The sequence below is a fragment of the Antechinus flavipes genome, chromosome 2 (assembly GCF_016432865.1).
Source record: "Antechinus flavipes isolate AdamAnt ecotype Samford, QLD, Australia chromosome 2, AdamAnt_v2, whole genome shotgun sequence".
Classification (NCBI taxonomy): Eukaryota; Metazoa; Chordata; class Mammalia; order Dasyuromorphia; family Dasyuridae; genus Antechinus; species Antechinus flavipes.
Genome location: NC_067399.1, coordinates 414,272,402 through 414,416,580, shown reverse-complemented (window position 1 = coordinate 414,416,580; position 144,179 = coordinate 414,272,402). Strand labels below are relative to the sequence as shown.

Genomic DNA, 144,179 nt, shown 5'->3' with positions numbered 1-144,179 from the left:
GAGACTGAAGGATATCACCATTTACAAAGAATCTCTCTTCTATTTGTATTCAGAACTGCTCACAATAGTGAACATCATTGCTGAATATCATCTCTCCCTGCTTTATGCTTCACTTGATATTAATCAGAGGATCAAAATTATCCCTATTGTTGTATACATCAAAGAATTGGGTATGATCTACAAATTAGCATAGATGAGAGAGACATTGTTGAAGAATACCTTTGAAAGTTTCATTTTGCTGTAAAATCAAATGCCCTTTTTTAAATGATAAACAAAAATAAGTATGATTGCTTCTTATATTTCTTGTAACTTTTAGTAAAAATGTCATCTGCAGTAGAATATCATTTGCCAACAACTTGCAACTCTCTTCTCTCAATTTTATCAAAGAATTTCTTGATATATGTATCAAATATTTATTCTCATAAATTTTGTAAAGGTGAAAAAGGAGATATCTGGGTCAGTATTTATTGATATCCTTACAATTACCTTTTAGAGAGTAATAACATCTTAATTTTCAAGCCTATAGCTTCCCCAGAATTGGGAGCTTCTCTGTGTTTATTTGGTATAATCTAGCTGCTCTTATAATCTTTGTTTTCCTTAGTACCATTTCTATTTTTTCATTACCTCATCGGGGACAGTGCTATTTAAGTATAAGTATGTTAGCATCATATTTCATCTGTTTGTTATCCTTTTAATTCTTTCCTAAATACTCTTAGAATAATATTATTTAACTTGCTGATTTTGTTTTTGTTTTTGTTTTTGAAGCAATTGGGATTAAATGACAGGCTCACACTGCTAAAAAGCATCTGAGGACAGCCTTAAACTGATTGCAGAACCAATGTTCTATCCACCGAACAACTTAGTTACTCTTTTTACAGCTTATTTTTGAGGTAGCTAGGTGGCTCAGTGGATAGAGTATCAGAGGTCTAAAATCAGGAAGACCACTATAGAAGGAAATGGCAACCAGTCCAGTTCTTTGCCAAGAAAATCCCATAGAGAAGATGGTCCATGTGGTCATGAAGAGTCAGACACAAACAAATATCGTGTTTTTCTATATAGTTAAAATTTATATCAGAGATTTTCTTTCTAAATGCAAATCATCCTTTAAAACTGTAACTGGATCTTTATCATCTTTTTTTTTTTTTTAACTCCTAGGAAACCAAAAATTCTCGTAGGTCAGAAGAAAAATTGGAATATAATGTGCCTTTTATGATATCATTGTCAAAAACAAGCCCATTCAAAACAGAGACACTAATACATTGTTGATGGAATTGTGAATACATCCAACCATTCTGGAGAGCAATTTGGAACTATGCTCAAAAAGTTATCAAACTGTGCATACCCTTTGATCCAGCAGTGTTACTACTGGGCTTATATCCCAAAGAGATTTTAAAGACGGGAAAGGGACCTGTATGTGCAACAATGTTTGTGGCAGCCCTCTTAATACTGGCCAGAAACTGGAAACTGAGTGGATGCCCATCAATTGGAGAATGGCTGAATAAATTGTGGTATATGAATGTTATGGAATATTATTGTTCAGTAAGAAATGACCAAGAGGATGTTTTCAGAAAGGTCTGGAGAGACTTACACGAACTGATGCTGAGTGAAACGAGCAGGGCCAGGAGATCATTATACACTTCAACAACAATACTATATGATGATCAATTCTGATGAACCTGGCCATCTTCAGCAATGAGATGAACCAAATCAGTTCCAATAGAGCAGTAATGAACTGAACCAGCTACACCTAGCGAAAGAACTCTGGGAGATGACTAAGAACCATTACATAGAATTTCCAATCCCTATATTTTTGTCTGCCTGCATTTTTTATTTCCTTCACAGCGTACACTATTTCAGAGTCTGATTCTTTTTGTACAGCAAAATAATGGTTTGAACATATATACTTATTTTGTATTTAATTTACACTTTAAAATATTTAACATGTACTGGTCATCCTGCCATCTAGGAGAGGGGATGGGGGGAAGAAAGGGAAAAATTGGAACAAAAGGTTTGGCATTTGTCAATGCTGTAAAATTACTCATGCATATAACTTGTAAATAAAAAGCTATTAATAAAAAAAAAGAAAGAAAGAAAAAAAAAACAAACAAAACAAGCCCATTACTCTCCTTAATGACTATGTAGAGAGACATAGTTAAAAAAAAAAAAAGTTCACATTAAGGATCCTGATTACTCATAGAAAGAGGATTTTTAAGTTAGAAATACCCCTGAGATCATTTTTTTGTTTGTTTGTTTGTGTTTGTTTGTTTTTTCATGTTACAATCAAGAAGGCAACATTTGGCTCCTCTATCAGAGAATCTGGGTTCAAATTCTGCTTCACTACCTCGGTGATCCTCCTTGGCTATAGGAGGATCTTCAATTATACAATAAGAAAGATTAATCTAGATGGCCTCTGAGATCCCTATCAGTTCTACTGAAACTATATTCCCTGCCAGTGAAGCCAGAAAAATTAAAGTGACCTGTCCATGAATAGATAGCTCAAGGCCTGAGGTAATATCTTATCTTGGTATTCTCCCCACATATCACAGTCTATGCACATGGTAAGTATTTAATATCTGTTTGTTGAATTGAACTACACTCCTCTTCATAGATTAGATATATCCAGAATCTGAAGTTTTATCATCCCTTTATCTTAGAAAAAAGTCATGTCCTTCAAATGAAATAAACAATCGCAACAATAACAACTCTGCCTCATGCTGCCATGAGATCTTTCTCCAGAATTCTCTGATACTGTTTGGAGGTTAGACTTGGAAATCTCTTTTCTCTGTAGTTAACTAAATATGTTGAAATTGGGAACTTAATATTCCCACGGTCAAGGACTCCAAGTATCAGGTTTCCATTTAACCACTAAACTGTCAGATTTTATAGAGGAATATCTACTTTAGAGCGGGCTCACAAACATTTTCCTCAACATCTAGGGGAATAATATTTCTCATACCCTCTCAATTTAAGTCAAGTTGGTTAAAACTGCTAACCTGGAATTTTCAGTTCCAAATTCTCCAGGGGTTCAAGGTTCTTGTCTAGAGCTCTACTTCTTGCACCTGATAATGAAAAAGACAACCTAAAGACCAAAATCTCAAGCTCATTCCTCATAATCACAGGACAAAAGGAAAAGGTAGCCCTTCCCCTCTCAGCTTGCTTCATAATGCCTCTGCTATGTATGCTTGAGACCTTCAACCCTAAATAGGAGTAGAAAAAGAATGATTATACCTTGGCAGGGTAGACTCAAAGATGCAAACAATTCTAGCTAAGCAGCCAATGTGGATAAAGTTACTTCTTCTCATATGGTAGCCTAAGAAAAACTTTCTTCTCCCAGAAGTAGGTCCCTAATTTTTCCCACAGAAGTTGCTATCTCTATCTTATCTGGTCATGTGCCAAATTACATTATGTAAAAAACAAGTAAGGCTCCATTCTATTTACTTTCTTATTGAGTTGCAGATAGCATGACTTTAGATTTATGATTAGAAGCAAAAAACAAAATCAAACAAATATAAATTTGGGGGACTGAAGTGAAAATATTTTGTTTTGCTTTTATGAATAACTTTTAATTTTGCTCTTTTGGCTGGGTTGGTTTCAACATATAAGAAATATCTTACCTTTTCACCTGTAAAATAACGTGGAGTGTCGCACACAAACATCTGCCCAAGGAGGAGCTTACTTTATAAATTAGGTCATTTGAAAAGGAACCATACCTTGCAGGGCCTTTATGCAGTTTCTACACTAGCTACCCATGTCTCTACCAGCAGAATCAGGCAATTATTTTAGCTCCAGGTGTTTGAATTAAAGATACCTGATGGGAGAACACCCTACTACCCTCAGAGGTTTGCTGCCTCTGAAGCTCAGCAATGCATAAAGGACCATGGAGATTGTATCATTGGCACATTACAGAATAAAATTTCTACTGGAAAGCAAAATGCCTTTATGCTTCAGTAACTTCTAAAATGGCCCAGAAATTTATTCTAAATGACTCACTTCTGAAAATGTCAGATTTTTATTGAACTCTGGGGAGCCAAACTTTCTGGGTAATAGGAGCTAGCTATTACTCTGTGGATTGGTGACTAAAAGTCCAATAAGGAGGTTGAACAACATTTTGACAGGTTTCAGTTCATCAGTTGTCAGACAAGACGGGACCAATCTCTACTTCTTAGAATGTATGGAGTCAACTTTCTCCTCATGCATCTAAAAAAAAAGTAAAAATAAAAAGTGTACACAATTTTCTGAGGGATTAACTTTTATCAACTATTCTTTTTTCTTTTCTTGATCCTAGAAACCAGACAAAGCATTCTGCACAGTTTAGAGAAAAAATAAGTCCCAATAGCCTATTGAACACACTCATATATTCACAGGCAAAAAGAAGAAAATGGGAAAACTATAGGGGAGAGAACAGGAAAAGAGAAAAGGAAAGGGAAAAGATGCTAAGTGGAATTAAGTATAAAGTGCTTGACTTGAAACCAAGAAGAGTTGAGTTCAAGTTGTGCCTCAGAAACTTAATAGCTCTGTGACTTTGAGCAAGTCACTTAACTTTCCAATACCTCTGTTACCATCTGTAAAATGGGGATAAAGATAGTTTACCTATCTCACCTTACTCCTGTGAGGATCAAATAGATAACACATGTAAAGTGTTTTGCAAATCTTAAAGTGCTCCAAAAGTGCTAGCTAATTTTATTATCAGAGGCAGAAAAAAAAGAGAGAAGGGTGCATCGTAGGGGGGAAAAGGTTAAAAAAAGGTCAGAGAAAGAGAGGGAAGCATTTTAGAGAAAAACCATGACTTTTGAGGAACTGTTGAAAGACATAGAAATGATTACAGAAAAGAAAAGAAGATTTAGGAAAGGTGAAAAAGACCTTCCCTTTCATTAAATATCTGTCACATAAAAGAGGGATTAGACTTACTCTTGAGCAAAACTAGGATCAACATGTTTGTGGAAGCTTAAATATAACCTCCACAGAGTCCTACATCATTATTCTATTGACATGAGTGATTCCATCTTTAAGCAAGCTTCCATTTCTGCGTAAAATGAGCAATCATGTCCACTTTTCTGTTTTTGGATTTATCTCTACCCTAGTCATTTTGGAAAGTCTTTCAAAATATTATCATCAGTGTCCCTGTTATCACTGTGACACACAATATTGTAAGATGTTACAAAACCATATTTGAGAATTGTGTGTTCTGTCCTTATTTTTCCTTAGATAGAACATTATAACCTTGTACTTATAAATGAAGTGTTTCAGTGAAGTTGTCCTTCATTGTTTCTCCTTCATTTCTTGCCATGCATTCATAAGCCTCTTGCCTCATGGAGATTTCTATGTGTGCTAACTGTTCTCTGCCTGCTATAACTAATAATAACACTAAAGATTTTATCTGATCTGGATCCTAAAATTGGGAATTGCAAGGTTTTTCCATGATGAGCTGAAGTTCATATAAAAAGGAACTTCCTAACAATTATAACCATCCAGAGTTGGCATAAGATGCCACCAAAGATAACAGATTTCCACATTACCAAGGATTTTTCTTTAAACTTCCTCTGTATTTTCCTAATATGATTAACCTTCTCTGAATTTATTTGCTTTTCTAAAATCCCTCACTCCATATTTTTCCCCTTTAGACTTTTACTAAGGTAAGGTTTCACTTCTTAGAATCCCTTGCCCCCCTCATCTTTTTCTGTTCCCTATCTTCCTAAACTCGCTTCAACCAAGCTTTCCAAGGTTATTATATATTACTCCCCTTCTTGTACTCTAGACACCTGACATTGTTCCAGATTCTTATATATCACATTCTATCCCATCTCTGTGCTTTTCTTTATACAAGCTCTTGCTCATGATTGAAATATTCTTTCTTCTCACTTTTACATCTTTCCTAACTTCCTTCAAACCTCAGTTCAAACACCACCTCCTATATGAAACCTTTCCTAATTTCCTTAGCTATTAGGACTACCCCTGCCAAATTATTTTCTATAGATTTTGTATATATTTGTATGTGTGCATGTTGACATCAACTCATTAACTCTTTAATAGAAAGGATGGTTTTATATTTGTTGTTGTATCACCTGAGCCTAGCATAGTGCCTGAAACAATAAACAATAATACTTGTACTTAGACACAATCAGTTCTTTATTTGGGTATGGATAGGATTTTTCATCATAATTCTTTCAGACTAGTCATGGATCATTATGGATTAATTATTCAACAATAAATGCTTGTTGAATTGAACTTCACCCACTTTAAATGTCTGGCACATAAGTTCAACTGACCCCAGAGTCAACAATTATTCTATTTTTTTTTTTTTATCTGTTCTCTTTGTCACATCGCACATCACTGGTTTCAAACTGTTTTCTCTCTCTTTAAATCCCCTTCCATGACTCCATCTCTCAATACTTATGACAAACAATTTAACCTCTGATTTCTCTAAAAAGATAGCAGTCATTTTTAAGGAAAGAAATCACAGGATCATGCTTAGAATGGAAGGGATCTTTCAGTATTAATTTCAATCCACTTAAAAAAAAATACAACCCAGTCACAACCACTAATTGTGAGTATTGTCTATGACTATCCTGAGGTCTATTCTTTTTTCACTTTTTACTTTCTCCAACGAATTAAACTTTAATTTCTATGCAGATGATTTCTAAATCTACATACTTAGCTCATCTTTTGAGCTCTAATTCTGTTAATAATGATCTTTTGAATATTTCAAATTGGATATCTCATAGCTATTTTCAAACTCAACATGTCCCATCAAAGTTCTCATTTTCTTTTCTCTAAAACAAATTCCTCTTCTCAAGTTTCTTGTTATAGAAAATACTATTATCCAGTCACTTAGTCTCTCAACCTTACTATCTCTCCCTATATTTTTTACTCAATTGACAAAAGTAATTTATCTCAAAGTATAGGTCTCACTGTGTCAACATCCCCATTCCCCAATAAACATATTCAATAAACTGCAGGGACTATTATTTTCTGGACCAATTTTTAAAAATTCTCTGTTTGGCATTGAAAGCTGTTCATAACCATACTCTTACATCTTACAGTTTTCTAACACTTTATTCCCCTCCACGTACAGTAGGCTCTAGCTACTTTGGGCTACTTACTGCTCCCTGAAAAAAGCACCACATAAGCCAAATCCATATATTTGCAGTGTCTTGCTCCTTGACTGGTATTCTGTCTTTTCTCAATTTCTATTTTCCTTCAAAACTCATCCCAAATTCTACCTTCTGTAAGAGACCTTTCCTGCTCATCTCCCCAGTTCACCCCCAGTTCTTTATTTATATATATGTATATATATATATATTAGATGTACATAGTTATTTAAATGCTGGCTTCCCCATTAGAATGTAGGCTTGTGAATAGGAATTGTTTGTATCTTTCTTATTATTCCCAATATTTAAGATATTACCTAGCAAATAGAAGACATTGAACAAATATCTGCTAACAAATTGACACTTCCATGGCCTTGCTCTCTCTCCATTTTGTATGCTCAGTCTCTCCAATTTTCTGGATCCTTGCCAACTATGTACAACGATGGCCATGTCTCTTCAAGATATTAAAAAAAAAAGTTAATCTTTCATGCTCTTTCTATCTCAAGGCATCATCCCAATTATCTCTTCCTCCTCAATGCTAAAGTTCTTAAAAAAAAAAAAAAAGTAGTCTATACACCATTCATCTAGTTCTTTACCACTTGCTCTCTCTTCTATCAATCTAACTTCTACTCTTACCATCCTACTAAAAACACTGAAAAGACACTGATAACTTCTCGATTGACACAACCAATCCATTTCAAAATGATATTTTGTTCTTATAACCCCTTAATCTTTAAGTATATTCCTCTTTCCAATCAGCGGTCCATCTCTTATAATAAAGAATTTAAAAAAGAAAAGAAAGAAAAAAATAAGTTTAAATAAACTAACCCACACATCAAACAAGTTTGACTGTATATTTAATGTTAAACTCTCATTGTCCCTCATATTTACAAAAGAAAAAGAAATATGTATTTTCTTCTTTCTTCTTTAAAAAAAGGTTTGATTTTTATAATTACATAACATTTAGTTTTATTTTTCAAAATTTTTATAGATATACTCATTCTCTTTGATCTCACTATATGCATCGTTCTATACCGTTGAACACATCCCAGTTCTCTCCTAATTTCAGACTCATAATATCCTTGTAGTTTCATCTATCTTTTAGCCTTCTGTATATTTTTCACTGGCTCTTTATTCTCTTTCTGATTCCATAAAGGTGATTATTGCCCAAGTTCCTATCCTTAGCTCTTTTCTTTTTTTTTAATTTAATATTTTATTTTCTCCCAGTTACCTTTAAGATAATTTTTTACATTTGTTTTTAAAACTCTGAGTTCTAGATTCTCTTTTATCCCCACACTCAGGCTTCATTTAAGAAACACATGTGAATTATGTAAAACATTTGCCATATAAGTCGTGTTGTAAAAGAAAACATAGATTCCCCCTAAAAAAAAAAAAAAAAAAAAAAAAAACACCTCAAGAAAAATAAAGTTGAAGGGGGGAGAGAGAGAAACGGAGAAAGAGACAGAGACAAAGGGGAAAGGGCAGGGATAAAGAGAGGGACAGGGGGAGAAAGAGGGAAAGAAACATGCTTCAATCTGTACTTAGACACAATCAGTTCTTTATTTGGGTATGGATAGGATTTTTCATCATAAGTCTTTCAGACTAGTCATGGATCATTATACTGCTGAGAATAAAACAATCATTTACAACTGATCATACCAGAACATTGCTATACTTTGTACACAGTACATTTCACTTTACTTGAGTTCATGGACACCTTTCCAGGTTTTTCTGAGAGTATCCTCCTCATCATTTCCCATAGAACAATAATATTCCAACATAATCACATACCAAATTTATTCAGCCATTCCCCAATTGATGGGCATCCCCTCAATTTCCATTTTATTTTCTTTTGCCCTAACAAGAGAGCTGCTATAAATATTTTTGGACTTTTAGGTTTGTTTCCTTTTTTAAAAAATTCTTTTGGGATTCTTGTTTGACTTTTTCTATACACTTCCTCTTTTAGTACTCTCAATGATGTTCATGACTTTAGCTATTATCCCTATCATTTTTCAAATCCTAATCTCTCCTTTGAGCTCTGGACTTGTACCTCCAATGCCCATAAAATATTTTTACTGGAATATCAATTGCCTCAACAACAACAACAAAAATGTACAAAACCAAACTCATCATGATTCTTCTTGATTGTGCTGCTACTCCTAAAAACTATTTCTAATTTTTATCCTGTCATTTACCCAATCTCATCAACTTTATCCCTGCCGTATTTGACAGGAATATTTGGAATCCATTCCTTATCTTCTATTCTATGGCCATCAACCTAGTAAAAACCATTAGTTTCATACATTTGGATTATTTCAATACTTGCTTAATTGGTCTTCCATTTCCCCTCTAAATTAATCCTTTATACCACTTTTGGACCATACTTTTTAATACAATGATCTTTTTTTTTTTTAATAGTTTTTTTTTTTTTTTTAAAGTCCTGGGGCCCAGTTATCTTGATTGGTGACTCCAAATAAATATAAATTATTATATTTAACCAGCCCCAGATCAGACTACCTTCCCTCTTTACATTACTTGCACTAAGACCATCTTGCTATCTCCAAAAGTATTTCAAGTAGTCACAGACTCTCACATGAGAAGCAACCCAAAACTGTTTTAAAAGCATACCAGAAAAGTGGCTCCCCCAACTTTTGTTCAAAGATCTCCATTGAAAGCAAGCCAGCTCCCTCCTGCCATTCTACTTTTTGATAGATCAAACTGTTAGGAAGCTGGGGATTTTTTCCTGTGTTTTTTTTTTTTTTAATTATATCTTGAATATATATTATTTCTTAAAAGTTCTATCCATACTTCTTGTTCTAACCTTTTTTCCCCTGAGGCAATTGGGATTAAGTGAATTACCCAGGGTCACACAACTAGGAAGTGTTAAGTGTCTGAGATCAGATTTAAACCCAGGTCCTCCTGACTTCAGGGCTAATGCTTTATCCACTACACCACCTAGCTGCCCCTTCTTGTTCTAATCTTAAGGGGCAAGTAGAATAAGTCTAAACTCTCTTCCACTAGATAATATTTCAACAAACATTTTTTATTCTTCAAGGACTAATGTGAAAAGCTAGAGTCCAACACCATCCCCAGGTCTTCTCTTTATTAAACAGCTTCAGTTCCTTCAAAAGGATCCTCATGTAGCATAATTTCAAGATCCTTTACTATCCTGATTGACCACTCTTCTAGATCTCCAACTATGCAACTATCTTCAACTAACATATAAGTAGAAGGGATGTATTGTAGGCAACTCTAAACTTATAAGCAACCATCTATACAGGTAAGGAGAGAAATCAAGGAAAGTTTCTTTTCTCAAAATATCTTCTGTACTAACCTGCAACAGCATCTGAAATTCTTCTATGAAAAAATCACTTACTGGACCTGGTTTAAGATATCATGTGGGGGAAATTCCTGCTAAAATTCATATCTCTGGAAAGGATCACTTGTTGAGCTATTAAATAGAGATTCTTACCATGTCTGTCTTAACAATTATAAGAGAAGCCTAGCAGAATTGCTAGAAGGGATAATATATTTGTTTTGATAGAGGAAAAGATAAAGGGGGAAAAAGGTGCAGGGCATAGGGCCTCTATCCTGTGTCTTAGGTAAGTCATTTAACTTAACCTCTGGATGCCTGATTTTCTTCCTCTGATAAAGAGCATGTTGATGTCAATTCTCTTGACAATCCTTTCCAATTCTAAATCTATGATTCTATAAAAGATAGCAAAACCTAGAAAGAGATGATGTCAAAAGAAAAGGTACAAAAGAAGCATAACAGCAAATTCTTGCTAGAACAATTTCAATCTAAATATGTGTTTCTATATATGATTACATACATATATATGTGACTATATAATTATTGCATAGATATAGACTATTATACAAAGTAGCATGGCCAATCTTAGATTGATTAATTTACAAAGGGAATGAACTGTACAATCAACTTCTGTTTTTTTCTGAAACAGACCAAAATTTTTTACTAAAAATTGTTTGGTGGTAATTTAATTTATTTTCATAATGATTGTTTACTCTCTCTACTTCTCATCTTATGAGGGATAAATAGACATGTAAAATGTTGTAACAATACCAGCAAAATATTTCTGTTCACTTTCCAATATACTTTTGCACTCTGGTATATTTCTTGAGCTATGTTTTCATAGTATTTCTTTCCTTTCTATGAAATGTTGGTTTTGATTTTTTTTTTTTTTAGTCTCAGGACCACTGGTTATAAAGAAGGCACATGGTTTTTACCTGACTGGTACCATACTGCCCCATATTGGTACTGTTACCACACTCCATAATCTGAAAATAGAGCAATTGATAGCTGCCATGTGCTTTAAAATTAATTCTGGATTTTTTTTTCTTAAAAAAAGAAAAGTATTTTTTTTCAACCTCACAAAACAGAAGTAGTCTTTGGCCACTCATTTTATGTGATATTCTTTGGAGTAATTCATTTAACCAACATTTTGTTACACTTCATGAAAAACTATATGCAATTATTTATGATAGAACAAATTGCTTTTCCACATTAATTTTTTTCCTTGTTCAAAAGTTTTTTCAACCATTGCCCAATAAAATGACCAAATAACATAAGCAAACAATTTTCCTTTTTTAAAATAGCTTTTTATTGACAAAACATATGCATGGGTAATTTTTCAACGTTGACCCTTGCAAAAACTTCTATTCCAACTTTTCCCCTCCTTCCCTCTACCCCTCTCCCCTAGATGGCAGGTAGTCCTATACATGTTAAATATGTTAAAGTATATGTTAAATACAATATATGTATATATATTTATACAGTTGCTACACAAGAAAAATTGGATTTAGAAAGAAGGTAAAAATAACCTGGGGGGAAAAAAAAACAAAAATGCAAGCAAACAATAACAGAAAGAGTGTAAATGTTATGTTGTGATCATTTTCACTCATTTCAGTATTTCTTCCATGAGCAAACAATTCTCAAAACAAATGCAAACTTTAAACAACCACAGGAAAGATTGTTTCAAATCACTAATAATAAAAGTACAAACACAACAACTGTGAGTTGTTCACCTTAAAACTAGAAAGTTAGCAAAGGTGACTAAAGAAGTGAACAATCATTTTGGGGGGATTATGGAAAGATATACATACATGGTGGCCCAACCATTCTAAAAACTTTTTTGGAATTATCTAGAATATTTGAGCTTTTACTCTTTGAGACAAACATTCCATTTAGGAATATACTCCAAGAAAATAAAAGATAGTAAGAAAGAAAGGTTTAATATAATCAAAATATTAAAAGAAGCATTTTTTGTTGTTGTTAAAGTAGCAAAGGACTGGGAAGAAGTAGATGTCCATAAATTAGAGAGTAGCTAAACAAATTATAACACAGGCATATAATGTCATTATTTACTCTAGAGAAAATGACTACTATAAAGACTAGAAAGAAGCATGGAAAGACTTATATGAAGTAATAATAGAATCAGGAAAATAATATATACAGTGACTCTAAAAAAATGGAAAAAAAATAACAACAATGGAAATTATGCTGAAAGAAAACAGTAACAAAATCAGAAATTATTCTGTGTAATTATAATGACCAAAATTGGTCCCCATGAAGTCATGTGATAATTCTTCTTCCTTTCTGTTTTATAAAAGCAGGGGTTCAGTGTATGGAACACTACATATACTTTTGAACTTGCTTGAAAGCTTGGTTTTACTGAATTTCATTTTTTGTTGTTTCTTTTTTTTTTTTTTTTTTTTCCCTATAAGAGATGACTTTCCAGTTAGAGGAGGAATGTTGAAAAATAATTTAAGAAGAAAGAATATCCACAAATATTATTTTAAGAAAGAAATTCAAAATGGACTAAGAGAGATATATTTCCCCCCATTAGAAGGTATGCTTTGGGGCAACTAGATGTGCATTGGATAAAGTAGCAGCTCTGGAGTCAAGAGGACCTAACTTTAAATCTAGCCTCAGACACTTAACACTTCTAGCTGTCTGACCCTGTTATGTCATTTAACTCTAATTGCTTAGCAAAGAAAAAAAGAAAAAAGGAAGGTAAGCTCCTTGAGGTGTATACTTTCCTTTTAGAGGCCATAGGCTAAAAACAATAAAATGATCTAAAACGATATGAATTCTTCCCTGAGGGCCTACCCAAATTTTCCTGTGAGCTGTCTCTAGATCTGCCTCTTAACTAGGCCGATCTCTGGAGCAAAACTGTCAAACATATAACCCATGCACTCCTGAGAGCAGTGGGTATCAGATTTAAACTGAGAAATGCTTAATGAAATAAATAAATACAGAACAAAACATAGATAACATTTCAATTTAAAACTAAGTCAATAGTTGGAGCTTGCCACAGATTCTTTTGAATGATTTAAAGGCCACCGTTTCTATTTGAGTTTGACACTACTGTCCCAGAGAATAACCCTATTACCCATCCAACAGCCTAGTATCTTCAATGCTTAATAGCATACTGCTGAGTTGCTGTCCTTATCCTCCACCTCACAGATGGTTACTTTACCCTCCTTTCTGATCCCTGTAGTCTCGGGTAAACTCTATATTCTTTCTTCCTCTGCCTCCCAAATTTCTGGTGCAGACTTCAATACTTTGGCTTTAACCGCAGAGGGCAAGATAATGTCACTTCCAGAACCATCCAACCACTCAAAAATTATGGCTCGGCGCTTGGAGCTGAGTTCCACCTCTTGCCAGCTGCTAGCTAATTAATACCTTGCTGGTGCAGCTGCCTCACTGAGGTGGTAATTGAACAGGCAGATGCACCTGGTCAGGGAGCTCAGAGGGGAGTCCTTTCACTTTGCCTGATAATGGAAGGCAAGAAGTGAGACTAAAAGAAATATTTCAAATGCCCTCTTTGCTCCCTGAACTTAGAGGTGTTGCCTCTAATTAGTTGTGAAGGAGAGGGGCACCAAGAAAGCAAGAAAATAAGAAAGCAGATACTTTAACTGCCCCAAGGCTCAGTTTACTAATCTGCAAAATGGTGATAATAATACCTGTATCACAAGATTGTAATGAGAATCAAAAGAGATGTCTGTGAAGTTATTTGAAAAACCCTTAAAGCATCGTATGAATGTCAGTTACATTTATTAATAATCACAATTTATGATAAGATTTTAAAATGAAATAATTATAATATATGCTATTATCATTAACAATAGTTCTAGAATTATACCATTTCCTTACCTGGAAAAGCTGCACAATACTATTTTGTGTTTTTTACTCTGTTTTGTAATTTTCTTTCTTTTTGCTATATTTATTCTTCTTAGCTAGACTATAAATTCCTATATATATCCTCTCTTATCCCATACCTAAAGTGGTATTCAATGAGAAGATATTCAATGAACATTTTTTGACTGATTTGCTGATGAATAGTAGTGGGGCTATGTTTTGTTTGGAGATAGGAACAGAAGGAGAGTATTTCTTGTTTTTTTACCACCTCCTAATGATAAAGCAACATCAAAAGGCGTTTTCAAGGGCATATATTCAGATCTAATTTCCTCCCTTAGGAACAGAAGCTTCAATTGATATCATGAATTCCTGGTAAATGGGTCAGAAACATCCAAATTACCCTTTAGATGGCTATTGTCATTTGTGGTTTGGCTGTTTTAATTTTAGAAAACAAATACAATTCAATTGAAAAATGTAAAATATCTAAGACTTGATATCATTAGTATCAGTAGCCTGTATCTTCTTACTAGAAAGTGAAAACTATAAAATGGGCCTGTGGAAAATATTTTATGTTTTGCATAACTTCACACGTGGTTTCTTTTTTGTTTGTTTCTTTCAAGTTTATTTTTATAATAGTTTTTTTTATTTTTCTAAATATATGCAAAGACAGTTTTCAACATTCATCTTTGCAAAAGTATATTTTCTCCTTCCCTCCCCTAGACAGCAAATAATCCAATATACATTAAATATGTGCAATTCTTCTGAACATATTTCCACATTTATCATGCTGAACAAGAAAAATCAGATCAAAAAGGGGAAAAAAAGAAAAAACAGACAAGCAAACAACAACAACAGAAAGGTGAAAATACTATGTTGTGATCCACATTCAGTCCCCATTGTCCTTTCTCTAGATGCAAATGGCTCTCTCCATCACAAGTCTATTGGAATTGACCTGAATCACCTCACTGTTGAAAAGAGCCAAGCAATTATAGTTGATTGTCACATAATCTTGTTGTTGTGTACAATGTTCTTTGGGTTCTATTCACTTCACTTAGTATCAGTTAATGCAAATCTCTCCAAGCCTCTTTGAAATCATCCTGCTAATCATTTTTTTTATAGAGCAATAATATTCTATTACATTCATATACCATAACTTATTCAGCCATTCACCAACTAATGGACATCCACACAATTTCCAGTCCCTTGCCACTACAAAAAGGGGTGTTGCAAACATTTTTGCACTATATATGGTTGCTTAATTGGGGATGGTAATAAGGGAGAGAACCTGGAACTTGAAGGTTTTAAAAACAAATGTTAAAAAAAATGTTTTAAATTTAGTTGGGGGAAAATATTAAATAAATTAATTAATAAGAATATAAAAAATAAAGAAACTATTTTAGAAATACTCAATAAATGTACAACATAAGTAGATCATAAGTATAGAATTGGAAGAGACCTAGATATGATTATTCCAACCATACTTACCCCATTTTATAGGTATCATCTTGGACTCTTCACATTATCCCTCAACTTCCATAACCAATCAGTTGCCAAATCTTGTCACTTCTATCTTTGTAACCTTTGTAACATTTCTCCTCTATGCCCCCTTTCCTCCTCATCACCTTTCACCTTGGTTATTTCAATAAGTTTAGTCTACATGCCCACTCTCATCATAGGGAGAATAAGTTCTATCTCAATTACACAGTAAAAAGATTTGTCAACCTAACAAACTGACTCCATTTTGTTTTAAGTCTTCATTTTGTGATTGAATTAAGTAAGTTGTTTTTCTAGAGGCTGTTTTTCAGTAAGACAAGCACTTGTGTGATGATATCATAAACAACACGTGTGTTCTTAAATAACTGATAAACATATGTGGACTCTCTGATAGTACTGACAACCAATAGAAAAAATATGAACAATTTTATCAGTAATCTATGTAATAAACTACCAATCAAATTATGTGGTGAACAAACCAGGAATGCCAATAGTGTTCTTAAAATTAAAAATTAAAAAAACCCAACTTAGAAGAGGCCTCAAGCTTCAGTCTGCTCATGAATTGCTACGGGATAGGTTCTCCCATTGCCTATACTTGAAACATGAACATCCCCACGTTCTCTTGACAGCAGTACTGATAGATGGAGACTTAAAAGAGAGTCACAAGTCTTCTGGCTGGGCACACAGTCATGATGATAATGTGGTCATGAATATCAGTCTGAAAGACGGTTCTAGTCTAAGACTCAGGTTGGTGAATTGTTTTAATAGGGGAATACTGTTTGTATCATTTGTATATTTTAACTAATAAAGTTAAATTGAATTCATTGAGAAGTATAAGTCTAATTAGTGTTTTCATAATATTAGTTAGCATATATAATACCTAAAAACACATTCATTCATCTTCCACTCAACTATCAAAATAAACCTCCTAAAGAATAGGTCTGACCATGTGTTACACACACACACACACACACACACACACCATCACCACCACCACCACCACCACCACCGGCCAATATAAACTCTAATGATTTTCTGTTACTGTCAGAATCAAATATAGTCTTTTTTGTGACTTTTATATCCTTTCATAACCATCCCAATCTTCTTATATTTCTTCATGCAGTACAGTGGATAGAGTACTAAACCTGGGATAAAAAAATATCCAAGTTCAAAGCTGGGCTTAGACATTTAATAGCTGTGTAATCTTAGGCAAGTCATATAACTAACTTCTCTTTGCCTCACTTCCTTCATACGTAAAATGAGATTAATAGTACTTATGGGCCCAAATTTATTGTGAGACTCAAATAGGATAAATAATTGTAAAGTGTTTAGTGTAGTACCTGACACATAGTAAGTGCTATATAATTGTTGGTATTAATATAATTTGCTTATAATATTTATATATTATATAATAATAAACAATATTTTATGGTACTCATAATTTTGTTATAGTTTTTTTTTTTTTCAAATGACATTTCAGGCACTTTCAATGGCTGTCCCCCTTGCCTGCAATTCTCTCCATCTTCATTTCAATCTCACAGTGTCCCTAGATTCCTTTAAGTCTTAACTAAAATCCCACCTTTGGCAAAAAGCCTTTTCAGATTCCTCTTAATGTTAATGTCTTGCTTCTAAGATTATCTCTAATTTATCCATTGTATATATTATCTGTATAGAAGAGGGTGAGTTCTTTGAGGGCAAGAAACTTAGCACAGTATTATATCTTAGTAGCCACTTAATGAACAAATTTGACTTAATTGAAACCTAGAAAATTTAAATGACTTGAACTTGCCCAGGGACAAATAGGTAGGAAACAAAACAAGATCTGAATGCAGGTCTTATCCCAAATGCAACATTCTTTTCACTATAACACTGAATCAATAACCCAGAAATTACTTTGTGAAAGTATTATTTATCAAGAATTGTTCATGATCAGCTTTGACTCTTACTCTGTAAAGATTAGGACAACTTTACTTGTAAGCAATTAGTCTAAAATTTTTAATTCTCCATGTCTAAGTAGAGTCTATTTTTTTTTTTAACGAGGTAGTTGCACCTAGCTAATTGTAGTTGTTAGATGGAGAAATAGATTAGAAAGTAGCAGTGTTAGTGCATTCTATACTAGTCAGATGTAATTAACAGAATGAGAGAGCAACTTTTTCCTGGCTTCTGCTGAAGAAAATACTCAGTGGACTGATTTCTTGGAACGTCTTCAATTGCTAAATTATGAGTAGCACTTACTGCCACATGGGAAGGCATCTGAAGAGGCTAGTAGTTATTAAAAGGCATAGATTCTACTATTTTGTTAAGATGTTTATAATCTTCAGGTAATCCCAAAATAAGCAAGAAATTCTGGAAGTACCTAAAAGAAAAATTACCAAGGGAAGCTAAATAGAAGGGGGAGAGGGGAAGAGCAATACTAACTTTTAATGAAGCTTGTTGGTAAGAGAAATCCTGAGACCTTGCCTTCCCAACCTGATGCCAATCTGAAACCCACAGACCTAAAGAATCTACCTTAGCTCAGTGAATCCTGAGGAAGTCACTTAACCGCAATTGCCTCAGCAAAAAAAAAAAAAATTAAAAAAAAAATGCATACATACACACACACACACACACACACACACACACACACACACACACTTAGGTCAAGGGCAGCTAGTAAGGCCTAGTAGATAGGGTACAAGGCCTGGAATCCAGCCTCAGACAATTATTAGCTGTGTGACCCTGGGCAAGTCCTTTATCCCTATTTGTCTATTTTTCATCATTTATAAAATAAGCTGGAAAAGGAAATGGCAAACCATTCAGCATCTTTGAGAAGAAAATCACAGGGAGGGTCAGGAAGAATGAGCCATGATTTAAATAACTCAACGACAAAAACTAAGGGTCAGAAGACCTGAAACACTTTTCCAGTTTGCTAGCAAACTTCTACACTCTCTCTAAGAAAAAAAGTGTTTTCTCATTCTTTGTTATTATTGTTGTTATTATTAATTCAAACCCATGGAGATAGAAAAATTTTCAGAGTTAGCTAGTTAGACATGAGTAACTAGTGTTATCAGTAATTCAGATCCAAGAAACCTGGATTCAAATACCAGTTCTGGTACATACCACCTGTTCAACCTTCATGGGTCCATTTACCTGTATGTGACTCAGTTTTCTCATCTGAAAAATAAGGAAGAGAGACCTGATCAATCCTAATTCTTTTACTCATTCATTTATTCAAAAAGCACTTATTAAGCATTGAAACATTCCAGGTATTGTGCTAGGAGCCAATGATACAGAGCTAAAGAAAAATTAAAAATAAGAGAGTCCTTTCCCTCAGGGAAGAAGTTCTAAATCTTCTCTGGCCTATGTTTAAGAGCAAAGGTTACAGTAATTTAGAGTTCAATCAATCAATAATAAACATTGATTTAACACCTTCTACATGCCAGGTGCAGTGCTTGGTGCTAGGGATTCCAAAAGAAGCAAGATAATTCCTACCCTCAAGCAGTTTACAACTAATTGGGAAACAACATGCAAACAAATTTCCGCAAAACAAGCTGTCTATATACAGAATAAATAGTAAAAAAAAAAAAAAATACAAGGAAGGTACTGAAATTAGAAAAGTTGAGGAAGACTTCCTGTAGAAGGTAAGATTTTAATTGGGACTTAAAGGAAGCCAGGGATGTCAGTCATCCGAGAAGGAAAGGGGATAAAATTGGCCCAGATCAATTTACTGATCTCTAAGAGGTGATGTATGTATGCATGGGTAATGTGGAGGAAAGAGCATCAGATCAGAAGACTAGCAAACAGAGTTCTAATTCCAATTTTAATACAAGCTAGTTGTCATATTAGGACAACTTACTTCCATGGTCCTTATATTCCTCATCTGTAGAATGCTAGATTTGAACTAAGGTTCCAATTCTAACTTTACCATATTTAGGCTTCCTGTAGAAGCAGTAACTAAGGACCTACATACCTGCTTCCTGTTGCACATATTTCCATTAAAATTGCAAGAAATTTATGCCTACAAGTGATACTGAATCTTTGCTTCAGGGATCAGAAACCTTGGCAACATGTGTATATATTCAAATGTTACATGGTATCTCTGCTTGTACTTTTCACCCCTGCATTTGTAGGATCTAAATTATTCAGCCTTGATTTTTCCTTTCACTAAAATTACTAATTTGGATTATGGTCACATTCAGGATTAGTTTGCCTAGCTGTTGAGGGTTTACTAAGCAACCTGCATGTGCTGAGATGAGGCATGTATAAATTAGACAATGAAGCTTTGCTTATAGTAGAAAGCTAACAGAATAATTTGTGCAATAAAGACTCTGAATAGCTAGTAGGTTTATAGTGTTTCTCTGGTGTAATTAGGAGGGGTATTGTTGTGTAATGAAGAAAATTAATTAGAACTAAATGCTGAGGGAGTGTGGCTGTGTAACTGAAGGCAAATTTGCAGCCTAATTGTTTTTGGCACCTGTAGTCATTTTATACCTTTTTTAGAGAGGTTAGCTAATGGATATTTAACCTGCCTCACTATTTCTTTTTTCTTATATTTAAACTACATGAATATAGGGTCCTCCCTTCATAACTAAATACATTAAAACCTGTTAGATGAAGGGCAGTATATAGGTGATACAGTAGATAGAGTACCAGAGTCAGGAAAACCTGAGTTCAAATTCAGCCTTAGACACTTAATAGCTAAGTGACCCTGGGCAAGTCACTTAATTTCTGTTTCTCTCAGTTTCCTTCTCTGAAAAATGGAGAAAATGACATCTGACTCCCAGGGTTGTTGTGAGGAGCAAATGAAATGATAATTATAAAGTGCTGCATAATTAATACTACATCAATGTTAGCTTTTATTATTATTCACTATTTTGCATATTTGACAATGCTACTGATGAAATTGTTTTTTGTGGAGGAAATTGGTGTTATGTGACTTGCCTAAGGTCACACAGCTAGGAAGTGTTAAGTGTCTGAGGTCAGAATTGGAACTCAGGTCCTCCTGACTTCAGGGCTGGTGCTCTATCCACTACTCCACCTAGCTGCTGATTAAATTGTAAAAGAGAATCATGTATATGGCAAGGAGATTGGGTTAGATGTTATGAGTTTCAAGCTCTACAAGTTCTTTTGAAATTTGGAGTCTCTGATTCCTTGAAATTATGTTCCATATGTACATTTTTTCACTTATTCAGACAATATCTGTAATGGGAATGTTAACCTTAAACTTCAACCTATAAACATTGGATTATCTGGAGGCTACAAAATACTGTCTCCAAAAAACATATGAGGAAATGCACAATCAACTCTGGGGATTGTTTATTTATTTGCAAATTGTTTTATTTATATATCTTTAAATTTTTACTACAATTATATAATTATGATTCCTCCACTTTATTAGTTCTCTAAACTCTGCTTTATTAACAATTCTGGGGTATTGAGTAAAGGAGAAGAAGTAAAATTTTGTTGTTTGGTTATTTATAAGACAGTGATGGTCAAAGATTTTATAAGAGAGAAAATGAAATCTTAAGAAGTCAATTAAACTGAATTACCACAGGTTATTTTAAGGCATTAGATATTCTACTTAAGCCCATGAGGAAGATAATTGTAGTTAAGGTTTAGTTTAGATTATAGAAGGTAGAGAAATTATACCCTACATTGGATAATACTTCATCTTAGATCAAAATATGTATTTAATGCTTGATGACTTGAATATAAAGGTGAACACAGGGGAGGGTGGTAAAAACTCATTTGAAAACATGCTTCACAATGAAAAAGGAAAAAAGTCAAAGTGACTTTTTTGTCAGAGTGCAAAGTCCAAAAAGAAAGAGTAAGGCAGAGCATTACAGATGGTAGAGACTTCAAGATGATTTTATTTGTAAATAACATTATGCTTTGTAGAGCCTCCTAAATAATTAACAAAAAATAAATAAATAAATAATCAAATAGTTTGATCTAATTCATTCCAGAAAACAAAGTAGATGAAAAGTAAATGTTCAAACTATGAGATGCAGTAGATATGTGTCTACACTATATATAGTAGTGTATACACTATGTATAGTGAAAGTTTATATTTACATACAGACAAGGCTTTGTTGAGTTGTTGGGTTTTGTCAGATTCTTCATGACCCTGTAGAACATATCAGTCCAATATTGTTCATGGAGTTTTCTTTACCAAGATGCTAAGACAGTTTACCATTTCTGTGTGTGTGTGTGTGTGTGTGTGTATGCTTATATACACACACATGCGTGCACACACACACACACACACACACACACACAGATAGATTGTTGGTTGTTTGTCTTTTGTTCTCCCCCAAGAGGACCATGATATCAGGAAGGTGATTCCATGACACAAAAGTGAATTGGATTTAAGTGAAGGAGGACTGTTCAAGGACATGCACCTCATTTTCTCCTCCAGTGCAATCTGGTTCCAGTGGCCAGGAAAATTGGAGATTGTCCTAGATGTAGTGAGAGACCTTGCCCTTTTTAAGCTAGTCTTTCTTTCATAAACTGATACTAAATGTAAACATCTTAACTAACCCTTGCCTAATCTTGGAAATTTAGATTACAACAAATCCCTTGGGGCCTGAAAGGAAAACGGCTATAGCCAGCATAACTCAACCCACCTGCCCTCAAAGGCAACATAAGACATCTTCTTGACCTCACACAAAAACTCTGATTGGTCTCCACCCAGTTTGCAATTGGTGTTAGATCCTTTTTCCCAAATTAACTAATCAGAGACATCTTCAGGTTCAAAGAGAAAGCACTTATTTAATCCCTGCAGGGAAAGGCCCAGGCTAGGAGTTATCCCAACTCCCACCATATGCTGCTGGAACTTGGCCAGCTTCCATCTTGTTCAGGACTTAAAAGCAAAATACCCAAGCCTTTTCAATGGATAGACTAAAAGAAGATAACCATTCTTGCCCAAAGGTCACCAATGTTGTTTGCTTCCTGTGGGTCAGGTCATTTCTTGTAACTTCACTAACTTCCTGCATCCCAGGGTTCAAGGCTAGGAATAGGGATCTTATGACGTCCTGAAACCTGAGGCCCAAAGTCTCATCTTCCCACTTTCTGCATAGGGATCATGTGACAATCTCAATACTGAGAAATACTTCATCCCATCAGTTCCATTCAACCCCTTGTGCACAAGCTTTGGCATTCAGTACTCAACCCCCCAGTAGATACACCTTGTTATTCCTTGACAGGGAAATTACAATAAACTCCCACTTCTCTTAAGCCCCTAAGGGTTGTTTTTCAATCAGCCCCCTCCTTTGGCTAACTCGCTGAAACATCTCAGGCAGCATGAGGTCCAAGGGCATCCCCAGATAAGGAACTAAAAAGGCTGTTTGGTTTTTATTGTTGTTGTTGTTGGGTTTTTGTTATTGTTATTGTTATTGTTGTTGTTGTTGTTGTTGTTGTTGTTTTGCTTCTGTACAACTATAGCTTATGGAGATAAGGACCCTCCCCCTCTCAGTTCTTTCTCCTTATAAGCTAGAAGCTTCATCCATTAAGACCTATTTGGATCCTTGTAGCCATGCTTGTATGTCAATATTCCATTATTAATAAATCTCTACATCAAATGCCTGTTGGGTCTTATCTCGCATCTGTTATGGCATAAGTGCAGTGAATAGGACCAAGAGAACATTGTACATAATAACAAAATTATATGATGATCAACTGTGATGGACTTGGTTATTTTCAACAATGAGGTAATCCAAGACAATTCCAATAGACTTGTGACAGAAAGTGCCATCTGAATTCAGAGAGAGAACTATGGAGATGGAATATGGATCAAAGGATAGCATTTTCGTTTTTTATTGTTGTTGCTTGTTTGCTTGTTTTCTTTCTCATGTTTTTTTTTTTTTCCCTTTTTGATTAGATTTTTCTTGTGAAGCATGATGAATATGTAGTTTTAGAATAATTGCATATATTATCAGAGTGTCTTGGGGAGGGTGAAAGGAGAGAAAGAAGGAAAAAAAATTGGAACACAAGATTTTGCAAAGAATGTTGAAAACTATGTATTTGGAAAATACTAAATTAAAAATTTTAAAAATAAGCTAAAGTCTTTAACAGATCTCAGTTTGACTGAGGCTACCCCCATTCAGTGATTAAGGCAAGGTAGCAAAGAAAGAATAGATCTTTTCACCTAGTCAAAACAAATAAATAAATCTGGAAGGGGAAGGTTCTCAGGTTTTCTAGCCAAAACAGAAGTGATTACTATTTACATTCACTCTGAATCAATCAGGATCCAAATAATGACCAATTGGGGACCTATTGTTGGTCAATTAATGAGAGTTAGAGTAATATGAGTTAAAGACCTGGCCCTTAAAAAAGATAGGTGGCCAGTAAATTTTATCCTTTCCTGCAGATGCTCTTGAATGGAACTGATTGGATGAAGCTTCTTCAATATTGAGTCTAAGTCACATGATCCCTATATTCAGATCAGGAAGATGAGGTCTTGGGCCTCAGGGTTCAGGAAATCACATGATCCCTATTCCCAGACTTAAACTCTGGGTTGCAAGGAGTCACATGGTCCTTAAAGGCCAGACCCTCAAGTGATATGACCCACAGAAAGCAGACAACATTGGTCAAATATGGTTATGTCCTTTTAGTCTATCCAATGAAAAGGTTCTGGTCTTTTGTTCCCCTCCCCACCTTGCTGATTGAAACATTGTTTAAAGGAATAGTCTACATTTACATAGTGTTAATAACTGAATGTTTTATTTTTATTTTTCAAGTCTATAGGTTCTCTAAGAGATTTTTTGAAACTTAAGTTTTCTGAAATCAATTTCTACTAAGGTGTCCCATCTGTTTTCAGCAAATTATTTAATATTTATTTAAGTGCATCCTTGTTTAAGGAATATGATAACAAAAACCTAGAGCAGAATTTTAACCTGATTTGATAAGTTGATAGGGCTATTTCCAAAAAATATATAGGAACTCCTCAATTGGAGAAAGTTGACAGCATTTTTTTTTACAAATGAAAAAATTGTTAATTCCATTAAATTTCTTTTATGTGAAATTAAGATTCTATACTCTCTATGAGTTTTAATTGATTGTATTTAGTCATCTTAAAGTTGTACCCATTATTTAAAGAGATTCTAAGAATAATAGTTTTTAACCTTTGTCCCTTTGAAAATCAGGCTAAGTTTTTTTTTTTTTTTTTTTAGCCTGAAAGCTACTAAAGCCTTTTATGTATATGTATATATGTACTATATGTATATGGAAGGCAGGGCTAAGTCCTAGGGGTCTCTGGACCTCTTATTCTAGATCCTTTACTCACTTCTCAAAGATTTATACAGACTTCAAATGCATTTTTTATGTTTTGTATGATTTATGGATCTATGGCTATATGGAAAGAAAGGGGACTTTTGATATCCAAACATTTCCCCATTAAGTATGCAGGGAAAACAATTATTGCCAGCTGTCAATGGACCTAGAAAGGTTTCTTTTGTTTCCTAGAGGAAGGGGGATTCACTTCAGGTGAAGGGAAGCATGCTTATAAATCAGCTGCCCATGTTGCTGATTGTTTGCCCCTGACCATGGCAACTAAATTCCCCAACTCCTGACTCCTACATTCCCATACAACTCCCAGGCAAGTAAATTCTGCAAGGACTGTTAAAAAAGGACCTGTACATGTGCCCCTTGTAGGGGCTTCAAACTACTTTAGGTTTTGTTAACACCTGTACTAGTTGGGTAAAAATCTTTCCTTGTAAGGCTCAAGGGTTTTTATTGGCAGAGATCATACTCACTGAAGGGCACAATGTTCTACCCATTGTACCTACTCCTTTGAGAAATTTCATGACTCAGGATTCTGGAAAAAGCAACTCTCACAAGTATGTTGAAAATACAAGAACTAAATATGAGCAAAAGAGAAAGAATAAACAAAAGTGGAGTTAATATGGAGGCTACTAGGGATAGTTAACAGTAACTAGAAACCCACCCAGAGGGAGGCCGAGGGGAAGATGAGGCTACTTCTTTTTTTTTTTTTTTTTTTTAATTTATTTTTTTTTAATTTTTTATTTAATAATTACATTATATTGACACTCGTTTCTGTTCCGATTTTTTTTTCCCCTTCCTCCCTCCACCCCCTCCCCTAGATGGCAAGCAGTCCTTTATATGTTGGATATGTTGCAGTATATCCTAGATACAATATATGTTTGCAGAACCGAACAGTTCTCTTGTTGCGTAGGGAGAATTGGATTCAGAAGGTATAAATAATCCGGGAAGAAAAACAAAAATGCAGATAGTTTACATTCGTTTCCCAGTGTTCTTTCTTTGGGTGTAGCTGCTTTTGTCCGTCATTTATCAATTGAAACTCAGGTCTCTTTGTCAAAGAAATCCACTTCCATCAAAATATGTCCTCATACAATATCGTTGTCGAAGTGTATAATGATCTCCTGGTTCTGCTCATTTCACTTAGCATCAGTTCATGTAAGTCTCGCCAGTCCTCTCTGTATTCATCCTGCTGGTCATTTCTTACAGAACAATAATATTCTATAACATTCATATACCACAATTTACCCAGCCATTCTCCAATTGATGGGCATCCATTCATTTTCCAGTTTCTAGCCACTACAAACAGGGCTGCTACAAACATTTTGGCACATACAGGTCCCTTTCCCTTCTTTAGTATTTCTTTGGGATATAAGCCCAATAGAAACACTGCTGGATCAAAGGGTATGCACAATTTGATAATTTTTTGGGCATAATTCCAGATTGCTCTCCAGAATGGTTGGATTCGTTCACAACTCCACCAACAATGCATTAGTGTCCCAGTTTTCCCACATCCCCTCCAACATTCATCATTATTTTTTCCTGTCATCTTAGCCAATCTGACAGGTGTGTAGTGGTATCTCAGAGTTGTCTTAATTTGCATTTCTCTGATCAATAATGATTTGGAACACTCTTTCATATGAGTGGTAATAGTTTCAATCTCATCCTCTGAAAATTGTCTGTTCATATCCTTTGACCATTTATCAATTGGAGAATGGCTTGATTTCTTATAAATTTGAGTCAGTTCTCTATATATTTTGGAAATGAGGCCTTTATCAGAACCTTTAACTGTGAAAATGTTTTCCCAGTTTGTTGCTTCCCTTCTAATCTTGTTTGCATTAGTTTTATTTGTACAAAGGCTTTTTAATTTGATGTAATCGAAATTTTCTATTCTGTGATCAGTAATGGTCTCTAGTTCATCTTTGGTCACAAATTTCTTTCTCCTCCACAAGTCTGAGAGATAAACTATTCTATGTTCCTCTAATTTATTTATAGTCTCGTTCTTTATGCCTAGGTCATAGACCCATTTTGATCTTATCTTGGTATATGGTGTTAAGTGTGGGTCCATGCCTAATTTCTGCCATACTAATTTCCAATTATCCCAGCAGTTTTTATCAAATAATGAATTCTTTTCCCAGAAGTTAGGGGCTTTGGGTTTGTCAAACACTAGATTGCTATAATTGACTATTCTGTCTTGTGAGCCTAGCCTTTTCCACTGATCCACTAATCTATTTCTTAGCCAATACCAAATGGTTTTGGTGACTGCTGCTTTATAATATAATTTTAGATCAGGTACAGCTAGGCCGCCTTCATTTGATTTTTTTTTCATTAATTCCCTTGAGATTCTCGACTTTTTATTGTTCCATATGAATTTTGTTGTTATTTTTTCTAGATCAATAAAATATTTTCTTGGAAGTCTGATTGGTATAGCACTAAATAAATAGATTAGTTTAGGGAGTATTGTCATCTTTATTATGTTCGCTCGGCCGATCCAAGAGCACTTAATATTTTTCCAATTATTTAAGTCTGACTTTATTTGTGTGGAGACTTTTTTATAATTTTGCTCATATAATTCCTGACTTTCCTTTGGTAGATAGATTCCCAAATATTTTATGCTATCAACAGTTATTCTGAATGGAATTTCTCTTTGTATCTCTTGCTGTTGGGTTTTGTTGGTGATGTATAAAAATGCTGAGGATTTATGGGGATTTATTTTGTAGCCAGCTACTTTGCTAAAATTATGAATTATTTCCAATAGCTTTTTGGTAGAATCTCTGGGGTTCTCTAGGTATACCATCATATCATCTGCAAAGAGTGATAGTTTGGTTTCCTCATTGCCTACTCTAATTCCTTTTATATCTTTCTCGACTCTTATTGCCGAGGCTAGTGTTTCTAATACGATATTAAATAATAATGGTGATAGTGGGCAACCTTGCTTCACTCCAGATCTTACTGGGAAAGGTTCCAGTTTTTCCCCATTGCATATGATGCTTACTGATGGTTTTAAATATATGCTCCTGACTATTTTAAGGAAAAGTCCATTTATTCCTATGCTCTCAAGTGTTTTTATTAGGAATGGATGTTGGATTTTATCAAATGCTTTTTCTGCATCTATTGAGATGATCATGTGGTTTTTGTTTGTTTGGTTATTGATATAGTCAATTATGCTAATAGTTTTCCTAATATTGAACCAGCCCTGCATTCCTGGTATAAATCCTACTTGGTCATAGTGTATTATCCTGGTGACAATTTTCTGTAATCTTTTTGCTAATATTTTATTTAAGATTTTAGCATCAATATTCATTAGGGAGATTGGTCTATAATTTTCTTTCTCTGTTTTCAGCCTACCTGGTTTAGGTATCAGTACCATATCTGTGTCATAAAAGGAGTTTGGTAGGACTCCTTCAATCCCTATTTTTTCAAATAGTTTATATAACATTGGAGTTAATTGTTCTTTAAATGTTTGGTAGAATTCACATGTAAATCCATCTGGTCCTGGGGATTTTTTCTTAGGGAGTTGATTGATAGTTTGTTCTATTTCTTTTTCTGAGATGGGACTGTTTAGGATATTTACTTCTTCCTCTGTTAGTTTGGGCAAGCTGTATTTTTGGAGGTATTTTTCTATTTCATTTAAGTTGTCGAATTTATTGGCATAAAGTTGGGCAAAGTAACTCCTAATTATTGCTCTAATTTCTTCTTCGTTAGTGGTGAGTTCTCCCTTTTCATTTTTAAGACTAACAATTTGATTTTCCTCTTTCCTTTTTTTAATCAGATTTACTAAGGGTTTGTCTATTTTGTTGGTTTTTTCATAGAACCAACTCTTAGTTTTATTAATCAATTCAATAGTTTTTTTACTTTCAATTTTATTGATCTCACCTTTTACTTTTAGAATTTCAAGTTTAGTGTTTGACTGGGGGTTTTTAATTTGTTCCTTTTCTAGCATTTTTAATTGCAAACCCAATTCATTGACCTTCTCTTTCTCTATTTTATACAAATAGGCCTCTAGAGATATGAAATTTCCCCTTATTACCGCTTTGGCTGCATCCCATACATTTTGGTATGATGTCTCATTATTATCGTTTTCTTGGGTGAAGTTATTAATTATGTCTATGATTTGCTGTTTCACCCAATCATTCTTTAGTATGAGATTATTTAGTTTCCAATTATTTTTTGGTCTACTTCCCCCTGCTTTTTTGTTGAATGTAATTTTCATTGCATCGTGGTCTGAAAAGGATGCATTTACTATTTCTGCCTTACTACATTTGAGTTTGAGGTTTTTATGTCCTAATATATGATCAATTTTTGTATAGGTTCCATGAACTGCTGAAAAGAAAGTGTATTCCTTTCTGTCTCCATTACATTTTCTCCAGAGATCTATCATATCTAACTTTTCTAGTATTCTATTTACCTCTTTGACTTCTTTCTTATTTATTTTGTGGTTTGATTTATCTAATTCTGAGAGTGCAAGGTTAAGATCTCCCACTATTATAGTTTTACTGTCTATTTCTTCTTGCAGCTCTCTTAGTTTCTCTTTTAAGAATTTAGATGCTACCCCACTTGGTGCATATATGTTTAATATAGATAGTGCTTCATTATCCATGCTACCCTTTAGCAAGATATAGTGTCCTTCCTTATCTCTTTTAATTAGGTCAATTTTTGCTTTAGCTTGATCTGAGATCAGGATGGCTACCCCTGCTTTTTTGACTTCATCTGAAGCATAGTAGATTTTGCTCCAACCTTTTACCTTTAACCTGCATGTATCTCCCCGCTTCAGGTGTGTTTCCTGTAAACAACATATTGTAGGATTCTGGCTTTTAATCCATTCTGCTAACCGCTTCCTCTTTATGGGGGAGTTTACCCCGTTCACGTTTATGGTTAGAATGACCAATTCTGTATTACTTGCCATCTTGTTAACCCTGGTTTATGCTTTCCTCCCTTCTTTCCCCTTTCCCCCCTTCCAAGTATTAAGCTTGTGAGCACCCCTTGCTTCTCACAGCCCTCCCTTTTTAGTATCCCTCCCCCCGCCTTAGAGTTCCTCCCCCTATCTTACCCCTTTCCCTCCCAGTTCCCGTATTCCCTTCCGCTTAGCTTATTCCTTCCCTTTCCACTTTTCCCTTCTCACTTTTCAATGAGATCGGAGAAGTTTCACCATAGATTGAATATGTCTTAAGATTTTTCACTTAAAGCCAATTCTGAAGGCAGTAAGATACCCACTATATTCATCCCCCTCCACTCTTTCTCTCAGATATAATAGGTTTCCTATGCCTCTTCATGAGATGTACTACCCCCACTTTACCCTTTTTCTGGTACAATGTCCTTTCCACATCAATTTCTAGAACAAGGTATACATGTATTCTTTATACATCTATATAGTCAAAATATAGTTCCCAAGATTAATCTTTACCTTTTTAGATTTCTCTTGAGTTCTATATTTGTAGATCAAACTTTTTGTTAAGTTCTGGTTTTTTCATCAGAAATAGATGAAATTCGCTTACTTCGTTGAATGTCCATCTTCTTCCCTGGAAAAAGATGCTCATTCTCGCTGGGTAAGTTATTTTTGGTTGCATACCAAGTTCCTTAGCCTTTCGGAATATCATATTCCAGGCCCTTCGATCTTTTAATGTGGATGCTGCCAGATCCTGGGTGATCCTTATTGTGGCTCCTTGATACTTGAATTGGGTTTTTCTAGCCGCTTGCAATATTTTTTCTTTCATCTGAGGGTTCTGGCATTTGGCCACTATATTCCTTGGTGTTTTGATTTTAGGATCCCTTTCAGTGGGTGATCGATGAATCCTTTCAATGTTTATTTTTTCCTCTGTTCCTATGACTTCTGGGCAGTTCTCTTTGATAATTTCCTGGAAGACAGTGTCCAGGCTCTTTTTTTCATCATGTTTTTCTGGGAGTCCAATGATTCTCAGATTGTCTCTCCTGGATCTGTTTTCCAGGTCTGTTGTCTTCCCCAGAAGGTATTTCACATTTTTCTCCATTGTTTGATTTTTTTGGATTTGCTTGACTGATTCTTCTTGTCTCCTCGAGTCATTCAATTCCACTTGTTCAATTCTGATTTTCAGTGAAGTATTCTCTTCACTCACTTTTTTAAAATCTTTTTCTAATTGTCCAATTGAGTTCTTTTGTTCTGTGGAATTTTTTTCCATTTCGCCAATTTTGTTTTTTAGAGAGCTGTTTTCTGTTTCCAGTTCACTAATCCTATTTTTCAAGGATTTTACTTCTTTATCCACTCTCTCTTTAACTGACTTCTCCAGGCTCTTTTCCCATTTTTCTTCTAGCTCCCTTGTGAGAGCCTTTTTAATCGCTTCTATGAGGTTCATCTGTGCTGAGGAACAGACGATCTCCTCCTTTGGGGATTCACCTGGGGACTGCCTGTTTTTAGTCTCCTCAGGATTTAGAGTCTGCTCTCTATCTGTATAGAAGCTGTCAAGGGTTAAAGTCCTCTTCAGCTTCTTGCTCATTCTGTCTATTAATCAGAGACAAACTACCAAAGAAAAACAGAAAAAACTGGAGTCTTTCTTTGGGGGGGGGGCTGGGTGTGTTATCGAGCTTCCTCTACAGACTGCAGGGGGCAGCAGTGAGGCACTAGCAGGACTGTGCTGCGCCTGCGCTCTGAGATCCCAAAGAGTGCTGAGTCACTGGGGGGGGGGAAGGGGGGGGCGGCCAGGTCCTGAGAGACTCCAGCTGTTTGGGGTTGTATTCTTCAGCCCCGGTGTTTTTAGCTTCTCTGCTGGGCTGTTGACTTGCTGCCGGAGCAAAGTATCCAAACCTGTAGCGAAGCTCTCCCCGCAGAGACGGCTACGATCACTCTCCACCCCCTCTCCAGTCTGCTCCTGTGCCCTCACTGCCGCTGCCCGCCACCTGCGCCCGATCTAAAACCGCCCCAGCCCTCCAGTAAAGACAGACCTTTCTTGGCGGATCTCAAGGATGGCTTCTCTTGGTAACTATTTGTGGGTTTTTTTCAGTCAAGCATTGATTCAGAGGCTTGTAATGAAATGGATAGTGAGAGAAAGCGTGGAGCTTATGCAGCTGTGAGCCTCCTCTCCGCCATCTTAACCGGAAGTCCTGAGGCTACTTCTTAATGGAAGTCCATTAATGGAACAAAAAGATCTTGTGGTTTTCCAGACACAAAGGTCTATTTTCTTAATTTCAGTATTAATTTGGAATGATTGTGCAAATTTCAGTATATCTCTGAAGTATTAAATTTGCAAGTCACCACAGAGCAATGGAAAGGTTTGTAGTAAATATAACAGTCTTCAACATATTATTCACAAGAATTGGGCCAAAGAAGTGGTATGAAGGATATTGTCCACTGGCTATGGGCACTTACAAGAAAATAATATATTTTCTAGGAATGTATAAGTGGATAAGTAGGTTGACATACACATTGCCACAGGTCAGAGGGGATAACTGAAGGAGGATCTGAGGCCAGAGGGATCATTCTTCCCTGACTCAGATCTAGAGATGATTATATTGAGGTTGGGAAAGAGACACCCAAAGTTAGGAGTCACAGACCAGTATGTCTCAAAAGAATTTGTAGGCTTGAATCCATTTCCTTGTCAAGGGGCAAAGTTTATTGTAATTGTAACACTATTACAAAGCAGGCTGAATTCCAAAAGAAATTAATAGAAAAACAGAAGTAAAGAGACATATTTATCCTGCTTTCTATCATTGACATGCTAATTCTATGGCTCATAGGTAGGATGGAGAAGTGGTCTCCGGAATTTGGTTCTCCTTGATCAGATTATTACTGACCAGATTATCAGTCAGCAATGAACTAAGGAATGGTCTATTCACTATGGTCTCAGGAGTTTGATCTGTGGGATTATTCTGAGGCCAAAAACTATCTAACTGAATCAGATTGTCAGAATAATATCATTCCTAGCTTAGGGGAGAAGGTGCAAAGTCAGAGGACTTTGAAATCATATTTCCAGAAGACCCTCCAAATCAGGGAACTACAAAATCATATTACATCAATTACACTAACAAATTCTTATAAAAAAATAAAATAACAGGTAAAGGAGAAAGAACCCTACCATATAAAGTTATTATAAGAATAGGAAAGACCAAAGTTCATTTAGAAGAGGACACTGAAATTTATTTATTTATTTATTTATTTTTTTTATAAATTTTATTTTATTTAATAATAACTTCGCATTGACAGAATCCATGCCAGGATAATTTCTACACGACATTATCCCTTTCAATCACTTATGTTTCGTTTTTTCCCCTCCCTCCTCCCCCCCCCCCCCCCCCCCCCAGGATGGCAAGCAGTCCTATATATGCTAAACATGTTGCAGTATATCCTAGATACAATACATATTTGCAGAACCGAACAGCTCTCTTGTTGCACAGGGAGAATTGGATTCAGAAGGTAAAAATAACTTGGGAAGAAAATAAAAAATGCAAATAGTTCACATTCATTTCCCAGTATTCCTTCTTTGGGTGTAGCTGTTTCTGTCCATCATTTCTCCAATGAAACTCAGTTAAGTCTCTTTGTCAGAGAAATCCACTTCCATCAGAATACATCCTCATACAATATCGTTGTCAAAGTGTATAATGATCTCCTGGTTCTACCCATCTCACTTAGCATCAGGAGGACACTGAAATTTAAAAAAAAAAAAAAAACACCTCTTCTATTCCCAAGAATAATGTTAAATGGCCACCTGCCTTAAAAGAATTCACAGAACTAAACAAAACAAAACAAAAAACAACCCTTAAAAACCAAGTGAGGGAGACAGAGGAATTTTTTGAAAATAAGAACAATACAAGAAAAACAAGATAATGAAATGACAATTAACCAACTAGAAAAAAAGATCTAAAGTTTTAAGGAAGGAAATTACTATTTGAAAACTAGAATTGGCCAAGGTCAGAGAAGTTATAAGAGACAGAAATAATAAAACAAAACATAAAGAATGAAAAAAAATAAAAAAGAATGTGAAACATCTCATAAGAAAAAATAGAGAACACATCAAGAAGAATAATTAGAATACTTGAAATCTATGATTAAAAAAAGAATCATGATACAGTGATAAGGAAAATTGTCCTTTAAGTTTCAGAACAAGTGGTTTATTCTTGAACAAGGATATTTGCTACAACATATCTGATAGATGATTTAGTCTTTGCTTTAAGATCTCCAGTAATAGACAACCTCTATTCCTCTCCCATTCCACCTTGGGATCAACCTAATTATTAGGAAATCTTTCCTTATATCAACTTCAAATTTGCTTATTTGCAGCTTTCAGCCATTGTTCCTAGTTCTACTCTCAAAAGTCAAATAGAATAGGTCTAATCTCTCTTCCAAATGACAACTTCTATAAATATCTGAAGCAACTATCACATTCTTCTCCCACTCCCATCTAGGTTTTCTCTTCTCCAGGTTAAATGTCTTCAGTTCCTTCAGTTGATGCTCATATGGATTGATCTTTTTATTTTACATTATTCCAAACTTAAATATCAAATAAAATGAGCTATTCTATGTAGAAAATAGAACTGACAATATCCGTTCCCATTAAAAAAAACACTGGAGAGTATAAGAATAAATGGACTTTTCCTTAAAATAGTCAGCAGCAGCTATTTAAAACTATCAGCAAGCATCATATGTAATGTTAATAAATTGGAACCATTCCCAATAAAATCAGGGGTGAAACAAGGTTGCTCACTATCACCATTACTATTCAATATTGTATTAGAAATACTAGCTTTGGTAATAAGAGAAGAAAAGAGATTAAAAGAATTAGAGTAGATCATGAGGAAACCAAATTATTACTCTTTGCAGATGATATAATGATATGCTTAGAAAACTCTAGAGAATCAACTAAAAAACTATTAGAAGTAATCCACAATTTTAGCAGTTGTAGGATACAAAATAAATCCATATAAATCATCAGCATTTTTATACATCACAAACAAAATCTAACAGCAAGAGATATAAAGAGAAATTCCATTTAAAATAACTGTTGATAGTATAAAATATTTGGAAATGTATCTTCCAAGGGAAAGTCAGGAATTATATAAGCAAAACTATAAAACACTTTCTACACAAATAAAATCTGATTTAAACAATTGGAAAAATATCAAGTGCTCTTGGATAAGTCAAGCAAATATAATAAAGATGACAATACTACCTAAACTAATCTATTTATCTAGTGCTATGCCAATAAAACTCTCCAAAAAACTATTTTACTGACCTAGGAAAAATAACAACAAAATTCATCTGGAAGAACAAAAGGTCAAGAATTTAAAGGGAATTAAAAAAAAAAAAAAAGCAAATGAGGGTGGCCTAGTTATACCAGATCTAAAACTATATTATAAAGTAGCAGTCACCAAAATCATTTGGTACTGGTTAAGAAACAGAGTACTTGATTAGTGGAACAGGTTAGGTTCACAAGAAAAAATAGTCAATGATAATAGTAATCCAGTGTTTGATAAACTCAAAGACCCCAGTTTTTGGGATAAGAACTCACTATTTGACAAAAACTGCTGGGAAAATTGGAAAATAGTATGGCAGAAACTAGGCATTGAGCCACACCTAACATCATATACCAAAATAAGATGGAAATGGGTTCATGATCTATACATAATGATATTATAAACAAAGTAGAAGAACATAGGATAGTTTATCTCTCAGATCTGTGGAAGACTAAAGAATTTGTGACCAAAGAAGAAGTAGAGATCATATATTAAATAAAAAAGGTTTTGTACAAACAAAACTAATGCAGATAAGATTAATAGGGAAGCAATAAACTGGGAAAACATTTTTACGTTTAAAGGTTCTGATAAAGGTCTCATTTCTAAAATATATAGACAATTAACTCAAATTTATAAGAATTCAAGTTATTCTCCAATTGATAAATGGTCAAAGGATATAAACAGACAATTTTCAGATTTAAAAATTAAAACTATTTCTAGTCATATGAAAAGGTGCTCCAAATCACTATTGATCAGAGAAATGCAAATTAAGACAACTCTGAGATATCACTACAAAACTGTCAGATTGGCTAAGATGACAGGAAAAAATAATGACAAATGTTAGAGGGAATGTAGGAAAACTGGGACACTGATACATTATTGGTGGAACTGTGAATGTGTAGTGTCCTTGTTTGATTTTCTGGAGGTCTTGGAACCAGCCTTCCTTTCAGTTCAGAATCACCACGAGAATAGCCAGACATTAAAGTCCAAATCCTTTATTATCTCCTTCACAGTATTGCTTCCTTGCCTGGGGCCTAGGCTAGCTTTCTTTCTTTCTTTCTTTTTTTTTTTTTAATTTTATTTTATAATAACTTTTTATTGACAGAATCCATTTCAGGGTAATTTTTTTTTACAACATTATCCCTTGCACTCGCTTCTGTTCTGATTTTTCCCCTCCCTCCCTCCACCTCCTCCCCTAGATGGCAAGCAGTCCTATATATGTTAAATATGTTGCAGTATATCCTAGATACAATATATGTTTGCAGAACCGAACAGTTTCTTGTTGCACAGGGAGAATTGGATTCAGAAGGTATAAATAACCCGGGAAGAAAAACAAAAATGCAAATAGTTCACATTCATTTCCCAGTGTTCTTTCTTTGGATGTAGCTACTTCTGTCCATCATTTATCAATTGAAACTGAGTTAGGTCTCTTTGTCAAAGAAATCCACTTCCATCAGAATACATCCTCATACAGTATCGTTGCTGAAGTGTATAATGATCTCCTGGTTCTGCTCATTTCACTTTAGGCTAGCTTTCTTAAAGGTCTTCTGGAGTCTTGGTTTCAGTGGAGAAGCTAAGATGTGAGATAGAGTGAATGAATATGGCTCTAAGTCTGAGGGCTTGTGCTTCAGCCTCCAGCTACTACAAAGGTAGACGATGGAATAAATCTGTCTCTGTGCCTGCTGGCTTTTATATAGTCTTTTATAATTACATTATCATAAGTATGAATCTTGTGGAACTATATTAAGTACATGTACTGAACTAGAGAACTATTAGTCACCATGCTAAACTAGATAACCATTGTCTTTATCAATTCCACTGAGTTAGCACCTTGTAAGAATCCTTTGTTTCAAGTACACAGTTCTGGCCCATAACATCTCCCGCTTTCCTTTGTTTTAGAACATAGGTGGTCATGTCCTCCCTGACTTCTCAAGGAGGTGAGAATCCCAAAAAGAAGGGGCTGCCACAAACATTTTTGCACATGTGAGTCCCTTTTCTTCCTTTACGATCTCTTTGTGATATAAGCCAGTAAAAACACTGCTGGGTCAAAGGATATGCACAATTTGCTAACTTTTTGAGCATAGTTCCAAATTTAACATTCATTCTTGCAAAACCTTGTGTCTCAAATTTTTTTCTTACTTCCTTCCTCTTATCCTTTCCCCTAGATGGCAAGTAATCCAATATATGTTAAACATGTGCAACTATTCTAAACATATTTCCACATTTATCATGCTGCACAAGACAAATCAGATCAAAAAGTGTTATGGACCAGAACTCAAACTCTGAACTTGAAACAAAGGATTCTTACAAGGTACTAAGTGGAATAGATGAGACAATGGTTATCTAGTTTAGCATGGTTCAGTATGATTGATTTAATCTTACAATAAATAATGGTTTCCTAATGAAATAATGATTGGTTTATACTCAGTGTACAGCATATATACTAGAAGCCTCAGCTAGATTCCTTCTGATTCAGAGGCAGAGAAGACAATAGAACTGGAGGCAGGAGCTTAAGTTCTCAGAGCCAAGGAGACAGAAAATCATTTCACCTTCAGTCAGACTCTTGGTGACTGGCCTGGCCTCCTGCACTTCTTCACTGAGACCAAGGCCAGTCTGAAAGGCTCTCCAGAAAGCTGCCCAGCCCCAGGAAGGAGATAATAAAGAATATGGACTTTAATACCTGGCTGGCTTTGTGGTGATTACTGAACTGAAATGAAGGCTGCTCCCAGAGACCCCAAGAAAAGCAAACCAGAGAACATTGCAAAAAAGGAAAAAAAATGAGAAAGAAAACAAAAAGAAAATAAAAAGGAAAAAAAATACTATATTGTGACCCATAGTCAGTCCCCACAGTCCTCTCTCTGGATGCAGATGGCTCTCTCCATCACAACTCCATTGGAATTGGTCTGATAATCACTTCATTCTTGAAAAGAGCCATCAGAGTTGATCATCACAAAATCTTGTAATTGCTGTGTACAATGTTCTTTTGGTTCTACTCATTTCATTTAGCATCAGTTAATGTAAGTCTCTGAAATCATCCTGCTGATCATTCATTCACTTATTTATTTATTTATTTATTTATTTATTTATTTATTTATTTATTAATTTATTTATTTCAGTTGATTGTTTCTTACAGAATAATAATATTCCACAATATTCATATGCCATAAAGTATTCAGCCGTTCCCCAAGTGATGAACATCCACTAAATTTCCAGTTCTTTGCCACTATAAAAAAGGCTGCTACAAAAATTTTTTGCACATGTAGGTCCTTTTCCCTATTTAATGATCTCTTTGGGATACAGGAAACACTGCTGGATCAATGGGTATGCAGAGTTTGATAGCCCTTTGGACATAGTTGCAAATTGTTCTTTAGAATAGTTCGATTAGTTAACAACTCCACCAACAATGTCCCAGTTTTCCCATACCCTCCCCAACATTTATTGTTATCTTTTCCTGTCATCTTAGCCATTCTGTGAGGTATCACTCTTATTTGTTTTCCCAATATTTTTAAAGTCCTTTTTTGAGTTCTTCCATGGCCTAAGACTAATTCATATTTTAATTTAAGGTTTAGCTGTGACAATTTTGTCTTTATTATCTTTTTCTGAGTTTGTGTTTTGATTTTCCCTGTCACCATCATAACTTTCTATAGTCAGGATCTTTTTCTGCTTTTTTTCATCTTCACAGTATTGTTCCTGATTTAGTTGTTTAATCATTTTTGGTTGTATTTTATTTTTTGTGACCCATTTGGGGTCAGTATCTTGACATAGATATTGGAGTGATTTGCCATATTCTTCTCCAGCTCATTTTACAGATGAAGAACTGAGTCAAACAGGGCTAAATGACTAGCTCCAGCATTCATCAAAGTTTTCTGAATTTTTTTCTATTTTTTTCTGTGTATTCATATTTCCATTCAGTTTCAAGCTTAAGAGTTTATGATTTGATCAGACCTTGTTTCTTGTTTAGCTCTAGATACAGTGACTAAGACCAGGTCTTATGCTCTATTAAAAAAAAAAAATCTTGGTTTTGGCTCAGTCTCCTAAAAGTTTGAATTGTGTTGACTTTATCCTTCTGTACTATCTCTTATTTATATAGGTTCTAAACCTATAGTTGCTGTATTTCTGGTTCCAACCATATATTATTGAGTTTACTGTAGCAGGCTTCCTACTAGATTTGTAAATACTTTGCTCCCCAAGTGATAGTAGCTCTTTCTCCTGCTATATGTTGCTTGGTGACTGGCCTGCCCAGGTGGTAGTCTGATCCTGTCTCATCCTGTAGCTTGGGAAAGGATTGTAGGGGTCTTTGTTGCTTGACTGCTGGTCTGATCCTTTCTCCTACTGTGGCTATAAGTTGCTTACAATCTATTCCTTCTGCCTACTTTAATTTTTCTATATTCAGGATCTTTACAGATTTCTGGCAGCCTTCACACTAGACTAGAGGAGCTTATAGTCATTTCTTTTTAGTTTTATCATTATTCTTTTAGTTCATCTTTAAAGCTTTTATAGAATATTTGAGAGGGGAATCTGGATTCCTTTAGGTCTTTTTATACCATCTTCGTCAAAAGTTACATAAGGCCTGATATAAAGGATTTTCATCATCTACTTACCTTCTTCTGAATACTATTCAAACTTATTAAAGTGCTTACTAAATTTGGAATCAAGAATTGAATATAATATTCCAGGCAGAATAGAACAGAATTATCATCTCCCTAAATATAGGTACTATAACTATGTCCCTTTTAATATCACCTAAAACACATTAGCATTTTTGAATGTTCTATTACATTGTTCATTCCTATTAACTGTGTTTTCTCAGATTGATTTTTTATTGTTCAATCACTTTTCAGTCATTTACAACTCTTTATGATACCCATTTGGGGTGTTCTTGGCAAAAATAATGGAGTAGTTTGCCATTCCCTTTTCTAACTCATCTTACAGATGAGGAAATTGAGGTAAACAGGGTTAAGTGTCACAATTGCCTCAGATTCTACAGCAAATCAAAAGCTCCTGAATAAACATAGCACAGGATAGGTAAGTTTTGATGAGAGAGGGAGAGAGAAAGGAATCTTATCTTAGAAAAATAAGGATAACTAGAAAATAGATGATATTGCATGCTTTCCCACTCTTGGCAGACAGGGAATGAATCAACATTGCAAAATTATGGAGATGGCATAGAGATTATACTTATTTGCTATAATGGAGGGGCTTTTATTGTTGTTAATGCTGTTATTTTATTTTGTTCTTTGTGGAGGAAATAGTAAAGAACAGGGGTTGGATAGTAAAGGTATTGCAAAAAAAAAAAAAAGCCAATGAAACATCTTAAAAATAGAATAGAGAAGAAAGTTGAGGTGATACAGAGAAGCAATGGAAGTGTTGATACTATTCTACATTTATTTAAAAAAATCACATACTAGAAATTAATTCATATACAGCCTCTCTTCCATTATTTGAATATGCAAATATCTTTTTGCCAATGTGTGTGTAGTCCATAATTTTTTTTTAATGAAAAGAAATTAAAGTGAATTAAAAAAAAATTAGGAGCAACAGCATAGCATATTGAGTAACCTTTTTTTTTCATTTAGCATGTGGATTATAAGTACTTCTACAGGAAGAGGAGACAAAATAAAATCATAGTGTTATAAAAGTTAACAAAAACCATTTAGTCTTATACCCACATATGAGGAAACAAAGAACTAAAAAGGATAAGGAATTTCTGGCTTAAATGACCCAATGTATTTAAAATATTTTGCAAACTTTAAACAATATTGTTGTGATTATTAGATCCCAAAATCATCCAGGTTAACAATCAACAAGCTATAAAACACCAAACATATTTAAAAATGCTTTTACCTTTGCTTTGAATGGACATTTATTCTATAGACAGCTAAGTAGAAAAGTGAATAGGATGCTATAACTGGAATTAGGAGAAATCTGAGTTCAAATACAACTTGAGACACTATTACCTGTGTGATCCTCAGCACGTCACTCAACTTCTTTTCTGCCTGATTTTCTCATCTGTAAAACTGGTATAATAATAATAATAATAGAAGTTTTTATACAGATAAAATGAGATAATTTTGTGAAGTGCTTTGCAATAAACCATTTCACAAAATGCTAACTGCTGGGTTGTGTTTGTGTGTGTATGTAGACATGGTGGGGTATGTATCCAGGTAGATACATATAAAATGTATGCAAAATAATACCAAAATATTCTTTTTTAGAGGGGAGCACTAAGAATTGGGAAAATCAGAAATGGCCTCTCTTATATAAAGAGGTATATAAAGTGAGTTTTTAAGGGGATTCCAACAAGTGGAAGCGGTGAAGAATTCCATTTCAGACAGGGATGTCGACAATCTGCATACAAAAACATGGAAGTTGAAGATGGAATGTTGCATGAGAACACCAAGACAGGTACTTTTTCTGATCCCCAGAGAATATAGAATGCTGTATACTAAAATTATGAAGGAATATAACACATACTAAAATGGAAGAGTTCACTTGGAATCAGATTGTGAAAGGTTTTAAGTGCCAAACAAAGGAGTTTCTATTTGATTTTAAAGATACTAGGGGACAGGGGCAGCTAGGTGGTGCAGTATATAGAACACCAGCCCAAAGTCAAGAGGACCTGTGTTCAAATATGACCACAGACACTTAATACTTCCTAATTGTATGACCCTGGACAAGTCATTTAACCCCAATTGCCTCAGCAAAATAATAATAATAATAATAGGGAACAGAAAGGATAATGGGAAGATGGCTCAGTAGGTTGGAAAATTTAACATATAAACGCCCACATCAAAGACTAATTTCAAGAGACTCAATAAGTCAAACTGTTTTATAAGTAGAAATGTACACTATATATCTAAAATTGACATCATTTAACTGGAGAATCCAAAAGAAATGGGGCAGAATTGAGTATGATCTAAGTCTAAAGTAAAGCTGTCTAGGAAAATGCAAAAATGGTAATTATGCTATATAAATGAAGTACAGAGGAAGAACTGACACATAGGCATTAGATGGGGGAAGAAGGTTGATAATTCTGAAAACAATTCACATTGGATTAAATTAAGGGAACAATGCATATAAATATGTGTGGTGTTTTTCTCTTCTTTAAAATATAATGGTTCTCTCTGGGAGCAGGTTTCTTGGGGAGGTTTTCTGGAGGCAGCCTTAGTTTCAGTTAAAAGTAATAATCACCCAAATGCAGCCAGGTGCTAAAAGTTCTGATCTTTTATTGTCTCCAATATAGCCCAGTTAGTTTTCTAAGAGGCCTCTCTCTCTCTTTGGTTTTAAGAGCTCCCTCCTGAATGTCTCCAAATCCAAAGATTTGTCCTTTAGCCTCCAGCCAGCACCAAGGTGGAAGATGCAATGAATCTCTCTTGCCTGGGAGAGAGGGCTTGTGGGCTTCCTCCCAGAGTGCTCCTCTCCGACCCCTGGGAATGTTCTGAAGTAACTCTCTAATCTGAAGTAACTCACTAACCCCAAGCTAAGAGCCTCTTTTTATATATGATCTCCCAAAGGTTGACTCCTCCTTCTGGAGGCAGGGATTAAGAGAGGTATGATTTTGGATATCTCATACTAAACCCTGAAATCTCCAGAATGTGTGAACTCCAATGAGTAAAGGTGTGAACACAAGCATTGTTTCTCAGTTCCACTTAGTACCTTGTTTCTTAGTACCCATAACACCTCCTTGTAGGATCAGATCAATCATACTGAACCATGCTAAATTAGATAATTATTGTCTCTATCAATTCTAATGACTTAACAGTTTGTAAAGATTCCAATATACATGTATGTATATATTTCATAAAGGGGATAGCAACCTTCAGAATCTTTAAAGAAATAATGGAGTAATAGGATATTTATAGAAGGCTATTTATATTAAGTGAGCAGGATAAGATATGTAAATAGCATATAGTAGGATAAAAGGAATGAGATAAGACTGTGTTGATTACTGGGAATGGGATAAAGAGGGAAGGAAAATATGGAGGAAGAAAATAAAGGAAAGATCTATGGGTGGGGGAGGTTGATAAACAAGGCAAGCTCAGGAGCAGAATAACAGTAAAAGAATTAGCAGAGATAGAAAATTAAAGAAGTGAACTCACACAAAACTGAATAATTGACTCCCATGAGTAAACTCCAGCTCTGACTCCAGAACACCCTTGGGCACACCATACCAATTTTCAGAAAGAGAGACACACTAAAAGCAGGACAAGATAGCAGTGAAATCAAATTTCTTGTACTTCACAATTTTTCTCTGTTCAAATGGATCCTCTGTGTATGAATGTTTTAATGTGGTCTGTTTTATGTAGAATAAAATGGAGAAACCTTTATCTTGGGACCCATTTCCAATCTGGGTGAGCATGAAGTTAAGAGCCTTCTGAACTTTCTTCTCTGGGATGCTTAGGATGTTTCTCCTCAGAGTAGGTAAAATTTTGGGGAGTACAGCATCTTAAACATAGGTTTTTAAATGAGTTTCAGGCTCATTTTTAGACTAAACACCTTGAATGATGGTAGGTCTGTTGCTCCATGCCACAGTTAGGTCCAAAGCCCTAGGCTCCTGTTGATTTTTCAAAGAGTTCACGATTGTTTTAATTCCATGGGATTCAGATAAAGATGAAAAATGAGCCCAAGGTTATTTGGGAACATTTCATATTTGAGAGAACTTCAAGCATTTCACAAATAGCAAGTGTTATATAAGTACTGAATAATATTGTGATAAGTTTCTGCCCCCACCCTGATTTTTATCATGAAAAATTTTATTAGAAAGAGATGCATACATATCTCAAAAGTTAGAAAATGAAGATAAAGATCCCAGTAGTTTGTAATTGTTGTAATAATTTTACTTTAAAAGAATGGTTTTAAATTTTGTGATGCCAGAACTCAACCTAATGCATATTAATTTTCTATTATAATGTATCCCCAACATTACTAGCCTCTCCCTTTAAAAAAAAAATATTCCTGATAAGGGATACCTAACTTAAAATATTTGCTCCTAAGATAGTGTTAGTGATTTTTTTTCTATCTTTGATAAAAGAGAATATGTGAATGCCCACTCAGCATTCGCAACTGCCAGTCTCTCCTAATTCCCACGTGTTTGCATCCTGCCTAGCTGACTTCTTGCTGACTCCCAGTGAACTCCAGGTCAAAGAGGACCTGTTTCCTCATCCCACAGCTTAAATAGGATCTATAAAGTCATATGCACAGTCAATCAGAGGAGATGCCTCCCATTGATGGTTCAATACGTCAGAGTTCCAGCCCACAAGGTGGTTCCTACTAGTACACAAAGATGTGTGGGAGTCTCAAACTTTATTGCCCGTTTACTTCTTGTTGCACTGTATGTGACTCCTCCTCCTTCGACCCTTACATGAATGGAAACCAGACACAAAAACCTCAGACATTTAGGAACTAAAAACTCTTTTCAATTAGCATCCATCATCATCCTTTAATGACATCTGTGCTAATTTTGTCCCTTCATCTTCATTCTGAACTGCCCTTTAAAACTTAGTCTATATTAGTGAGACAAATAGTCTACTTTTCATTGCAGACCTGCTAGTTGGGGGGAAAAAAATCAGCTTTTACAAAGCAGTTTGGAATGTAGACAGAGGGGCAAATGTAATAAAGTTTGGGATTACATTTTGGACACTTAAAAATGCTTTGAGCTCAATTTCATACAACATCTGCATTTGTGAAAAAGGTTCCCTGAACTGTCTGTCTCTAGGTTAACAGATGCCTTTCATGTTGTAAATTTTTTATAGGAGCAATTACAAATGATAGATTCATTATTTCTCCACTACTTTATCATGACATTTCTCCATACATCTAATTTTTTCTTGTCTGAAATAAAACATTTCAGGGGATTTTAAAAATTGCTTTTGAAGCTGTTCCAAGATGATCAGCTAGCTACTTTCTGGAGCATGATAAGACATTCAACAATATTACCAGATTGACTTTGGATCAAACCGTAATATTGTTCCTGATAATGGATACCTATCACAATCAACAAAAGAATTACTAAACAGATTACTTTTTGATTTTTATCAATTTCCCACCAGCTTTGTGACTCTTTGGAAGAGTAATATGCACAAAGGTAAATTCTTTCACATTGAAGGAAATCCTTAGTACCCAATAAATCAAATCTATGGGAAAAAAGCAAAATGTTGAGAACTTTTTTATTACATTTAAAATCTGTTTTCATTTTAAAACTTACATAAACCAGTGATAGGAATTAGCTTTTAGCTCAAAAATAAACTATCCTTAAACTTGCTTTAATATCAGTTTTGAGGGCCTGATTATTCTTATAATTTCCATACGCATGAGATATTTACCATGGACTTATCAAATATAAATTTATGATTATATTGAAATTAAGTTAGATTTCATCTCACACAATGGAAAACATAACGAACCTAGCTTTTGTCTTACTGAGCTTGCACATTAACAAGAGAACACTGATAGCTATTATCAAAAGGACAAATGAATACTTAATTGGTAATGTCAATGTGTCATGCTGACCTCAGTCTACATTTGTTCTTAGATCCATATTATTTTTTGAGTATGTAACTTGAAGAGCCATAGATAAGATCAGAGACGACTGATCCTTTAATATAGTGCTTAAAAATTATAGGCACTTATAACATGTAAAAAATGTTTCCTCAATTATTAGGTGAATGGAGTTTAAAATATTAGATTTCCTCAATCTAAACAAAATTCAGGAAAGATATGTTCAATATCTCTTAAATAATGAAAGATACATATAGACTTATTTGTCAAATTATATAATCTTAGGATTAATTATATAATGGGGAAAACTCAAGGTCTTAAAAGATATGGCTTTTATAACAAATAAAAGGAGATTCTATTTTTATAAACTTATTTAACATAGTACAAACAATGTAATACATGAATTTGAAGACCTTTAGCAAAATGTTGGATAACAGATCTGTAATAGGATCCCTGATTTAGAGCTGGAATGGAACTTGGAGACCACGTAGTTCAATGTTTTCATTTTATAAATTAGAAAACTGAATGCCAGATAAGTTGTTATCTGGTATCACTGTACTAGTAAATCTTCCTCTTGCAAACATTTTATGCACTATGGTATACTGTTTCCAATTTATTAAAGAATGCAAATTTAAAAAAAAGAAAAACTTTTGAGATTTTACTTCATACCCAGAAAGAGACAATTTTTTTTTTTCCAGCAGCCAGATGGCACAGTGGATAAAGCACTGGCCCTGGAGGCCGGTGGACTTGCTTTCAAATTTGAAATTAGACACTAAACATTCACAGGCTGTATGACCCCAGGCAAGTCACTTAACCCCAATTGCCTTGCCAAAGAAAAGGACAATTTTTTTCTTTAAAGATGGAAAATAGTTTTTTAAGGGCTGCAGGTAGACAGACACACTAATAAACTCTTAGAGAAACTTGGAATTTGTCCAACCACTCTGAAAAATAACTTGTAAATTATGCTTTAAAAAAGTCACTTCTAGGCATATATTCCAAGGAAGTCCAAGGCAGAAAGATTTCATATATATATATATATATATGTTATATATATATATATTTCATATATACTAAATTATCCATAGCAGGCACTTTCCCCCCCATCCTTGCTTTTGTGTGTATGTGTGTTAGCAAAGAATTGTAAACACAAGATGCTTATAGAATAAGCAATTGCTAAACAAATCATAGTACATGAATAAAATGTACTATTAGTATACCAAAAAAAAAAAAAATTGATGAATATGAAGAATTCCCCCTAAATCTAAAAAGACTTATATTAACTAATGAAGAGTGGAGCAATTTTAATAAGAAAAATATGGTGTACAGTGACAAAATGAACAGAAACAACAAAAACTGAATGCTATATAATTAAAGTGACTGAATCAGTTCCCAGAGAAAACACATATCTTCCTTTCTTTGCACAGAAAGCAAGTCTATATGGATGCAACATATTATGTCAGAATCAGTCAATGTGTTGGTTAGTTTTGCTGAATATCTTCTCCCCTTCTCCTATTCTTTTCTTTTGTTTTTTTTTTAATCACTTTTCTTTATTAAAAATGAGGTGATATAGAAGAATATATTTAGAAAGAAAAGCAAAAGTTAATATTTTCAAAGGAAATTATGAAAATTTAGAGCAGCATTCTTTTTGAAATTTTTTTTGGGGGCAACCTCCCCCATAAAACATTTTTTGAGATGTCAATCACAGAATCCTGGGTTAAATGTACCATGTTCAGGCGTATATCCCAAGAAAATCATAGAAGGAAAAGGACCCAAATGTGCAAAAATGTTTTTAGCAGCTTTTTATGATAACAAAGAATTGGAAAATGAATAGATATCCATCAATTGGGCAATGGCTGCACAAGTTGTGGTATATGAAGGTAATGGAATATTATTGTTCTATAAAAAATTATGAATATGATTTCAGAAAGGTCTGGAAAGATTTACATAAACTGATGCTGAGTGAAACAAGCAGAACCAGGAATATATTGCATACAATAACAAGAAAGTGCTATGATCAACTATGAAAAGACTCAGTTTTTCGTGGTTCAATGATCCAAGGCACTCCCCATAGACTTCGGATAGAAAAGGTCATTTGTATTCAGTGAAAGAACTATGGAGATTGAATGCCAATCAACATAGGCTATGGTCGCTTCTTTTTTGTTTTTTCCTTTTCGTTCTAATTTTTCTTTCCCAACATGATTCATAAAGCAATGCGTATTAAAAATAAATTAATTTTTAAAAATGTACCATGTTCTTATTTCTTGTGACGGGAGGCTTTTATAAAACTTTCCACCTTGTCTACTCTTGCTTTCTGTATTAAAAAATGACATTTATAACGGGAAGAGTGTAACTAACAGTAAAACTAAGTGTTTTCCATAGAAAACACTCTAAAAATATGTAAAACTATAGTTACACTAACAAAATGATCCCAGAAGTTTCAGTAGTCATATTCAAGTATTATGCATTACAATAAATTAACACCCCATCTGTAGGGAATTATTAGTTTGATGCCCTCTTATTTAAATAGCAGAATGGCTAAGGGAAAGAAATGCACTACTGAATAATATATATTAAGGATTCAACTGTAAGAAACAAAACAAGTGACTGATTTTCTAGCTAGGCTCTTCTGAAGATACTAATTGTCTATGAGACAGTGCAATCACCCCCCCCCCCCCCCCCGATATTTTTGAATATAAAACTGAATTTGTCTAATCTCTCTAACTGCATGCTTTTCACATGCTGCTGAGTTTGTCCCCCAGGCAAGGCTGCTGGAGGATTGGGGTGTGATTTCTATCTTTACCAGCAAGTCAGCTTCCACCTCCTGCTGCCAACCTGACTTCTGGAGATGATATGAAGAACTTCCAGTTCAAACAAGCAGCTTCCTTTTGATCTCAACCCTTCCATCTTCTGCTTAATGTCCAGCCTTCAAAAAGAATAGCAGTAGTGAAATGGGGCCTCCCACTTCACCATGTCCCTTCGTCTTGTGATACACTTGTTTCTTGTCTCATCTCCAGCCTTCTGTGGGTAGAGTGGCACCTTCCATTTGACAAATACTTCCATACCTGGTCATACCCTAATTATCCCAATGATTCATCATTCCCTGCTTTATTATTCTTTATTCCCATCATCAAACCTGCTCTCCCTAACATCTTCAACAGCCAGCTATCACCCCTTCCATTGTGCCCTCTAGGATGCTCCACGGGGACAAACTTGCCTTTCCCACTCTCTATGCTCTAGCAATCACCAAAAACTGGATCCCCTAACACAGATTCCCTCTCCACCCTTTCTAAGACTGCACCATCACTCATTCTCCTAGGTTCACTGCTTGAGGAAGAGGTGGAATATTGTATGTTCCACATACACTTCTAAGTTTTTTTTTTTTTTTTAAACCTTCTTAATTCAATAATCTCTCTTCTTTGGAAGTTCAAGCAATTCTTATCTGCCAACCAATCAAAATCCTGATAGCTATTGCCTTAGGACCTTTAGGTTAATCCTTTCTCAACAAGTTTAGTGCTGGGTTTACTATCTCTCTAATCACTTCACTATTCCACTCACCACAGCAGCTATTTATCTTCTGCCTATTTTGGCTAATCTATTTGAAAAAGACATTTACAAGAAGAGACCTCTTTCTTATTTTCTTATCTTCTTACAATTTAACTTACAACCTCATTCTTCCACTAAATGCTTTCTCTTCTTAGACACTTTCTGCCACCATCATCTTCACCCTTTTCAATCCCAATAACCTTATGAGATTTTGGACTTTTGAGTGAACTGGATTTGAGCTGCTCATCCGTCTTACTTTCTACTCCAGAATCACTGAGTCAAATGGCAAGAAAAGTCAAGATGCAGTAGACAGTGGACTTTCTAAATTAAGGTCTTTCCCAGATCTGTTTTTCTGAGAAACAATGATTAAGTATTGAGATAAAAGATAGCCATTAATGTTTGTTGCATTGAATTGATAATTTTAAAAAGTTTAAATGTAAAAAAGTCATATACTTGTATATTTAATATAGTCATTTTAAAAAATTGTGTAGAGGATAGCTTAGTCTTGGAATCAGGAAAACCTGGATTCAAATCCTGTCTATGATACATTGACTTCGTGACCACTTGGAAGTCTCTTCCTCAGACAATTCATTAAAATTTACCAACTCATTTAATCCATTGCCAAATCCTGTCAATTTTACCCTTTATGCTTCCTTCTCTCCTCTGCTACTGTCATCATCTGGGTTAGGCTCTCATTACCTCATACTTGGACCAATGACATAGCTTTCTGGTTGTTTTTCCAGACTCTCTAGTCCATCCTCCACTAATGAGTCAAATTGATCTTCCTAAAGAAATCTGATCCCATCAACCACTTACTGTTATCCTCCAGGGCAAAAATCTTGTTTGGTTTTTAAAGCAAGTCCTTTATTACCTTGCCTTTTCACGTTTCCAGTCTTAGCAATTCAATGATACTATCCTCCATTACTGTCGTTCCCACAAGACATCCTGTCTCATGACTATAGTGAATTTTTGATGTTTGTGTCCCATTCCTGGGACTCTCTAACATTTTCATTCTAGACAGTCTACTCTGGCTTCCTTTCAAGACTCATCTTCTGTAGAAAACTTTTCCTTCCTTGACTTTCTTAATTTTAATACCTTCTTTCTGAAATTATTTCCAATTTATCTTTTACCTACCACATTTGTATAGAGGTGGGGAGGTTCCAACCCAGTCTGTGCATTTACAAAATCATGCATAATCAGCAACAGGCAATTATGAACTAAAAGCTAGATAGAACAACCTCCCATTGCTTGAGTTCTGTAAGTTGATAATTTTGTATGGCTTGCAAACATTATTATAAATATTCAAATGATCCTAATGGAGAGTGTAGTGGAGGGATACTTTAGAATGAGATAGCAGCTGAGCCACCAAGGTATCAAACTTGTATCTTGGTATTTGCAGTAAAAGGGACATTAGGAAAAAAAAAACACTATTTCATAATTCGTAAATGTTTAACATGACTGTATATGTATCATCTTTATCAGATTGCTTACTGACTTTAGGAGTGGAAAGGGAAGGAGAAAAATTTAGAATTCAAGATTCATAGAATTAAAGAGCCCAATCCAAGATCAAACAGGTAATAAGAGAATCAATATTCAAATCCAGTTCTTCTGACTCCAGATCCAAGGTTAATGTCATTATAACTCAGTTCTATTCAAGAAAAAATGGAACTAGAAAAGAATGAAAAATCACTGAGAACAAAGAAATTAAGAACTCTCATGCCAGCAATATAGATTTATTATTGTTCATGACTAGTCAAAAAAGCTTACAAGGTTCATTATCAGACTAAAACAAGTTTAAAGTACAGCCACAGATTCAAAACATCATTTAGAGACATGGAGTGAAAAAAGACAGTTACAAAAACACATAAAGGAATCCATTCATATGGGTGCTCACTGTATTTTGCTAAAAATGCAGTTAAGCATTGAGCTACAGAGGTTTCAAGATACAGAACATTCTGAAAATATATCTTAAGCATAAAAACTGCACTTAAGTTGCAAAAATAAGGTTTTGCTTTTTTTTTTTTAAACATCTGATCTGAGCTCAAAGCAATGAAATAATGAACGCCAATGATTTTTCCCATCAGTTTTAACTCACATTTGAACAACAACCGTAAAAATGATTTTTTTTCTCCTTTTTTTTGTGATGAGGAACTGAAGTCAACAGCATGGACAATGCATTGCATCCAAAAGAAAGTCTGTGGTGGATCTGCTTTATCCTGGTCATAAAATATTTTAAGAATCATAATTTACCATTTTCCAACAAGAAATTAAGCCAGTAGAAACAAAATGATAAAAGGAAAGATTATTACTTCAATCAGGGCTCTTTTGCCACTTAGCTCCTTTAGGTAACAGTTTCACTAGTGCAAGAGCAATATCATTTACCTGAAAGGTCATAAGTGTCACAATTGAAGAACACTCATACAAAACTATTTCCTTTTTCTTTAAAAAGTGCCATATACTGTACTTTTTGTACTTAAAATTAATGAAAGACTGTTTGTCTCCATCTCTTGTCAATGAGAAAAGGCCAAAGTGATTCTTTAATTCCAACCCGAAATGGTGTTCGTTGGCCAATGCCCAGGGTCTCTAATTTGGAGCAGTCAAGTTGAGCATTTCTTGGACGTGGAGCTCCCAAGACTGGGCTGTCGGTGATCTTTTTGAAAAAAAGAAAAAAATTTAATGGACAAAATCCAACTTTCTTCTCTTTTTCTATCATTTTCTTTTACACGTGCTTGTCTAGAAAGAATGCTCTCCAATTTATAGCATTTAAAATAATTTCTGGAGGTTCTAACAAGGACAAATTAGGCATTTATAAAGAATAAAATGATAAACCTCATCCCTAGGAGGATAAACTGTTAGCATAGAATTATAGATTCAGAACTGCAAGGGGGTCATATAACAGGAGTTCAAATCTCACCTCTGGTAGTTATTAAAGTTTATCACCTTGGGCCTCAGTTCCCTCAATTGCAAAATAAAAACTTTAGACTAGGTACCTCTGATATCCCTTCCACCTCTAAATGAATGAGATCCTATAATCCCATTTAACCAATCTAAAGTTTATAATCTAGTCATTACTAAGTGAGTGGAAAGCTTTTTTGAGGAATTCTAGGAACAAAGGAACACAAAATTAGAATCAAGTTCTTCTGAGTTATTGTTTCATTGTATAGAATTCACCTTCTCCTTCCTATAGATAATCCAAGTGCTTTCCCTCACCAAAATTACCTCCTTTATTTTGTAAAAACATATATGAATATAATGTTGTCTCTCCTGGATGAAATATAAGCTCCTCAATGCAGGGACTGCTTCATTTTTGCCTTGGTATCCCTAGTAACTAACACAGATTCCCTGTAGGTGGGAGGTATTTAAACATTTGTTAATTGATTATAAGGTTTTTTTTGTTTTTTTTTTAAATTATACTTGAAGAAACTGAGGCCCAGAAACTATCACTGAGATAGTAAATATAAGATCTGGGAACTGATCCCAGGTCCACTGCCTCCAAATCCACTATCCACTACCAGCACTAAGAAATAAAGTTTTGTATCCACATAGGGCATTTGGCTTATTCAGCCAAGTCTACTTTGCAATCACAGTATGCCATATACTTACAGGTCTTAAGTGACTATTAGGAAGATTAAAAGCATCTGCAATAGCACATGCCATTTCATATTTGGTCATTTGTTCATTGCCAGACCAATGGAAGGTGCCTTTGATTGTAGGATCCTAAGGAAAAAAAGCAACACAAAATAAGAACCAAGATCTTCTGAGATAATGTTTATACTTGGGCTACCTAAAATAGTCCAGGCATTGAAAATCACCCTTCTTTTTCTTCAATATTATTTCTAGAAACAACTTTTCTATAAACAAGACTCATGAAGAAGTAAAAACATCTTAATATATATACTGTTGTTTCCCTAATATTTTTAGAAAAAAAAAGACGACTCTCCCCATAAACTGTTCAAATTCATTCATTGAATTAGGAATCCTACAGTATTTAACGTCAGAGATTATTTATAGGAATGCAACTCAATTACAGTAACACCCTCAAGGAAATTTCAGCCCACTAAAATGAACTTGATATAAACACAGTGAAGGGCTACAGCTGTAACCCTAAAGATAGTCTAGTCTAAATTCAGAAAGGATCACCATGAGACCAATAACAGGTAATGAACTGCTCTGACATGGTGACTTTCATATATGCATGTCCTTATCTCTTTTCTGAGCTCCAGTACTGTGTTCTCATATGTCTATGTGATAGATTTACCTAATAGCCCATCAATATCTCAAACTTAATATACACCAGATTCTACCTCTTCCTTCTCTCTTCTCCCCTTATTTTTATGGATCTCATCCCACCATAAACTCACATTTATATTTTTATGCTTCTCTTAAATCTGGAATTTGAAAATCAGATTTTCTATTCAGCTCTAAGTCTTTTTGTCAGGAATGCTTTTGTCTACCATTTTTCTACTACTCATATGGCTCATATTCTCGTTCCTCATTTTCATTTCCTGGAACACCTAGCTTCCTTCAAAGCTCAATTTAAATATCTCCCTAAAGATTCTTTGGGATTTCCCCAGTTTTTGGCATACTTTCCTGCCCTACTCAGTTTGCATTCATTTGTAGTCTCTATTTACTTGACTATGAACCCATTATGATATAAATCTACTACATTCCCAGAACCATATAAACTCTAAAAAGCAGATATCTAGATTTTGTCATTATATTACCAATACCTAGCACAGTGCCTGATATACAGTAAGCAATTAACAAATATGAATTTGTAAGCTCTAGAGCAATTATGATTTGTGTTAGTGGAGGGAGAACTCACATCAACAAAACTACAGATCCTCAAAAAAATTTTACACAAATGTCTTATATTATTATTATATAAATAAATATATGTATATATATAAATAAAATTATATAAAATGGATTTAAAGCAACTCAGATAATAAAGTAGCTGGTGCTTCTTTGCCCTTTAGAATACATCTAAATCTTTTCCTTGATATATAGGAGGAACCAACTTCTCTAAAATCTAAGACATTTAGCAAAACACAGATTTAAGTTTTAGAATTAACAACTTAACCGTTGCTATGCATAAAAATCATAAATTGTCTTTACATATTACCTGTTTAATAAATGTGCAACTTGTAAAGAGATCTCCATTTGATCCACAATTTTCCTAGTTTGAAAATTAGCTAATCTATTCAATATATGAATCACACATATATATAACCCTACACTACAGCACATAGAATTAAGACTTGAATAGTCCAAAACAGTCCCCTTTCCCAAGTCTCACCAGCATTCTCTTTTCTGCCAGCTGCCGGCAAACACTGGCGACATCCTTAACATTTGTGGGAAACCTCTGTTGCCAGTGGTCCATGTTAGCAGATTTGTTACTGAACTGGACTTTGTCAAACATAATTGTTACAGCACTTTCTTCTAGTTTTTCAACTTCTCCATACAGAACAGGAATTCGCAGGACTGCTGCACCTTTGAGGAAACAATGTTTCAAACTAGGCTTGTTTTTCAAGTTTTGTGTAACATGGCACTCACAAAATCTTAACATCTTCCCATCTACAATAACTTCTTACACAAGTATTATTCTGAAGGTTTTTTAATAAAATGCCTTCCCAAACTGCTAATCAGTGAGTGAGTCATTCTAATTTTAAAAAAGTATTTATTCAATATATTTTTCAACCAACAAAAGTTATGTTCTTCTAATGTATTTAGTACCCTACAATATGACGTGAAGAGATAAAAAGATATATGAAACAAAATTCAAACTCCAAGAAGGCTTACAGTCAAATGGTTAAGATATTAATATCTCTAATGCAAGATAGAATGGAAAATTACCAAAAAGTAACATGAAGTACTATGTGAGTTTAGAAGAGAGAAATCAATAAGAGAAAATAAGGATTTCATGGGGGAAATGACATTTGAACTGGATATTGAAAGATTATTAAGAATGAGACAGATGAGTGGCATGAAAACTTAGGCTAATGTTCAAATAGTACAAGGTATTCTTAAGAGAATTATAGGTAATAAGACAAGAAGAGGTAGATAAAATCATGAAAGCTAAGATGTCTGACCTTATGAAGTTTTATTTTTCAACACTTTTTTATAGCTGTGTTCTTTTTACATATAAACTATTCATAAAACTGATCACTCACTAAAAACAATGAATCACATAAAGACTGTACATAACTATCAAACTGCTTGCCTCCTCAATGAGAGGAAAAAGAAGAGTAGGAGAAACTTTGGAATTAAAAATTATACACAAATTAAAAACTGTTTTTACTGTAATTGGAAATTTTTAAAATAGCTGAGAATATTTCCCACTAGCATTCAAATAACTAATAATGTTTTTTCTTACCAACATTGTTTTCCAAGACAGCCCTTTCTCCTTCTAGTTTTGTTTTACCATACAAATTTAGGGGATTTGGAGTGTCCTCTTCAGTATAAGGTGGATTTGTTCCATCAAACACATAATCTGAGCTAATGTAGATCAGAAATGCTCCAATTCCCGCTAGGGGGAAAAAAGAAAACAGTATTAAATGACTAAAGAAAAAAAAAAAATCCTTTACCAATTTATAAAAGAAAGTGTTTTGTTTTGTGTTTTTTTTTTTTTTTTTTTCCAGGCAAAGTAAGAAAAACCATGTCCCTTAAATATATATTTAAAATATCAAATCTCAGCAATTAATGTTTTATAAAGGTTCTATAATGTCAAATTACCTGCTTCCTTTGCTAAATTCCCTGAAGCATCCACATTAAGCTGAGAAGCAGCATCTGGTTGATTCTCTACAACATCTGGCCTTCTTTCTGCTGCACAATGTACTATGACATGGGGCTGGAATTAAGCATTCATGCATTTTTAACAACAACAAAAATGCAGAATTAACTACATCTTCCCTATAGTAAATATAGAGAAAATGTTCATTAAAGCAAAACCTTCTTCACCACTACTGAATTAATAAATAAGTTATACTATTATTCCTTCTACAAGTGAATGTAGTTAAATGTACATAGGAAGAGATATTAAAATTGTGAATTCATTAATATATGGAACTCCTAATTGAGAATACTTCCTCTACTAATGCAAGTCAGCCCCTGCTCTGCAAACTATAAACTTAGTGAGTTATCTAGAGAACTCATCCTAAGTGACTTGGCAATCAATTTTTTGAGGAGGGACTTGATGTCAGGTTATTCTACATATCTTTATTATGTCATAATGCTTTATAATTCAGAGGGAAAAAACGGGGGGGGGGGGGAGGGGGGAGGAAGAGTAGGGGATGGGGAGAAAAACACTAAAGTTCTAGCACATAAACTTACAAATTCAAATATTTCCAAATGTTCTCTTTATGAAATCTTTAAGCAATTAATTATTAATATGCAGATGCTTTGAACAAAATGGCAAGTAGTTACAGTGAAACCTAGCATAGCTGTTTTGGAATCCAGGGAGAAGATAGTGGTGGCTCCAGAAATTGGAGGAGAACAGAGGGAAGGAAAATAACTAAAAAGTAGGACTTTTTATTATCAATGCTGATGGATTTACCTAGCTTAACAGATTTCTATGCCTTTATATGATCAGAATTGCTCAAAGAGCTGATGAGACTGATGAGTCTCTCATAGAAAATGTACCACTTCAATCTTTTAAAAAAGAAAAAAAAGAAAACTTCTTTGGCTATGTTTATCATTACCTTTTCAGGTTACATTATGCTGAATGTGGTTTACATTTCCCTCTATTCTTACTCAAATGAAACTAAGCTTTCTGATTTAGCATTACTGACATAACATATACATAGCATTTTTACCTTTTTTCAGTTACCCTAAAGCAACAGAAAGTTATTAGGGGTGGAAAAGGGTGTGTGCATGTGTATGTGAGTCTAAGGGTATCTGTGCACACAACTTGTGTGTTATGGAACTATTTATATGTCTCTTATGATAAAGGATTTGTCCACAAAATAAATAAATAAAATCTTTCAGAAATTCAATTGCGTTTCAGCAACAGCACATTATCAGTGAGGATTTGAATAAAAACTAGTAACAAAATAACACAAAGCACAAAAATAGAAAAGGAGGTGATCTGGTCATGTTACCAATGGTCTGATAACATACGGAGTGCTATCAGAATATCCATATAACTTGAAAGAACAAGAGGAAGTCTCCCAGCATATTGAGCATATCCTTTATAACATAATTATGGAAAAGACATGAATTGAACAGAATCAGATTTGTATGATTTTATTACCTACACTGATGTACCAAATAGTTTGATGGGCCCTGTGCTAAAACAATAGTGATTGATCTCTCTACTTCTTTATTCCTTAGGTAGACACATTCATTTCTCATACTCTTCTTAAATGGTAACTTCACTACCCTAAGATTTAGTTTTTGTCATGACTTCTTAATGCTCTGTCAACTTCTTAGACAAGTAGTTTCCAAATAATCTGGGAAATTTATAACACTGAAGTTGCTTAAATGTCTCTCCCCTTCTCTCATTTCTACACCATACCTGAAAATCCTGAATGATATCATGTACTGCATGAGTATCCAAAAGATTGACTTGTTCAAATCTAGGTCGAGCTCTACTGTATCCACAGCCAACTGCATGCCAGTTGTTCTGCTCAAACTCTTTGTATACAGCTCTGCCAAGTAGGCCAGTGGCACCAGTAATCAAAGCACGCCTACTAGGGACATTAACATCCTCCTAAAATGTAAAGGCAAAAACTGATTTATTTAAACATCACAATGTCATAAGAAATTGACCTAATATCAAATAAAATTTACCAAACAACTTAAGGAACTACAAATAATATTTCAAACCACTAGGAATTTACAAAGACCAATGGAAGTTACAGTTAATGTCATAGATTTAAAAAACTTCAAAAAATCAAATGTACCCCTCCCAAAGAAAATGCAAAAACAATTTAAATTGCATACTGCTTAGTTCTATTTCAAAGATTTGACAAATAAAGTTAATAATAATCTTATTTCTATTCACTTGATAACACCTGAATATAGCTCACACACTATTATTTAATATACTTTTCAGTGATTTATCAAAAACCTATACTTATATTTAGACATGATGGGTCTGATCACATAGTTGTATTTTATTTGGTTAAAATGTTTATGGGTTCTGATATTTTTCATTCTAGATTGTTTCTAATGACTTATTTTTATTCTTAAAAGTCCCTCAACCAGTGTCTCTTTTGCCACCAGAATACCCTCAGGAAAAGACAGGAACATTCTTTACATATATTCAACAAAGCCATTTTCTATAGCTACTCAGCTGAAGAGTAATAAGTACATTCTAACCCTTACGGAAATGATATAAATGCCAATATTCAGTTTTCCTTTGATAATAAACTATTCAGAATCTTAAATTTAAAAGTATCACACCCATGATTAAAAAAAGAGCTGCCCTAAAATTCAACAACACATTTAAGAGTGTTAAAATTTTCATTTTGGGGGGCCATTATAAATACACAGTGAGTGGAAGTATAACTATAGACAGAGCAAAGAAATGGGAATCAAAATTTATCTCCTTTTTTCTTTCCAAAAATGACTAGCCTTTAAAAGATCTTACAACTAATTTCTGTGATCCTATGAACATTATGAAATACCCAGGGCTCTCCCCAAAATTGTGTTAAAACAAAAAACAAAAACAAAAACTTGAGAGCAGAGATTGCACCTTATTTATTTTCAAATCTCTCTCCCAATACCATGTAACAAATAGTTACTGAATAAATGAGGAGTGAAAAAGAAACAGTACAAGCCTTATTTTAATTCCAAATCTTTCCAGGCTTCCACCAGGTCAAGTGATTTGTTAAGACCTTTTTTGTTATTTAATGAAAAAAAATTATAGTTCAGATACACACCCCCCCCCCCCCAACCTAATAAACCATATTTGGATAAAAATTTGATTAAATTAATATATAAACATGCACACTCACAAGCAGAAAACAATAAACTATTTTTTCTCATACTTTGATATTTAAAATGAAATAAAACTAAAAGAAAACACTTTAAAATGCACTAAAATTTGCTGTTCAAGAATTTTACTTATTACACTCTATTGAGTATGAATTTGTTTTAGGAGAATGGAACTGTATCTCTCAAGTCTTACTTTTCAATAAAAATCTAGTATATTGCTAATCTTAAAAATATTTCATTGAAAAAGATTTTGGGCAATTAATTGTATAATTTGTTCTGAACATGACATACAAATGCAAACCATTATACACCACTACCAAAATTATTGCAGGATGTTACAAATTTAGGTACTTAGCAAAAGAGAAGTAATTTCTTTTGGCTTATATGCAAAGTACTGAAAAGGTCTCCAGTATTTTAATGAAGGAATTTTATACACATGTACACACAATTATGTTTTTATACTTGAAAAATAAAACCCTTGTAAATTTTATTTTGCCAAGTAAATAACTCTTTCAGAAGTTATAATAAACATCGTGACTATTTAGCAAGACAGCAGTTATATTAGTTCCTATTTTCCATTTTGAATTAAAAATTTATAAACATTTTAAATGTAATTACAAATCTTTGTTTTAACAGAAAATTGTTTAATGTTTTTATATGACATGTTTTAGATTACCTTATTTAAGCTCTAGAAAGGCAAATTTCATTATATTTTACCTATCGAGTGAGATTACAATGACTTGCCCAGTAGAAAAGCTAGATAATGTGAGTGTACTGCATATCCTAATATTTTTTTCCTGCTTCATTATTATTTATCACTTATTTGTCTCTATCTGTAATTTCACTAGTAAAACATAACTCAGATAACCAGCTGATCCGCAATTTCTAATCTTTTAAGAGTAAGAAGCTAAATAATTTGCCCAGGGTCGTAAATTCACTTATGTAGGCACCAGGACTGGAAGCAGATCTTAAAGCTCTCTACCCACAATACCCTACAGTCTCTTAAAGAATTTATCAGTAATAAATACGCACAATCTGTGATACTAAGAAAATATTAACTCTTAAAAGTTTATTCTAATTCAGTAACTGCTCCCTTATTATATATAAGGCTACCACTAAGATTACCATAAAAACCATCATGTACTTATATATAGCCTAATTCAATCCAGAAGTATTTATGAAGGACTATGAGGATAGAGAGGATACTAAAAAAAATTCATTCTAAAAACTTTATTCTAATTCAGTAACTATATGCTTTTTATTATAAATCAGTAACTATGTGCTTACTATTCTCTTATCATATATAAGCATACCACTAAGATTACCATAAACCATTATCCACTTAAATACTATTTCAGTTCCAGAATTATTTATGAAGGGTTTATCTAAAAAGATAAGGAGAGGGGAGAAGGAAGATGGGTCCCTGAACAGACAATGTAGACACTAAAATCTCCTCAGCCTCAACCCAGAAATGGAGGTTCTCAACCCCCACAAACCTTAAGAATAGCACCCCTGCAAGGTGATCTAAAAGAGACCGCCCACCTGTCCCCGAACTTAGGAATACAAGATCCTTACCCGGAAAGAACCCAAACCCTACAAGACCCGGCCCCCACCGCGTTCTGTTTGTGCCAGAAAGCTGCTTTTTCTGAACTACAGATTATGAAATTTCAGGAAAATCAGCAAAGACAAGAGAAATAAATTAAAAATCGCAACCAAGGCAAGACTGGAGCCCTTCGAGATGGAGAGCGCCTTCTGGGAAAAAAAGAGTCAGGCGCTTCTCAGGCTTTGCCCGCCCCGCAACTCCTCGGCCTCGGCCCCCCGAGGCTCGGAAGCACCCAAGCGGAGAAAGACGCAAGCAGCCCCGCTCCCCGAGGAAAGAAGGGGGGTAGGCGATAGAAGAAAGCCTACTCCGCTCACCTCCACCAGCTGGCAGCTCCCAGGGACAAAGTGGATGGTCAGCTCCTTCTCCCGCCCAACCATTCCCGCAGCCGTGGCGGCACCGCCTGCCTCCAACCTGAGCCCCAGCCCGGGTTTCGGCCCGCAGCCACCAGCGTCAAGACCACCTCCCACTAGGCTCAGGCCCAGCCTCTCGCCAAGGTCCCTTCCGGCTTCCGCCGCCACAGACACGCACACCGATTGGCTACACCTCTTTTCCCGGTCGGAGTCGCTAACTGGTTAACTTCCTCTGTAATCAGAAGTGCTGATTGGCCATGCTCATCCTCTCTCTTGGAGTTTCTTAAAGGGACAAACGTATGACAGGGGGCGAGTTCTAAACCAGTCTAGACTGTTGGAGGAACGAGATGAGGATGCATCTCCCTTTTCAAAAGATTTAGAGACAATCAGACTTAGAAGGTTTTGGTCCATGTTATTATAGATAACTACAGCCAAAGGACTTCAGGAACGATAGATTCAAAAGACAGGTCTCTGCACTGCCATTTATTGGCAGCGTGATACTCAACACATCACTTACAAATGAGAACGGAGATTCAGAGCTGGAAGATAGAGGCCATCTAATCCCATAGCCTCAGTTTACAAATGAGACATAAGCTTAGAGAGGTTGTTCGATTCAGCTGAAGTCACCTAAGTGGTAATGTGATTCCCAAGCACTCTTAAAAATATGACATTCTCTTTCTAAAATCTTTTCCAGCTCTAAATCTTATGATCTATGACTTCACACAGTCACTGCCCCCTTTTTGCACCTAGTAAATTCTGCTTTTTTCCAACAGTTTTCAAATTATTAGATCTCTATTAGTTATCTCAAGTCAAGTCAGGAAATGACCTTGTTTCCTGTCTTGCCATACTATATTAAGTCAGTGTTCTAAAAAACTTAGCATTACAAGTAAACGAGAAAAACAAAGAGTTTGGCCTATTGGAAATAGGCCACAGCTATCTCTACTTCTGGTAGACAAAGGTATTTCTATTTTTTGTGTGATAGGGAAAACGCATCACAAGTTTGACTTGTCAGATCCTGTCCTAGACATGTTAACAGCATTTAATGTTCTAGATACAGTAGATACATTTACCTAAAGATCAAGAGGAAAATTATATTTCTGAAAACAGCAGAAAACCTGAGGGAGAAAGACTGATTTCCAAATCATCATTGGCTAAAATCAACTTAAGATTAAAAACATTTTTTTTTTCTGAGTCCAGGTACTTGTCTACTATTTTCCCCAACCCTTCTTTCTCCACTTCTCAAAACTTTTTAACCAGGGACAGTCTAATAGAAAGGACCAAACAAAACTATTGTGGATTTCCTGGTGTAAATTTTGATTTGGTTGTTATTGAGGCCATACTGAGTGCCCTTAAATTACACAACCTACAGGTTATTAATTGGAAAAGCAAATAAACCTGAGTAAGATTTTTTAAACAAAGTAGTACCTGGGTGGTTTCTTTTAAAGTTAAAATAGAGATTCTGATGGAGCAGTTTAAGAAGTAGTTAACAAAAAAAAAAAAAAAAAAAATTTTTTTTCTGTTCATTGGAGGGACTCCAGGTAAGAAATAGTATGGCTCTTTTCCCAGTCTTGTATAATGGAAGAAAAAGCAGCCCACTATAATAGTTACTCAAATGATTTATATTTGAGCATTAGTATTTGGCTACCTGTCAAAATGGTTTGGCTTTTATTCCCAGACTATTATATAAGTAGAAAACAAATCTTTGGTGATACTAAGAAGATAAGTGTAAATACAATCAAATGTAAGATGTCACAACTGAGTCTGTGAATTTAAATTGAGTAGGATGAGGATATACATACACACCCATACAATACTGACAATCTATTTCATGTAGCAAAACAAAGAAAAATAATAGAGGACCATCTATAAAACTCCTAAGTAATTTGGAACAAGGGGATAAGGAAAAGCATTTTAAGAGCTAGAAAAGGAAAATCATACATCATTTTGCATTGTGTTCATGTCAGCTACTTAAGCTGTCTAATTGAATGCTGTGATCTCCTTGATCAAAACCTTCCCTATATCCCCATTTTCAATGTTGAAAAAACTTTTTTCATCTAAATGGTACACTCAGGCTAACTTTGTAGGTTTGTTAGATACTAGTACTATTTTCCCCAAGCATTCATTCAGGTTTTGTTTTAAAAGCAATAAGACCACGAATTCCAAAACCTAAGTATTTTAATTCTTACATGTCCAACCCTTACCTGTTCCATTTCCATCAGCATTTCAGGCATGATTCTTATTTCAGGAATTAGATTTAGAAATTGCCCTAACCCCCCAAGAAAGATCCAGGGCTAGCCGTTTCTTTGTCTACTTCAGGCAGCAAACAACACTAGCACTGGAAAAGCGAGGCTTTTTCACTTGACCTTTTTTCAATTAGCATTTAGATTCCAGTCTCTGGATCACGTGCCGTTTCCCACATTCTAGTAAGCTGGCAGCTGATTCCTTCTGGCAGTCTTGAAAACACCCAATGAGAAGTTACAGGCTTAATTTCGACTTAAATCAGAGTGAGATAGCAAAGCGATTGTATATGTCCAAATGATTTAAGGTAAAAGCTTTCTAGGAATTTGTGGCAATTGTTCTTTTGTAAGAAATACTGAGTAGGTAGTTGGGGAACAGCCAAACATGCAATTGATTATCTTCCCTTAGTCTTAGTCTGTAGGATAATAGGAACAATGGATGAAAGTTGCAAATCACCAAACTTTGGTGTTAGAAAACTCTCAAGAGTTTCAAAAAAAGAGACTTTCAAATAAAAGCCAGTACACTTTTCAGTCATGTTGTAGAGGAAATTAATGTTTTTAATTGGGCTATTAAGTTCCAACTCAAGATTATCAGTGGCAAGGCCACAGTGAAATAGAAATATTACTGGTATTTCCTGACCTCTTTAAATGTTTGAGAAAACAAGTTGTTTTGAAGTGTAAAAGTTGTGTAGTAAACCTTGAATTTGTACTAATGAGTAATAATAGTAAAGACATATATATATGTATACACTCATTGTATACACACACATTAAATGCCCAGTTTTATAATGTGTGTGTGTGTGTGTGTTCTGGCCAATAATAGGTCCCCAGCCAATCAGTTAAATTCAAGGGTGGTATTAGCATGACTCGTAAAGAAAAAATTTAGGCAGCAGACTACAAAATATCTTGGGAGGGTTAGGGATCCAAAAGAAAAAAAAAGTTTTTAAGAGCATTTGTAGATAAGGGTAAAATTCCCTAGGTAAGTATTCATTTGCAAGTGAATTGGGTCTGGATTGATTCCGAGTGAATATAAATAGCAATCATTTGGCCAAAACAACAAGGGATCTCCTCTCCTGACTTCTTTTAATTTGACTAAGTGAAAGAGGATATTCCTTGCCTCAATTGTTACTTAACCTTAATCACTGAATGGATGTGGCTCCAGTCTAATACACACCAAGGTCTCCCAAGTCATTTAGGGTCACAATGGTCTTGATCTCTATCTGGTTACTAGACCCTGAAGACACTGGAGGGGAAAGTGAGACAGGTGACCTCACTTAAATCCAATTCACTTGCATGTCTGCATGTCATGGCATCACTTCTCTGAAGTCTTGAAGTCCTCTTCAAGAATGAAGGACACCAAAAATTGAAGGCCGCAAAACTTGTAGCCGAGGCAGTAGCAGTTAAAAGTAACATTTAAGTTACTGTGTAAATCTGGGCATTCTGAATACTTGAATTTGTGCAGAGGGAGAGAAATAAACAACATTGCACTTTATCAGTACTCTAATAAACAAGTAGAAATTCAATTCTTGTCTTGGAGAATAAAATCTACTTAAAATTGCCTCTTCCTGCAAAACAAACAAACAAACAAAAACAACAACAACAAAAAAACAGACAATCTTGAGGAGTTGCCTCACTTGGATCCCCACGGGAACTGGTCAATTGGAAAACTTTCCATTTTCCTTTCTGCTCCTTTCCCTTCCTTTGTCCATGTTGGGTATCATAACCTTACCTACAGATGCTCTTTAAAAACCTTTTTTTTTTTTTCCTTTTGGATCCCTAAACCCTCCCTAGATATCTTGGTTTGCTGATTAGATTTCTTAAGGACAATGCCTTAAACCAAAATCATTTTGACACTGATAATAGGTTCCTGACCAAGCCCCAAGTAGTCTTTGTTTGGGTCCAGATTGACTCAGAATGAAGATACTTATTTCTGCTTTTTGCCAAAAACCTTAAAGGTCTTCTCCCTCCCATATTTATTCATTTAGTTGTTTGTTTGTTTTTTGGACTAGGAGAGAGGAGATTTTTTTGCCTCTATTACTACCTAACCTAACCTTAATCACTGAATGGGTGTGGCTTCAGTGAAAGTAAGACTTGTTGAAGGCCATAGTTTAAAAAGACCTATGTCTCCCAGACTATCAAAGGCTATTTCCAGTGGTCCAAATCTTTATCTGGCCAGTGGACCCAGATGGCTCTGGAGGGGAAACTGAAACATGTCATGGGTTCCCCTGTCTGAACTCATGGTCTTCTTCAAGAAGGAAAGACAAACAATCTGAGAAGGGATTAACAGACTTCACCAGACTGCAAAAATGAAACATAAAAAAGCACAAATGACTCCTGTGTCTAAATTTTAGAGCTATTATTCTAACCAATACCTTGGAATGTTTTATTTCTAACACACATAAAGGAAAAAAGATGCTATTTCACAAGTAGAATCATTTTATTTCAAGATTTTAAGAAATAACATCCTAACATTAAATTAGGTTTTTATTGTACTTCATGACCAGGGCAAAGCAACATACCTTGTGAATTTTCCTCATATCTCAATTGGCTCTCAAATACTGTTACACATTTCAGCTTTTTAGAAATACTTCTGTGTATTTAAAAAGCAAGTTGAACTAGCTAGAAATGACAATATTATCTTAAAAACAAAACACAAGACACATCAACCCCAGAGAAATGAATAAGAGAGCAGGTTGGATTGCACTTGGAAGTCACAGAATTTTCAATGATTTTTGAACACTCCCAGAAACAAAAACCCATTGTTATGTTTTTTCTTTTAAACACTAATAAAAGTGTTTTTTGGGTGCTGCTATGTGACTGTGAATCATGGATTAACCACAGTTCCTATGGAATCAAAATTGCCCATCTCTCAAGTGATTGGCATCAGTTACTGCATGTAACAAATAATTTCATGCATAGAGTAGCATAAGTGATTCAGATACATAACCAAAAGAAGCAATGAACTGGTCACATAGTAAGTTTAAAAGATTAAAAAAAAAATCTGGATGCTGTATTGACACCAATGTATTATTACAATAAAGTCCTCAGGAAATTGGCTCAGGCCCCTGTGGAGAAATGAAAGAAAAGTATGGGTGAACAATTATACAGGAGGAGAAGACGCAGATGGACCATGGTATCACTGGAAGGGAAGCCACATTTTTGAGACAACATATATAACAATATAGCCCATCTATCTCAGGGCACTTCTAAAGTGGTCAAAATTTAAAGCAGTACCTAAATTTGTTCTGAAGTAACAGCTTTAAAATATAATTATACTTAGCTGTGTGACCCTGGGCAAGTCACTTAATCCCAATTGCCTTAGCAAAAAATATATATGTATAATTATATAAAACATTTCCAGTGGGATCATCACTAGTGGAACTAGTGGCATAAATGGTTTTTTTAAGTATGCTTTTTGGGGATAAGGACATATTGATTTACTACCTCCCCAGTTAGGAAGCAATGCAAATATTTTTCTAGTTTACAAATAGAAAAACAGGCAGAGAGGTTAAGGAAATTATACACACAGGCTCACCCTTGTGAATGAAATTTGAACTTGTTTCCTGTCCACTGATTTTTTTTTATTATACCAGGGTGAATGTCAATGCATATGTCTACTCCCAGTTAGCAGAAATGGTAAAAAAAATATTGAAGATGATGTGTCATGTTTCTTGAAGTGCTGAAATTAAAGTGTTTTAAGATTAAAGATTAAGATTTTTAAGATTTGGAACTATGTTCAAAGAGCTATAAAACTGTGCATAAGTTTGTAGTAGCCCTTTTTGTAGTGGCAAAGAACGAGAAATTGAGTGGATGCCCATTGGTTGGGGAATGCCTAAGTTATTGTATATGAATATAATGCAATATTTATTGTTTTATAAGAAATGATGAGCAGGCTGCTTTCAGAAAAGGCTGGGAAGACTTATATGAACTAATGCTAAAAGAAGTGAGAATGAAGAAAATAGTGTATATAGTTACAAGATTATATGATGATCAATTGTGATGGACTTGGCTCTTTTCAACAATGAGGTGATTCAAGGCAATTCCAATAAGAGTTGTGATTGAAGATGCCACCCACATCCAGAGAACTATGAATTGATCAAAGTATAGTATTTTCACTTTTGTGTTTGTTTGCTTGTTTTTTTGTTTGCTCAGGAGGATAAAAATAGAAATATATTTAGAAAAACTGAACACATTAAACATTATTAGTTTGCTTGCTGTCTTTGGGAGGGATGAGGAGAGAGTAAAAAAGTTTTACAAAGAATGTTTTTGCATGTGTTTGGAAAAATAAAATACCATTAAAAAAAAAAAGAGTAAATGCTCATCAATATAAGTCTATTCAATCAGAAAGGATTCCCTAATTTTATTTTAATACTCTGAATTCCCCAATTTCAAGATGGTAAATTTTTCTTTGCAAACTATTTTCCAATTAACTGTAGATCAACTTCATATTTGTGAAGAGTTTTGAATGTCTATCATTTATACTAACACTATCCCTGAGCCTACCTATGCTTAGAATTTTATTTCTTTTTTTAAATCAAAATGCCAAATATTTATTTATAATAAATTTTGCCATTTTCCCAAAATGTTTAATCCAAAGACATATTTATTTGGCTCATAATTTTAAAAAATCAATCATAATTTAAATGCCATTTAAGTCACATACCCACATATTATCAATTCAAAATACAAAGTGTCATATAGTCTCAAAACAGAGGGTAGTAGGTTCCTAAAAGGGCAGAGGGAGGAGGGTGAAGAATCATAAAATTCCTGTGAATTTTTATTTTGTCCATAAAGCTAAGTTAAATACATGTGGATCCACCATAACTAAGCATTATATGATGACAATTTTGCATGATAGAGAAACACAAGGCATAAAAAACAGATGAATTTTGCCAATCATATTTGTTATCCCTCCTTTTCCAATGACTTTCTTAAAAAGATACTTATTTGACAGATTTAGATTAAAATACATGAAGAGGAAAAAGGAAAACAAAGTTAGAATAAAAAATAATTTTAACCCTTAATTGTAGTCATCAACATTTGTAACAATCCAATTAAATGGTTATGTAAATGTGGACCAACCACTATATAAAATGAATTAGTTCCCTATTCTAAAATTTAAATATCTGTTGTGCCACAGTTCCCTTTTATTGTTCTGCCTCAGTTTCCCTGAACTGTTCTGCCTAAATCCCCTTGGTTGCAACACCTCCTCTTGCTCATTAGGGTTGTGGCCACTCTGGCATTCCAAAAGATAAAACTCCAGATGTCCTAACCCAGATACCTAGTTGACATTGTCTACCTCTCTTCAGACTTCCTGGCTGTAGTTTGACTATTGCCTTTACTCCCAATTTGTAAGAATTTATGGTTCTGCCCCCAACCTGTCAGAACCAGGTTGATGATCCCTTCTTGGAGATTCCTGCTCACCAGAGTTTGGACCCCTTGCCTTGGATTCTACCCTAATAGCTTAAGAGCTGTGTATATGTATAAATTTCATGGGATACTCACATTCCCTGCTGGATGGTTTGAGATATTAGCCCTGGGGACAACATGCCCCTAGCACAATATCCCTCTCAAAATATTAAAAATCAATCTCTATCTTGCCTCAGTTTCTTTGGCATTACATTTCTAAGGATCTTTATGTGAGAATTGGATGGTGATTTACTTTTCAGAGTTATGAAAAATTGAATTGGATAAATAAAACTTCAAAAATTGAAATCTAAGGAATGGGAGGCTGGGACTCAAGAGAAAATCAAAGCACGTAATGGGGGTATAGGTTTTAGATTTGAAAAGGAATCTTCTGGACTTTGTTCCTTTTCCCTTCTCTGGTTTTTAGAAGAGTCATCTTCCACCAAAAAGAAAGAAAGCTATTTTAGGGCAGGGACTGGCTTTAATAATCAGGGGTGTAAGTTTTAGATTTGAAAAGGACCACTATATGCCTCTCAGATTGGCTAAGATGACAGGAAAAGATAAGGAAAAATATTGGAGGGGATGTGGGAAAATTGGGACACTAATGCTTTGTTGGTGGAGTTATGAACTGATCCAATCATTCTGGACAGCAATTTGGAACTGTGGCTAGCCACAGAGCTATCAAACTGTGCTTTGATACTAGCAGTATCTCTACGGTCTGTATTCCAAAGAGATCATTAAAAAAGGAAAAAGGACCCACATGTGAAAAATTTTTGAGTAGCCCTTTTTTGTAGTGGCAAGGAAACTTAGTGGATGCCCACCAGTTGGGAAATGGCTGAATAAGTTATGGTATATGAATGTTATGGAATATTATTGTTCTATAAGAAACCATGAGAAAGATGATTTCAGAGAGGCCTGCAGAGACTTACATGAACTGATGCTAACAAGATTATGTGATGATCAACTCTAATGGATGTGGTTCTTTTCAACAATGAGGTGATTCAGGCCACTTCCAATAGACTTGTGATGGAGAGAGCCATTTGCACTCAGAGAGAGGACTGTGGGGACTGAATGAGGATCACAACAACAACAACAAAAAAAAAAAATCAATTTTTTTTCCTTTCTCTCTCTTTTTTTTGATCTGCTATTTATTGTGCATGACAAATGTGGAAATATGTAAAAGAATTTTACATGTTTAACATATATTGGATTACTTGCTGTCTGCGGAGGGAATGAGGAGAAGGGAGCGAGAAAAATGTGAAACACAAGGTTTTCCAAGGGTTAATGTTGAAAACAACCTCCATATATTTTGAAAATAAAAAAGCTATTTTTTTTTTAAAGGAACTTACAAGACTCTACTCTGGTTATCTTTTCCCCAAAATAATATAAGCCCCTTGAGGGCAGGAAGTATCTTATATAATGAGAAGTTTTAACTTCTGTTTATACCCAATTAATAGGAACTCAGAGAAGAGACTAGTACTTTAGGATAGGAAATCAAAGATTTTCTTTGTATTTTAAAAAATGTGCCTACTTAGACTAGGCACCAGTTCTTGCAAAAATGTAAAATAAAAAATCTTTCCAGCATTCATCAGTGAGTCAGTGAAGTTCTTAGTTTTTCTTACATTCATTATAATAGTAGAATAGCAAAATATCAAAAATGAAAAAGTTTACTAAAACTAAAAAATGTTCTTTATGACATCCAAAGGAAATCTGACATTATTCAACAGCTACAATAAAGTGAAGGATCAAAACAAACCTATTTGTGAATAGCTAACACAGATATCTGGTGATAGAGGAATTAAAAGATCAAAGTGTAAAAAAAAAAAAAAAATCAGATTTTTTTCCTATAACTTTTTTATTTCTCTGTATTATACAAGAAGACGTCTTTTATTATATTGTGTTCTTATAAATAGGGCTATAAAATAAAATAGCAGGTCCTTAAAGTCATTTAGATTTCATGATTAAAAGCAAATAAAATTCTTCTACACAATGGAATATAAAACACTTCTTTGAAACTCAAAAAATAAATTACCTTATTTAATGCATTTTGCCAGTTTGAAAAATCTATTCGTATACACTTTACTTTAAAAAGAGAAAAAAAATGATATAGGGATGAACTAAGCAGGCAGTGCAGATACCTGAAATGTACAACTTCTGTTTACTAACACCAGATCTGGAAGCGTTTACCATTTGTTTCAACTTGGATATGAATGTAAATTGTGAACCTTGATAGCATACTTGTCAAATGCATGAGAATTGTATTGATTGATCTTTCCATAAAGTAATATAATACAATGCACTTAATAGTTGCTTCTTTAATGCATAAAATAGCCATTGTTTCATATTCAAACGAAGATGGATTAACCAAACTGACAATTAAACACATACTTTAAAAGTACATGTACAAAAGAAAATCAAAGTAGAAGTTGATTTACAAAATAACAAATTGATGGGGAAGTAATTTCTATTTATTGATTAATTTTAAAATCTTTTGAAAAGCCTGCTTCAAGACAAAAAAGGAAGCCTCAAAAATCTTTTAATAATTACAAGGTTAAGGTAATTTTTATTTTGTAATTAAAGTACTTTAAGGCTAGATACTTTGTACACAATCACATTTTAAGATTTTAGTCTTTTTAATGAAAATAAATCCACATTAGCAAATTTATCCCTAATGATAATCTCTATCACAATGATAATCTGTTATCACTGCCCACTTCATAGCATAGAATTTGTGGTTTACTTGACATTCGTTATACAGAAGTACTTAATAAAGTTATATTTTTTAGAAGTACTGCAAGTGCCATCCTTCTTAAGGGAAATGCAAATGAATTGATATTTCTTGCTAGAAAAAAAATATACATATACACGACTTTAAGCATAGCTACTTAAATAACAGCTTCTTCCCTTCCTACTATCTCTCTCTCTCCCCTTCCCCCCCACCAGAATCCTAGAATATTATTTTTTCTTCTATTTCTTTTAGAACTAGAATTAAAATTCATATGTAGATTACTAAGAGATAAAAGTATCTTAATCAGATGTCTCAGATTCTAAATGGAAGAATAGCCCAAGACCATTCTTCTGACACAGATAAAAAGGGGCAGACTCCTAGAAAAGATATGCATATATTGATAGAACATCTAAATAGTTTTAATTCTTTCTTTCCTACTTAGGCATTCAAACTGGCACTTGCCCTAGGTTTCCTTAATGACAACTTCATAGAAGAACAGCCTCCTGGGCCAAAATGGCCCTATAGCCAGGGACATTACATAAAATTGTCCATGTTTTGTTAGCCAACCTTAAGGAAAAAAGGAAGCATGCAAATCTTTTACCTCCATGCTTCTCAATTGTTGTACTCAAAGATCCCAAAGCATAGATCTGGAAGATAACAGATAATATCTTGCTCCTAATCAATTCTGGACTACCCTCCCTATCTTTCCTCAAGGGGAAAGCATCTTTTACACACATCAGAGAGAGGGGATTTTTTTTTTTTAATATATATATATATAAAAGGGAAAACTAAAATACCTTACATAAGAGCTGCCATGTTATCATGTGTGAACACAGAATTAGATGACCATAACACCCACCACCAATCTCTATCTAGATATCTAGAAAGAATATCCTCTAATAAATCACTTTTGGATGGGTCTTTCAAATGGACTTTCACCTTTTTCTTCCTCTTGGGAAAAGATACTATTTATCAAATAGTCACACATTGGGAGATCCACTTGCTACAAATGTAGGGGTAAGTAAAATGATTTATGTGTCCTTATTTTAAAAATTCTTAAACATATACATAGCCTTCATTCAAAATGCTGCAACTAATTTAGTATTTCACCTAAATATAATCAAACAAGATATTAAGTTGACTATTGTAATATTGTGTCTCTTTGGCTGCTGATAATCGTGCAATAACAATGCAATAAATTTTGTGGGGAAAATACATACCACCATTATTTTTCTTTAAAGGAAGACTAATCCAATAGAAATATACAGAAAAAAATTGAAATAGAGAAAAGAGACTGAAGCATGGAGACTAGTTATACAGGTACACATTACAGTGGCGATAATATGAATGGAAAGAAAAATGGAAAGGTTTAAGAAAACTAAAATGGGACATTGCCCTTGAATATGAAGAATCAATGTTGATGGAATACTGTATACTTTTCATATAGCTAAAAGAGTGAATTATTAAAATTTTTAGCATTATTAAAATCTCAAAAATTTGAGTGTTCCCAAACCCAGCATATTATAAATAGTCCTTATAGATTATCTGTGATGTCTTCTCACATGATTCTAGAAACTCCATAGGCTCTCAATAGCATTTTCTGTTACCTAAAAGAAGCAAATATATTAGCATACGAAAAGTATGGGTTTATACAATAATGATTATAATTAGTTTCTCAGGTTTTTAGCTAATTTGCAATGTGTTTTCTACAGAATACTTTCCTTGATAAGTATGCCAAAAATAAAAGATTAACATTACTAAAAAACCTCATCTTTACTGAGAATAAAATGGAATTAAAAAAAAAATCTCTCTCCATATATGGGAAGTGTGACAAAATAAAGAAGTCAACCACCTTTTTCCCCTCTCTTTTTTAAGTCTCATCTTAGACTTAAAGTTTGAGGAAAATGAATAGAAGTTCATGGAAGGACTCTGTTCTCTTTGATGACAAAATTAGGGAGATGACCAAACAAGAGCCAACAGACTTTTGATCCACTTGAAAGTAGTTCCTTTTTTCTCAATACCTGATTGGGAAAATGTTCAAATTAAATCTTTAACTACTTCATTTACCAAAAATATTCTAGGGGCAGTTTAGATAGTACAGTACCTGACCTGAAGTCAGGAGGAACTGAGTAAAAATCTGGTCTCAGACATTTAACACTTCCTTGCTGTGACCCTAGGTAAGTCACTTAATCCCAACTGCCTCACAAAACAAAGTATTCTTGAGTTCTTTTTTGATGAGGAGGAAAAGAAAATCCTTGGAGGGATTGATTGAAGAAAGATTAAAATGATTTTATCATAATGACTCTACAAGATGCAAAGACATTTTAAAGTTCTTATTGTTCTGAGACTATTACCTAAACTCTGAATCTTTTTAAATCTTGACTATGGCATTTTATTTATTGTTTGAGAATCTTTCAAAGGCAAGGGAAAACTGCTCACTTTTGAACCTTATTTCCTAAACAGCAATAATTAGAATGATTTAATTCACATAATTCTTTCTGGCAGATTTAAGTCCACAACAAAGAGATTCTTCTTCTTTTAATTTAGCAGACACTACTGAGTTAACCCAAACAACACTTATCTTTTCTTACCTTCTTTCAAAGGCATTTTGGGAGTACAATTTTCTTTACTCTCATGCTGAAAAGCTTTAGCAGGATCAAAACGTTTGAAACCTTTTATTTCATTCACTTGTTCCTGAAGCTTTTTCCCAATTTGTTTTTCCTTAGTCAGCTGAGAACGGAGTTTAGAAATCTCCTAAATAAAGCATAAGTAAACACCTGATAATTTTTATTTTGCAATAGAGATGTGCTACATATATCAGTTGCCAATAATATACCAAGTTTCCAAAGCATAGGTTCTTAACCTGAAAAAGAGAGATTTCAAGTTATCTCTGATCTTGGATAGGGGAAAAAAAAAATTACTTCTTTATTTTCACTAAAATAAATTTTAATGAAAATATAAATTTTCATTTTAGTTGAAATTAACATTCCTTCCTTTAATTATTTTAAAATATTCTGAGGAGTCCAAAAGTTTAACTAGACTGCCAAGGGGATCCTTAATATACATAAAAACATTAAGAACTCCAGTTCTAAAAGATGTATTGAAAACAAATTTCAAAGTATTGATGCATTCAAAATATTTAAGACAGATAATAAATTATAAATGAATCTGGTTTTTGTCTTTTTTTCTTCTTTTGGCATAGCTTAAACTAAATCAAGACAAATGATTTTCAAGATGTTTACTTAAATATTTTCTTAATGAACACCTAAAAAAAAAGTTGTGGAATCAGTATTTCTGGGTTTGAGCCTTGGTCTGCTCAGTTATTAGTAAGACCTTTACGTAAGTCACTTACCCTCACTTTAGTTTCTTCAAACATAAAATGAAAATAAGAGTTGGTGTGGGCAAGATGATTTCTAAGATTTGTTGAAAGTCTAAATCCTAAAAGGAATTAATATGAAAATAGAAATATTTTCCTTGATCTACTTGACTATTTATCATGTAACTCACATTAAAGGCTTTTGAATGCAAATAAAAATGTTTAAGGCATTTTGCCTAGTGTATCATGGTAACTGTAAACACTGAACATTTTAGGATATTAGCCCTGAATTGGTTTATCCTGCTAATGAGAATGTTTTCCAGTAAACAAAATAGTTGAAAAGGAAATTGAAATCCAAGTAAAGTAAAAAGAAGGGCTAGAAGAATTTCCTCATTGTTTTTTCAATGAGGTCAAAGACTTGTCTAGATAAACTATCTCCCAGGGTAGTCAAAAACTCTATAGGCGTAATAGCTGCAGCACTACAATGATTTCTGGACTGAGAAGAGAGAATGGAATGGGAAAACATCCAACTCATAAATGGAGAAAGCAGATACTTTCATCTATACAGTAGCAGGTTTGAATTCTGAAATGAAATAATATGTGGTTGTTTTGGACATTGTTCTAAATTTTTGCTAGTGACTAGATAAAAGCAGGGATGATAGTCTTAGCAAATTTGAAAATGACACAACACTATAAGAGGGATAGCTAATAAGCCAGATAAAAGAATTGGAATACAAAAAGATTAATAACAAGGAATGGTAAGCTGAAATCAACAAGATGAAAGATTAGAAAAATGGATATAAATTTTCTGCATTTGAGCTTAAAAAAAAAAAAACAAACAAACCCTGCACAAGTAATATCAAGAAATAAGTCTCCATGAAAAAGACCTAAAGGTTTTGATGTTTTGATGGATATCACATTCAAGATGTCAATCACTTGATGCGGTTAACCTGCAAATCTAATGAAATCCTAGGTTATGTTAAGAGAACCAATGTCTGGTATGAGAAGATTATATACTTTCTATAGTGTGATCTGAAAAGACAGACTACACCTGAAGCATTTTTTCCATTATATTTTGTAAAGGACAATAAGAAACTAGAAAACAATGAAAGAAGGGCAACCAGTATGGGGAAGGAAAAGAAAATCATGTTTTAAAAGTTTGTGGAATGAGCTAGGGATATTTAACCTGGAGAAAAAAATACCTGAGAGATGTGAGGGGTGGAAGTGATAGAAAGGGAATGTTAGCACCCTTCATACATTTAAAAAAAATATTATGTGGAAGTGATATTAGACTTGGTTTATCCAGATAGGAAAATTAAAAGCAGTGAGTGACTTTGAAAAAGATTTGAACTCAATTTAAAACTTCCTAAACAGATGGAACTGTCAAAAAATGGAATGATCTGCAGAGGTATTTACAGAGTGGCTGCATGGCAATTATGTAATACTGTGAAAGTAGGGATTTAAGATAAGGGCAAGGGACTTGGCCTATGAAGTTACTTTTCAATTCTAATATTCTATGATTTTGAAAATCATTTTCAAAAAATAGGGAAAGAGTTTACTAGTCCAATTATGTGGAAGAGTCTTATTGATGAAAGCAAGAATGTAATGTTAAATTTACAAACCAGTTTGAGTTGGTTATTTTCTTCCTTTAATTTCATGACATGTCTGATTTTTTGCTTTTGATTCTGATGTCCCAATAATTTAGCATATGATTCACTTAGTTTATTCAGTTCTTCCTGGGTAGCACCATGTTCAGTCAATAAAGCTCTCTTCTCTGCTTCAAATGCATCCAATTGTTGCTAAAAAAAATTCATAGAGAAAAATTTAAAAATCAGAATTTACAAGTTTACACACATTCAACTAAACCTTAGAAATTAAATTCTAACATAGTATTCTAACACTTCTTATATTTTAACAATGCTAAAAATAAAAGTACACAGTTATATAAATCTTATATATTGAGTTTTCTCCATCTTCAGGCCAAAATAAATACCATTGAATGACAAACAAAAACTAAACAAAGAAAAAAAAATTAGAAAGGCTAACTTAAAAATTTTAAGGCTAACTTAAAAGATTTAAGCCTGACAGAATCATGTACTGCTCTTTTAATAAGAAGTTACACTAGAAAAGAGATTTCACACTGATAGGTAAAGATTTTTCCTTGGAGTAGCTCAAATCATAGTTATAAATAACAGGCATTAAACATTTCTAAGGCAATGAAAATTAACTATTTAAATTTATAGTGAACAAACCTGAAAAGGTTTTGTCTTGTTATAAAGTTCTTCGTAAAGAAGATGCCATTTTTTCACTTCTTCCATTAATTCCATAGTTTTTTCTCCAGTTTTGCTTAAATGAGAAGGAAAATAGACTAAATAACAGAAATCAACATATTTCTAATATAAGAAATAGATGTGTTGTAAGATATTACCTTGTTTCTTCCATCTCAAGATGTTTCTTAAAATCTTCACTTTGTTGCTTGAGTTTATTCTGTAAATTGGATATCTGTTCTAGAAAAGAAGCTGTTGTTGTTTTTATTTCTTCTTCTTTAAGTGCCAGTTTACTCTGCATATCTAGAAGCATCCTTAGATTTGAAGCAGATATAAAAGTAAATATTCTATTCCTTCATATGAAGCTGAAAGGTGCATAACCTCCTGTGATTTTTAAGTTTCATTTCAATTATTCTAAAAGTTGAATGTAAATTCACAAAAGCAAAATAAAATCTTATAAACATACCATCTATCACGTAGAACAGTTCACTGACTGAACTACCTGGTTTATAACAAAAGTCCCTAAATAAATCTTTCCTAATGCCTCTCTATATATGAGAGAGAAATGTGCATTCTACTATTCTAGTAAGAGTTCTGGGTTCACATTGCAAATTACTGAAGCCATCTAATAAGACATGAAGGATTTATAATCCAAATAGATGAAGGAAGTACCACATAGATGATATTATAGCTATTTTGAAATGCAACAAGACTTATGTAATAAGCATGGTATTTAGCATTTTCTCTCTATGATAATTAAATGTGTAGGTGGCCCTACCTTGCATGTTCTTCATCCTTTTTATTTTTAGAATGCTGAACCTCCAACATTTGCTGCTGCATAAGTTCAACTGATTTTTCTGCCTCAGAAGTCTTTTTCTGTAGTGATGAATTCTTATACCTAAGATTTTCCATCTCTTCAGCCACTGATCCTTTATGGCTTAATCCCCCCACAAAACAAACAAAAATATTAGACAATTCTTTTGAACCACTGTTTTATGACAAGCAATTATCCTGCCAACTTGCATAATTCAAAACCTATTTGATGTATATAGGATAGAGGAGAAGGGTTGTAATACAATTGAGTTGTGTAGAGACAACTAAAAGTTCAAATATTTTAAAAATAATAATGTTGGGATGTCATTCTTTCAGTGTTCATCTTTTACCACTATGTTTCTAGTGCAGGTTTTACATAAGTTGTATCAAAATTTGAGAAACTGGGTGGTGGACAAAATACCTTTCAAATTCAGCAATGACTTCTTTAAGATTTTGTAATGTATCGTTGTACTTTTTCTGCCAGTGCAGAGAGGCTTCATTGCTTTTCTCGATTTCATCCTGTTTTCTTGGGAGGAAAAAAAAGATTAAAAACTGTTTTTGTTTACTTGTTTTTTTGCCAAAGAGAGACTCAGGAATAATTGCTGGGGTTAAATTATGTAAATTATGCAAAAGACTGAGAGTGACAAAAAAAAAAATACTTGGTTTAAAGATGTTTCACTGAAAAAGTTTCTCAAACTATTAGAACACTATTAGGCATCCTTATAATGATAATTTCTCCTAGGGATTGTTATTACTCAAGGACTTGAGAAAAGAGCTATAAAACAAAAATGGAAACAAAAATTTTCCTTTAAAAATCAGCATTTTGAAGTTCACATGCTTCTCAAAATATTAAAAATGGTTAAAAATACCCCAAAAGATAAGTTTTTAGGTTTGAAAATATACTTGCTATTAAATCTAAAATCATTTGGGAATGAGGCAGAGCTAAAATAAAAAACTACAATAGAAAAAACTTCAATTACAAAATGTGTTAAAAAATATAAGAAAACAAAGACATTAACAATAGAATTAATTAATCATCCAATCTTCTCATCAATTTGATACTATTAGAGCCAAAAGGGACCTTAGAAATCACTTAGTTTGTGTCTCTCATTTTACAATAAACTTTAGCCCAGTTAGATTAAGTGATTTGAGATGACTGTGCTAATTTATCATTAGAAATAGGATTAGAACTTGGATGTTCCAACTTGCAGGTCTGTATTCTTTCTATACAAATTATTCAAAAAACCAAATAAACTCAGAACTTGCCTTTTTCTCAAGAGATCACTGTTAAAATATGTAGAGCAAAAGAACAAAGGCATAAAATAGTTTTTCAAATTATTAATTTCAACTTTAAAATTTAACTAAAGAGTCTACAAACCCTTTAATCTTTTCTTCTAAGAGTTGGAGCTCTGTAGTTCTGGATGCGTTCTCTTGTTCCAACTGCTTCACGAGCATTTTAGCCTGCTCATCCTTTTGTTCCAATTTATCTAGCTCACTGAATGCTTCTTTTAATTCTTCTTGAAAAAGATTTTTCTCATTAATTAACTCTTCTTGGAATAAACAAAGCCTTTGTTTAAGACTAGAAGACAATTCCTACGACAAATAACATTATCTCAAATTATTCTTATATATTAGTAAACAACATTTGAGAGGTATATATCAAGATAGAATCAAGCAACATAAAACATTAGAGTTTAAGAAAGAATAATAATTCTACATCTTAGAGAACAAGGAAGTACTTACCTGCTCTTGTTGCAGACGTAAATCAATTTCTGTCTGTCTTTGTCCTAGCTTTTCATTTTCTTGTTTTTCTAGAGTTAATCTTTCTTTCAAGCTTAGTATCTCAGCATTGAGATTTTCTTCCTGTTCTTTGTCTTGCCTGATAAGTTGCTCTATAAAAAGACATTTCTAAAATATTATAACTAGATAAAAATTATATTTGAATGAATACAGCCTCACATTAATAGTCCATTGAGCTCTCTTTACCATTTAAATATATCTGTTAATTTTAAAAAAATCTAAACTGCTTTATATACATTGAACTATCTGATCTGTTTCTTCAAGAACCATGATACATTCATTTAGTTCTCCAGAAATAATTATCACAGTAAATTTTTACAGACCAAATGAGGAGAAGTAAAAAAAAAAAATCTGAATAATTCAGTAATTGAAAAGAAATGCAACTCTAGTATTAATTAAATTGAAAAAATGTTTTGGGAGAAAAAAATTCCCTGGAAAAAAAATTTACTTAATATTGTTAATTGTTATACTGTATATTGAAATTCTTAACAGGAGGGTGTTTTTTTTTTTTTAAACCTCTTTAAAAATACTAAAAGGAAACCTTCTACAGATATTAATGCCAAGAATAAATTACCAAAGTTAGAAAAAATTAAAACTAATTAATGATAAAATTACTATGGTATAGTACTATAGCTATATGTACAAAAGTTTGTTAAAACATTTTGTGGATTTGAAAAATCTTTAATAAATTTACTAAAAATCTATTTTACTTATCATGCCACCAGAAAAATCAAGAATTATGTTTTTAAGGAGTATTAACAAATTGTATTCAAGTCACAGATGTCCTCACTACCACCAGAGAATTAACATTATTAGAAGCTTAAGAGTTTTGAAAAATAGTCTTTAAGTTATTTTTTATTTTATTTCACTGATCATTCAAGCTTTATGTAACACTATTTCTTTTTCTTCTTTTTTTTTTTTTTTTGGTTGACAATTTTAAGTTAACATTTCTGTGAATAAATGACTGTACCTTTTTGTTTTTCAAGCATCTGACATCTAGTGTTCAGGTCTTTAATTTTTTTAGATAACACATCCACATTTTCATCCAAAGACTGCTTAAGGATCAAAATCTCTTGATTCTTCTGATTCAAGGTCTCTTCTAATTGGACAATATCCAACTTATATTTCTCCAATTGATCTGATGTAGAGCTTCATTAAAACAAATTTAGAAGAATCACAAATTTGAATACAAGTTTCATTAGATATTGTTTTGTATTTTATTAAAAAAAGAAACATTTATAAAGACAGTTACATTACCTTACTTCTGTAATATATTCAAAGAAATTTTCAATTTCTAATTTTTCTTCAGTCTTTTCTTTTTCTATAGTAACCCTACAAGAAATGGTGAGACACACAATGTTTTTAATATATTCTGAATAAAAATTATGGTAGTTTGGTTTTAAATTAAAGATTTTCTAAAATTACACATATTGTCTGGTTATGATCTAAAATCAATGTATAACCTTCTGAACAGTTTAAAGTAAATAAACACTTTTAGAATTCAGAACCTATGGAGAAAGTTACACATCTACAAGAGTCAGAACTCCTATTCATAAGGTTATCAAATATGACTCAGAGTATAATCTGAACTCTCTGGATGGATCTTAACATTAATAAAATCATTTCATCTATAAGTATACAAATGAATAGGGGAAAAAAGCATACCAGTAAAAAGAGAATCTGGGAAAAACCTAACATGAGTCATAAACATGTAGAGAATGGAAGTTTTAATTTAAACTGGATTTGCCTATGGCTAGACAGGCACATTATTCAACCATAACAGAAAAGGGCTTTAGATTCTATTTAACCAACTTACAGTTTTTCTTCAAGCTGTGCCAAGTTTCCTTGAGAATCATGAAGATTGTTTTGTCCTGCAGGTAATTTGATTTCCATCCCTTCTTGTTTATCAGCAACATTCTAAACAATAAAATTACAGTTAATAATAGGAAAAAGCGCTTATGGTCTTAACAGAGCAAGCTTGAAGACAATATTCACCTTCTTCTTTGTTTCAATCTTATTCTTCAGTTTCATTAATTCTAAACTTAGATGACTCATTTTCTTCTGGTTACCATCTTCAGAAAACTAAAAGCAAATTAAAATTCAGACGTATTTTAGCTATATATAATTATTAAACATCACATGGCAATTTCTTGTCCATCTAACTATTGTCAACTATGGTTGACACTTCTCCAATATCTTTCAATGGCAACTCTCATCTGACAGTTGTCAAAACAGTTGACAATACTTCATTACTGACCATACAGAGTATCTCAACTTTATTTTATCACATGTACTAGTGGATATCTTGACATGTTACTTAGAGGCTGCTTAAGCAGTAACTAACCCTATATTTGTACTTTTCTTTTTAAGATTCCAAAGCACGCCTATTATCTCCTTAAAACACTACCAATTCAAAATACCCACTTCAGCTCTATGTATGTAAAAAAGTCAATCTGAATCAAGATTTAATGGAGTTGTATTCAGATCATTAAGTAAAGGATGACTTTAGGAAATTTTTAGAATTCTTCTTTATAGGTAAAATAACTATTTCAGGGTACCTAAAACCCATTCTCTAATTTTCAAATCCTAATATAGAAAATTTGAATTCTAAGAAATGTTTACAAACTAAGGTTATTTTCTTTGTAGAAGTCTTTTGCTTGGTTCCAACTGATCAGAGATGTTGTACAAACCTGGAATATAAATATTTTTAGTTATGAATCCAAACAGAAAAGAGCTCTCATGGAAATCTTTACCTTTTTCTATCTTTAAGCATCTTCAGAGGATAGGATTTATGACTGTTAACAGTTTTCAAAATTATTAAAATGTGAACAGAGCTTTTCAGAAATCAGTTCAGTTAAACTCCTTAAATTGCTTTTTGGTACCAAACTTATTCAGAAACTATATATAATCCCTGCAGTTGTAATTCTCTCTTGAAATCCTTAATAGGTAATTTTCCTTATTTTGGTACACTGGCGCATGTGAAATCAGTCACAGAAGGCTAAAAAAAAACCCATCAGTAACTTTTTAAAAATAAATATTTTTTAAAATTCCACAGTTGAGAATAAAACTATTCAACAAATACTTAGGAACTTAGCAATACACTCAGAAGGAGAAAAGAAAATAGGAGGGAAGAAATGTAAGTTTTTGTTAAAGTCAGAAAAAAGTTATAGTAGAGTAGAAAGGAACTAAAGATGAAAACCTGGGTTTACCATTCAACTCTGTCCCTACCCATTCTGGTGAAATTGGACCATTCATTTAGGCACTCTGGGTCTTAAGTTTCTCATTAGTAAAATAAGAAGGTTGTATTTATCAGTGTCTTCCTGCTCCATCTGGTGCTGTTTTTAAATTTCTGTTAAATTCAAGGATGGAAGAAAGATAGTTGACTACCATGCTACTCCTTACTACAAAGGTCTCTCAAGCTGAAGAAAAACACCTGAGACATTGACCAAATTAAATTAAGACCGATATGTAACAGAACAAAACTATCTTTAGGAAAAAAATGTATGCATATGTTAAATAAGAAACCATATGATAATGAGGTAGTTAAGTGACATAGTATACTGTATGTTACCTGAAGTTCAGAAGACCTCAGTTCAAATCCTGCCTCACACTTATTAACTGTGTAACCCTGGGTAAATCACTTAACCTTTGATGTGTGCCAGTTTCCTCCTCTATAAAATAAAGATAATAATAGCACTTAACTCACAGGACTGTTGTAATGACCAAATGAATTAATACATGAAAAACAACCTTAAGGTGCCACACAAATTAAAATTACTATTATATAATTTACTTACGCATGCTTAAGAAATATATAGCATTACTTATTTTTAAAAAAATTAATTAAGATATTATATAAAAAGAGAAAAAACTTCAATTATTATATAAATGCTAATAATTTGCCTTAGAAATGCTAAAATTCTACATATGTATTAATTCCAAAGCACTGTCTACTTAACAATGTCTTTTACATAGTAGCTCTTCAATAAATATTGGACAAATTATGTCTTGATCCTAAATCCTTTCAGTCTTCAGTCACCTTTATTTAAGTGGGAAGAGGGGAGGAAAGAATTACTGAATAATGGTTGCCACAATGTGTCTTACAGGTTACAATGGCATGTGCCACACAGATCATAAAACAAAAAACCTTTTTGATATCTCCAAACCCAAATCTTGTAGGGTACATAAATATATTTTCATTTGTAAAGCATGGCTATTTCTAAAGTAATGCAAATATTCAATAAAATTATTTAAAGTGTTATTAAAAAATAAAATTATGAAAAATCACCACTAAAACAGCTTTATACTTGACTAATTTTAGTAATTAAAATTTTGTAATTAACATTACTGGTAAAAATAATTTGAATTTAAATGTAAGACCTAAGTACCTTTATTTTTAATAGTTCATTAGCTTTAGTTAATTCAATAAGCTGCTTTTCCAAAGATGCAATATTTGCTGAGAGAGATGTTTTCTCTCTGACAGCTATATTTAGCTTTGCTTCCATCTTCTCAAACTCTGCTTCTAGATCTTGAAGATGTTTATCTTGTATTCCACGTTCATGCACCAGGGCACGTATCTAGAATCAAATGAATGAAAAACAACTTCCACATATGCAAATGAACACAAAAAATTTTACATAGCAACAAAACTTAAATTCTACCTATTTTAATCAATTACTCAACTTCCCACAATGTTCTTTTACTTTAGATATATCTTACCTATTACAAAGGTAGTTTTAACAATTTGAACATAATTAATATTTCCATCCCCAACAGGATTTAACAATTTAAAGCAATTTTACAGGAGAATTTATCAGAGTTCAAGATCTCACTTCTAAATGCAATTTGGCAGGTTAAATAACCACATGTTTATGTACATAAGACTTATGGCTGAAAGAGATCTTAAGAGATAATTTTAAGGAAACAGTAGCAGAGCAGGAATAACTTCCTCAAGGTCACACAGGTATTTGTAAGTAGCTGAAATAGATTTGGAATCTGGTGTTCTAGTGTCCAATTCAGGGCTTTTTTTAGTATATGACACCACTTTCTCTAATTCCTTTAAAAATATTCTTGCTTATAAGATCATACAAAAAACTATTATACTAATAATTGCTATGCTATTATTCTTTTACCTCCATTGAATAAAGTATTTTATTGTTCCAAATGTATAGAAAGATAGTTTTCAACTTTCAGCTTTACAAAATCTTGAGTTCAAAATTTTTTTTCCTCTCTCCCCCCTTCCCAAGATAGCAAGCAATCCAATATAGGTTAAACACATGCACTTCTTCTAAACATATTTCCATATTTGTCATTATGCCATTATTCTTATAGTTTAACCACAAATTTTCATCTAATAGCTCATAAAAATACTTTTGAATCAATATATCTCATGAAAATTATTTTTCATTGACCACAACTTCTTAAATGTATATAGTATTTTTTATTAGTAGTCACTGAAACAATAGCTACCTCATAAACATTTACTGAGTAGTTATTATGGAAAAAGAAATTGTATTAATAGCTAGAGATACAAACAGTCCCTATATTACACTAAACAGAGTCTCTTTACAGTTCTAAACTATCTCCTATAAGGAAGCCCTTCTCCTTGCTATGGCAAAGCCCTCTAGAAACATGACATCCATCCTATATTCTCTAGTAGATTGCCCATTCTTTCACTAATTTTCAATCTCTCCCTGTCTACTGCTTTCCTACGGCCTATAGACATGTTTGTGTCTCAAGCATCCTCTAAAATCCTTGCTTGACCTATTCATCCCCACTATTATCTCATATTTCTCCTCTATGGCTAAATTCCTTGAGAATTGTCTACAATAAGTACTTCTATCTCCTTCCCTCTCACTTTTCTTAATTTTCTATGAAATTTGGCTTTTGACTTCATACTTCAACTAAAACTGCTCTCCCCAAAGTTACCAACCATCTTTTTAACTGACGAATCTAATGGTCTTTTCTCAGTCTTCATCCATTTTGACCTCTCTGCAATCATTCACCCTTCACTTGATATTTTTTAATAGGTATAGAAAAATACACTTTCCTGGTTCTCCTATTTATCTGATCACTCCTTAGTTTAACTTTGTTAAATTTTCATCCAAGTCTTGCCTACTAACTTTGAGTGATCTAAAGGATTATATCATGGCCTTTCTTCTCTTTTTATTCTATTTTACTTGGTGATTTCATTAGATTTCTTGAATTTAATTATCATTTCTCTCTGCTAATGATTAGTATCCAGACTAACTTTTTGTGCTAACTTTTGGTTTCATACCTCTGACTGTCTATATCTCACACTGGATATCTCACAGACTCTCAACATGCACAAAATTGAAGTCATTTTCTTTACTCCTCAAGTCCTCCCCTCTTCCTAATTTCTCTAAGTGTTGAGGGTAGCATCAGGCACCTAATCACTCACGCTCACAACCAACATATCATGCTCTATTTCTCACTCTCTTTTTCCTGCCTCATCTAAGCTATTGTCAAGGCCTACCAAATTTACCTTTGTAACATCTTTCAAAAACAAAAATCTTTCCTCTGACACGACTATCACTCTGGGTAGGTCCTCATCACCACATGCCCAGATTACTACAAGTGCCTGTTAATGTCTCCCTACACAAGTCTATCTTGTGTGACTAAGATGTCAAAGTCATCTTCCCAAAGTGTATTTCTGATCTTTTTTCCCCTCCCCTATCACCAATAAACTTCAATGATTCCTCCGAAATCAAATATAAAATCTTTTATTAGGTGTTCAAAGCCTTCATTACTTGCTCCTATCCTGATCCCTTCCTCTAAACACACACACACACACACACACACACACACCAGCCCTTTGTGGTTTCCTTCTAGAAAAGTGAGGGAAAGAATACAGAAGGAAATCTAGGCAATGTAAAAATAAAAGATATCAATAAAAACTTATTTTTCAGATAACTTTGTTTTATATTTAAAGAACTGAAAATATTTGTTCTTACCTCTTTCTCTTGCATCTTTAGCTTTTTCAGCTCTTTAATATCCCTTTGAGATTTTGTCTGTTACAATATCAAAAGAGGCAATAAATAGTAAGCATAATTTATGAAGTTAAAAATCTTTGATAAATTTGACTTTATTTTTGAAATTTGATTTATTTTGTACTTGGAAAACTCATCAATCTCTACCACAACAGAGGTAAACCTGGGGTCTTCAAAGCTGTGTCCAGCCACACTGTGTAAGCACAAGCTTTCACAAGACTTGCAGAGGATGCCAGTGACAGCCTATGCCTGGATTCTGAGAAGCATCATAGCAGCTCACTGGCAAGAGGCTGGCTGTGTAATGAATTCTTTGGCCACCCAAGAAAAAAAGAAAACCTCAAAATGACCTTTAGTCCTGTGCTGCCCCTTCTCATTTCAGCAGTAATTGCAGAATAGAAGACAATGGGGACTGAGAAATTGAGAATTATATGTTTGGAGACTTTTTTTTTTTTTTTTTAATAACATCAGTTTATCTGTTGGTATTCTAAATGTAGGTTGTTTTTTGTTTTTGTTTTTTAAGACAGTTGGCATTAAGTAATTGGTTTAGGTTCAGACAGCTAGCAGTGAGTGTTAAGTGTTTAGACCAGATTTGAACTCGAGTCCTCCTGATTTTAGGGCTGGTGCGCTATCCACTGTGCCATCTAGGTGCCCCTAATATCTATATTCAATAATCAGGAAGTAGACATACTCCTAAAGGAATGGAATTCTGTCAATCTTGACAATTTTGCTATAAATGAGACCAGAAAATACAATCACAGCTAAATGGAAGGATGGTTTACAGATTCACCTTGGAGTAGCAAGTAAAAAAGGTGACAGAATTGGCTTCATCAGATGTCCAAATACAATTTCATGTGCATTTAAGTGCTAATGATAAATATTTACAAAAAGACTATGAAAACAATTTACAGTTTATGTGGCTACATGTTCTAATGTATGAAATATAAAGAGTATGGTTAATTAGATAAGACATTCCACTTTCAATCAATAGATACTTGGTAACAGATGCCTTCAATGCAAAGGTGAGTACAGGTAATTATGGCCAAAAAATTCACAGGAAAACATGGTTTAGAAACAATGAATGTGGTCAAAAATCTTTACAGATTATATGGAAGCCTCAGGCTTATATATAATGAATAATTTCTTTGAGGGAAAAAAACAAAATAGATTGTACTGGACATGAGAAACATATAATACAAAGCAACGACATTGATTTTTTTTTAACATATAGAAAAAGACTCATCATTTTAGGAATCATTTTTGGATCAACTTGAATCAACTAGATCACTGACTTTTAAAATCAAAGAATAGCATAATATAAACATTTAAATAAAAATATAAATCTGAAAGGAGATGAAAATTTATTCATTATAAAGTCAGAAGTTATGAGCAGTATCACTTTTATGAAGTGAGAAGCAACAGTGCATCTTGGTAAGAATCCCAACGAAACAAAGTATGTCCAAGGATATTTAAGGATGAAACTGAAAGACAGACAATAGATGAAAAGCAGAAGTAGTCTTACAACAGGTTTGTGCTGGAGTTAATAATTTTCTTATACCTAGAGAAGCTACAAGCAGAGGTCCTTAGGAAAAATTCAAAGTTTTACACTTTTGGTACAGAGGGATTGCAACCTGTTTTCTAAAATCAAGACTAACAAAGTAGAAGGAACCAACTAGAACTATAAAGGATGCTTAATAATTGTGAAATCTCAAATCATTTCATAAAAATAACTGAAGAGACCATTTGGAATTAATAAGCACATTTTAACAAGATAAATGTGACTATGACTAGAACAGAACTTGTACTGATGGTCTTAAGCAGAAAATTAAGAAGATCCTGGAATAGATTTCTCACTATGTTCTTGAACAACAGTTCTCAGTCAACAGTATCTTTCATTATTTATTTAGTTTATACCTATCAAGTAAAGTTTCTTACCTTTAATCTCAAAGGTTTCAGATTTTTTGCAGTTGTGGAAATAGGCTTATCTTTGTCATAATCAAGACCTTGTTGATTTTCCATAGAAGCTGCTATAAAAAATAAAGTTTAAATATAAACAGAGGTTACCACCTATTTCTCAACGTGGAGGATTTAAATATTTTAAATATAAGGTTTTCATACTAGCTTTAAAATATAAATACAAAATAACAGGCCAATTTATCTTTTTGAATCAGAATAAAAATTCTAAATCATTAGTCAAAATTTTATTTTTTCTTTTTATTGACTGTTCCTAATTGTATCCTGACTAAACCTTTTGGGAATAAAAGAGGGAAAAGGATGACTATGAAAAGGTAAAATCATTTCAGTTACATCCATATGCCTTAATATAACTAAATTACATGCTATTTTTAGTAATTAATTACAGTCATAAAGTATGTCAAATAGAGAATAATCTATGCCTTTATAATTCATTCAACTTTGTATATAAGAATTGCCTACAGCTTCAGTGTCTAGTTCTCAGAAATATCGAGACATCTCTCTAAAATATAGTTTTCAAATTTTAAAACTTTAGGCTATTACTCAATTAGTCAAACATTTAGTAAGTGGTTCCACTATTTGGTGCTAGGGATGCAGAGACAAAAAAAGAAACATCCCTAATCCTCAAAGAGTTTAAATTCTACTGAAAGAAAAACAACTTCCACACAGTTAAGTAAATACAAAGTAATTTTAGAAGGAAAAAAAAATTACCAACTTAGAAAGACTGAAAAATATGAAAAAAAAAATTAACTTGTCCTTTTAGTTTTGGAAAGCATTATTACCCTGATGCCGTTTAAATCGTTGTGATTTCTCAAATGATACAGGTCCTTTTGGTATTTCTGAAGTTTTGACATCATAAGCTCCTGGAGATGGTGCACAGCCTAGTATAAACAAAATCAAACACTCAAGTTTGATTTATTCATAAAATTTATAGGACAAGATATGGTAAATGAATAGATTTGCAGTAAAAATGACATTTTAAAAATAAAGCTGCTCATTTGTTTCTTTTCACATTAAAAAACCCCAGCTGTTTTTTGTTACTAAGAATAGGTAGAAATGTTTTATTGAAGCCTGAGAAATACAAGTCCTTCTTGAAACAGAAGCTTCTTCTTTTTTTTTTTTTTAAATAATAACTTTTTATTGACAGAACACATGCCAGGGTAATTTTTTACAACATTATTCCTTGCACTCACTTTGAAACAGAAGCTTCTTTATGGAATGTAAGCTCATTAGAGAATATTTGCTGTGGAACCTTAGATTACTAAGATTTTGTTGCAATAAATCTATAGCTGTTAGTTTTAGTTTGTGGCAAATACACTTACAAGTGAGGGAGCTGGTAGATGAAGACTTAAGCCAAAAGAAATTCAACATCAATAAGCTAATATATTCCTTTGGGCCCCATGCATTTCTGACATAAAAGTCACAATTATAAGAAGAACAACACTTCCTTATAAATTTGGAAAAACTTACATGAATAGTTATGTGAACATAATCAGGATAAAGTTTTACACAATAACCAAGATTAATCGATGAAAAATTGTGAATAATTTAGCTACTCTGAATACGCAATGATAGAAAACAATCCCAAAGGAATAATGAAGCCTATTATCCTCTTCCAGAGAAACTGAAACATGCTATTTTTCACTTTCTCTTTCACTTTTTTCTCTTATCCGTGTCTATTTGTACAAAATAACAAATATGGTAATGTCTTAAATGATTGCACATATAACTTGTGTATACACACACACACACACATATATAACTTGTATCGGATTGCTTACCTTCTCAGGGAGGGGGATAGAATTTGAAACTTAAAACTTTAAATAAAAATGTTTAAAAATTAGAAAAAAATTTTGTATCTGTGTTTCAATGTAATTTGTTTCCTTTGTTATTTGTTTATGTAAAAACATTATTCAGGGAAGGGTCCATAAGCTACATTTACATCCGACTCCCTAAGGACTTCAAGGACAAGAACCTGCGCGCGCATATCGGGCCTAGATCAGAATTGGCTTCAGAAACCAAGCCTCACAAAATCTGATAGTTTACTGGAAGCTTAAAATAAATCTCTACTTATTCTCCCTTCATAAAGTTCTATCAAGGAATATTAATTTAGAAGCAAGTCAGGTTTCTAAAGGTCCCTCAGGGTACCCATTTTTCAGCGCTCCCTCATTCCTTTAGGTCACAAGGAAAGAAAAAACACCCTAGCTTTTGACTCCAAATTAGTCACTGGAAGTTTCCCCACTTAGAGATTTCTCAGGCTCTCCTCCATACGCACCCGACGGGTCATTGAAGCGTTTGAGTGGAGCCTTAGGGAAGGACATGTCAGCAATGAGATGAAGCTTCTAGGAACATCAGACATCCCAGCAACCGCAAACCTCTCCCTAAAATTCGAAAAGTTCAGCACGGTCTCCGTCCTTCTCCAGAGAAGCCAATCGGAACATCGGCTCCTTCTACTGCACCAATCATCCCAGAAAACATTTCAGAGCATGCGCAAAAACCTCTCCAGCCAACCAATTAGGTGGACAAGCATACAAAGTTCGATGTTTGAGGAATTCAGCCAATAAGAGAGCTGGTAATCGCCATTCCGGAATAGCTTCAGGTGCTATGTGTGTAGGTGTAGAATACGCAAGCGCATTTCACATCATTGAGTTTCTTTCATGGATATTTCAACGGAATGTTTGAAAGCGTAATGAATTTCGCCTGACTTTCCCCATCTCTTAGTCTTTCTCTTTCCTAATATTTCCCTTATTTGTTCTTTTTGTGCAAATGTCCCTCGTTGATCTCTTCTGATTTCAGCTCTTTCACTTTCAGCTCTGACAGTTACCATGATGTTCGCCGAGGTGAAAAAACTCTGGTTTCCGTTCGAATTTCACTGAGCTTTGCGCGTGCGCCATGACCTATGGGCAGGGTGTGCAGAAACGCTTCTGCGCCTGCGCCCAGGATTCTTGGTTGGCACTGAGAGAGTCGCTGGAATCCGAGGGAAGCATGTCTGCCCCATTTGAGGAAAGAAGTGGGGTGGTGCCTTGTGGGACGCCCTGGGGCCAGTGGTACCAAACCCTAGAGGAAGTATTCATCGAAGTCCAGGTACCACCGGGCACTCGTGCTCAGGAAATCCAGTGCGGCCTGCAGAGTCGCCATGTGGAGCTAGCTGTGCGGGGCCAGGAGATTCTTAAGGTAGGGGCTGCCCTTCACTCATACCATGAGATCCAGCCTCAAGGGACTGACCCCTTGTGTCGGAGTTTAACCGCGCCTTGGGTACCCGTTCCTTTCCTGGGGACTACTCCGTAAGATTTCATTCCCTTGGCCTTCCAGGGTTAAGGGTAGAGATTTCTTAATCATTTCCAAAAGAAACTTTCCTCGAGCCCTTTTATTATTGTTATTCCGCATGCTAGCGGCTTAATTTAGCCCTCTATCCTTATAAAAGAGGGTGATTTAGGCCTAGGAAAGAGATCACTCCTTTTCTCTGAAACAAAGTCATTCTCTCTGAAACAAAGCTGTCAGATGCTCCGAGTTACCATGGGAACGTTTAGATGATGACTTGGAGGAATCTTATGAATTCCTCACTTCTTTGTTCTAGAAACTTCAAGTTGACGTAAGTCCGTGCTACAGACTGATAGGAGTTGAGAAGATTTGTTCTGGAGAAAACGTGCCACACTTAGGACAAATATCATAGTGTCTAGGACAAATATCATAGTGTCTAGAGCAGAAGGGAATCTCACAGAAATCGTCTAGTCCGATGCCTACATTTTACAGATGAGAAAACTGAGACTAAGAAAATCCTCCGACTTGTCGCAAGTCATACAGATATTATCATAGGATCATAGATTTAGAACTGGAAGGGACTTAAGTCATTTAATCTAATTCTCTTATTTTACAGCAAAGGTCAAGTGACATGACCAATGTGACATACATAGGCAATATGTGACAGCATCAGGATTCAAACTTAAGTCCTCTGACCTCTGACTGCTCTTTCTGCTGCATTATACTAAGTCCTTTAAATAATAAATTATAGTTTAAAATATTCTTTTTTTTTTTTTTAATATCTCCATATGTATCAAATGCTCATCTGCAGGGCCAGGCCTTTTTATCATCCACCTCTCTTCTCATATTTAAAGATGTATTCCTGGACCCTCCAGATGGAAAGTATCAAAGATCAGAGATCCAGATTACAATGTAATTGGGAAATATTTAACAAAGTAAACAAAAATGCAGTAAAACACAGATAATGTATATGCAAGGTATTCTAAATCAATATGTAGCCAGAAAGGATTCTGTTGTACCATTTCTTGACAGAGCTGAGATGTGTTTGAGTTTGATACCACTTCCTTGATCCTATCAGTTCTTTTGGTTTCAACTATGATCCAAATAAAAATGACTCAAATCTTTATACTTAGTTCTTCAGTTTCTCATTTGCCAGCTGTTTGCTTCTCTCCCCAACTACCTCCTCTAAATGTACTTTTTTTGTGAAGAGTACCATTAAACTTATGATTCAGAATCTAAAGTCTATGCAGTATTATATCTCTATACCCTTTCTTTTATTAGCTGGAAAGGGACTTCATAGGACACAAGACAATGGACTTTTTTCCCTTGAAAAATAGTACTTTTATTTAATTTATATGGTGAAGTTAAATTTCTTTCTCTGCCTGGATGTTTAAGATAAATTAAGTTTTGTATCTTATCAGGACTTACTCTCTTGGATATTTAATGTATATTGAATTCAATTTCCCAAGCTGTCTCTCTCTCTCTCTTTTTTTTTTTTTTTTAATGCAGTAGGACCTTGAGTACTACAAAATACATTGAATTATAACAAAATTATATGACAATTTCAGCCCTTTATGGATTCATATGGCTTCTAAAAAAAAAAAAGAGTCCTTTTTTAAAACCTTAGGAAATTTTGGCTTCTTTATAAATGTCTCCCCAGATAAGAAGGCTCTTACTTGTCTAAAAGTTATGTTTTTTGGTCTAGCAAGTAGCTGTTTTAAAAAGGGGAAGGGGGAGTTGGTAAGTGTTCTTTTAGAAACATTTTTAATTTTATATGAATTTTTTTTTATAAATCCCCTAACTAGACATATCTCTTTAATAACCATTCTAATTATAGCTTTCCCAACAGACAACTGTTTATTAGTAAAGTTATTTTAGGAAAGGGAGAAGTGAACCTTGAGGCATACTTTCACTTGTGTCTTAGTGAAAGAGGTTTTCTGGATTGAGTACAAGGCCCCATGTTCATCTCTTAAGGATTATTCAGGCACTAGTTTCATAGAATTTTTAAAAATAATTATCTCAATTGTGGAAATATGTACAGAAGAATTGCACATATGTTGGATTACTTGCCATTTAGGGGAGGAAAGGAGGAAGAAAAAAATTTGGAATAGAAGGTTTTGTAAGAGTGAATGTTGAAAACATATGCATATGTTTTAAAAATAAAAACCTGTTTAAAAATTATTTCTTTATAAAGTGTTATCAAGTGTTCATAAACTCTATAAAGTATTATAAACTTATTTTTTATAAAGTCTTACTAATTTTATGACTTTGCTCAAGAAGTGATCTGAAGTGTCTATCCATTTGTTGAAAAACAGAATGTCCTAGTTTTATAATTAGGGAGATTTTTTTTAATTGGTCAAGTTTTACTTAGTTTCATCTGTCTTATGTTAGGCAAGATTTAAAAAAATTCATTCAGTAAATTTTAAGGAAATTTTTCTTATAGCCTCTCCTATATATAAAAATTAAACTACTAAAAATTTCATGTTTTTTTTTTTTTTTTTTTAAGGACCTATACTCCAATTAATCTTTGGATATTTTTCTCAATGACACAAATCCTAATCAATCCTGCTGAGGGAGTTCCTCAACCTCCATACCATTTACTACTGTATCATAGTAGAAGTACATTTAGTCTGTTCCAATGGCTTATACCTGTCAGTATGAGTCGACATCAGTCTAATAAAGCAGCGTTTGGAGTTTGTTTTATTTTGGTTTTTATTTTGTCATTTCCTTGGTGTAAGAGTTGTCTAATAAATTCCCTTTGCCAATGTAAATCTGAAACTATTTTGAAACTTAATCAAGAATTTACTGGGACATCCAAGATATTAAGTGACTCATCCAAGTTAAGATAACCAGAACATGAAATAGATCTTGAACTCAGATCTTCCTTACTTTAAGGCTATCTCACTATCCATTATACCATTTTGCCTCTCTATGACAATATGGAAAGATTGAAAAATGATGGTGTGGTTGGAGTATAGGTATATGTATGTGTATGTATATCTATATATATATATAGATATACATACAAACATTAATAAAACATTAAACTTTTATAACTGATTTTATATATTCATTAAATTGCAACATTTTGGGGCAATCTTGCAAATTTCTCTTTTCAGGGCAAACTCTTTGATTCTACAATAGCTGATGAGGGAACATGGACATTAGGTAAGGAGTTTGTTTGCTACATTTGAAAATTCAGTTTGACATATTTTGTCATATATTGTTTCTGTATCAGAGGCCTCCCAATTCCCTTTAAGCTGTATTATTTTGTCATTGCATCTTTAAAAACATTAACAAAGATTTTGAAAAACCAAATCCAATGATAAATTATGACTTAATTATTTGTAATTTTTCTCTTAGAGGACAGAAAAATGGTTCGAATAGTTCTTACCAAGACAAAGAGAGATGCAGCAAATTGTTGGACCTCTCTCTTAGAAACTGAATATGCAGCTGATCCTTGGGTACAGGACCAAATGCAAAGGAAACTTACCTTAGAGAGATTTCAAAAAGAAGTAAGTCACATGAATTTGTGAATTCCTGTATTCTGCATGTGATAAAAATTCACATAATAGTTATTACTATGCACACTAAGGCTTAATAGGAAGTCTTTGCAAAACCTAGTGCTTTATTCACTTTAGAAGTGCTCATGCATATAGTATTCAGTAACCTCTTATGAAGTTCACTTAGTCCAAATATGTCATTCAACTAGCTTTTGAAGTGATTATCAATTGATCTCATATCATTCTTTTTCTCCTAGGGTTCAGTACCAGGCTCCATTAGCCTTTCTCCATCCCTGTTCTTGTACAAATACTTGAGGACTTCAGCTTACATATTAATGTTTCTTCAGTAATCCTTTTTTCCCCCCATCAGCCTATGATCTGTACCTTCATTCCATTGCAGCCACAGAGATACCCTTGATCTTTTTACCTTCTCAATTCAGTTTCTCCTTCATCACTTACCTCACCTTTGCTAAACATATGAGTACTCACTGAAACTCCACCTTTTTGTTGTTGCAGATTATTCTCCAATTTTGATCTCACTTCCACCTCATAGAAATCTTTTAACTGGTTCTACTTTTCACCCTCTTCAATCATTGGTTCCCTGGCTCTGCTGTCTTGTAAATGTACCTTTCTTTTTAAACTCCAATCTTATGCCCCTTCCCCCAATTACTTTTTATATAATTTGTATCTATTTCTTTTTTAATGTATATTTTGTATCTATTCTATATATACACAGGTGGTTTAATTTGTTGAACTTTTTATATATTTATATCTCCTGAGCCTAGCACAGCATCTTAGGGTCTGAATGCATAAGAAATGCTTGTAGATCTTCTTTACATGTGCTCAGATCCTCTGTCCTTTAAAATTCTTCATTTGAGATCACCGTGCTTGCAAGCTGACCTTTGTCTCTATTCTTTCACTCTTTAAAATGTCTAAAATTCATTGTTTACACAGCTGGAAAAGGACTTTCCATATCCTCAGTCAAAAGGTCTCTTTAAGGTCATCAGCAGTCAAGCCTTTATTGTTAAATGCAAGGGTTTCTGGAGATTCTTTCTGGGTGTTTGACATTGTTCTTTTTCGTTTGGTATTTATCAGACCATTCCTTTTCAGTCTCCTTTCTAAGATGCACCAACTTTTGTGCATAAACTGTGGCCCACTTTTCAACTCTCTCCATTTCAAAAATATTTCAGTTGTTTTCTCCTGCCTTTAGAACAAAAGTTTGGCACTTAAAATCCCTTGTTTTTGCTCAACTAGTCTTTCCAGGCTAACTACTTATTACATTCATATACCCTGCTTCCAACCAAACTTGCTTACATTATCATTTGCTCCTTCCTGCCTCTTCATTCCTCTACACTTCCAATACGCTCCCTTCACTTCCTCCTTGGAATCACTAAGGGCTCCCTTCTAAGTTCTGGACAATACTACCCCTTCTAATATTCCTTTTCTGATGCCTCCATGAAACCACACTTAATATGCATTTTGTATTTTAATGTGTACATTATATCCAGGCAGTAAAATTTAAGTGCCTTGAGGGCAGGGACTGACTCACTGTTATATTCCCTAATACCTAGCAGTGTCGTTGGCTCATTCTTCAAATTATTTTTATTATATATAAACCTTATATAAAAGATGTAAATTTATTTTTCATTTTCTCCTTTCAGAACCCTGGTTTTGACTTCAGTGGAGCAGAAATCTCCGGAAATTACAGTAAAGGTGGACCAGATTTCTCTAGTCTTGAAAAATAAGAACTGCCATTTTTAACTATTTTCCATGGAGCCTAGAAGATGTTGCCAATGTAAAAAGGATTGGATTATGTGATGGAAGAAAACTTCACTTGCCTTTACAACTGAATGAGAATTGTTAAAAAAAAAAAAAAAAAAAACCAAAACATTTAAATAGGACTTCAAAGAATGCATTCAAACCGTAGTTTACATAGAAACATTCTGAATCTCAATGGAAACTTTTCTGGAGAAATGGTCTTTTTTTGGACTTATTTTGCTCCGCAGGACATTTTAAAAACAGGTCTTGAACTCTTAATTTCTTAAGCAGTGGGCCATAATCATGTGAAACTCAAGTGTGCCTTCAGGGGAAATTTTAAGTTTTTGTTTTTGTTTTTTTTTTGAAAACTGTAATTCAGAATAACTGTCAATAAAGCTTTCTAATTCCATTATAGGTTTTACTCACCAATTTTAGAGTACCAAAGGGAAATGATTCGCCTTAGTGAAACAGTCCAACAATGATGGAAAAATAAAAAGGATGATTCTTAAACTGGCATAATAGTCCTATGAAACCTAGTTCTCTTTTGGTTTCAGTTAAATGCCTTATAGAACTGAACTCTTTTTTTTATGGTCATGAGGAAAATGGGAATTAGAATAACATTAGAATAGTATAAAAATAAAACGTAAACAAAGGATCTTTCTCATAAACCTAAATTTAACCAATTTTTAAAAAATCTTAGCAATGATTAATTCCCCTTGCATTGTCACAGTAATCCACTAAAAGGCTCACTGAAGTGAATTACCCTGTGTAAGCAAAGAACAATTTTATTATTTCTTCCAATAGTCACTATATAACAAATGAATTGCTGACATTTCTTCTAGTAAAACTGTAATATCAAGTATTTGGATATAACTGACTATTTGGAAAATAAAAGAACAGAAGCTAAGAGATAGTTTCCAATCCTTCAAGTTGCTAATCTGCACATGCTCAGTAAGCAGAAGGACTGAAACCTAATCTTATTTTTACTACTCACTACTAATGATCTACAATGATCTTCTTGGCAGGGAATAAATTAAGTATCCAATGTAGAAATCCAAATTCCATATTCTCTAGGACTTACTTTACCCAAGCCAAATTATATACACAAAAAAAGGTAGGTAACTTAGCAAATTTCCTTTGTAATCTTAAAAGATTTTATACATTTGCTTTCCCCGCAAAGATCTATTAACCTCCATTGGATTGCTAAAACATTCACGACACAAAAAAGATTAAGAATTCCTTACTCCATTGTGGAGTTAGTATACATGTTTTTAGCTTTGTTATAAGAACTCTAAGGGTTGTCACAGACTTTTACTTCCCATCTCCACAGATCAGAAGTATGAACATTTATGTGGAAATTATAGAATAAGAGTTTATCTTGTAATAAAGCTGTCTAAAAGTAAAATAGGCTATTTCTTTTGGGTAACCTTTTCTAAAGGTCTTTCTAAACAGGGCATATATAAAAAGAGTCTTCAAAAATACAAGTTGGATTACATTATTTCTAAGGTACTTTAAAAATTTCATTGTGAACTACTTCTTACCTGTAGTCACACAGTCTCACAGAGCTTGGAATAATGGTTAAGATTTTCTAACCCCCAGGTTTATGTTCTTTTGTCTTTATCGGGTAGCTTTATTTTGTTCTTGTTAGTATATACCTAATTGGCAATTTGGAGATAATTTTAACTATGTACCACACATTCCAGACAATGCATTTCAATAGTTTTATTGAAAGGTCACTTTCTTAGTACCAGAACATAATGGTACTTTGTTAGGTTACTTCAGCCAACTTTAGTTTGCATTGATGAATTAGAAAGGAAATTCTTCAATGAATCAGGTGTTTAGGAGTAACTGAAGAGTGCATCTGCAAAATGCTTTACAAAATGAAGCATAAGACATGAGACATACTGTGTGTTTCTTTGGTTTCTCTTTAAAGGTTTTCCCCCCCCGGTTTTGATTTTTCCACAACATGATGTCAAAGGGAAATTGGAACTAGTTACAGCTATTGTGGAAGTTAAGCTATATATTGCACTGATTATATGCTTTCCCAACCCTATATATATATGTGTGTGTGTGTTAATTTAGATTCATTAACCTACAACTAGCCTTAAATGCTCCAACTACCACATAATTTGTCTATTAAAATGCTACTTATTTGAATCTGGATAGACAACTCACTTTCGTCTAAGTTGAATTGTTACAGGAGCATTATAACAATAGCATATCCCATATGTATTGCTTTTAAAAACAAAGCTCTATACTAACAATTCAGCTTTATACCAACAATAATCCTTATTTAAAAGTTCTGGAGTGTTAGTGTTAGCATACATTGCTTTAGAAGGGCTCAGCTGAGGTTTCAGATTGGTAGACTATGAGAGTTGCTTTTATACTAAATTTTTTTTTCTTAGGGGCTAGATATTTAGATAAAAATCATTCTGTATAAAACTTTGTATATCATATCACTTGTTCCCTAGGATAATGTTGAAGATCACTTAAAATTTAACATATCAGTCTACAATTGTAATAGAATTTTATAAATCAAATTTAAATAATATGCCAAACAAAAATAAATCTTTAGAATTATTGGATTATCTAGTTGTATAAGGCTTTAAAACAAGGTTGTTTATACTGCCTCAAAGACTAGTAACCCTGACTATACTAAAGTGCATCATATTTTTCTGAAGTTGATCTGTTTTGATGTGAACTTGTATCACAATTCAAATAACCTCAATCATACCTTGCCATCAATACTACCTATACTCAATATAATGATCCAGATACTACTAGATTGGATCAATATTAACTTTCAATTCACAGTATAGTCTCCCATCCTTATTCTACATTTAAGTTTTCACATTTGAGTTTTAGTTTTTATAAACATGCTTCAAAGAAGATCATAATTTAGTCCTGAACACATTTCCAACTGCAGAACACATAATCAATTTCCAACTATAGCCTGTTTTCTCTTCAAGTCTGAAAACATCAATGCGAACCTAGTTGCTATGTTTCAGGCTTCACAGCTTAAATCCATTCTAATACTGGAGTCCACAATTCTGATGTGAAGTGAGCCTTCAAAATAGCCGAATTTCTTCACCATGAGAATCCTACTGAGATAAAGGAAATAAGTTATTAAAAACCTACAAAAATACAAGCCTTATAAGTTTTAAATGACCTGTTCATATGTAAAACTTTAGAATCATACTCTTTTAAAGAACTAATGATGGAATGAATTTTTTTTTAATTTGAAAAAAACCGTTTTCTATTCCTAACATCATAAAATTTAAGGATGTAAATTTAAGATTACTTTTTATTAAAAAAATTATGAATAGGTAGTATATATGTACATATTCTATGTGCACAGAATATTATCTGACAATCTGAATTATACATCATAGGTTTTTGGGTTTTTTTTTTGGTGATATCTGAAACACATCCCCAATTATATAGGGATTTAATAAAACTCAAAGCACAGAAACAAATTCATTGACTTTTAATTTTTTTAACCACAAATTTAATAAAAAAAAACCAAAAACATTTGATGGGAATGAAAGGGAAAGTGGCATTATTATAGGAGATAAAAATCCAAAAATCTACGCTGATTAAAGATCTTTTTTCTTCCACTAAGAAATATCATTTAAAGATTAGTATATAAAGCAATTAAAATCTGTAAACTATATTCACAGATGCATTTGCCTTAAGCTTGTGACCCTCAAAAAAGTTCATTGTTCTAAGATACACTCAGGTATATGAAAAACTTTCAGAAGGGCATTCAATCCAGAGCTTTAAATGACTTGACAGTTAATGCACATATAGACAGAAAAATTAACATACTGTTCTGACATGTTTTACAGCGAACATTTTAGTAATTTCCATTTTTAAACGAACAAACTATTTTGATGGCAATTTCAATTTATTGTGGTTTTGTTCATGCTTAGAATTAAAGATTTTTTTTAAAAGGACTATTTTCTTAAATTTGTCATTTGTATTAAATGCTGAGGGAGGCTGAAGAAAACAATACTATCCTTATATTCCTTATCCTATTGATCCTATGTTTAAATGCTAAGTCTTAGGTACATCAACAATATAGGGGGGAAAAAAACACCACCAAAAAATGCAAAATAAATTTCTATATAATATATCAATATATAAAAAAAAAACCCAACCCAAAATAATTAACTTCAATATGGTAGTATATCTTGCACATAGTAGACACTCCACTCACTGATATCTTTTAAAGGAAGATCAATGTCCCTTTAGCTTTCTTAATCTAATTTCACTTATAAAGTTAATCAAATGGCATATGAAAACATAATTCAACAAGAATTAGCATTTAGCTCCTAAGTGGAAGAAAATTTATATAATAGATTCTTATTTCAAAAATAATTTAGAAGAAAATTACCTATTAAGACCCCGTTTCAGGGATTGTTGGAAGATGAGCGATTTTGTAATAACTATGTTTCAACTGACGTGCAGTACGCCCAGACACAATCCACTTCAACTTCTGAACATTTGGTTTAGAACACTTGTTTGATGAGTATTCAGTTAGGCACTTTGCTACAAGTTCCTGCCAGAAGGTCAGATCTCTGCCATTTATCTGCATAAAAATATTTTAAACTATTGCTGAAATATTATGTATTTTCCTTATCCAAAAAAATTAATATATATTAAATATATATAATATTCCTTTTGCTTTAGGAAACATATTAACAAATGGGCAGCTATTTTAGGAATTTAAGCAAGTGACAAAAAACATACCTTGGAATGTTTCTGAAGACATTCTACTCCTTCTGTCAATTCTATAAATTTCTGTGCTTGAATCTCCAGTGCAATTATAGACAAGGCCAATACAGATGGCTAAAGATAAAATTTGTAATAAATGTTACATGTAAAAATAGGTTTACATCAATAGATTTAATCTTAAAGTATTTACCTTTGCTTTAGAAAACATAATCCTACAATGGCATGCCTTAAGCTGAGCTTCCAGTCTTTCAAAACTCAGATTCTTTCTCCTTTAAAAGAAGAAATAAAGTAAAATTATCTGTACAAAACTATCAAATCAAAAAACAAAGTTCAAAAAACTATCAACTATTAATCACAGCAAGAAAATGAACTTTAACTGAACCTTATTTCCTTTAAAAATGTAATGCTAGTGACTTTTCAGAATGTGTTCAAATCAAAATAAATAATTTCAATTACTAATGCCTACCATTATTAGTCAAGTGACTTTCATGCCACAGAAACCCAAATTATCTTTTTTAACTTTTTAAAAATACTGCAGGATTAGGTATCCACTGAAGTTCTTTTTTTCTGATTAATAAAATATTGTAAATTAGTAACTAATTGAAGCTGGAAAATTTTATGAAGTACAAACTCATTCTTGAGAAGGCCCCAAAGATTACCTACCAATCACTCATAAGGAGGCATTAACAATTATTTACCTTTACATTTGAATTTTTAAAACGAATACCTAGTTAATGAGGGAGAAGGTTAAAATAGCAATTTGTCAGATGTCTTTTTAATATTAAAATGTCTAAATGACTAAAATTGTTTCATAATATTAATGAACAGTTAAGTAGAAATTCTACAATTGCATTTTGTATAACTCTACTTTTAAAATACAAGCGACATACCTTTCACATGGTAAGTTTTCATGAATGAGTGAATAATAAAGTTGTAGAAACTGAAAGGCAGTAGTAGCTTTGACTTTCCAACACACCTTCTCTAATACAATCTTTTCCATTCTCATTAGGTCAGAAACTGTGAATTTATATTGGCTTATTCGGATCAAATCAGTGGCTAATGGGACATTTCTCTCTTCCTCTGTTGATTTCACAGCCAGATAGAAGCAACTTAATCCCACACACCCAAGATGTTTGGGCTGTACCTACAAAAATAAACAATCCAAAATATTGAGTCTCCATGATTTTTAAATCAAACGTATTTCAACATTTCTAAGAAACTTTCATTATTAATTACCATCCTCATATATAAAAGACAAACTGTATTCAGCCTCTATGTGGCAAATATTTTGGGTAATTTTTTTTAAAACTAAGTAGATAAAAATGTCAACAGCTACATTCATATTTAGCTGCCTTCATTCTTATCTCCTCTTTGGATTTTTTCATTGATTTGGTTAGAAAAAAAGGCATAATTTGTGACTGTGGAAAACAAATGACTTACCCATTATGGACTATATAATCTACATGACTATGGGATCATTGGCATGTATGAATGAAATTAACAAGTCAAGGAAGCATTTTACAACTTCTAATCACAGAAATTGTTTCCCCTATATCCCCATAAGTTTTTTTATAAAAATGTATTTTCTGGTCAACCTAAAAATAGTATTTTAGTATGACAACAATACTTTATTAATAAATTAATCATTATTTAATAAAATTAAATGATTACTTAATAATAAATAATAAAATAGTTGGGCTACAATTTCCAAGTTTTGTCTTTCCTAAAGAATTATATTTTTACATCTGTGACAAAAGTGCCACCCATTCTTTGCATTTGGTTCTCAAATCAATCCAGCTAGTTTTTATTTTCTACAATGTAGTTTTTAATCATTTAGATTACAAAGTATATTCTTCAACTTACCCAATTAGGAAGTTAGTGATACAACAAACATAACATAGTAATATTTATGAACAAGAGAAAACATAGTTGCAGTTCCCTGTCTCACCTCTGGCAGGTGAAATCTGATCTATTTTTCAAAGCCTAAGTGATCACCCAAATTAGATTTGATTGTTCCTTCTTCTGAATCCTTGTGACAATTATTTTGTTTCACTTCTGGCACTTTCCCCTCAGTCTTATTATTTGTGAGGTTCACATTTCTGCATACTGGTTAAACTCATTAAAACTCTTGTTCAGCTTTGTATCTTTTGTAATTTTTGGCAATTTCTTGAATGATGTGGTGAATGACACTCTTTAAAAAATGCATTTGGGGAAGGTAGGTGATGCAGTGGATAGAGCACCAGCACCTAAATCAGGAGGACCCGAGTTCAAATCTGGCCTCAGACCTGTCATATTTCCTAGCTTCCTGCTTCTGGGCAAGTCACTTAACCCCAATTGCCTCAGCAATAAATAAATAAATAAATAAATAAATAAAGCATTTAGGATTATATTCTGAAAGTTAGCAATTATTTTCATTTTCTGGAGTAAACAAATTTCACAAATAATATTTTTACTTATTTTGTAGATAGGAAGAGGCAAAACACTGCACTAGAGAGTTGAGTTTTAGAAGATGGATTCAAATTCTATTACTGATTCTAGTTATGACATCAATTTTTACATCTGTAAAATAAGAATTTAACAAAATGATTCATGAGGTCTTTTCTCTATCTATGATCCAAAGAATCTGCACAAGTCATCAAGGATAGGACCACCATACCTCAACGACTGAAATGGGTCATAAGAAGAAAATCTTTAAAAACTTCAGTGGAACCACCTGTAACACTTAATATTTATAGGTTACCTTGTAATTCTTATTTTCAATCTATCCCTCAAAATATTTATAATTTAATAATAATGGTTAAAATGGAAAGTCAAATATCCATTAGGTTCAATCTAATCAAATTCTACTGAAATTCAGAAATATTATTCAGAAAATTCCCAAGTTAACATTAAAGTTCTAAGTTATTGTCCAAATGTATAGTATTAATTATAGATCACCTTTAAAGTTTTTGTAAATATTAGTGAACAGTATAATAGTGTTTCCAAAGGAAAAAAGATCAAGCTTATAAAGTTTACTCTGAATAGATTTTACATTATGTACACTTGTGTGTGTATGTGTGTGTGTGTAACTAACATGTCCATTTTCCCAATGGAATGTAAGCTACTTAAATGAAGAGGCTGTTTTGTCTTTGTCTTTATTCCCAGTCTGACTCAGCACCTAACAGAGAGCTTAAAAAATAATAGTTGAATGGATCGTGGCTATAAACAAACCTAAAGTAAAACAATTTAATCTCAAATCCCCCAAATCAAGTAGCATTGAGAGGCTTTAAAACATACCTTCATTTTGGATAGAAATCTGTCCAGTAAATTCACAGCTAGAGAAAAGGTCTCTGTGTCAAAACCAAAGAACTGAGTTAGGCTAAGAAGGTCTTTCACTTCGAAGTCTCTCAGTCTTGCAGTCATCCGAAGGCCATTATCATGAGCAGATTCAATTAGTCTCAAGCCACAGACCTTTGGCTGACATCTGGACTCCTGTTCCAACAGAACATTCAGCTGGTGCAGCAGTTTCTGAGCTTCAGTTGTTACTAGTGCTTCTATCATCTATATATAGTGCAAGATCGAGAAAGGAGGAGTAAGACAACTCAGAAAGGGAGAGTGGGGGCTGGGTAGGTCTTTCCTAGGTATAGCTATAGATCTGGCCTTAATGTTCAAGATCGGACAACTGAGAAACCTTCAAAGCTTTTCAAATCAACTTCCTTTTTTACTCCTCACAAGTCACCACCCATTATATTACAGCCACTGGGGGCGGAGTGAGACACGTGTGTTGGGTAGGAACCGCCCCCACTTCTACCTGGCAGTGACATGTCTAGGCTAGTGCTTCCTCCGGGGGGTGAAGGAAGAGGGATTAGCGAAATGGCTCAAGGCCTCAAGGGAAAAGGAAGGGTCAGGGGGCTGGGAAAGGAAAGAAAATAACCTAGGAGAGTGGAGCGGAATAAGGAATAGAGACGGTACACTGAGATCTGAGGAGAAATGGAGCTTTGGAGAAGACAGAAAGGGAACTTTGGCGTAAAAGACATTAGCTTGGTGAAGAGACAGGGTTAAGGAGTAGACATAGGTATGTTGGGGGGGGAGGGACGGGATGCAAAAACAAAGAGAACGGGGAGAGAAAGAAAAAACTGACCAGAAACTTACAGGTGTGAATGGAACTAAGGACTTAGAGGGAAGAGGACCGGAACTAGGTGTCGGGGGAGGGAATGGGCGGCGCTGCATCTGTTGAACCTCCCAAATTCAGAAGTTCCCCCCACCCCCATGGTGCCAAGTGGACTCCCACTGGGGTCCACCCCGCGTCCTCCAGTCCGTCTCACTTCGCCTCAACAATTCCAAAAATCTTTCAACTGCCCCAACCGCTCGCTGCCAACGACCTGGGCCTCCCCGACCCCTCACCTTGAGCTCCTCGCGGCGGCTCTTCTTCTGTAGCAGGCCTCCCCCCCGGGGCCTGTCCTCTCCTCACCCTGAAAAATTAGTCCAAAAGTCCCGGAAGACGTGGAAACTATATGGGGGAGAGGAGAGGGGCCCGGGGGGGAGATGCTGGAGGGGGTTTCTGGGGCAGCGGCTCCAGCGAGCTGAGAATGATGCCAATCCCAGGCCGCGGAGCGCTGAAGCAGCTGCTCAGGGCCGGTCCAGCAATATATGGGAGGGCGGAACTTTTTTGGGGGGAGGGCCTCTAAATCTTAGCGCTGATTGGCGTTCCTCGTCCGGATGAATGGTAAAGATTGGGTCTCGACTGGATTAGAAGGAAAGCTAGGGCGAAGGGGCGGGAAGATGAAAAAGCCAACCAATCACAGGGCTGACTCCTTCAGCTTCTATTCAAGTTTCCTACTCGCTGAAACTTGTGCTCCTCCTTCCGAAAGCCACACAACCCTAAAGACTGAATATGGAGAGAGGTGGAGCTAAGAGCCACACCCGCCAGCCCCTCCCCTCGATGTGGTCCCAGGATTCTGCCCTGATTGGTTGACTCTAGTTCCAGAATTTACTGGAAGTTTCCTTTTAGGGAAAAACTTTAGTCCTGAGCTATTCTAATTCACTTGTTAAAAGGTTGATGGTAGTAGTAGTTGTTTTTACTTTTTATTTCACTCTTCCCCCGAGATGCAGTAACTTAACTCTTGACTTAATACTGTAAAAAAGGATCGTAATGAAAATGTGTAAGGAATGGATGCAAACATTTCTCAAATATGCTCCCTTCTCTCCTCTCATACTACAACTGCTCTAGTGGCCGCCTTCTTTACCACACTTAAACACTATTGCTATGGACCGCAAATGGGTCTGCCAACCTTGATCTTTTCCCACTCCAATTCATTGTCCATTCAGTTACCAAAATGTTTTTCCTAAAATTCAGGTCTGATCATATCATCCCTTCACTTGAGAAATTCCAGTGCTTCCCTGTTGCCTCCAGGAGCAAATACAAAAACTGCTTGGTGTTTAGTTTTTACTACCCTAGCCCCTTTTATCTTTTTTTTTTTTTTTTCCTTTTTATATCTTACTTCCTTCCATGTGCCCTTCATCTCCTTGCTTTCCCAAGGACAGGACACTCAATCTTTCAGGTGAGCAAGACTTTCTATTTTGGAAAAAGTTTGGGCATATTCTCCAGCTATTCTCCATTCCTGGAATGCTTTACCTTGTTATCTACATTTTTAAAGCTTCCTAGTTCCTAGTCTTCCTTTAAGTGTCAACCCAAATCTCATGTTCTTCTGGAAGCCTTTCCCAATCTTTCTTAAATCTAGTGATTCCCTTCTCGGAATTAATAAATACTCCTCCTCCTCTTACTAACTACTTTGGGCATGAGTCATGACCCCATTTGGGTTTTTTTTTTTGGCAAAGATACTGGAGTGGTCTGCCTTTTGCATTTTCAGATTATATAATACAGATGAGGAAACTGAAATAAATAGGGTTAAGTGATTTGTCTAGAGTCAAATAGTATGTGGGAACAGATATGAAGTCAGGTAGATGAGGTTTCCTCATTCTCTCCACTGCTCCCCTTAGCCTAAATTACTAAATACTACTACTAATAATTAGCAACCAACATACAGTTCTAACCTTTACAATTACTGTATTATCTCATTTGACCCTTAAAATAATCTTGGGAGGTAGGTGTTATTATCTCCATTTTATAGATAAGAAAATTGAGGCAAACAAAAGTTACTGATGACTTGCCTAGGGTCTTACAGCTAGGAAGTATTTGAGATCAATTTGAAATCCAGGGATTCCAGGGATAGTACTCCATCTAGTGTGCCATCTTACCTACAATATATTTCCTATTTATTTATACATATAGCTTATTTGTGCATATTTGTTTACTTTTTGTTTCATTAAATTGTGAGCTCCTTGAGGACAGGAGCTGATATTTGCCCCCTTTATATTTCCAGTATGTGTGTGTGTGTGTGTGTATATATATATATATATATATATATATATATATATAATATATATATATATATATATATATATATATATATGTATATATATATATGTGTGTATATATATATTTAATAAATATTTATTGACTGATTGATAGTCTATTGGGTAGAAGAGTAACATGCTCAGTAGCACTCAGTGGCACTCAGTGGCATTAAGAAAATGACACATACGTATGAGAAGGAATTATATAAAATAAATCCAAATAGATATTTTAAATACTTAAGTGAGGAGTTAGAATTTGATCCTAAAGTCAGCATGAAAATTACTTAAAACTTTATTCCCTGAGGGGAGTGACTGGATTCCTATACTTTAGGAATAAAATTTATTTTTTTAAATTTTCTCTCCTTTACCCCAACTCCCTCCCCTAGCAGCAGATAATCCAATATATATTAAATTTGTGCAATTCTTCTATACATATTTCTTTTTTATATTTTTCTTGTAGCTTTTTATTTTTCAAAATATATGCATAGATAATTCTGCAACATTAGCTCTTGCAAAACCTTGTGTTCCAGTTTCCCCCCCTTTTTTCCCATCTACTTCCCCTAGATGGCAAGTAGTCCAATATATGTTAGAAATATATGTTAAATCCAATATATGAATACATATTTATGTAATTATCTTTCTGTACAAAAAAATCAAATCAAACCAGAAAAGAAAATGATGAAGAAAATAAAATGCAAGCAAACAACAACAAAAAGAGTGAGAATGCTATGTTGTGAACCACACTCAGTTCCCACAGTCCTCTTTCTGAGTATAGATGGTTCTTTTGATCACAAGACCATTGGAACTGGTCTGAATCATCTCATTGTTGAAGAGAGCCACGTACATCAGAATTGATCATTGTATAATATTGCTGTTGCCTTGTACAACAATCTCCTAGTTCTGCTGATTTCACTTAGCATCAGTTTATGCAAGTCTCTCTAGGCATCTCTGAAATCATCTTGCTTATCATTTCTTATAGATCAATAATCTTCCATAGCATTCATATACTATAAAATATTCAATCATGTTCCAACAGATGGGTATCCACTCAATTTTCAGTTTCTTGCCTCTACAAAAAGGGCTGCTGTGGACATTTTTGCACATGTGGGGTACCTTTTCGTCCTTTAAGATCCCTTTGGAATATAAACTCAATTTTATATATATTTCCACAATTATCATGCTGCATAAGAAAAATCAGATCAAAAAGAAAAAAAATGAGAAAGAAAACAAAATGCAAGCAAACAAAAAAAAGTGAAAATATTATGTTGTGATCCACACTCAGTCCCCACAGTCCTCATTCTAGGTGCAGATGGCTTTCTTCATCACAAGACCATTGGAAGTGGCCTGAATCATCTCACTGTTGAAAAGAGCCATATGCATCAGAATTGATCATTGTATAATCTTGCTGTTGCCATATACAATGATCTCCTGGTTCTATTCACTTCACTTAGTATCAGTTCATGTAAGTCTTTCCAGTCCTTTTGGAAATCATACTTCTGATTGTTTTTTATAGAACAATAATATTCCATAACATTCATATACATAACTTATTCAGCCGATTTCCAACTGGATGGGCATCCACTCAGTTTGGGAATAAAATTTGCAGGCGAATAGGGGATAAAATGGAGAGAGAAGAGACAAAGCATGAGACAAATTTTGGAAGCTATGTTGCAAGAATCCAGGAAACATGATTTGGGACTAAACTAACAATGAGTAAAATATGAGTAAAAATAAGAGGTAGAGTTAGAACCAATAAGATTTGGCAACCAATTGGATTTTTAGGGAAAAGTGAGTAGTCAAAGATATTGAACTTGTAAAAAGCTAGGTGACTTGAAGGAAGATGGTACTGTCAATAATAAGAAATTTGAAAAAAAAAATGGTATATTTTGAGAAATAGTGTAGTGATAACTGAAATCCAGATTACAATCCTTCTATGCCTATGTATTTTATGTGACTCATTCTTTTTCTCCCATTATGAAAAGGAGGACTCTTAACCAGTCAGTGCCACAAAATGCAGAATTCACTCCTAGAACCTTGATATAGCCACAAAGTGATAGGAGGGATAATAGGGTAAATTTTTCCAGTAGTACTTGAATGAAGGAACTTCCATCAAGCTGGACAGTTACTATGAGGAGTGGTTGCTCTAATAGACAGACACCCAGATAGAAGTATTAAAGTTGAAGGAGCAGAAGGAAGGAGCAGAAAGAGAATATTGAGAGGAACTGTATTTGTATGGGAAACAAGCTTCTTAATTGGGCTAGTCCTTAAGGGTGGTATATTATCTATATATCCTTTGGGCTATAGACCCTGAGTTTCTAGCATAGCTATCATTTAAAGATTTTTGGTTTAGAATATTTATCTCCCAACACTCCCTTATCTTCAGAATAACCAATTAGTGGGACAGCTAGATGTTATAATAGATTGAGCACTAGCACTGGAGTCAGGAGGACCAGAATAAACAGTTGGCATGTTTTATTGATTTGATTTCTATACCATTCTTTGAGTCCCTCTCCTCTCCATTCATATCATAAGCACCCTGATTCTGGTCTTGTAGGGCCTCCATTATTGCCTAATTTTTATTCCTCATTTAGTTTCTCTTCTTCTCCATTCTATCTTCATTATACCTGCAAATTCATATCTCTAAATCAGGTCTGATCCTGTTACCCTTTAAAGAAGCTTAAGTGGCTTTTTCTTGTCTCTGAGATAAAGCACACATTCTTTTGTTCAGCATTTAAAGTCTTTCTTGTTCTTTTTCAGCCTCTCTCTCCATTCTTATTTCACATTATTTCTTCTCATGCATTTCAAGTCCTAGCCATAGTGGTCTACTTGCTGTACCTGTGTATAATAGTCTATTTCTTACTTCTGTTTTTGCATGCTGTTTCCAGTATAAAATGCATTTTTTTCTCATTTCCATCTTTTAAAATTCCCTAGTCCCCTTCAAGGATTAGTTTAAATGGAAAAATAGAAGAAGATTTTTCTGATTTTCCACTTGCTGATGCTCACTGACACTATTCCAGAATTATATTGTATTTATTTATCTTTGTATGTTTTAATTTGATAGAATATAAACTCTTGAAAGCAGAATCTCTTTTTTGTCTTTGTATTCATAATCCCTAGCACCTGCCAGTTTTTTTAAAAAAATGACTTTTTATTGATAGAATCCATGGCAGGGTAATTTTTTACAGCATTATCCCTTGCATTCACTTCTGTTCCAATTTTTCCCCTCTCTCCCTCCACCCTCTCCCCTAGATGGCAGTCCTTTACATGTTGAATAGGTTACAGTATATCCTAGATACAATATATGTGTGCAGAACCGAACAGTTCTCTTGTTGCACAAGGAGAATTGAATTTAGAAGGTATAAATAACCCGGGAAGAAAAACAAAAATGCAAGCAGTTTATATTCATTTCCCAGTGTTCTTTCTTTGGGTATAGCTGCTTCTGTCCATCTTTGATCAATTAAAGCTCTCTTTATCGAAGAGATCCACTTCCATCAGAATACATCCTCAAACAGTATCGTTGTTGAGCTATATAATGATCTCCTGGTTCTGCTCGTTTCACTTAGCATCAGTTCATGTAAGTCTTGCCAGTCCTCTCTGTATTCATGCTGTTGGTCATTCCTTATAGAACAATAATATTACATAACATTCATATACCACAATTTACTCAACCATTCTCCAATTGATGGGCATCCATTCATTTTCCAGCTTCTAGCCACTACAAACAGGGCTGCCACAAACATTTTGGCATATACAGGTCCCTTTCCCTTCTTTAGTATCTCTTTGAGGTATAAACCCAGTAGAAATACTGCTGGATCAAAGGGTATGCACAGTTTGATAACTTTTTGAGCATAGTTCCAAATTGCTCTCCAGAATGGCTGGATGTGTTCACAATTCCACCAACAATGTATCAGTATCCCTGTTTTCCCACATCCCCTCCAACATTCCACATTATCTTTCCCTGTCATTACCTGCCAGTTTGTTGAGAAAAATAGAATTAAATAAAGTAGAACATTAAATGTTTTTTTAAAATATATTTCTTTTTTTTAAAATTATAACTTTTTATTGACAGACCCCATGCCTGGGTAATTTTTTTACAACATTATCCCTTGCACTCACTTCCGTTCCAACTTTTCCCCTCCCTCCCTCCATCCCCTCCCCCAGATGGCAAGCAGTCCTATACATGTTAAATATGTCATAGTATATCCTAGGTACAATATATGTGTGCAGAACCGAACAGTTCTCTTGTTGCACAGGAAGAATTGGATTCAGAAGGTAAAAATAACCTGGGGAGAAAAACAAAAATGCAAACAGTTTACATTCATTTCCCAGTGTTCTTTCTTTGGGTGTAGCTGCTTCTATCCATCATTGATCAATTGAAACTGAATTAGATCTCTTTGTCGAAGAAATCTACTTCCTTCAGAATACATCCTCATACAGTATGAACATTAAATGTTTTGAAATGAAAAGAGAATCAAGAGGATCAGAAATTGAACTGCTTCTTATACTTCTTATACTTATATTATATAATATAATTATATATTATATAATATATAATAATATATATTATATATATAAAGTAGTTTATTTCTATATTTTATTTATACTTAATGCTTATATATTTAGTTGAAATACTATGTTACTCTCTGTTGTGTACCCATTGAAGAATGTAGTTAGGACTTGATTCAGGCTTGGGTTAGTCAGCTACTAATTAGGACGAATTAGACTTTTTTCCCTCATATTCTTTAGCCCTTAAAATTCCCACATTGGTAACACAGCACATTTAGCAAATTTAATTATTACTTACAAGTCAAGTAAGAGGATTCAAAAACTTAAGAGGATTTAACAATAACAATGTATATAAGTTTTACATTGTTCAGAGAAGGCAATATTTAAACCTGCTAATTTGGTCTTTTATATTTTAAATCTATATTGTCTAAACAGCCAACCCACTTGTCCATGGTCATCTTTTTTGATAGAAAAGCAATCCTTGCTCCAAGTCAGCTCCTGTAGCTACTACAACTACTTGCTTTTATCATCAATTTCAGCATCTTCATTCATTACAACTCACAATGTCATCCCTGGACAAGTCTGACTCAGAGTTCCTTTGTCATTTGCTTAAGAAGTGAAACATAAAAGAAGCAATCCAAAACTAGCATTAGGGCCAGGATGAGTCTTAAGGGTCTGGTTTGCTAGAAACAGGAATTGCTATAGAGAAATTCCAGAGAAGAGAAATACCCCACTACATAATTTTCATTCAGATACTTTAAGTAACTTATAGTTATATTAGTGACCTCTTCTTACACAGTAGGATAAGATATTTTTTATTTAAAGTAGAAAGACCTGCTGAAGAAAAACAACAGCATTCTTTCACATTTAGAAGCATGGGTTATAAATGAACTTTTTCATTACCCCCAGCTCTCCCTACATCATTAGACTACTTGAGAAGAATGGTATGGGCTAATTAGTACATTTGCAAATACAACAAAATCTCAGTAAAGAGAGGCCTCAAATAGAATTTTTCTTCAATTAAGAAAGAACACATAAAAGTAAGGATATTTCAAGTGAACAGCTTTTGTTGTATACCCCAAGGTCAGTATGGAATCAGCCAATTTCTTTTTTAAAATAATTACTATGCCTCCACTTACAGTTCTGTACAATGAAACTCATGTCCAAAATCATGCCCCCACGGTACTGTAGTCAGCTCCTCCAAATGCAAAGGAAAATTTAATCATCCTCATTATATATGACTGATGTGACATTTTAGAAAAGCTTTTAGCAGGACTTGAGAACAAAAAAGGCTTTTTGGTTATTCTTCCATTATCCAAAAAAATTAAATCATGCATAACCAGGGCCTAACAGTTTATTGAGGACTGAGTACTTTGCCTTGAAAATAGATAAACTGGGTAACATGGAATCCTGGATAGATAACTAGCATTGACATGCTAATTCTATGACCCAGAGGAATGGTTGCTCTGGAATTTAGTTCTCACTGAAAAACAGATTATCACTGTTATCTCAGGAGTTTAGTCTGTGTGATTATCCTGAGCCCAGAAGATATCTGACAGTCAATAGACAGTGGTCTATTCAGAATCAGACAGATTTTTATTCTTAAACTGGGTATAGCAAGTCCCTGATGCAGACTCCAAAGCCAGAAAATTTAGGATTACTGACTTTTTGTTAAAACAAGCCCCCCCTAAAATCAGGTGACCTCAAAATCATTTCTGTCTCTCCTAGAAGCTATTCATCACTATGGTGCAATAACTAAGCAAAAGGCAGCTGCTCTTCTTTTATATCATTTCTATTTTTAAAATCATATTTATTTCTTATATTTAACTATTTTATAAGGTTAAGGACTTTTTGGTTGGAAGAATTTTCTTTGGTCTTCAGTAACTATGGTATAGAACCTGCAGGGGCAGTTGAATTGTTTCTTTTTCTTTTTTCAAATATGTTTTTATTTATTTTGATAAATATTTCAAAACTACATGTAAAAGTGTTAACTTGCTAAAATTTCTCTTTTTTAATATTTTATTTTCTTCAAATTACATGTAAAAACAATTTTTAATTCTTTGTAAGAAGTTTGAGTTCCAAATTCTATCCCCTTCCTCCCTCCTTGAAAAGGTAAGCCATTGATAGGGTTTATACATATACAATTGTGCAAAACATTTCCAATAGTAACCATTTTGTAGAAGAAAACTTGAAAAGGAAAGAAAGAAAAGGAAAGGAAAGAGAAAGGAAAGCAATAAGAAAGAGAAAAGTAGTATGCTTTGATTTTATTTAGACACCATCAGTTCTTTCTCTAGAAGCTGATAGCCTTTTTCATCCTTAACTCCTTTGATACTATCCTGAATCATTGTATTGATGAGAATAAAGTCATTCGCAGTTGTTCATCATTCAATATGGTTGTTACTATGTACAATGTTTTCCTGATTCTGCTCATTTCACTCTGCATCATTTCATGTAAAACTTTCTAATTTTTTTCTGAACTCATCCTACTTGTTATTTCTTTTTTTAAATTTATGCATATATTTATTTATTTGCTTACTTATTTTTTATATTTTTCTCAATAGTATTTTATTTTTTCCAAATACATGTAAAATTGTTGTCAACATTCACTTCTATAAGATTTTGTGTTCCAGATTTTTCTTCTTCTCTCTCTTACCTATCTCCTCCCCAAGAGAACAAACAATCCAATATAGATTAAATACATGCAATCCTTTTAAACATATTTCCATATTTGTCATGTTATGCAAGAAAAATCAGACCAAAAAGGGAAAAAAATTAGAAAAAAATCAGACAAACAAAAAAAGGTGAAAATACTACGCTTTACTCTGTATTCATCTCCATAGTTTTCTCTCTGGATGCAAATGGCATTTTCCATCCTAAGTCTATTAAAATTGTCTTGAATCGCCCCATTGCTGAGAAAAGCCGCTGCTTGTCATTTCTTATAGCAGAAATAAATTCCATTATTATCATATATAACAATTTATTCAGCTATTCCCCACTTGATGGATGTCTTTTCAATTTTCAATTCTTATTTTTAATTAAAAAAAAAGAATTAATTTTTTTTTAAATTTTGAATTCTAAATTCTTTTCATTTCTCCTGTCCCTCCCTCACCACTTGAGAAGGAAAGCAGTACCTATTATGCATGTGAAGTCACAAAAAACATATTTCCAAGGTAACTATGTTGCAAATACACACACATACAACACACACACACACACACACACACACACACACACACACACACATAAACAAACAAGAAAAATGAAGGAAGTTTTTTAAAAGTACACTTCCACCTACACTTAGAGTTTATCAGTTCTCTTGACAAAGGTGGATAGCATTTTTCGCCATGGGTCTTTGGAACTGTCGTGGATTATTGTCTTTCTTTCCCTCTCCCCTCCCCACTTTCCCCACCCTTACTTAATAGTATTTTACTTTTTCCAGTTACATGTATAGTTTTCAACATTCATTTTTGTAAGATTCTGAGTTCCAATTTTTTTTCCTCCTTGTCTTCCTCTCCCCTCCCAAAGATAGCAAGCAATCTAATATAGGTTATACATGTTCATCTTTTTACACATATTTACATATTAGTCATACTGTGAAAGAAAAATCAGAACAAATGGAAAAACAAGAAAGAAAAAAGTCTCCTTAGTTCTTCCTCTGAATATAGATGGCATTTTCCATCCCAAGTCTATTGGAATTATCTTGGATTGGAATCATTGTCTTAATCAGAGTAACAATATTTTACAGTTGATCATCCTTATAATATTGCTGTTAATATGTACAGTGTCTTTCTAGTTCTTCTCAATTGACTTTGTATCATTTCATAAAATCTCCCAAATTTTTCTGAGAACATGCTGCAGTTGAACTATTTCTAGGTGCCACTCTACAGAGAATGTTTCCTAGAATGATGGCAAACTGGGTTTTTGGGTTGGAAGAATATTACCCCTGGGTTTAGAATTCTGAGCATTCTCCTTCAGATTCTTAGAAGAGATGGTGATATTAGCTCATGTGAAAGATGTGGCTGTGCTTCAGAAGTATATGATATGTGAGGGAGGGAACAATCCAAAGTCAGAATATGTGAAAATATTCTTTCGATCATTTCTTGTCTGCTTTCGGCATGGCAATAGAAAGCCTTTAAATAGACTATTGAACTGGAATTAGGTGTGAATACAAAAGTCAGGAATAGATTAACATTTTCCTTGAAGCCTTTTGAGAAAGGTGGAAGAAATTTTGTAACCCTTCAGATGGGGAGAGATATATCAAACAGTGCTTCTGGCTGCCTTATCCCTCTCCACTCAGGAGACCACGGCTGCAAACCTATAGTCCCTCTTTTTTTTTTTTTTTTTTCCTGTATAGTTGTTGTTCATTATTTCCTGATCTTAAGTGAATAAGCATCAGAGAGTGAATGGACCAGATTGTGAGACTGTGAGCTTTGAAAGGTTGGAAAAGTCACTGGAAGTCTACTTTTGGAGGGTATAATATGTGTTAAACCTGAAGCAGCTGAACTAAAGGTAAGGTATCAGACTTGAGAACTAACCTATCTACTTGATCAGACTCTGCAATGATTTGAAGTTGTTACTAAAACAATATGTGTTGCAAGCAAGGAAACAATTTATCCATAGGTTACAGAAGTGAATTTTGAGGGTGAGGGAGAGTAGCTTTGTAGCATCTGTTTTACTTTATCCTTCTTTTAGAGGGAAACAATAGGTTTTTAGACAGGGTTTTTTTGGGGGGCGGGATTTTTGTACTCTGATCTTGCTGTTATCTTCTCAATAATTAACCCATTTCTGAAAGCTAAATGAATCTGACTAATTCATTTTAACTAATAATCAATAGGAGAAGAAGTATTGTTCTGAAGATTTAATTGATGGAGAAAGTGAACTTAAGTGCAACATGTTACTTTTTTTTTTTTTTTAGCACCACAAACAATTTAATTCTACAGAGAAAGTAGAAAAGAATAGTATAGATAGTTATTGGTCAGAGGAGAACAGGTTTGTGTGTTTATGTGTGTCTGTGTGTTCAGGAGCTGGAGGAAAGAATAGGGTATTTCAAATCTGGCTAATAGTTAATAGAAAAAGGTCTGTTTATTAGAACTTGTGCAACTTGGAATCAGCTGAAGCATATATCCCAGACTTTCATATGCATGTTCAATACCACTGCCTCAGTCATTGCTATCTAGTAGAACTTGACAAAGAATACTTTGCATTGAGCCTCCAGCTTTGCTCCAAAAGGACAAAAAGTAATTACAAGGACTGATAGCAAGTCATATTTCAGGCAAACTCAATTCTGTTAGGAGTGTCATCTTCAAATTTAAAGGAATATGAATATATGTATTCAGTGTTTATCATTATTTACTTAAAAAATACTTCAATAATACTGATGTAATAGGACTTTGTGTCCCCTGATCTTTGAGGGTGAGTGGGCCTAGATTGGAAAAACTCTCAACCTCTCCCCACTTCTGGGAGCATCCCTACCCTCTTACCTGGTTCCCATTGGAAACTCCCTCCTCCAATTGATCTGGGAATCACTTTGGTCTGGGAAACAATTACCACCCTTATTGATTTGGAAATTAGCCCCTCGATTGAGGGGGTTCCCTAGACCCAAACCATAGAAAGCTAAATAAAATCAAGATTCTGTATCTTTATCTTTGCTATCTTCCTAATCAGGAAGTGGCCCACTGAGAGAGCTGTTCAGAGAAAATAAACCATTTTGCCAAATCTTGCTTGGAGACTGGGACTGCTAATTCTTTTGCAAAACTTTCAACTCCCATTGCTGTTATAATAATAATACTTTTCACCGTAGTTTTAGGCAACGAGTTGTGGCATTTACAAGAAACTCCAAATCATCCTGTTACTAAAAGTAATTGTACATTGCATTATAGTCACTTTACCATTAACTATGTCAACTATGTTGTTATGGAAACTTCAAGTTAATAACTCAGATTAAAATGAATGCTTAATTTGGGATGGGGTAGGGAGAAATTGTCATAGTTAAAATTTGTGAACTCGAGGTACATCTTTAAGAACATCACTAAATGTTTTTAAATTGTCAATGTTTCATGTCATCTTTGCCTATTTATGACTTATGCAATCTTTGTGCTAGAAGTTTTTATTTGAGTTACATTCAGGGTATTTTTCATTTCTTTGGGTCATAGATCCCATCTGAAAAATCAAAGAAATTAACTTACTGACACTATAGTTTTCTGACACCATTTCCCTTTGTAAGCACAAGATTCATTGTTAGATAAGGGAACTCAGTGCCAAAGTCACATGAAGAGACTTTCTATTGTACAGCTCTTTCCCAAAGTTTTACTAAGATTGATTCTCAATCATAATTTCATATAGGCATCTTTCTTTCTCTCCTGCTCTTGAAGAAGGGACCCTGAAACTCTCTAAAACCCTTGAAGGACAGAGCCTCCTTGAACCCTGTGTCTGTGGGACCCTGCCTGAAGGAAACAAGATAAATAGCTTCATTCTATTATCTTTGTGGGACTAGTTGAAGCATTCAATTCCAAGATTTTCTATCCCTATTGTTGGCTCAAACACTCCCAGTAAGTGGTCTTATCTAGGCCTGGGAGGAGTGACAGCATTGAGGAAATCTCATTCAATTGAAATTTCTGTCTCATATTTCCTTATAAAAACTGCAACTTGGAACTCACTTCTTTGCAGAGGTCCTAATATGCCATGCCATGCCATGTCATGCTTGCTATGCCAAGGAAACCTCTTCCCACTGGAATAATATTCTTTTCCAGTCTACTCTCTCTTTATCTCCTTCACCTATTTTCCTAAAGAGACTTTATGCCTCTCTGTCAGATTTCTCTATGCCTCTCTGTCAGGATTTCTCTACTAGAAACTTTACTTCCCAATGCCTATAATAGACCTCTTTTTTCAGTCTAGCTTTTTTGAGTTTGTAAATTCCTTTACAGAGAATCTCTGCTCTGCCAGAAGGGGATTCCCCCAAACTCCCTACCCATGCACTCAATTCCAAGGGGGCATAGGGGAGCTGAACCTCTTTATTTGGTTCCCTGAACCCCAAACTTGCCACTAGACCTTATCATTTAACTCCCTGATCACCAGAAACCCTAATCTCATTTTGGTTCCCTAAATGTAGACCTCATCATTTGGTTCCCTGACAGAAGGGAACCCCCAAACCTAAATCTCATCACTCTCAACTAGTTTTTATCAGTCATGGTTTTCTTCCTGCTTACCCTTTCTCTAAGAAGTTGTCAGGCTCTGTAACTCCTCCAAAATTTGTTATTACTCTTCTGGTTGTAGTTCTAGATATCTAGCTTCTAGCAGTCAACACTAGCTGTTGCTCTCTGGCATGACCCAAATTCTGCCCAAATAAGTATTTCTGTACTCTTAGGAGCATAGTTCTCATCATCTTAGAGGGGAAGGCCCTTAAAATTTTCCATGCAGGAGAAAGTCTTCTGCATTATAATTGTAGATCTGTTGTCCCTTTCCTACTGATTCCTGAGACCTCTGAACTCACAGGAGTTTATTATAGAACAAGACTATTGTTCTCCAATTTCAAAAGATTTCTTTTTACCTATTATGACTGTAACTCTGGAAGTCTTTCCCCTCCCCTAACACCTGAGTAGGTGGTTCCCAAATGAGCCACACTGCCAACTTCTTTAGGACCCAATAAAGTCCTCTGGTTTTCCTAGAGTTCTCTCAGTGAATCTTTCTTAGCTAGGTAGGATTATTCAAATTGCTCTATAGGACAGGGAAACTATCTTACCCACTTTTCTTCCTGGGTACACCATTCTTCTGGTTTCATTGTTATTGTTTGTTTGTTTTCCTTTTCTTCTGCTTTCTCTTTATTAAAATAATAGCTTTTTATTTTCAAAATATATGTAAAGATTGTTTTCAACTTTCACCCTTGCAAAACCTTGTGATCCAAATTTTTTCTCCTTCCTTTTCCTCGTCCTTCCCTAGACTGCAAGTAATCCAATATATGTTAAACAAGTGCAGTTCTTTTAAACATATTTCCACAATTATCATGCTACATACACACACACACACACACAAAACACACACAAAATCAGATCAAAAAGGAAATTCTTTTTTTTTTGGGGGGGGGGGGAGAAGTAGCAGAAATGAGGGGAGGAAGAAAAGTTCCAGAAGCTGATGTACTTTATTTCTAAGATTATTTTGAAAGTCTTTTCCTGAGTTAAAACTTATTAACTTGTCAAAATTTGTGGCTTTGAATCAATGTTGAGGAGGAAAAAAAGCGCCAAATGTAATGACCGCGTATTTAAAATCAGCCGGAGTCAGGAATTCAGGTTAAGGGAAAAATCTTCAATCTTTATTGAAGTGAAGAGGTGAATAAGGATTGCGATAGCAATATGGGCAAGAAGGATTGCGATAGCAATATGGGCAGCTGCGACAGGAAGCCAGCTAGCAGAGAGAGACCTGAGCTGAAAAGCCTTCCCAATCACAAAATGCTAGCAGTCTCTCCTTCCCCTTCCTTTTCCACTCCCCTGCCTCCACCCACCAAAATCATCATTTCCTACACAACACATCAGGACTTGCACAGAGTGGGCGGGGGCCATTCTTTCTCCAAGCTTATATAGTAATAGAGTATGGTCCAATTACTATTTAGCCTCATGTGCTTGGGACCTCAGTGCATCAACTCAAGCCTCAGCCCATTACAGAATAAGGCATATATTTTCTTAAACCCACCTTAAATGCCTAGCTTTTTTGAGGGGAGGAGAAGCCCCTCATGAGGAAATTCAGCTCAAAATAATAAAGTTTTAGGAATATGTCTGTATATTTTGAATGAAAATAGACATCTTTCTGTATATTATATATATATATATATATATATACATACATATATATACACATATATATGTCTAAATAAGATGTATATCAATATAGAAATCCTTAGCATTGGCAAAAATGTAAACAAACATTTTATTCTTACTTCATTAAAAGATATTATGACATTACAGAAAAACAAAACAAAACAAAACCTTTAAAAAACTAAGTACTTTGGACATTGCTTTTGCCTAGGCAGATTTTCTAATTTCTTAAAGTCTTTCCTTCAATAAGTAGCTGCTCATACATATGAAATTCCTCAGTATATACTATCACAGAGTTTTTTCTATGGACTTCCTAATTATGAATATCAAATGAGGCACAAAACAGGAAAATTCAGATCAACTGACCAAAGGGTTTGCTCCCATCATAAGAGACTGAAATTTTAATGTTTCACTGGAATTGGTGATCTCACTGATTCAGCAACTCTTCCAAAGGAGCAAATTTCATCTAAGCTTTCTCATCTTTTGTGACTCTTTCCCATGTCAATCCCTAAATATCTATTCAACATGGTAATGAAACTTCCTCCAGATCTCCTGTATCTCTTGCAGTATAATACCTGGCCAATAGGAGGCATTATTATTATTAATAATAATAAATGCTTATTGACTGATGAATTGGTATTTCATGGATACCAGTGAGTCACATCCTTCATTGCTCTGTTCACCTCTTTCTTTCACTACATGCCCAAGTGAGGAATTAACTGAGTGAAGATGATCTCACGGGAATATAGACTTAAACTATAATTTAATTGTAACTTAAGACTTTATGATAACAAATGGAGCTATAGCTAAAAGTTGCAGGCTTTATCTCCTCTGGTTTTTCCCACTACCTTTTAATTAGCATTTAAGTACTTCTTTTAAAGGTGATAATGGCTATGAATGCTATATCTGCTTGTATATAAGTTCTCTAGGGAAAATTAAATTAAGAGTTTGTCATTATTGACTTGCCTTCTTTTGTTTCTGGGTTAGATTTCTGCATTAGAAAGTCTGGACTTCCCTGAACAATGGGAGAAAAGTCCAGCCTGGAGGAGTTGGTGCTATTTATCTTTTTTATGTTTAGGCTATTTAATCTTGATTTTAGAAGGTATGCTTTGCATTCCTTTTGCTCACATTTTGTCAGATGGCAAATAGCCTTTCTCAATTGATCTTAATAAACCTCAAACTTCTTTTTGCATTTTCTTACTCAGAGAATCTCTGATTGTTTTAGTGAATGATACTGTCCCACACATCCAACACATGTATCTTCTTAATGCTTGTAACCTTCTCACATCCACTTTACTTTGTTCTGCACCTATCAGAATGACTGGAAACTTTAATTCTTTGGTGACTGGTACTTCATAACTTTTCATCGTTATCATACAGTCTCAGTAGAATACTGTTGCAAAAAAAAAAATGGTGCTGAACAAGATGGTGTGAGCTCTCTAAAAGATAGTTGTGAAAATCAAATAAGGCTTCATCTACCCCAGCGTTGGAGTAGACCTGAAGGTAATTCTTGGACATTGACCTAATAATATCTATTTCCCCTTCCATGACATCAATTTCTTCCTACCTCAAACAAATATAGGCAGCTATGTACTTATTGGCCAAAGTTCAATTTCTTGGGTAGCCTCTTAATTAGAATGTAAGACCCTCAACCAATAAGGATGAGGGTTAGTGGTAGAAGGGGTATTTGAGTTAGAGACTATTTAAACTGTTAAACTTGTCCCCAAGGCACCTCCTCCTTTCCCTTGCTTGTCAACTGAAGGAAGGCCCACTTCTTTCCAGAACATATAATAAACTTTCATTTTGCTCCTAGAGATATCTCCAGCTTTTTTTTTTTTTTTTTTTGGTGGTGATCACTCACCATTCTGAGTCATACAATGCTGAGAATTTTTTAAGAGTACCTGAGAGAGAGACTTCATTTAAACATAGACCCCATCTTCACCCAACTTAAAAGAATAATAAAAAACAACAGCAGAAAAAAATGGAAGTGAATGTTTCAATGGGGAAAATAGCAACAAAAAGCTGATCATCAGTCAAAGCTCTTAGGTATTCCCAGAGCTTACTGTTTTGGACTTTATGCTGTTACTGAGGTATGAATTAAGATAGTTGTGATAGCTTCTATTGTTTTCCATAATGCTTTCCCTTAGGCAATGACTCAATTGGATAAACACATCCCTCTTTAGGGCTGGAGTCACTGAAATCCACTAATCCCAACTGTATAGTAGTGAATATAACTGGAATAATATGGTTTTGAATGAAAATAGATAATTTATATATATATAATATATATGTATATTATATATCTCTAAATAAGATATATATCAATGTAAAAATCCTTAGCAATGGCAAAAATATGAATAAACATTTGAATCCTAAAATATCTCATGAAAAAATGTTGAGGCATTACAGAAAAAAGAAAAAAAACCTTCAATAACTAAGTACTTTGGATATTGCTTCAGCAACCTATCTTTTCTGTTTTAGGGATGGGGATGGGTGGGAAGAGTAGGCATTTGAGCAGTTACAGATATCCTCTGTTTCTAATTATCTGTGAGTGGTAGTTGCATTTAATCTCCCCATGATGAGATTAGATTCAGGGAACCAAATGATGAATTTAGGGTTCTTAGTGGTCAGGGAGTTAAATAATGAGGTTAGTGGTAGGTTTGGGGTTCAGGGAACCAAATGAAGAGGTTTGGCTCCTCTAATTCCCTTTAGGATTCACGCAAGGTAGGGAGCCGTGGGAACCCCCTTTGTGGTGACGTAGAGGTCCTTCATAAAGGAATTTATGAATTTATGAACCCAAAAAGCTAGACTGATAGAAAGAAGTTTATTATAGTCATTGGGAAGTCAGCCTTTGCTATGCATGAATAGAAAGGCTGAATTCCTTAGTGGCAAGGTCCTGGTAGAGAAGTAAAGTTTCTAGTAGAGAAATCCCAACAGAGAGGCATAAAGTCTTGTTAGGGAAACAAGTAAGGATAAAGAGAGGGTAATGCTGAAAGAGAATATCATTCCAGTGGGCAGAGGTTTCCTTGGTATAGTGTGGCATGGTACGTTAGGTCCTCTGCAAAGAGAGGATTTAAGATTGGCTCTTTTATAATAGAAGCCTTAGCTACAAGTTGAGGCCTACTTTACCTCTGATGGGGGCTGGTGGGTGAAGTTTGAGCTGGAATTGAATAGAATTTAATGAGTCTTTTTAATTCAATAGAGTTGGAATTCTCCAGCTCCAGACTCAACCTAGATAACAGAATGAAGCTGTTTAACTTGTTTCACTCGGGCAGGGTCCCACAGACACAGGGTTCAAGGAGAATCTCTCCTTCAAGGAGTTTTAGAGAGTTTTAGGGTCCCTTCATTGTTCCCTCCTCAAGCAGTTATCCCCAAATTCACTTGGGATAAAAGGGGCAGAGGTCTCTTCTTCCGTAGCTGCTTCAAGCTGGAAAGGATTTTAGAGATGTCCTTAGTTCATTTAGGGGTTCATGCCAGGAGGTTTGGTGTGAGGTCTAAATGGCAGCAGAGCATCTAAAGGGTGTTTATCCCAGTCAGCCATCCATGTTCTCCAGGCTGAAAGGCAATTGAAAACCCAAAGCTTGAAGCCTAGAGAAAACAGATCTCTGGAGCAAATTAAAAATGGGGTATCATCCAGAGTTAGATGCTGACATTTGGGAATGGGGCCTTTTGCAAAAAATGCATCACCCCCTTCCCCTTTTTTCTCTTTCCCCCACCCTTTGAGGGGTGAGAGATACCCTAATAGTGATGGGAGTCCCCAGGCTGGTGTAGCAGGTTTTGAGAAAGAAAGAATTTGCAGTCCCGGTCTGCATTTTTGGACAAAAAAAGTACTTATTTATTTGAGAAACCCTTTCTCTCAGAAGGCTACTTCCTGATTAGAAAGAGCAAAAGTTTGAGTATAGAATCTTGTTTTTAATTTAGCCTTCTATGGTTTGGGGCTAGGGAGCAATTAGGGGCTAATTTTTAAATCAATAAAGGTGGTAATCATTTTCCAGACCAAAGTGATTCCTAGATCCATTGTGAAGTGGGAGTTTTCTGTAGGAACCAGATAGCTTTCCCAAGGGAGATTCAGGTGGGTGGGGATCATTTTTAGAACTTTCCCCAGGCCAAGTGGTTCACTTTCCACAGAGATCAGGGAGACACAGTGCAATGGGCTGAGGCTTGAGTTGATGCACTGAGGTCCCAAGCACATGAGGCTAAATAGTAATTGGACCATACTCTATTAATATATAAGCTTGGAGAAAGAATGGCCCCCGCCCACTCTTTGTGCAAGTCCTGATGTGTTGTATAGGAAATGATGATTTTGTTGTGTGGAGGCAGGGGAGGGTAAAAGGAAGCAGAAAGAGAGACTGCTGGCTGCCATCTTGACACAGCTGCTCACATTGCTATCAGGATCGCCCTTCATCTCCAATCTCCCTCTGCTAACTGGCTTCCTGTCGCAGCTGCCCATATTGCTATCACAATCCTTCTTGCCCATATTGCTATCGTAATCCTTTTTCACCTCTTCACTTCAATAAAGATTGAAGATTTCCCCCTTAACCTGAATTCCTGACTCTGGCTGATTTTAAATACGCGGTCATCACAACACAGAGTCCTATTACATCACCTCCACCCAGTCATTTGCTGAACCAGAAAAGTTGATGATGCCACTCCTGAGAGCAGCAGTGGCTTCTAGCTGGTGGCTCTCTTAGGGAATATTTTTGAGAAATATAAAATGTGGCTCTAGTTGGGGAAGGGAGGAGGTGAAAGAAAGTTCCTTCTCTACTTTAGCAAAATGGAAAGTGAATACAATAGTAAGGTTGGTACCAGAGGCCCCATTCCTTCTCCTCTCTTTTGATGTTTAATTTCTCCTAGGACTGTGAATACAGATTCTGGGAGACCCTTAAAGGCTGGCAAAAAGGAGAGTCTATTGGAGTGGCTGTAGGTACAGCAGCAGTATTAGGGATATACGTTTGGACAAGGAAGGCTTTGGCTTACGTGAAGGAAATCCCTGGAAGGGAGATCCCTCTATTGTTTGATTATACTATGCTTAGTGGAGGTAAAATGCTAACTATATGATTAGCAATCTTCCAAATACTGCTCATATCCCCACCAGACTTCTCAATGGATTGTATTAGAAGTGATGAGTCACTAGTTTTGAAGGAGTATAGCTTCTAGGGAAATATAACGGTGATTTTGGAGGGCTTCTGGGTAATTTGATTCCAAAGCCCTTGGTTTTGTCTCCCTCCCCCAACCTAGGAATGCTATTGTTCTGACAATCTGATTCTGAATGGACCACTCCTCAGTCAGATAGCTTCTAGCCTCAGGATAATCCCACAAACTCTTGAGACAAAGTGAATAGACCACTCCTCAGCTAATTGCTGACTGTCAGATAAATAATCTGTTGGTCAGTTATAACCAAATTCCAGAGATCACTCCTCTGGGCCATAGAATTAATATCAATGATAGAAAGCTGAATAAAGGGGTATAGCCTCTCTCTTAGAACTTTTCTAATTTCTTTTGGAATTCAGCCCACTTGTAATAGTGTTACAATTATAAGAAACTTTGCCCCTTGATGAAGAAATGGGTTCAAGCCTGCAATTTTTTTTTTCTGAGGCAATTGGGATTGAGTGACTTGCCCAGGGTCACACAGCTAGGAAATGTTAAGTGTCTGAGACCAGATTTGAACTTCAGGGCTGGTGTTCTATCCATTGTGCCCTCTAGCTGCTCCTGCCTGCAAATTCTTTTGAGACATCTTGTGACACCAGTCTGTGATCTCAAACTTTTGGGGTTCCCCTTCCTAACCTTAACAGATTCTTTTTAAATCATCCTATGATTCTTTATTTCTTAATGTTCATTTTAAAAAAAATTTTAATAGCTTTTTATTTACAAGTTATATGCATGGGTAATTTTACAGCATTTACAATTGCCAACCTTTTGTTCCAATTTTTCCCCTCCTTCCCCCCACCCCATCTCCTAGATGGCAGGATGACCAATACATGTTAAATATATTAAAGTATAAATTAAATACAAAATAACTATACATGTCCAAACTGTTGTTTTGCTGTACAAAAAGAATCGGACTGTGAAATATTGTAATGCTCATTTCTTATAAGGCAAATAAACTTGTAAGACAAAATAAACTAAATAATTTTTCTATACTGGATGCCTTTCCCCCCCCTTCCTGTCTTACTGGGGATAACATTTTAGTCTTTGAATGGAGAACTTGACAACTTTATATAGATAGGAACCTTTTCCAGAAAATGGGAGCAAATAGCCAATGAATGGGAGAATTGGAATTCTATTTTGCAATGGGGCAATACCTTCAGTGCAACAAACCCAGGGCAAACCATTATGGCAAGTAAAGGACAGAGATGAGTATAGGCTGCCAGCTCTTATGACATCAGTTTAATGATGCTTAGCTAGTCACTTTGAAGAGAAGAAATCTAGAAATTGTAAAGATGTATGGACAGGATTGGGGGGGACAGAAGTGGGGTAGGGGAAGAATGCTTAAAATTTAGGGTCTTAGTTAGAATTTTCAAGAGCCAAAGTGTTGAGGTTTATAAGGGAATTCAAAAGGTTGGGGTTGCAGACTGTTGTCACAAGGTGCCTCAAAAGTATTTGCAGGCTTTAACCTATAACCATGTCAAGGGGAAAAGTTTACTGTAATTGTAGCATCAATTGAAGTGGGCTAAATTCCAAAAGAATTTAGCAAACAACCAAAAGCAAAGAGACAAATTTATCTGGTTCTTCCTATCACTGATATACTAATTTTATGGTCTAGAGGTAGAAATGAGTAGTTGTCTTAGGAATTTGGTTATTGCTGACAATCAACAGTCAACAATGTTTGTAGGACTTTTCTAAGGCCAGAAAACTTTAGAATCATTGATAGAGAGATTGTTAGAACAATAGCACTCTAAAATCAGAGGGTGTCAGGATCCCTAATATATCTTCCCTAAAGTCTAAGGGAAGAAATATTATTGCTATTATTTCCCCTAGAAGATATATCCTATCAAAAGGAAAGGGACTTCTGAAAAGAAAGCTTCCTGTAAAGTCTAGCATAAGCCTATCTGTGACAGTATTGATATTATCTCTTAGTTCCTTATCCTCTACTGAATCAGGCTGATACTCCCACTCCTTAATTGAAGGTCATTGAACTTGGACAGACTTCAAAAGATAGTGGAGGATAGAGGGGCTTAGCATATTATGGTCCATGAGGTCCCAAAGAGTGGGACATGACTGAATGACCGAAAAACAACAGCACTGAATTTGGCAAGCTACAGAAATCTATATGGGAGAAAACAAAAGGCCATGGATGGGAGGGTTATACAAGAATTCAAGATTTGATATAACATTCTAGTAATAAAAGGAAGGTGCTCCTGAAAAGAAATCCAAATGAAAATTTGGATGTGGCTAAGATCCATTCAGTATACCCAAATGGCTAAAAAGCACCAAGATAAGTATTTTAAAAAGAAAGAAAAGAAAAATACAAGATGAAAGAAGCTGCAACAAGATAGCTGAGGGAGAGCATTCTCTAAGATGAAACCCTTTCCATCATCTAAAAAAAAAAAAGTAAATAATATGCCACATAGAAATGAAGAATTAAAGAGAAACAAACAAACAAAAAAAGGGACTAAAAAAAGACACCTCACAAACAAACCAGCAGTAAGACTGATAAATAAACAAAAAACCCGAGATTTTAGAAAATGCATACAATACAATGAATAAATTCTGAAAAATCAAAATTACTCAAAAATTCTCAATGAAAGAATAAGCAAGGGATGCCCTATAGGATACTCTATGATGATGGAACAATGATAAGAAATCCAGGATCACACATAGAAAGAAATAAAATAACAGAGAGAAAGAGAGAGAGAGAGGAGTAGGAGAAAGGAGGGAAGGAGGAAGAAAGAGAGAGAAGAAGAGAGGGAGGGAGGGAGGGAAGGAGGAAGAAAAGGATAGAAATTAGCAGCAATCAGGAGCCTCAGAGAAGAAATTTAAAGTGTACATATAGAGATAATTTAGAAGAGACGTGTAGAAATTGCTTCAAAAAGGTAATCCTTTCCAAAAAAAAAAAAGGTAATTATGGTACCCTTAAATGCAAAAGTAGAAGGCAATTTGGCAAAGCAACAAAAAGTCAATAAAACTGGAAAGAAAAGAATTCTATATAAACCAGCAAAGACTGATCATGAATATAAGCTGCTCAGAGGAAATCCAAAGGTCATAAGTCTTCTGCTCCTCTTCTTCCACTTTATTAACTTTTTCTGGGTTCACTTGTCTTTTTTTTTTTTTTTAAAGAAATTTCAGTTGTACAGCTAAAAAATTCAATTATACCTTGAACTCTTGAAGCCATCCATGACTTGATGAACCCTAATCTGACATCACCCTTTACCATTTTCTTTCTCCACTTATATACACATTCTGAGAGGGTCATAAAACCAAGTCAACTATTAGTACTATTGATTTATGCTATCTTAATTAGATCATCACAGGTATAGTACAATCTTTTTATTTTTCTTTAATTGGATCTTTATTGTACTATACCATAATGTACAGTCCAAACTATATCTCATTGAGTTTCCCAATATGTCCCAGTCTTTACTTGTCTCTCACCTTTGATTTATATTTTTGTTCTCTTTCATAGTCAAATTTCAGAAAATGCTATGACAAAGAAGTGACAACTCCTTTGTGTCTTTAATCTTTTCTACCTTTTCTGGATATTTGACATACACTTCAATTGCTTTTTTTCTTTAAAATCTTCATACTATCCTTATCTACCATATTTTTCCTTGCTGCCACTTATTTAGTGTGAGTCATATTTATTCATGACTGTCTTCTAAACACAGTTATCTTTTTTCTTTTCTTCCTTTTTCTTTTTCTTTTTTTTCTTTTGTTTTCATTTTGCTTCATTTCCTTCCTCCTCCCAAGACTACTCTGAAATGTCATTTCCCATTCATGCACTTTGTAGCATAAATATCAAACAAAGGGAACACTATTTAGGAAAATCAAGGCAGTAGATGAGAAAAAAATTAATTAGGAGATCAAGTTTTTTATTAGAAGACTAGAAAAGATTATTGCTTAAAAACCAAATCAAACCAAAACAAATCTGGCATGGTTGAGGAATATTACAGGGCAAAGGAATATAAAAGGTTTAAGAACTAAGTAGGTTTAAAAATTTGGGAGAATGGAAGGAAGAAAATTTGAATTTTTTTTCCCCTTTAATTTAAATCTATCTTTCTATTCAAAACAACATTTTTCGTTTGGGGAAAGTATAGAGCAAAACAAATTGGGGAGGCAAAGAGGGAAATCTGGAAATGGATTTTAAAGGAGATGATATCTCATTCTTTTCAGTCTTTAAAATTAAGTCATTTTTTAGTCCCTGCTATTTCATTTTCCAAATACAAACTTGATTTTAGGATTATTCTGACTCACTTTCCTGCTTCCAGTCTCCTAACAGGAAAAATATGTCTAGATACTCTTCCAGGTATATTGAAAGATTGATGGACTGTGAGCTTTCCTTCCCTCTCTCTCCAAACTATCATTCCCATGGAGAAAACTGACCCAGCTAGGCATGCCTATGCGTGGGCCCCTGTTTTCTTTTTTAACTGAACATCAATCTTGAGACAGATATTTCTTGAGGCTTGAAGGTGATCTTGTGAGTTTAAAAAGTTCAGAAGGAACTTATAAGGTCTAATGAGTGGAACTGGATAATATAAAGGGAAGCTTTTGAGCAGCGAACACAACCACCAGCAAGAAGATGTTAGCAGCAACCAGCAGTCAACCAGCAATCTAGCTTGACCTATATTACCAGCAGATGTATAGAGATGTTGTTTAGTCAGAACGAGCTGAGACAAGATGCTAAATGCCTAATTAGCAATTTCATCAAATGCTTTCTTTTCTATTGAAGTACAAGTATCAGTTTCATGAGAAATTTTAGCAGTAGTTATAATTTAAGTTACTAAATACTATTTTAAATCATTATAGTATTGTGAGTCTTTTGTGTTTTATGATATCTTTTGTGTAAAAAATAAACACTTGTCAATGCCTGATGTACTTTATATATATTTAGTTCTTTTACATTCCCCTCTTTAGAGAAACTTGGACATGAGTCAAAATCTGGGAATCTTTTTTTTTTTTTTTTTTTTTAGTCTCTAAATTTAAAAAAAAAAATCTTTTATTTATTTATTTATTTTATAATAACTTTTTATTGACAGAACCCATGCCAGGGTAATTTTTTACATCATTATCTCTTGCACTCATTTCTGTTCTGATTTTCCCCCTCTCTCCCTCCACCCCCTCCCCTAGATGGCAAGCAGTCCTATATATGTTAAATATGTTGCAGTATATCCTAGATACAATAAATGTTTGCAGAATCAAATAGTTCTCTTGTTGCATAGGGAGAATTGGATTCAGAAGGTAAAAATAACCTGGGAAGAAAAACAAAAATGCAAATAACTTACATTCATTTCCCAGTGTTCTTTCTTTGGGTGTAACTGCTTCTATCCATCATTGATCAATTGAAACTGAGTTAGATCTTCTCTTTGTCGAAGAAATTAACTTCCATCAGAATACATCTTCATATAGTATCATTGTTGAAGTATATAATGATCTCCTGGTTCTGCTCATTTCACTTAGCATCAGTTCATGCAAGTCTCTCCAAGTCTCTCTGTATTCATCCTGCTGGTCATTTCTTACAGAACAATAATATTCTATAATATTCATATACCACAATTTATCTAACCATTCTCCAATTGATGGACATCCATTCAATTTCTAGTTTCTAGCCACTACAAACAGGGCTGCCACAAACATTTTGGTACATACAGGTCCCTTTCCTTCTTGAGTATTTCTTTGGGATATAAACCCAGAATTAACACTGCTGGATCAAAGGGCATTCACAGTTTGATAACTTTTGGGGCATAATTCCAGAAAATCTGGGAATCTGAAGGGTGTGGAGATGTGTGTGTGTGTGTGTGTGTGTGTGTGTGTGTGTGTATGTGTATTTCACTTATTTAAAGAATATGAAAAAAAGAGAGTTATTATAAGCCAGGATCCCCCAGGACTGAACTCATTCTAATCCTGTCCCTGGATCCAGAGCAATTTGGTTTTCAGTAGGAAAGGATTCTAATGAGCATAGTATCCTAGATTCCCAGACCTAGCAATGGTTTCTTAATATATTTATTATGTCTAATGTTGTGTCACAGTTCCCTTTTATTGTCCAGCCTCAGTTTCCCTATTGTCCTGCCTGTTCCCCTAAATTGTTCCTCAGTTTCCCTAAATTGTCCTGCCTCAGTTTCCCCAATTGTTCTGCCTGAGTTCCTTGAACTGTTCTGCCTCAATCCCCCTGGTTGCAACCCCTCTTTTCTGCCCATTAGAACTGGGATAATTAGGGCTGTGGAGATCTGACATTCCAGAAGATAAGACTCCAGATGTCTTATCTCAGATACCTAATTGGCATTGTCTATATTGCTAAGTCCCAGACTTCCTGGCTCTAGTTGGACACCTCCTAAATCCTCCCAAATTGTAAGAATTTATGGTCCTATCCCCAACCTGTCAGAATTGGATTGATTATCCTTGCCTGGAGATTCCCGCTCACCAGAGTTTGGACTCCATTCCTCCCTGCCTTTGTTTAGCTACCTGAGCTTAAACTCATATATATGTCATTGAGAATTCACATTCATTGCTGGATGCTTTGAGGCATCAGCCCTGAGGTTAACATGCCCCTAGCACAATATGTCCCTCTCAAATAAAATATTGAAAACTCTCTAATCTCTATTTTGCCTCAGTTTCTCTGGCATTATACTATAGGAATAGTATAGAAACTAGACACTATTTCATTGATATAGCAAACCTTCTTGATGAGGAAATTCCCTTTCCTGATATAGGTTGGCACATTCTCTGCAATTTAGAGTTTTGGTATCTCACCATCCTACAAGATTACATTAACTCTGAAACCTCTCACCTCTTCAATACTTCCTAACTCAGAAGCCTTTCCCTCCTTTTGATTGGAGAGGTCAGAGGATGAATAAGGAAGAACACTCCTCCCTCCTTCCCCTCCCCTTCTCCTCTCTCCCCCCCTCCAAGATCCTCAGTTTGAGGAAGGCACCCAAGGCAGTCATTTTATCCTTTCAGGCTTCACTCTTCTGGACTTCAACATACCTCCATACTAGTTATTCTTTGATTCCCCTCCCCTACCTTTTCAGATTCTTTTTATGTATTTTCTTCCCCATTGGATTGTGAGCTCCTTGAAGGCAGACAGGGCCTTTCATCTTTCTTTGTATGTCCAGTATTTAACACAATGTCTGGAACATAGTAGGTCCTTAATAAGTTTATTGACTGACTGACTGATAGTTTCCTGTAGAACAGAGAGGGTAAGTGACTCTCCAAAGTCAAATATTCAATATATGTTAGGGGTAGTACTTAAATCCAAGTCAGTTTAGTATCCCACTCCTGTTAATTTAACCACCATTCTGTATCCCACCTTCTCCTATGCCACATCCACATATCCCTTTCCAAATAACCTACACACCTTATCTCATTACCTTCACTCTGCACATCCTTCTATACCCCATCTTATTCTTTATTTCTTGCCCATCAATCCATACAACTTGTCCCACTTCTATAAGTCCACATATCCTTCTATATCTCACATTATCCTTTCCCTTCTCCCTTATTTCTTTGTAGATTTTGGAGGGTGCTAAACCCTTCATGGTATATAAGTAGAGCTGCCTATTTAACCCATTTCAGAATGGTTGGATTCGTTCACAACTTTCTTCCCAGGTTATTTTTACCTTCTGAATCCAATTCTCCCTGTGCAACAAGATAACTGTTCGGTTCTGCACACACATATTGTATCTAGGATATACTGTGGCATATTTAACATGCATAGGACTGCTTGCCATCTGGGAAAGGGGGTGGAGGGAGGGAGGGGAAAAATCGGAACAGAAGTGAGTGCAAGGGATAATGTTGTAAAAAATTACCCTGGCATGGGTTCTGTCAATAAAAAGTTATTAAAAAAAAAAAAAGAAACTGTGTTCCCTTTAAGATTATCACTCTGAAACTGTTCCCTCTTGATCTGTGATCCCTTTTGGAGTCTCAGTCCCTTCTGGGGAAGGCATATCCCCCAGATAAGTTATCTTTCGGGGATGGCAGAGTCTTTGATTCAATTAGAAATCCTGGTCAAAATGCACCCCTTTGAAGTGTTATTAATTCCAATAGGAGATCTGGGCTGGATACTGATAAGCATCTAGGCCTGGGAACCTTGGCTTTCTGACGCCTCAAGACTCCTTTTAAAGGTCAGTTTCTAAACTTACTCTTTGTACAGGCCCAAGCAGCTTGCTAGGACCATGCTCACTGAGAAGGCATTCTCTTCTCAGTGCCAGACTCCATATTCCTAAAGGATTTTGCCAATATAGAAGTCAGTCTTTTAGCAAACTGGTTTTTATCCAACAACAAACTTTCATTTTTGCCAATTAATAATTTGGGGTTTCATGAATTCTTTCATGAAGAACTTTTGTATCCATCATAAGGGGATTTTAACAACTCTCTGACTGTCACTAACCTCCTCAGTTTTTATTTTATTTTATTTTTTCTTCTATTTTTGGATAATTCTTATCTTTATTTATTTTTAGTTTTTCTTTTTTTCCCCTTGGATAATTCTTATTTTTATTCATTTTTAGTTTTTCCTCAATCTCTTGCAGTTGGTTTTTAAATTTTGAGTTCTTCTATAAATTCTTTTTGGGTAGGTAGCCATTTAACATTACTCTTTGGAGTAGAAGAGGCTTTTTTTACTTCACTGCCCTCCTCTAAAAGGACCCCATTTTCCCTATTCTCAAAGTAAGTTTCTATGATTGGGTCCATGATTGGGTTTGTTCTTCTTTGCAGATTTATTTTTTTAATGAGTTTTGGGGTTTGGGGGGCTGGTATCTCTAGTTTCACTTCAGTTTCCCCTCTAACCTGGAACCTCAAACCAAAAACTCCTTCCTAATGAAAGTACCTCCAGCCAGCAGCCTCCTTGTTCCACTTGCCTCTGCACTCACCTAATGTGTTAGTTCCTTTTCATCCAGGGCCATGCCTCAGCAGCACAGATGGGCCTGATAGTCTTAATCAGCCATGGTTCCCTCAGTCTTCCTGGACTCAGATGTTTTATTCTTCACACTGTCTGGGAGATGAAACTTTCTATGGTTCCTAGTAAGGGTCCAGCCAAATTCAGCTACCCTCAGGGCTCCTGTTGGCTCTTTCTATGGAACTGTCCTGAAAGTGTTTGCATTTCACTCTGGTTAATCTCAGGTGCTGAGATCTTTTTTCTGATTTTCTTGGATTGTTCTAGTAGTACTTCCATTCTGCTCCAAATCTTCTTTATTTTTCACCAGACTAGGTTTGCCCTTTGGAGAGAATTTATTCTGTTTGTGGGAGAAATCTGGAGAGCTTGACATTTTCTGACCTACTCGGCCATCTTCCTAGAATCCTCCCAATTCAATGACTTTTAAGAATGGATATTATACCAAGGAAACTTGCAAAAAGTATAGTTGTTAAAGAGCACATTTCAGTGACTCTTAGGAAAAGTGTAACTATTGTAGTTGTGAGTCACAGGCTTCTTGAAGTTGGAAGAAAAACAAGAAGAGTAGAAGGAAAACAGCTACTAACAGCTGCTATCATTTTATTTAAATAACAAGTTCCTCTTCATTCTGATACTTTCACCAGTTGAGGATACTCCTGATATGAGCTCTTCAGGTTCCTGATCTTGGTTTGGGTCTAAATAAGACATACATCCTGCCAGACTTGAGCTATTCTACCACCAAAAAGATTTTTATGAATTAGCATCTCTTTTTATTCCCTATAACAGAGCCAGTCTAACAAATTCCAGTCAGAAGTTCTGGCCCTCTCTGATTTTTTTTGTAACTAACCATCAGGCTGCCCAAGAGTGCGGAATACTGATGGGAAGCTTTGGCCTCCAAATGCTACTTGCATACTCCATAGCTCAGCAGCTGTGGCTTCCTTATAGTGGCAACGATGAATGATAGTTTCAAGGTTGAAGCTGTTGCTTATCTCCTGCTCTACCTGTATTCACAATCTTGAGCTTTGGGGTATGTCAATGTAGATTTCACCTCTGTAGTCAACTATGAAAACCTTTAATTCCAGCAAAATTAATTAAGAGAAGTGTCTTTATGAATTTTCACTATCCCTTTTCCCATACAATTTTATCTACCTTAAAAAAAAATTCAAACTCTGGGCATTTCCATTTCTTCTCCCCCTCTTGTCAAAAATTGTCTTTTTTTATTCCTCTTTCATTAAGGATCTTCCTGGTGATAGGGAAAATGACATAATTAATCCATGCTAATATGTTAGTAGAGACAAATAGGTTAATTTGTTTTCCACTCTCATTTAACTAACATTTGTAAATTTTAATATGTGCCTTCTTGGAAGCTTCACATTAATAAAAATAAGTTATTTATAGCATTTGGTAGGAATTTCAGGCACTGTCAGGCCAGTGGGAGAGATATTCAGTCTGCTTTTTCAATGTGCCCTTCAATCATGCCAAGTAAGTACATGCACAGGGCTGATTTTGTGGAAGCAAAATTAATTTTTGTAAATATTTGGTTAAATGGGTCTTTCATAGCACTTCAAAATAGAAGAATTTTTTTGTTTGTTTTGTTTTGTTTTTGCAGTGAGCTTTTGAAGAAAAAGGCATGGTTCTTTTACCATTCCTCCTTCCCCCCACAAAAAAAAAAAAAAAAAAAAAAAGACTACTTAAGTTTGTACTGAAACACTTTCCATAATCCAAACTATCAGGGTATTATTATTCTGAGCTCAACAAGGACCTCTAAACCACTTTCTAATTATAAAGTCATTCGTAGTGGACCACTAGAAAGATTAATGATGAAAGAAGTACTTTATCAAGAAAAGTTAGAAGCAAAAAATAGATTTGAAGGTGACTTAGGATTCCTAGGGGGAGAAAGGGAAGATTCTATAGAGATTTAATGGAATATGTCTGCAGTACTAAATTATTGGCCTTCAGGAAGCTAAAGTCTGAATGACTAGCATTTGTTTAATCAGTTCTGATTATTTCTATAGTCAATACATAGCTTAGGAAATATTTCTTCCCATGAAGGTGCAGGAACTACAGCAAAAGCTTTGCCAACCACCAAGATCTAGAAATTGGCATTTCTAATACAGATGCTTAGTATCACAACTGGCATCAGTGTTGCTATTAAGCAAGACATTATGTTGGAGTTAGCATCAGGTGCTGGAGAGTTTCTTGTTTCTTGTTCCTGTTTGGATCCATGCTTAGGAAGATTTGACTATTGTTCTTACCTCTCTGTTCTGTATTTCTTGCAAACAATAAGGTAATCTTTGCTATTTTATTCCCTATGGTTTGATAGGAAAATAAGGAAGCTCAAAGAATGAAGGCCTTCTAAGACATTACCGATTAACTCTTGATGAATTAAAATATTTGACAAAGAATTCCCGAGGATGACAGAGCTTTCATTTTCCTGGCAAGAACATTACACATGCAGCTGGTACTGAGTTCTCACAATGGTAACTTAAAAGGGTGTCCAAAATTCCTGTGACATGCAGACTGAACCTATATTTTTCCTCCCAGAAGTACCTGGAGAAGGGACAGCAAAGGCTATAGTTGTGTGGGCTCCCTAGGATAATCTGAACTTTTCTCTTGTGGCCTTTATTCCCAAGGGTATGATGTTAGAAGCTGACTTTCAGGATATTCCACTATATGCCATAGGCCACCTATACCCTTGTATAAGTACTAAATTATGGGATTCTGCTAAGAAGGAGTACCGAGGCCACCTTGACCTTTGGTGAACAATAAGAAACCCCCTTGTTGAGCAAAGAGCAATGATTTGTGATAATGGGAACTAGTAATGAGCCAGAGGGTCACAGTTAATTGTTCATGAGCAGAGATGCCTTGACAGGGCCTCTATCCTGTGAGTAAGTTGCTAAATTGGTAGATTGACTCTCCTTCCACTGGCAGATTCCATGTGAAGTGGGTTGTGGTCCCTTTAAAAGACTGATTTGTGATCCTTTTAATCCTTTGATTGATTTGTTATTCAGATTACTCCCAACCCCTCCTGGCTAATGCATCATCAATTCAAGAAGCTAGGACCTTTGATTCGAAAATCCTGGTCAAAAGCACTCCTTTGAATTCCAATAGGAGATCTGGAGTTGTCCCAGCCTCCTCCGGATATGAGCCAACTTGGGACTCCACCCACGGACTCTCTTTAGTTAAATCTCTCATTATAAAAGGAGCCAAACTAAAACCCTCTCTTTGCAGAGGTTCCAAACATGCCAGCTATGCCATGCTTAGCATCCCAAGGAGCCTCTGCCCATTGGAATACAGTTTCAGTGCCTTCTTCTCTTTACCTAACACCTTTTACTAACTAGACTTTAACCTTACTTCCAGTCCCCATAATAAACCTCTTTTATCAATCTAGGTTTTCTGGTCTGTAAATTCCTTTACAGAGGACTCTTGCACCACCAGAAAGGGAATCCTCAGAACTCTCTACCCTTGTGCCGCCACTAGACCTCATTTAACTCCCTGACCACCAGAAACCCTAATTTCATTTGGGTACCCCAAATTTAAACCTCATCACCTGAATATGCAAAGCCCACGCACTGCTTCTCTGAATGGTGATTGGGGATTGTCTAGTGATCACATTTGCAAAAATGTGTATCAACAAGGTTGTACAGCATAATAAACTGGAGCTCTTTTCACACTCCATGAGTCTCCTGCCTCATTCATTTGGTCTCTGAGATCAAAGGGCTCATGTTCTTTGAGCTCTTAAAAGATGGCCACTGAAGGGACTGATATTAAGGGCATTTATAAAAAATACAAGCTCAGTAGGTGGGTTTACCCAACATGGTACCGAATTGTCAAAAGGCAGCAAAGATAGGATAGCTAGATGGCACAATGAATTGAGCAATTGGTCCGTAAATCCGAAGAGCCTAAGTTTAACCCGAGTTCAAATTCGACCTCAGACACTAACTAGCTGTGTGACCCTGGTCACTTAATCCTGATTGCCTTTAAAAAAAAATCCCCATAAAACAAAAAAGAAAGGGAAAGCAAAAGGCAGTGTGAAAATCTGAAGCTAAATCTAGGTTAAAATCAAGAGCACAAGCAAATTCAGAGGAAGAAGCAGGTGATGGTAGATTAGGAATTAAGGTTAGATCTGAGCTGAATAAAATTATGTTGAGCTAGACAAGGAAAGTTTCAGCTTTTTATATCCACTATTCTTTGAATATGTGGAAGGTTTTCATTTCTTTTCTTTTTCCTTCCTCCCTCCTTCCCCCCTCTCTCCTTCCTTCCCTGCCCCCCTTCTCTCTTTTTATCTTTCATCAGGTAGAACTAGTCATTGATTTCTATTTTCCTTTGAATTATCTACATGTGGAGAGCTTCCCCTCCTATCACTGCTGCCTCCACAATTTCAAGAGCAACTACACCTTCCACAACTAATAGCTGAATTCTATTTCATGTTGTCAGTCTTGCCTTTTCCAATTCAAGACAGAAATTGCACACATACCATTTTAAACTGGGAAGAACAGATTGATAAGAAAACGTGCTTTCAGGTAGGTTAGAACCAAAATCAAATATTAAAACTAGAAGAGACCTTACAGATACTTTACTTCAATTCTTTCATTTTATAAAGTAATAAACAGAAGTTGTGAAGTTAAATGACTTGTGACAGAAATGCGGCTAGAACCAGTAGTGTGCTGAAGCACATTTGACATATAAGAGGAAATTAATTTCCACTGTGAGCATTTATGATTGGAAATAGGTGAACTGTTACAAATCAGGGCTTAATTTACTATTTTGTTAATTGTCTAGACTTAAGAAACTGATAGAGAAAATAATGTCAGTAATACAGATTAAATTAAAATTATGTCATATTGATATCTTTTTAGAGAGCAGCAACTCATTTACTAGAACCTGACTCTCTTGACATTGAGTAAAAGTTCTTTGCCTTTGACAACATGCTATCTTTCTTATTTGGGCTTGAAAACTGAACTTTTAGTGTCAAATTCACTACTAAACTCATTGCATTATTTATAAGGGTTAATGAGATATTTCTCTCATCTCTGAATCATTCACCTCTTACCTTATCTTTAGTTTATTTCCTCATCCTTCTTTTGTCATAAGGCAACATTATATTAGTGTAAAAATTTTGGATTTAGAAAGAGATCTGAGTTCTTCTTCTGAGTCATTAATTATTAAACTGAATGATTATGAACGAATCACTGTACAATGAGAGTATCAGATTAGACCTCTAAGGTCTTTCCCAATTCTGAAATTTTATGATCATTGGATCATAGATTTTGCAATAGAAGGATCCTAAAGTCCATTCAATGTACTACTCTTGATTCTCTTTAAAGAAATGAAAGTTTAAATATTCTTTCTTGTTACATATCTGAATCATGTTACACTTTCCTAGAAAAGCTTGATCAAAGCTAATCTTTGAGAAGCTGTTTTTTAGTCAGGTTGAACCCCATTGCTTAATCTATAATTGACTTTTCCACTGCAAATATTAGGAAGATTGTTGATTACTGTGCTTTGGGCAGGATTCTTTTTTCTATAATTATTTGTTATAATAATAATCAAATTTGGGTCATATCTTCAAGGAGATCTCATGTAAAACAATAGATTTATAGCTATAAGGGACTTTCAAGACTATGTAGCCTAATCCCTTAATTTTGTAGATGAGAAAACTAAGGCCCTGAAAAGTTAGATAACCTTAGTAAGGTCATGTAGGAAATAAATGTCAGAGTTAGAATTTAAACTCACATTCTTTGATTTAAAATCTGACAATCTTTCCACCATGCTGCATTCTTAGATGTGCAATATTATAAAGGACACAAATGACAGATAGGTGTGATCTGAGGGGCACTAAAGATTACCTCTCTGAACACAACTATCTCCTTCACTGATTATGATAGTGCTTGCTATATTCCCAGTTGCTTAGTTATTTTGGGCAAGCTATTGAAAAGTCTGTCAAAATGAACTGTGTTCTCTTAGAAAGTGTGGTACTTCAAATTATTATTAGCCATTAACACTTTAAGTCAAGTTAACTTGTCTATCATTCACTTAACAAGATCCAAAGGAATAGAAAGAGGACAGGAAAGTTTTGAGGAAGGAAAAGTACAGAGATGAAAGTTTCAAGAGCATAATTTGAGGACTAGGAACATTAGGATCTTAGGTATACCATGATGGAAGTGAAAGGAAAGAAGGAATGACATCCACCTATCTATCTATCTCACTTGCTATGTGCCAGGCAAGGTGCTAAACATTACAATTATCTTATTTGATCTTCACAACAACCCCGAGAGGATAATAATATTATTATTATCATTTTAAGGATGAGGAAACTGAGGCAAACAGAAATTAAATGACATGTCCAAGACCATAATTAAACTCAGGCCTTCCTGACTCTGGACCTAGTGCTCTATCTACTGTGCTAAGAAGGGAGGGAGAGAAGAAGAGAGAGAAGGAAGGAAGGAAGGGAAGAAAAGGAAAGGAAAAAAAGAAGAAATACACACACATTTATTAAAAACCTTCTATGTGCCAGGCCCTCTGCTAAGCACTTTATAATAATTATCTCATTTAATCTACCAACAACCCTGGTAGATAGGTGCAATTATTATCCCCATTTTGCCTCTGAGTAAACCAAGGTGAACAGTGGTCAAATGCCTTGCCTACATTTATACATCTCTGTCTTTTTCTAGATGTCTTCATGATTTAAGGTCAGTATCTGCCATTGAAAAATGAGAGCATCAAAAGCAGGTAGAGAAATACTAAAAGAATATTAGAGACACTTGGGAGGGAGCACAATATAGTAGAAAGGATTCTTTACCCTGGAGTCAGGGGCAACCTTGGTTCAAATTCTGCATCTAACTTTGTGACCCTGAGCAAGCTCAACTCCTTATTCAAAAAATAAGGATATTACTATTTGTAGTACCTGACTTACAGGTTGTAAGGATCAAATGAGACAAAATATGTAAAGCAAAGTAATTGTCAGATATTATTACTTCACCCTTGCCTATCTCTCCAACTGAGTTCACATCAATATCTGTTCTCTATGTATCTGGGTGTTACTCAGGGTCTTCTAAATATCAGTAAGTGAATGAATTAAGCATTTTTTAAGGTTCCATGGGTAGAGTGCTGAATGTGGAGTCATCAAAAAGATCTGAATCATTATCTAGCCTCAGATACTAACAATGTGACCTAGGAAGGTCATTTAACTTATATCTGCCTCAGTTTTCTCATATATAAAATGAGAATAATAATAATAGCATTTACTTCTCAGGATTGTTGTGAGGTTAACATTAAATATTTTAGAAAGTGCTTTGTAAAACTTAAGGTACTATATATCTGCTATTTTTCATCATCATCATCATCTGAACATTGGATATAGAAATGGAAAAGTGAGTTTTTTCTCTCAAGGAATCTATGTTCTAATTCATATATGCCAAATAAACTTGCATACTTTACTAGATTTGTGACCTGAATGATATGTGTTCTCTTTAGTGGTAGGGATTATAAATTAAAACCACATATGCCTTTTTTCTATTGTCCATGTCTTCTCAATTCTTCATGGGAGATAACTCATTCTGGAGATCTTCCAGATCTTACTTGGTATACTAGATGTAACCCTTAGATTATTAAGAAACATTTATTAAGCACTAATACATTAGATTATGAGAGCAGGGACACTTTTTTTTTTTTTTTTTTGCATTTTTCTGTATCCTCAGGACTAAGTACAGTGCTCGGCACAGAGTAGGTTCTTCATAAATGTTTATTAACCATCTGCCTTATTGTTGTGGAACTGTGAACGAATCCAACCATTCTGGAGAGCAATCTGGAATTATGCCCAAAAAGTTACCAAATTGTGCATACCCTTTGATCCAGCAGTGTTTCTATTGGGCTTATATCCCAAAGAAATACTAAAGAAGGGAAAGGGACCTGTATATGCTAAAATGTTTGTGGCAGCCCTGTTTGTAGTGGCTAGAAACTGGAAATTGAATGGATGCCCATCAATTGGAGAATGGCTGGGTAAATTGTGGTATATGAATGTTATGGAATATTATTGTTCTGTAAGAAATGACCAGCAGGATGAATACAGAGAGGCTTGGAGAGACTTACATGAACTGATGCTAAGTGAAATAAGCAGAACCAGGAGATCACTTTACACTTCAACAACGATATTGTATGAGGATGTATTCTGATGGAAGTGGATTTCTTTGACAAAGACTCAATTTCAATTGATAAATGATGGACAGAAGCAGCTACACCCAAAGAAAGAACACTAGGAAACGAATGTGAACTATTTGCATTTTTGTTTTTCTTTCCAAGTTGTTTTTACCTTCTGAATCCAATTCTCCCTGTGCAACAAGAGAACTGCTCGGTTCTGCAAACATTTATTGTATCTAGGATATACTGCAACATATTTAACATATATAGGACTGCTTGCCATCTAGGGGAGGGGGTGGAGGGAGGGAGGGGAAAAATCGGAACAGAAGCGAGTGCAAGGGATAATGTTGTAAAAAAA

At 34.5% G+C, this 144,179-nt stretch overlaps 4 protein-coding genes across 8 annotated transcripts; 1 reads left to right on the top strand and 3 right to left on the bottom strand.

Moving 5' to 3' along the window:
- Positions 1–50,956: 50,956 nt before the first annotated feature.
- Positions 50,957–63,473, bottom strand: MAT2B (methionine adenosyltransferase 2B). Of its 2 annotated transcripts, none has more exons than XM_051978857.1 (7): positions 63,333–63,473; positions 57,755–57,949; positions 55,975–56,089; positions 55,616–55,768; positions 54,539–54,732; positions 52,843–52,956; positions 50,957–51,889 (listed from the first exon to the last, which is right to left on the bottom strand). In XM_051978857.1, exons 1-7 carry the CDS (start codon positions 63,360–63,362, stop codon positions 51,719–51,721), a joined length of 972 nt encoding a protein of 323 aa, XP_051834817.1. In that variant the 5' UTR covers positions 63,363–63,473; the 3' UTR covers positions 50,957–51,718. The 2 variants fall into 2 exon arrangements, with proteins under 2 accessions (XP_051834817.1, XP_051834816.1); XM_051978856.1 differs by lacking the exon at positions 63,333–63,473 and adding an exon at positions 61,096–61,277.
- Positions 63,474–65,783: 2,310 nt separating this feature from the next.
- Positions 65,784–91,220, bottom strand: HMMR (hyaluronan mediated motility receptor). Of its 2 annotated transcripts, none has more exons than XM_051978851.1 (18): positions 90,955–91,220; positions 89,462–89,560; positions 88,641–88,732; positions 86,673–86,729; positions 84,087–84,275; positions 81,694–81,780; positions 81,515–81,615; positions 80,956–81,030; positions 80,669–80,847; positions 79,642–79,790; positions 79,277–79,491; positions 78,320–78,424; positions 77,864–78,022; positions 77,247–77,399; positions 77,071–77,164; positions 76,441–76,617; positions 74,094–74,256; positions 65,784–66,433 (listed from the first exon to the last, which is right to left on the bottom strand). In XM_051978851.1, the coding sequence occupies exons 1-18, from the start codon at positions 90,998–91,000 to the stop codon at positions 66,426–66,428; spliced, it is 2,148 nt and encodes a 715-aa protein (XP_051834811.1). In that variant the 5' UTR covers positions 91,001–91,220; the 3' UTR covers positions 65,784–66,425. The 2 variants fall into 2 exon arrangements, with proteins under 2 accessions (XP_051834811.1, XP_051834810.1); XM_051978850.1 differs by lacking the exon at positions 65,784–66,433 and adding an exon at positions 67,954–73,109.
- Positions 91,221–91,294: 74 nt separating this feature from the next.
- On the top strand, positions 91,295–97,610 carry NUDCD2 (NudC domain containing 2). Its single transcript, XM_051978855.1, has 5 exons — positions 91,295–91,365; positions 91,491–91,853; positions 95,060–95,108; positions 95,304–95,455; positions 97,105–97,610. Exons 2-5 carry the CDS (start codon positions 91,572–91,574, stop codon positions 97,186–97,188), a joined length of 567 nt encoding a protein of 188 aa, XP_051834815.1. The 5' UTR covers positions 91,295–91,365; positions 91,491–91,571; the 3' UTR covers positions 97,189–97,610.
- A 1,293-nt stretch (positions 97,611–98,903) lies between these two features.
- Positions 98,904–106,755, bottom strand: CCNG1 (cyclin G1). 3 transcript variants are annotated; one of them, XM_051978852.1, is made up of 7 exons: positions 106,322–106,570; positions 105,215–105,478; positions 102,829–103,082; positions 102,129–102,207; positions 101,954–102,052; positions 101,598–101,792; positions 98,904–100,305 (listed from the first exon to the last, which is right to left on the bottom strand). In XM_051978852.1, the coding sequence occupies exons 2-6, from the start codon at positions 105,476–105,478 to the stop codon at positions 101,601–101,603; spliced, it is 888 nt and encodes a 295-aa protein (XP_051834812.1). In that variant the 5' UTR covers positions 106,322–106,570; the 3' UTR covers positions 98,904–100,305; positions 101,598–101,600. The 3 variants fall into 3 exon arrangements, with proteins under 3 accessions (XP_051834812.1, XP_051834813.1, XP_051834814.1); XM_051978853.1 differs by having other exon boundaries at positions 98,904–100,302; XM_051978854.1 differs by lacking the exon at positions 101,598–101,792 and having other exon boundaries at positions 98,904–100,302; positions 106,322–106,755.
- Positions 106,756–144,179: the final 37,424 nt, after the last annotated feature.

Bases quoted from the DNA above. Each gene is read 5' to 3' on its own strand.
- NUDCD2 (XM_051978855.1), top strand. From the start codon at position 91,572: ATGACCTATGGGCAGGGTGTGCAGAAACGCTTCTGCGCCTGCGCCCAG. The intron at 91,854-95,059 runs GTAGGGGCTGCC...TTCTCTTTTCAG, and splicing joins GGGGCCAGGAGATTCTTAAG to GGCAAACTCTTTGATTCTAC. The intron at 95,456-97,104 runs GTAAGTCACATG...TTCTCCTTTCAG, and splicing joins TAGAGAGATTTCAAAAAGAA to AACCCTGGTTTTGACTTCAG.
- HMMR (XM_051978850.1), bottom strand. From the start codon at position 91,000: ATGTCCTTCCCTAAGGCTCCACTCAAACGCTTCAATGACCCGTCGG. The intron at 89,561-90,954 runs GTGCGTATGGAG...TGTTTATACTAG, and splicing joins ACGCTTCAATGACCCGTCGG to GCTGTGCACCATCTCCAGGA. The intron at 77,400-77,863 runs GTAGGGCCACCT...TTCAAATCTAAG, and splicing joins AAGGATGAAGAACATGCAAG to GATGCTTCTAGATATGCAGA.
- CCNG1 (XM_051978852.1), bottom strand. From the start codon at position 105,478: ATGATAGAAGCACTAGTAACAACTGAAGCTCAGAAACTGCTGCACCAG. The intron at 103,083-105,214 runs GTATGTTTTAAA...TTATTTTTGTAG, and splicing joins GATTTCTATCCAAAATGAAG to GTACAGCCCAAACATCTTGG. The intron at 102,208-102,828 runs GTATGTCGCTTG...CTTCTTTTAAAG, and splicing joins GAAAACTTACCATGTGAAAG to GAGAAAGAATCTGAGTTTTG.
- MAT2B (XM_051978856.1), bottom strand. From the start codon at position 61,158: ATGGTTGGGCGGGAGAAGGAGCTGACCATCCACTTTGTCCCTGGGAGC. The intron at 56,090-57,754 runs GTATGGTGTAGA...GCTTAATTCCAG, and splicing joins ATATCATTCAGGATTTTCAG to CCCCATGTCATAGTACATTG. The intron at 52,957-54,538 runs GTGAGACTTGGG...TTTTTTCCTTAG, and splicing joins TGGCAGAAAAGAGAATGCTG to GATCCTACAATCAAAGGCAC.